Raw genomic sequence first — 107,721 nt, forward strand, 5'->3', positions numbered from 1 at the left:
AGGCACTGGAACATGTTGCCCGGAGAGGTTGTGGATGCCCCATACTTGGAGGCATTCAAGGCCACCTGGATGCAGCTCTGCGCATCCTGCTCTAGTGGTTGGGAACTCTGCCCAGAGCAGGGTTGAAACTAGATGATCTTTAAGGCCCTTTTTGTGATATATGTTCATCTGATTCAGTATGGAACAGTGCATATTCGTGTCAGTATGGAACAGTAGGGCAGCATGGTATGATGAATGTGACCTTCTGTCTTACATACCCTTGTATAACCACAAGTCTAAGAAAAACAGAATGGTTAATGTATATAGTTCTTGTACCTTGCAAAGGAATTCGTGTCACTAGAGAGCAGTTCTGTCTGTCTCTGTGTCCTGCATTGGCAATTTAATTCTTCCACAGATGTAGTTTCTTCCCTTTCCTCCCAGTGTCCCAGTCTCCCCCTCATTAGAGTCAAATTATCAAATCTTCAGAAATATTCCTCAAATCCATGAGCCTATTTGCTTTTGTTATTCCGAACTCTTATTCCTAACAGTTACAGCCTTTTTGCCTTCTTTGTAGTTGATTTAGCACTGCTATAGATGTGACTGGAGTGTCCCTGTGAATGGCCTGTGAGGAATGTTTTAACTACTCGTGAAGTGTCAATAAGAGAGCTATTTGTGTTTCTATGTTTTTTCTTTGAAGTCTCTGATGTCTGGGGGTTTCAGAACAACTGCTAACAACTAGTGACTGTTATGGCTTCTGAATGGAACACTATGCAAGCCCCTGATATCTGGCCAGGTGGCCAGGAGATTAAGGAGAAGAAAAAAGAAGCTGAAGGCTAGGAGACAAAACTTGCAGGAGACGCTGTGTAAGCTTTTGACATGCTGCCAAGGAGTACAAAGGGGAAGGACAAGAAAAAAAACCTGAGAGGAAGACTACGAGCCTTCAGCATGAAAGACCCCCAGAGACTCCCAGGGGGACCACTGGAGACTGATGCGCATTCTCCAGTAGGACGGACTGGATCCCGGAAGCTAATTATAATAACCCAGGTTTTTTTAGAAGTAGTAATGAATATGTATTAGTCTAGGAGCATAAAAATCAGCTACTTGATGTAACTGGGGTGCGTCCTGGTGGAGCGGAGACTCCTGGTGCACCCAGCGCTGATTGCTTACCTTTATTCCTTTAATAAATTGTAAACTTGATTATAATCCTATTTTGAAGACTGAGCCATTTATAACATTTTCAACACAGGACATTCTATGATTCTATTATTCCATGTCTTTCCTCCCAGAGCCAGATCCCAAAGAGGCACCAGCTCCCAGGGACACCTGGCCCTGTATTGTCTGCCATAGCAAGGATGCATGACTAGAGAAGCCCCAGGGATAAGGGCATCCCTACCATCCAGACCCAGGAATCCTGGCTGCCACATTGTCCCCTGAACTCAGAGGAACACTCAGGCAGGGCTCTCACAGCAGCCACCAGTCTTGTCCAGCCTTCCCCCAAAGCCCAGGACTTGCAGCTTTGGACAGCTAACAGCCCATGTGACACATCTTGGGAAGGGGCTCCTGACACCCTTACCTTTGGGGGAGAGGTTCAGGAGCACTGGAAACAGGGAAGTCAGGACAAAGATGATGGTCACCCATCCATCCAGCACCCTCCATCTCACTTGCTGCTGGCCCTCAGCTCAGGACAAGGGATGCCTGCCCTGGCTCCTCAACCACAGCTCCTCTGCAAGGTCCCCCTGCTCCTCCGCCCGTCAGCGAGGGTCGCCCAGGGCAAGCTTGCTGCCTGCTGACCCCACTCCTGGCCACAGAAGGACAGTGCTGGGGAGCACCCAAACAGTGCCCAGCATGGACCAGGCCTTGCAGGGAAGTGCCGGCACTGCCGCTGCTCCAGTGCTTATATGCTGGTGATGCAGTGCCCCCTCTGTGACATCAGCACGTGACATTTGATGGCCTGTGAGGTCAGCAGCATGGAGATGGCACAGCTCAGGAGAGAGATGAGAGAGGCACTTCCCTTCTGCCCAGTTCTTTTCGGGATCAGGAACAGATCAGGGACATCTCTAAATGGTGGCAAAGGCCATGGAGTAAAGGAAGTGGAGCCCTGGAGATACCTCTACTGCCCCCTTATACCAACATGCTTCTGCTGTTGGGAGCCCTCCCACGATGGTTGGGTTTGAGGCTTGTCCTGGGGCCTGGATTTTTCAAAAGATGGAAGCGAAGGCACCTGGAATGGAACAGCCCCTCGGAGTGACTGAACTCTTCACTGCATAGAACTCACTTCTGAAAGAAAGATGGGCTTTACAGAATGAATTGGAGTACATGCCAGGGCCTCAGCACCATCCCCCAGTCTGCCATGCAGGAGGCAGAGGTGGTACACGAGGGAAGGGCAGACGTACCCTCAACATTTCATGATGATGAGAGAGGAGTAGGGCAGCGCTGCAGACAAAAAGGGGAGTGGGGAGAATGGTCTAGGATGGATGCCTTGCTCTCCTGTAGGCTGCCACAGCCTCCCCATGGCCCACAGCATTGGGCCTGCAGAGAAGGTGGAGACCACAGAGCAGGCTGAGGTGGAGGGGCAGCCTGCCCCTTGCAGCTGGGCTGCCAGATCTGCCTGCAGGAGACCACTTGTGTCTGTGTCCACAATGGAGGAGGAACCCGTCCTGATTTAGGATCTAAACTCTCTCATTTCAGGAGACCTGTGGCATGCTGAAGGCAAGACTACAGACCCTGACTGTACTGCAAACAGATGTACAAAGAAATGGATTCCTTCCTGAGAAGGAGAAATGAGCCTACTGTCAAGAAGTGTGTGTGCCAGGTGAGGGAGGGAAGCCGAGGGATTCCTTCAGGCTGTTTGCCAGCAGGTTCCCCTGCAGCCCCAGGGCCATGTGCAGGGAGCCTGGTGGGGGGCAGAGCAAGGGAGGCCTTGGGCTGGGCCTCTGCTGCTGAGCTGGGCCGGGCTCCTGGGCCCAAGGGGAGCTCCTGGCAAGCGGGCAGCGCTGCAGAGAGACAGCTCTGCCCAGGAGCAGCTCCTCTGCACAGCGCAGCAGGGCTGGGGACACTGCCTGCAGAGACACAGTGCTTAAAGGCAGGCAGAAGTGGCAGGATGCCCAGAGCTGACTGCGGGAGAAGACTTCCCAGCCCTGACCACGGTAAGTCTCTGGCTGGAGGCAGGAGAAGCCGGGGGTGCAGGCAGGGGTGTCCAGGGCTGTGGTGCAGAGCAGGGTCTCTGCTGGGCCCCAGGGGCTGTGTGCCGGGGCAGGGCCTCTGCCGCCTGCCAGGCTCAGCACTCAGCCTGCCCGGGGAGCTGCCCAGGGCGAATTTCAAAGGGAACTCTCATATTTCCTTAGCCTCTGCTTTCAGTTTTCTCTTCTTTTAGCTCACTGGGAATAGAAATAGAAGCTGTTATTTCCAAGAAGAGACTGAGACTTACTCGACAGAAGAAGGAAGTTTCCAAGGACCCCCAGCAAGTCCCTATCCTGCCCCTCAGCCCATAGAAAGCTCCACCACCCCTTGCACAGTGTCAGCAGTGTCTGTGTGCCCTGGTTTCTAGGACGTGCCCCCAGCAAGCTGCCCCTGGGCAGAGCCCTGCTGCCAGGAGGTGTCTGCAGGGCAGAGCTGAGCACCCAGCTCTGATGGGGTGGGATGGGGGCTGTGAGCTGCAGGCAGGAGGCGTGGGGACAGAGACCCAGCTGCAGGCAGGGCCAGCTGCAGGCAGCAGAGCCATGGGCAGGGAATGGCAGGACAGTGGGAACATAGTCTGGAACCTCCTTTTCTGACCTCAAGCCCACAGGAGTCAGGATGTCTCATAACCTCATGAGTGGAACCTCCGGCAGAGCTGACTCCTGAGTTCCTTTCAGTCCCTCCCTGGCCTTGCCTCCCCTGGCAGAAGCCCTGGGCTGTTTCTCTAAGTTCCTTCATCTGCTGTTGCTGTTCTTGTTTTATGGCTTGCTGCAGCTCTGGCTTTCAGCTGCAGCTCAAGCACTGACTTCCACCTCACAGATGTGTCCATAGGAGGAAGGTGCCCAAAGTTCCCCTTAAAACCTGTGGTGCTCAGGGCAGTGCAGTTTATGGGGCAGGAAAAATCTGAATCGTCTTACAGGCAGTTCCTGAAGCCACAGTAATTGGGCACCTATATGTGGGCCAGTGGACTGAGCCCTCAAGGACTCTGGCTGGGACGAGGGTAGATGGACAGACTGGACCAACCGGAGCTCAAGCAAGGGAGCAGAAAAATGGTCTCAGAAAGAGGAAAATCACTGTGCGGGGTTTCAGAGAGAAGTGGAGCAGGTTTTTATCAAAGATGTCTTTCCTAATTATCATTGTCTTTTATTTTCCTGGGATTGTTCCCCTTTGTCCAGGAGGATCAGATGTCCAACAGCAGCTCCATCACCGAGTTCCTCCTCCTGCCATTTGCGGACACACGGGAGCTGCAGCTCCAGCACTTTGGGCTCTTCCTGGGCATCTACCTGGCTGCCCTCCTGGGCAACGGCCTCATCCTCACCACCATAGCCTGTGACCACCGCCTCCACACGCCCATGTACTTCTTCCTCTTCAACCTCGCCCTCCTTGACCTAGGAGCCATCTCCACCACTGTCCCCAAAGCCATGGCCAATTCCCTCTGGGACACCAGGGCCATTTCCTACTCAGGATGTGTTGCACAGGTCTTTCTGTTTCTTTTCTTGATATCAGCAGAGTTTTCTCTTCTCACCATCATGTCCTACGACCGCTACGTTGCCATCTGCAAGCCCCTGCACTACGGGACCCTCCTGGGCAGCAGAGCTTGTGCCCAGATGGCAGCAGCTGCCTGGGGCAGTGGGGCTCTCTGTGCTCTGCTGCACACAGCCAATACATTTTCCCTGCCCCTCTGCGGAGGAAATGCTGTGGACCAGTTCTTCTGTGAAGTCCCCCAGATCCTCAAGCTCTCCTGCTCACAGTCCTACCTCAGGCATGTTTGGGTACTTATGATTGGTTTCCCTTTAGCATCCATGTGCTTTTTTTTCATTCTTTTTTCCTATGTGCAGGTCTTCAGGGCCGTGCTGAGGATGCCCTCTGAGCAGGGCCGGCACAAAGCCTTCTCCACGTGCCTCCCTCACCTGTTTGTGGTCTCCCTGTTTGTCATCACTGGACTTTTTGCCTACATGAAGCCCTTCTCAATCTCCTTCCCAGCCCAGGACCTGATGGTGTCATTTCTGTACTCAGTGATGCCTCCAGCAGTGAACCCCCTCATCTACAGCATGAGGAACCAGGAGCTCAAGTGTGCCATTAGGAATATGATTTCAGTGATGTTTCTGAAAAGTGATAAATTACTGCTTTTTCTCCACAAATGACTTCCTGGGTACTTGTTTCATGATCATTATTGTAACATTTATCTTTGTTGTCATTCCCATTCATTAGTTTATTAGATTTATTTTTTTTAATATATATATCTACCGTACGTTGAGGAATGAAACTGCTTTTTCACTACTCTCTCTTATCATCTGCTTAATAAAACAGGATCTCCCCAACAGACTGCCTGAAATCCTGCTTCTTCTTTCAAAGCTGATGCCAATAACATGGCTGAGCAGTGTGGTGGTTTCACAGCAATGGGCAGCTGAGCTCCAGCACATCACACTCATCACACTTTCACCCCTTCCTCAAAGGAGTAGCCAGAGAAAACAGAGTGGAAAGGGCTCCTTTTTTTTTTATTATTATTTTTTTGAAGATACAGGTAGAAGACTTAGCATTTGCAGTCTTGGGCAAAACAGATTCAGTGTAGGGAGATTAAGATCACTTGCTGAGATTTAACTAACTGACTGGAGCAGTGAGGAACTAAAACCAAAAAGTTTCTCACTCTTATCTCTCCCAGCTGCTGTTGCGTAGCAGCTTATTTTTTACTCTTTCTTAAATATGTTTTCACAGAAATGCAAATGCCATCACTTATTGGCTTGATTCTTCTGATTGGCTGGATTCTTGTCACAGAAGCCACCCCTGTGGCACCCTGCTACCAAAATCTTACCAAGTTAACTCACTACAGGAGGGATACAAATTTAATCAGAAGGTTGGAGCAACTCTTGTATGAAGAGAGGTTGAGAGAGCTGGGGATGTTCAGCCTGGAGAAGAGAAGTCTCTGGGGTGACCTCATTGCAGCTTTTCTTTTTTTTCCTTTCTTTTTTTTTTTTTTTTTTTTTTGAAAAACAAAACAAAACAAAACAAAACAAAACAAAACTTAAAGGGGCCTCAGGGAAATGGGGCTTCTCACACTTAGTATTTTTGTTTTGTTTGGGGAGTGTTTTGCATTTATTTTGCTGTCCTATGTGCAGATCCTCAGGATCTGTTGCTCATATTCCTACCTCAGGAGTGTTTGGGTACTTACGATGGGTTTCTCTTTAGCATCCACGTGTTTAATTGTCATTCTTTTCTCCTGTGTTCATGGACGGCACAAAGCCTTTTCCACGTGCCTCCCTCACCTGGCCGTGGTCTCCCTGTTTTTCAGCACTGCCATTTTTACCTACTTGAAGCCCCCCTACATCTCCTCCCCATCCCTGGATCTCGTGGTGACAGTTTTGTACTCGGTGGTTCCTCCAGCCATGAACCCCCTTGTCTACAGCATGACGAACAAGGAGCTCAAGGATTGTAGTGGGTTTACGTAGCAAGGTTTTGGTAGCAGGGAGCCATAGGGGTGGTTTCTGTGAGAAAGATCTAGAAGCTGCCCCATGTTTGGGAAGGGCCCCCTTGTTTTCCAGATCCGAGCCAATAAGCGATGTTGTTTTGCGCCTCTGTGAGAGCATATTTAAGACAGGAAAAAAACGCTGCGCCACACAGCAGCCGGGAGAGTCAAGGGAGTGAGAGAACAGCCTTGCACATGCCAAGGTCAGTGTAGAGGGAGGGGGAGAGGTGCTCCAGGCGCCGGATCAGAAGTCCCCTGCGGCCTGTGGTGAGGACCATGGTGAAGCAGGATGTCCCCCTGCAGCCCATGGAGTACCACGGTGGAGCAGGGTTCCACGCTGCAGCCCGTGGAGGAGACCACGGTGGAGCAGGTGGCCCTGCACCGACGGAGGCAGCCGCCTGTGGAAGACCCCTGCCGGAGCAGATTCCGGGCCGGACCTGTAGCCCGTGGAGAGGAGCCCACGCAGGAGCAGGTGACCCGGCAGGAGCTGCTGCCCGTAGGGGAGCCAGGTTGGAGCAGTTTTCTCCTGAGGGATGGACCCCGTGGTACGGACCCATATCTGGAGCAGTTCTGGAAGAGCTGCTGCCTGTGGGAAGCCCACGCCGGATCAGTTCATCAAGGACTGCATCCCGTGGGTGGGACCCCACAGCACAGGGGACGAGAGTGACCGAGAAGGAGCGGCAGAGAAGAAGTGCTGTAGACTGACCATAACCCCCATTCCCCCGTTCCCCTGCGCCGCTCGGGGGGAGGAGGTGGAAGAGGGTGGATGGGGGGGAAGGTGCTTTTGATTTCCTTTTTCCTTTGTTTTCTCACTTCTCCCGCTTGCTAGTAATAGGAAATAAATCTTACTATCTCCTTATGCCGAGTCTGTTTTGCCCGTTACAATAATTACTGCGTGATATTCTCGTCCTTATCTCAATCCTTGAGCCCTTTTCACATATTTTCTCCCCATTCCTCTTTGAGGAGGGGGAGTGAGAGAGCGGCTGTGGATGCACTGCAGAAACTCATGAGTGGGTGTACATCAGAAGTAACGTACTGCAGGTCTTCTCCGGAATAGCACTGCTAATATAACTCATGATATGCCAAGCTTGTCTTTTGTTCTTTGGTGGTTTTGGTTTGTTATTAATGAGGGCAACAATGTTTTCCATATAAATTGTCATTATTGATCCTACTCACGTATTTAAACAAAACAAAGGAACCTGCAGTGAAGAGTGTGTCTGAGATGCTTTTTCTGAGAATTTTGCTGGGGGTTCCAGGGTAATGCCCATGGGTGGAAATGAAGAGGAATATAGAGACCCACCATAGCAGCACTACCAGGAAGCAGCAGGGGTTCGTCTGTCCAGAGCTACTTTCATCCCACTTCTACAATCGCCTTCTGAGTGTTTTCTGTTGGCATAAGCCTGATTGTTCCTGTAGCTTGGTCACAGTACTGCTGTGTGGCAATCCTGTGACCACAGGCAGGGACTGGCAACGGGCATTTTTGTGGCACAGCTGGCCTCCAGAACAGCATTTCCATCCCATAAAGTGATTCTGCTCAGGGTAGTGCCTGGCGGCTCAGGTCTTCCTTCACAGTTGCTGTCAAGAACATTGCAGTCCAGAAATGGACTCCAAGAGGGACCTGGCTTTGCCTGTTTCTCCATGGGCTCAGGGTGAAGTGATCAGAGCCCCAGCTGGGTGTTTGAGGGCATGGGCACTCCCTCAGGTGTTGCTTGTTGGTGTCCAGCACTCAGGCAGATGGTGAGGAGGCTCCAATTAACCTGCCTGTGGCACTACAGCATGTGCTGGGGCTGGTGGCAGGTGAGCAGATTTTGGAAGGAATCAGGAGAGCCCAGGGGAGCTGCAGGGACAGTGTGTCCCAGGGGGTCAGCAGTGAATGGAGCCCACAGAGCATGAGCCTCTTCCCGGTGGAGTCCCCCTGCGATCAAGTGTTAAATCTGGATGTGAGCAGGACAAGAAGAGCCCCGTGACCCAGGGGACATAGGAGGAACAGGGAAAGAAGTCTGGTGAGCGAATGTGGAATGTGAATAGTGGAATGCCATAGGGTGCAGCACCCAAACACTTCTCATGGCACTGCAAAGAAGGCAGGCTGAGGAGCTCCAGGACCAGGGCTCTCAGCCCAGCTCAGAGAGGTGGTTTGTTCCTCTGCAGCGGGACACAGAATGGCTCAGTCAGAAGTCCAGATGTGCCTGGTACAGTTGAGGCTTCAGCATGCACATCGTGTACATGTGCTGAGGCGAACCTGAGGCTGCACAAATACCCTCAGCCAGGGTCCATTCCTCATGCCGTGGAGAATGAGGGCTGGTCAGCCTCACCTCAGTCCCTGCGAAAGTGATGGGGCAAGCTTTTCCACAGCCACCTCCAGGCACTTGAAGGACAAAAACAGGATTGATGAACCCATAGAGGAAGGGAAGGAAAGGGAAGCAAAGGGAAGAGAAGGTGCTTACTTGTCTTTAGCAAGGCCTTTGGCTTTGTCTCAGAGAATTCTTATAGCCAGAATGGTGCTATGTGGATTTAACAAATTGGTGAGGCCGTGGGTGTGCCAGTTTGCTGGACAATCAGGCCCAGATATCATCCATGACACATAGTGCTGTCAGCCAGTTCTTAGCATCATCCCTCAGCAATCAGCACTTGGGGCAGCACTGCTGAATGTCGTTATTGCCTCTCTGAATTACCGGATGGAGCACACTTTCAGATCTTTTCTGGATGGTGTCAAGCTCAGAGGAGCCCTTGATCAATCTTATCTATTTAGTCTGCCTTGATCAGAAGAGTTGAAGAAGATCAAAATCAGAAGTCTCTTGGAACATTTATTTGTTTATTGTGATTCAATGTCCTGTCTTTCAGAGAGCTCTCTGAAGACATAGCAGGCAGAGGAAGAGGAAAAGAGAGAGAGGCAGAGGCAGAGATACATCTTGTGTTCCTATGACCACAGTAGATCCTGCAAAGAATGATTCCATATTTGAAGCAGTAGTAGAAAATTTACTTTATAAACTAAGGGTAGAAAATTTACTCGATAATTTACTTTTTTTTTTTTATCTCCCCAGGCCCTGGCACACAATGACGGTGCCGGGTGAATAAGTTGAGGTCTGTGGTGCCTCAGAAACTTAACAACGAGTAGGAAGCCTCTGGTCAGCTCAATCTCTGGAGCTGACAGGCCAGCAGCAGTAACATGGCTGGGGACAAGGCCTGTGAGGTGACTGCTTCCTGAAGCAGCTGATGTGTCAGCCCTTGCCTCCTGGCTGACATCTGTGCTTTTCAGCTCACACCTGCCAGCATCCCTGATAAGGCAGCAGAAGGCACCTGCTTGGCACACTGATTGTGAGATGCCCTCTGTCTGAGAGCCTGGCAGGCCCCAAGCAGGAAGAGGCCTTGGGTGTGGGTTTTTACATCCCTTCTGCCTGAGCACATGGTGGGACAGCAATGGGCACACAACTTGGTCACATCTACATGAGAAGCTGGAAGGCCAGCAGCAGGCATGTGGCTTTGAAGATCCTGGTGAGGATTCTCTGGTGGTGGGAAATAGCAGGAGAGAGCCAAAAGTGGGATAAAGTGCTGCTTGGAAGGTGAAGAGTGGGCATGGGGAAGAGGAAATGTCACTGAAAGGGTAGTGCTGTGCTGCCTGACATCACCAAGAAGGAGTCTGTGGTCAGCCCATGCCACTGTGTTTCAAAGGACAGCCAGGGAGGGTGGGCAGATATCAGTGAAAGTAAGGAAATGCCAGGGTGAGAGTAAAGTGGAGAAGTGAAGTGGGTGCCTAGAGCCTGCAGGGAGAATAGGGCAAGAATTGGACAGTGCAGGACAGCCTGTGGTGGAGAAGACAGAGTGCACTGGCAAGGCTGCAAGGCCCCAGCAGCACCATGGTCTTTGTCCCTCTGGCTATGGCAGTTGTCTCTGCTACTGAGGCTCACGAGGACACATGCTGTGCTCATGACACTGGAGCCTTGTTGCCTCCTTGCAACCCAGTGGGGAGGCCAGCAGGTGTCATAGCATTGTCCTTCACACAGCATCACACACCCCACATCCCACTGCCCCAGGAAGAGCCCTGAGCCATGGGTGAGGGACAGGACCTCCCTGCCCAGGGGCTGGGGGCCAGGGCTTGGCCTTTCTGCTTCACCAAACAAACCAAGGCCTTTACTCAGCATCAGAGTCTCATGCCCAGTGCCTTTGCCTACCTGCAATCATGGCCTCCAATTGTGTGCTCTAACAAGTCCATGGGGAGGCTTTGTCAGTAATGACCCTCACTGGGGCCCATTAATGCTCCCAGACACTTCAAAGTTTCCTTCTGACTTGAACTTCTCCTGCAGTTACATCATTCTCTCCTCACTACCTGAGGTTTATGGACTCAGCACCAAGTGCACCATGGGGCTCATTACCATTCAGCTATTTTCATCCGGTCTTCCAGACTTGTAGAGTTAATTAGTGAGGTTTCAAGAATGCAGTTAAAGAGGAAGTTTTCAATGTCCACTTTACGGAAAGCATTTTCTATATTTAAGATTAGTTTCCATTAGTTTTATGTTTTCCAAAGAAGTGCTAGCATCATTCTCTAGTTGTCATGGATCCAATGTGCGTCCAAAGGAGGTCTATATAGCTGAAATATTTGTTTTCAGTATTTATAAAATATATAAAAAAGAAACAAACACCACCAAAATGAAAAGAAATAAACAGAAACCAGAGCCCACAATGGTGAGCCAACTCCAAGTTGCCTCCAACGAGGTGCACCATCCACAAGGGATGACTGTACAAGAAATTTTTTACACAGCGAGATAGGAAATGGTAAAAAAGAAATACAGAGTTGACTACTGGGATGATGAGAGGGACTACTGAAATGCAGGCAAGCTCAACCTCCCCAAAATCCCTAGGAGCAACTGGGTATATGAGAAGCATTTGAATGACCAAAGAGCAAGAGCAAGTGGAGGGGAACTCTGCAGAAGAGCAGAAAATGCACACGTCCACACACTCTGCTGGAAAGGTGACTTCCAGCATGGGCTGTTTCATAAGGCCAGGTGGAAATACCTCAAAGTCTGAGGAGATGAAGTGCAGTGCATAAGAGAAATTCTGGCAATGCCAGTACAGGGGAAGATCAGTATTGTCTCCCACTGTAACAGGCATCCTGAAATATGATAATTTTGATGTCATGGGACACCTCTCACATTGTATTAGATCTGTTCAGCTATTTCAGCTGACTGTAATGTGCTGATTGAGGTGAAATGTTTGAAATGCTTTATAAACATGTAGGTAACATTCAGACCTTAAGCAATAAAATGATAATTTTCTGTCCTGCATGGAGCCCTGATGCCACAAAACCCTCCCTGCCCAGGACTGTTCATGCCACCCCTCGCTCCTGGCACAGAGAAAATCTGTGACTTCTGACCTCTCCTGCCTGTTAGAGCAGAAAAAACAGAGTTAAAATTGTTCCCTGAAATGATCCATCTTTGAATGGGTAAATTTGTGCCAATTTGTGCCTGTACTGGTATGGCCTTTCTTGGTGGAAATATTCACATTTTCTGTCTGTGTAGTGAGATATATATTTGTATAGCCCCAGCTGTAACCCTTCCTGGGAGTTGGCTACAAAACGACTGTTATTTGGTTGCTAGTTGTGTGTGATTTTTCCTGTGCATTGCATTCTGTGTTCCATGGCAATTGTCCCTGTTGCGGTCAGTAAGAGCTTGACCCAGCCCTGAATGCGTGGTGCCTTGGCAGCACGGCTGTGGGACCATCTGTGGGGCAGTGGGGCGATAAGGTCTCCATATTGGGGACTACCACTCCAAGAGTGCAAGTTCCCTTCCAATTCTCAGGCAAGACCTTACGGGCTGTATCGTTGCATAGCCAATACCACCCTTTTCCTTCTGGAACCGTCCAGCTGGTTGAATTTGCCCAGCCGCTAGTCGTACTAATATCAATTGTTCAATTACAAGATGTCTGATTTCCCACATAAGTAGTATCCGTATTTATACAATGCTGTTTTCCTATACCCTTAGGCGGGTTACACCTTTGTACACATACATAATAGGATTCTAACGGCATGAAGCTACTCACTTCTAGTTCCAAAACTTCTTAATATTTTCAACCCCAAGATGTGTTTTCCCACAAATTAGTCCAAGATAAGTTTGTAGGCAACGGAATCCCGATTAACGATACACCCTTATTCCCATGCTGTGGCAGATGGGTGCATACCCAACAGTTCGTCTTATTAGTTACTTGAGAAATTGTTTGTATTAAGGTCAGGTGTAAGTTCTCATCCCAAGTTGCCCACCCCGAATCCGAGAACCGCACCCCTGCAATCATTAGGATCTGGAAAACCGTAATTTTGTTGGTCCAATTGGAGTGGTGGTCCATATCCTCGCCGGGGCCTTCTTCACCCTTGAATTGTGGATCCAAGCTGCTTGCTTCTTAATCTTAATGGCGGTGTGTGTTGTCAGTAATACTTGGTATGGTCCCATCCACTTTCCTTCCATTTTTCCTGTAGGGGTTGTCCTGAAAAAGTCTTTATATATATATAATTCCCGAGCTTAAAGGGGTGGATTGGTTGATCCAACCCTCTAGCCCTGGTCCCTAAAACAAATTTATGTACTTTATTTAATTGTTTCTGAAGTTCAGTTATATAAGCATATAAATATTCTGATCCTAACTGCGTTAGGTCCTCTCCACTAAATAGAAATTGCTATGGCCTTCCATATAAGATTTTGAAGGGACTCAAATTCCCTTTTATGCTAGGTTTAACTCTAATTCCAAGTAATGCTAAAGGGAGGGATTGAGGCCATGACAAATTAGCTTCTTATCCAATTTTAGCTATTTATTGTTTAATTAAATGGTTCATTTTTTCTACCTGTCCACTTGCCTGTGGTCTATAAGGAGTATGCAGTTGCCAATCTATCTTTAGAATCTTACTTATCTGTTGTACCACTTGCGCACAAAAATGTGAACCTCTATCAGAAGACATTGCTACTAGAATCCCAAAGCATGGTATTATTTCATTTAACAAGACTTTAACCACTTCTCTTGCTTTGTTTGTTCGACAGGGAAAGGCTTCAGGCCTTCCTGAAAACGTGTCAGTCAGAACCAGTAAATAATGATACCCCCCTTTTCTAGGGAGTTCTGAAAAATCAATTTGCCACTGTTGCCCCGAATAATTTCCTTTACCGATTATTCCAAATTTTATTCTATTCTTGGTATTGGGGTTATTGTGTAAGCAAATGCTACATTGTTGAGTTACTTGTTTTATCATATCGTCCCACTAATGTCTGACTCAGGCTCTTATGCAGTGTGCCAGCTCCCCAATGCGTTTTATTGTGTTCTGTAAGAACTATGGGCCATGTCAAACTAGAGGGTATTACTATGTGGTTATCTTTTAAATATACTCATCCATCTGGTTTCATTTTACCTTTCAAATCTTCAATTAATTTTAAGTCTTCTTTTGTATAATTTGGATATAGTTTGGATTTTACCGTCTGGTATCAAAGACAATGCCTTCACCTCAGTTATTTCAGCTGCCTGCTTAGCCTCTGCCAATCGATTTCCAATTTCAAAATCGGTGTTCCCCTTTTGGTGTCCCTGACAATGCATGATAGCTACCTTTTCTGGTTGTTTTACAGCCTCTAACAATTTTAAAATTTCTTCAGCATACTTTATGTGTTTTCACTGAGCGGTCAGCAATCCATGTTCTTTCCAAATTGCTCCATGAGCATGTACCACGCCGAATGTATATTTAGAATCTGTCCAAATATTTACCCTTTTTCCCGCTGCCAGTTCCAATGCTCTCGTGAGAGCAACTATCTCCGCCTTTTGAGCTGATGTTCCAGGGGGTAAAGGCTTAGACTCGATTACCTGCTGAGTAGTTGTTATAGCATATCCAGCTTTACGTTGTCTTTGCATAACAAAACTGCTCCCATCCGTGAACCAAGTTTCTTCCGCATCTTCCATGGGCTCCTCCTTAAGGTCTGGTCGGCTGGAATACACAGTCTCTATAGTTTCTAAACAATCGTGAATCACAGGTTGTGCCGGAGCATCACTAAGAAAAGAGGCTAGATTCACAATATTAGTTATCACAATTTCCACGTTGTCCTGTTCTACCAATATTGCTTGATATTTCAAAATCATCAATTCTTGTTTAAGTTGTTTAAAGACTTTTTGTGCTTCTCCAGTCCAGACTAACTTTGACTGGTTAATCTTTATCAATTCACATAGAGGCTTTACCAATAGTCCATAATTATAAATCCAAAGGCGACACCAACCTGTCATTCCTAAAAAGGTTTGTAGCTCCTTTACCATTTGAGGTTCTGGAGTCTGGCAAATGACTTCCTTATGTTCAGTTCCTAGTTCTCGTTGTCCTTCCGAAATTTCAAATCCCAGATAGGTCACACTTTGTTGAGCCAGCTGGACTTTCTGTCAAGAGACTTGATATCCATTTAAACCCAGAAAATTAAGACGACTTATAGTCCATTGAATACAACTCCCTTTAGTCTCGGTAGCTATTAAGAGATCATCTACATATTGTAACAAAGCCCCTTCAGTGTCCGGAGGCATCCATGTTTCGAGTTCCCTTGCTAATTGGTTTCCAAAAATAGTGGGGCTATTCTTGAATCCTTGAGGTAGTAATGTCCATGTAAGCTGCGTCTTTCTGCCTGAATCGGGATTTTCCCATTCAAAGGCGAATAGGTTTTGGCTTTCTGTGGCTAAGCCTAGGCAGAAGAAGGCATCTTTTAAATCCAGTACGGTAAACCAGACTTGACTATTCTTTAATTTAGTCAGCAAAGTATAAGGGTTTGCCACTACTGGATGTATATCCTCAGTGATTTTATTTATGGCCCTCAAATCCTGAACTAGCCTATAGCTTTTTCATCTGCCTTTTTAATTGGCAATATGGGTGTATTGTATTCTGATTCGCATTCAATCAATAATCCATACTGTAAAAATTTATCAATTATCTCTTTAATTCCTTTCCTATCTTCTATCCTCAAAGGATATTACTTAACCTTAACGGGTTTCTCTCCTGGCTTTAATTTAATAATTATTAAGGTCACATTTTTACCTCTTTCAGGGGTTTCAGTAGCCTAAACTCCTGGACATACTTGATCTGTGATCTCTAAAGGTATTTCACTTTTAGGGTCAGTTTGTATTAGTGCCAAGCTTAACACATTTGTTAGTTGTTCTTCTCCTATTCTTAATTCCATTTCCCTTTTTCAAAGACAATTTCTGCTCCTACTTGCTCTAATAAATCTCTACCTAAGAGTGCCCATGAGGAGTTAGGCATATATAAAAATCTGTGTATGCCCCATTGTTTCCCTAACTTGTACTTCAAAGGTTCACAAAAATAAGCCTTTTCGGTTACACCTTGTCCTGGTTTCAGTTAGAACAGAATTAATTTTCTTCCTAGTAGCTGGTGGAATGCTGTGTTTTGGCTTAGGATGAGAAGAGTGCTGAGAACACCCCGATGTTTTAATTGTTGCAGAGCAGTGCTTATACCAAGCCAAGGACATCTCAGCCTTTCGCTCTGTCCTGCCAACAGGCAGGCTGGGGGTGCAGTAAGAGCTGGGAGGGGACAGACCCAGGACAGGTGACCCAAACTAGCCAAAGGGGTATTCCATACCATCTGACGTCATGCTAAACAATAGATAGGGGTGGCTAGCCGGGGGAGGGGGCCGGACTGCTCGGGGTTAGGCTGGGCATCGGTCAGCGGGTGGTGAGCAACTGCATTGTGCATCACTTGTTTGTACATATTATTAGTAGTAGTACTATTATCATCATTGAATTATTATTATTATTATTATTATTATTATTATTATTATTATTATTATTATTATTATTTTGTCTTATTAAACTGTCTTTATCTCAACTCACAGGCTTCACTTTCCATTTCTCTCCCCCGTCCCAGAGAGGGAGGGGGAGGGTGAGCGAACAGCTGCGTGGTGTTTAGCTGCCGGCCGGGTTAAACCACAACACACCTTTTACCCTAACATAATAATTCTGTGAAGGCATTAATGCTTGATTTAGAACTGAATACGTTGCCCCATATCAATAAGAAATTTCACTTCCATTCCTCCCCTAGCTTCATTATAACCAGTGGAGGATCCGCTAGGGTAGATTCCCCAGGTCCCCGTTATTCCTGTTGAAATCAGGGGTCGATTACCCTAGGAAAAGGCTAGTCAATTTGTCCTCCGAAGCCAGGTCCAAACCGTTTTGTTTTATTTATTTATTTATTTATTTATTTTCATTACACTTCAGAGTTGGTCCAAAAATTCCATAGGGGTTTCTTTTAGACCTTGTTGGAAGCATATTCTCAATTCCCAATTCATCCAGGTTTTAGTATTTACTTAACCGTTCATAATTTTCAGGATGATTCGGGTCTTAGTGGGGGTCGGTCAGGGGAACGTAATTGTCCACAGTTCCCTGAGCGGTCCCATCGGCAATCTGAGCTCACACATGAACTCAGGTTGTTTTAAGAGTTAACTGCTTTTCTGTTTCTGTGACAACTCTCTCGGACTCATCATGGTCCCTTTGCCCCAAAGGGCTAACACCCATGATTTTAAGATCTCTGCCTCGGGCAGAGGCAGAACTATTAACATTCCTACATCCTCTTTCCCTGCTCATTCAACTTCAAACACCTTCAACACTTTCAACAACCCTTTTAACACTTCCTTTATCTTTCTCCAGCCTGTACTTCTCTAATGCCATCATCAAAGGCTCAGTCAGGGGCCAACTTAATTCCGTACCTTTTCCCACCAAGATGCTGAAACATCAGTATACAACATTTCATCCTGTTCTGCTTCTCAAAAAACAACATTAACCGTAGCAAAATATTATAGTTTAAAGTTCCATTTAGGGGCCACTTTTCTCCACATTCCAGCTTATAAAGCGGCCACCACTGATTACGATATTTTATCAATGTTTTCCTGTTCACACTTCCACCGGCAGATCCTCCAATATCCTTCCAGTGACTTAAAACACATCCTAACACACTTTTCTTTAAAATTTCACTGCTTGTTTGCCCCCCCAGTTTCCAGTTTACACTTTCAGAATACACATGTTACTTACAAAAGCGTATCACAAAACGTATCACTCACAAAAATACGGGCACGCAATATCTTTCAGTAGCGATGTCACAAAACTACTATTACCAGCAATATTGCCAAAATCACAATAACAATAGTCAGAGTCAAATTCCACATGCGATAAGTCAGAAAACCAAACTGTGTAACACCGTAACGATATCTTTCTTATAACAATGCCACGAACCTACTATTACCACCAGGAAAATAGCCAAAATCGCACTAACAATAACCAGAGTTAAATACCATACTCCATGAGTCAGAAAACCGAAATAGACAACGCAATTCCAGATGGACCTTAAAGCGAGCTCCTTCCTTAAGGTCCCCAAACATATACTTATGGTGCTAACCACAAAGTATATACCAAACACTGCCTCGCAGAAGATCACCTTCTGACTTACAGACAGTTCCAGATGACCGGTCTACCAGAAAACCAAACCAGAATAAAGAATATACTCACTTACAATGATGGGGTCCTTGTCTGCCTCCGCAGTGATCCAGTGAGTCGAGGAGTCCCTCCGGGAAATCCCGGGGGTACCCTAGGGAGTCCTGTTCCCAGCGGGTCCTGCGGTCCGGCAGAGAGGTTGTCCCATCTGGGGTGCCAAATTGATTCAAAGATTGAAGCCGAAATTCCTTTAAGTGGTATATTCTTTATTGCAGCGCTGGATGCACAGGGGATCTCTCCACCTATCGTGCATACCCAAAGTGGAAAGCAGTCTTGAATTTATACAATCAATCTATCAATATTCTACAAGCGCCTATACATATTCATTACCTATCCCCGCCTTCCCTCGCTTCTCATGCTAATTAGCCTTTTGGCACCTTGCGCCTGCGCAGAGCCTTCCAAGAATTGTGGGCAGGGGTCTTTGGGACGTGGGCAGGGGTCTTTGGGAGGAAGACCCCAAGTCTTCCTCACAGTGTACTTTTCACCTTTGGTCAGGAATCTGCTGAACTGGCATGTTTCTTAATTGCAAGAGCTGGTTGTTGCTAATTCTCCCGTTTGTTGTACCTTTATAATGAATTCCAATGTCCAGTTTTGAGATTTATAGTCCTTACGTTTGTTTCTCTGTCTGTCTGCCGCTTCCTTATCATGAGTTCCAGTGTCTTGTTTCGAGATATACAGTCCATGTCTGGGGATTGTCCTTGCCTCCCCAATGCCTCCCCAATACCTCCTTAATCAGAAGAGCCGCATCCTCTGTTTCTTTCGTCACCCCCCTCCCAGGATTTGCCACCATCCCTTGGCTAGGGAACAGCCCAGAGGTTTCCAGCACACAGCTTAGGCCTGGGACTGATTCCCTAGGCCTAGGCCTAAGCACACGGTTTAGGCCTGGGACTGATTCCCTAGGCCTAGGCCTAAGCACACGGCTTAGGCCTGGGACTGATTCCCTAGGCCTAGGCCTAAACACACGGCTTAGGCCTGGCACTGATTATCCTAGGCACGGACCCAGGATAGTCCCCCATCTCTCTGCTCGCCCTCTCCACTCAGGCCGCAGGGCCTTGCTGGCTTGTGCCCGTGCTAGCAGTGTTGCATGTTGGCACGAAGCAGATGAGCTTTTTTCCCAAGAAGGGATGAGGCACAAAGCCTTCGTCCTGTCAGCCCCATCTCACAGTCACAGCCAGGCACAAGGCTGCCAGGCTGTCCCCGTGCCTGTGGCAGTGTGCCGCTCTGTCAAGCCACGAGGAGCATGGCAGGAGCACCCAGCCCTATTGCTTCTGCAATGAAATGGCCGCCTTTCTGCCCCTGCCGGGCTTCTCGTGCACTGGACACCACAAAGCAAAGGGAAGACGAGGTGCTGAGGCACAGGGAGCGAGCAACGCAACACCGGGGCCGGGCAGGGGGGCCCCGGGCACACCGGCCAGGTCCCCCCCTCAGCCCCGGCCCGCCCAGCACCCCTAAGATGGCGGCGCCCACCCCGCCTGCTCAGGCGGTCGCACGGTTGCCATGGCAGCGAGCCCCAGCCAGCCGGAACAGGGCGGGGCTCCCTTTGACTGGCGGCTCTGGCAGCCAATCGGAGCCCAGCCTGGGGAGAGGCGAGCCCTGAGGGAGGAGCGGGAGGGAGGAGGGGGAGCGCTTGTGCCTGGCTGTGACTGTGAGATGGGGCTGACAGGACGAAGGCTTTGTGCCTCATCCCTTCTTGGGAGAAAAGTTCATCTGCTTCGTGCCAACATGCAACACTGCTAGGGCCTCATGATGAAGTGTGGCCTTCTGTCTTACATACCCTTGGATAAGCACAAGTCCAAGAGAAACAGAGTGCTGATCTTGCAAAAGAATGGTGTTGAGAGAGGGTTTGAAGGGTAAACCTTGAGACTCGGGTCTGGGAGATACGAGAATGGGGGGAGGCTTTTTTGAGATAACTGCTGACTATTGCACGAGACACAACTTTCTGACATTCGGCCCAGAGCCTCCTAAATCAGGAGAGGGGGGAAGCTGAAGAACGACCGAAGGACAAAGCCTGGGAGGAAGACTACGAGCCTTCGGTACGGGCGACCCCCAGAGGTGTAATACACAATAAATGTTTGTTCATTGTCTTTTGTATTATAAAAACAAGGAGTTCCGTTTGAGGAGCGGGAGTTGCGAAAGCTCCCTGCTGAAGTAAGGAGCTGTATAATACTTGGCTAGGCACTATGAAAATTCTTTTGCTTAATGTAACAAAAAAGAGAACCCCCTCCCCTTCTCTCCTTCTGCATCTCAGTTGCCTCTTTTGTTCAAAGACCCTGCTGCAAAGCTCATGGAACCATCTCCTGATAAGTTGCTAAACTAGTGTATCAACATCCTGCCTTCCTATCTCACGCTGGGCCAACATGACCAAATAAAGAAAGAAGTTGAACCACAACGCTGAGGAAGACTACGGCCTTCATCTTCACGACCACCAGAGGGACAGAGACGACCCCCTAGCAACAGTGCGCGCAGTCGCAGAATATACCAGGATGTGCTGCATAATCCCGGAATTACCAAGATATAAAAAGGGACCCTGGCGGGGGTGAGGTGCGCGCCGTTGGCGGAGCCGAGACTCCCCGGCCGCCCAGCGCTGTTTTGCTTGCTGTTGCTTACTCAAGAAATTCCTTTCTATTATTAATGCAATGCTCTCTGAAAATTAATTAAGGGAGCAACTTATAACAAACCTGATCACACAGGAGGTCCTGTCCGTGCTTTGGTGAGCATTTCTTTTCATCCCCTGAATGGCAAAAAGTCACACAGACTAGCGCAGACAAGGCGCTGCATTCAAGTGAAGCGACACAAGCAGTCTGGCTGTGCTCTTTATTTTCCATTCAGGGGTGGAAAGCGGGAGAGCTTCCCAGCCCCTTTGCTCTGAGCTCCGCTGCTGCCGTCAGCATTCCCAGCACCTTCCCCTCCGTTGCGGTACCAGCATCTAGCGCTAGGGAGTCAAAAGGAAAAGAGGATGATCAGGTTGTGTACAGGCTGAAGGCAGAGAAATCCTGCAGGCTTAGCTCGGGCCGTGCACGTAGGGGTCTGCTTCCCCTGCAGCTTCAAGGTTGCCGTCAGGTGCGACGGATGCCTCGTGCCCAAGCTCATGACAAGGTCCCCAGGGGTGCAGCTCATCAGCCTGGGGCTGAGGCAGGGGGAGCGGAGGGCCCCGGAACGGCCTCTCTGTCCCAGTGCTGCCCCCAGGGAAGGACGGGCCTTGCAGCAGCGGGAAGCACCGTCCCTGTCTGGAGATACTTACCAGGGGAGCCACAGCTGCTCTTGCCGCAGCCGCTTTTCCTCCGCAACAGTTTCGAACATCTTTTGTCGACGGTGATGCGGCTCCAGCCTTTTCAAAACTTGCAGTGCTCGTGGGGAAAGGTGGCTGCAACAGCAGGAGGAAGGGATCCCTCAGCCTCTGCCAGACGCCCCTTCTGCCTCTCCCCTCTTCCAGACCCTGCACCCACCCTGCCACGTGCACCCACCCTTTCGCCCTGTGATGAGTTTTAGGCCTTGGCGGTAACCAAGGTCCTGCCCGCTTTAGGAGAAAGCCAAGGGTGTCACAGGCAACCCCAGGACCCAGGGACCGGGCTGCTGGACATCTCCTGACATCGCTCAGCAGCTACTCGAGTGCCCCAGCACGTGAACGCAGCCGGCACACACTTACTCGAGCCTGTCCAGCTGGGCTGGTGCTCTCCACTCCTCTTCTGGGGTAGGGGTCGGAGCCTTCCTCCACCTCCTCCTGACCTCCTTGCTCTTGGGCTGGGCTGGGGGATGGGGAACCCAATCGTGTTGAGTGGTGACCTGGTGCAAGGAGAAGAGGCTCTCATCAGACAGGACTGGACACACGGGTGCTGTTTCCCAGAGGACCCCCGGAAAGGACCCTGCAGCAGGAGCTGGGAAGCAGGCGACTCGGCACTGCCGGCCCACGTCTGGCTGCTGCTTTGACCCCTCGCTTTCTGCTGACAGCCTCTCTTGCCCGCACAGGGAGGAGCGGGCAAAGCCCTGCCCTGCGCCCTGGTGCCCGTCCTGCTCCCACCACCCTGGGACCTGCCCCCCTCGGAGCCCTGGCGGGGAGGAGCGCTGCTGTTCTCAGCGGTGTTGGTCACTGCCAGTACCTGGGGTATCTCTTGGTCCTCCCCCCGAGACCAGGCTTCCCAAGCAGCCATTTCTGCCCGGGCTTGCTGTATTCGCTCTCGGTACAAGGGCCAAGAGCTCTTTCTTTGGTCCCACTGCGAGGACAGGTTCCAGGCCTCCTGGAGGAAAACAAACAGAAAACACAACAGCAGACAGGATTGGTCTCAGCTGTTGGACCGAAGACCTCTGCCATCACAGACCCACAAAGCCCTCATTCCTTTTCCATCCCCCTGGTCCAAATGAAGCGGCTCATGGCAACACGGGAGGCAGCAAGAGGCAGGGAAAGTGTCTCCCGAGGAAGAGGAGAAGGAGGTAACAAGCGTGAAAATGAACGCAGCCCAAGGGTCTGGCTTGGGATCGCTCCACACAAAGAGGCTTTAGTACAGTGCCAAACCGCGTGGTCATTGCAGCAAGGCAGAGCAGGTACCTGCGCCAATCTGCGAGAGGCTTCGGGAGCAGGGAGCGCAGTGCTGGTGGACTCGGCTCGATGAGCTGGTTCCTGCCCGTCTGTCTTCGTCCTGGGGGAGCTGCCTGGACACGGGGGGAGCACACTGCAAACAGACACCGGGAGGCTGCATGAGCCCGGGGGAATTCGGTCTCCAGTCCGCGCTCGCAAGCTGCGTCAGCCTCTGCAGCAGACGGCAGTTCCGCAGCGAATGGGTGTGGGACTGGCCGTGTTCGCTTCAGCAGAGACGGAGAGAGCCAACCGCCAAGCTGTGGCACCAGCTGCCTTCAGGAAGGCTCGGGATGCCCGTATCCAGGCCCTTTGTGGTGGCAGGAGGAGAGGAGCAGTGTCTTGTGCAAGGACAGGATCCTAGAGACACCAGTACGGCCCACCCGGGCTTATGGGTGGAAAGCAGATTATCTTATCTATATTATTATTAGCTGGGGAGCCAGCGACATCGGAGAACGCCATCAGGGAAGAGGGGAAGGCATGCCACCTCCGGGACGGGTGTCAGGAGCCTTTCTGAGTCCCTGCGCCTGGTGGGTCCAAAGGGGACATCTCTCCTGTGTGGCTGCAAGTGGCTCCTTCCTCCTTTCCCCCAAGGGTCTCACCTGGTGGAAGGCTTCTTCTCCAGATCTTGCTGCCTCGTGTCTGGCTCCCAGCTTCTCACCGTGGGGAGGGAAAGCTTCCGCAGCTTGCCAGTACGGAACAATGAAACTAGGAAAGGAGGAAGCTCTTCAGAGCAGCCGCATGGGCACTGCCTTTTAAGCTGGTTGCAGTCAGCCAGCGTGGGGCAGGGACCACCCCCAGACAGCACGGACCCTTACCTCTTCTCATCCTGTACTCTCCTGCAGCTTCCTGCTGCGAGGTGGACGGCACTTTGGCCTCTGGCCTTGTCCTCACAGTCAGATGAAACCTGGCAAACAAAAGAGGACACGGGCTTGAAGAAGGCTGGCCTCCTACCCGTTGCAGCTTGCTGGCAGTAATCCTCCTGGTGTTGCACGGGGCATGGCATCCCTTTTAAGTCACGTTCACGCATGGGGTTTGTTGTCAAGCTTCCCGCAACACCAGAAAAGGTAGCCTAAATTCCCAGCAGCACGGGCACAAGAAGCACAACCGCAATGCCCCTCCTCTCCAGGTGAAGACACTCGTAGCCAAAAGTCAGCAGGAGTTAACCAGGACCCAGTCTCTCCAGGATTTAGCCCCGACTGGATGCTGAGCGTGGAGACCCGACCGCGCACCTTCCAAAGGAGGAGGTGGGAAGCCAAGGGCTGCGGAGGAAATGCACTCACCTTGGGAACATCTGGATCTCACGAGTGGTGGTCTCTCCACTCGAGGCAGTCGGGTGTGTCCGCCATATTCTCTGCAAAGAGACACAGACCTGCTGGTTGGGGTTCTGAGGCAGTTTTCTCAGGGCCCTCATTGACAGGAAGCAAACCTGTCTCCCAAGCCAAAAGAAAGCCTTCTCTCCAAAACCCTCCTCCAAAGCCTCTTCCATCAACCTTTGTTCTGCTCTGGAGGAGCATGGCAGAATATCGAGGCTGTACAGTAACGCTGCCAGGCCTTTTGCAGGGGCCAGCATCCAGACGCTCAGAAGAGCTCATGGAGAAAGCAGCTAAAGGGGCAGGCGTGGGGAAAGGCACCTGACTGGCCTGCCGTGTCCAGGCTGGCCAACAGCGGTCGGGTTGATCACCCTTCCACAGGATTCCCAAAGAAACTGAAGTAGCCCTCAAAACATCACCAACTTACACTGTGGAGCACTGCAAAGAGGTCCGCAGCGCTCTCCAGACGTTTAACACAGTCCGGATAAAACTTCATGCACAGGAAATCATCTTCGCACGTCAAAACACCGATGTCCCTGAAGGCAAAGGGGACGTGCTCCTTGTTCCTCAGGAGGCAACAGTACAAGACGATGGTCTCCTTCACACACTCCTGCACCATGTACAGTGGTAAGGAGGTGGCTTCTGCTAGCTGCAGGTAGTTCAGCTGCTTCACCTTGATGTCATCTGCAAGGAGAAGCAACATCCTCAGCAACAAATCCTTACGGACATGGGGCAGGAAGAGGGGGGCTGCTGCCTTCTCACCAGGGAGGATCTCAGGGGGACAGTACATGTCCTCCACCCACGCCTCATCAATGTCCAGCTGGAAGAACGGTTTGTGAATCAAGAACTGCTTTTGCTTCACATGGAATTCCTCTTGGAGAACCGCAAAGGTCCCGAGTCCCGCAACCTGAATAGCCTGCACACAGACAAGACAGAAAGGCTGACAGGGGAGTTCTTGAGAGACGGGAAAAGGGATGACTGTCAGAGCAGGGGGACACTGCTCTGTGCCCTGCCCGCTCCTGAGGGACAATGGGGCAAGGTGGGGCACTTTGGAAAGCTTTGGAGAAGAGCCGCATCCTCCGTTTCTTTCGTCACCACCCTCCCAGAATTTGCCACCATCCCTTGGCTAGGGAACAGCCCAGAGGTTTCCAGCACACGGCTTAGGCCTGGGACTGATTATCCTAGGCACGGACCCAGGATATTCCCCCATCTCTCTGCTCGCCCTCTCCACTCAGGCCGCAGGGAAGAGTGAAGCCCTAGGGTGCGCCAAACCCCCGAGAAGCAGAGCAGATCTGGCCTTGGTTTCTCTCCCAGCTGGCCAGCAAGCTGCTCCGGGCACCCTGGGCAGTCTCAGTGTAGGGTAGGAATTGCTCTGCAGGGCCCAGGACACCAGCCCACCTTATCCTGCTCCAGCGCTTCCAGAATTTGTGCAGATACAGCATCCCAGACAGCCTCAGTCTCTGGAAAGCAAGGAAAAGACAGGTCAGGCTCCAGGCCAGCCAGCTCACCACCTCTTGGCAAGCACCGCACCCAGGTGAGGACACATGCAGGCATACGCGAGCCCCCCCAAAAAACACCATGCGGGCATTCCTGGGACATTCCTGAGAGGCCTGTGGGAGCTGCAGGCCACACCAGTCTCTGGGACACCAGAGGTCCTTCCTCCCAGAGCCAGATCCCAAAGAGGCAGCAGCTCCCAGGGAAACCTGGCCCTGGATTGTCCCCATCACGAGGAGGCTGAGCCATGCCCAGAGGAGCCCTGGGGCTCAGAACAGGACCGATCATCAGGACCCAGGGGTCCTGGCTGCCCCATTGTCCCCTGAGCCCAGCGGGACCCTCAGGCTGGGCTCTCGCAGCAGCCACCAGCTCTGTCCAGCACCACCACCACCCCCCAGCCCTGGACCTGCAGCTTTGGACAGCTGACAGCCCCTGGGCCACCCTGTGGGAAGGGACTCCTGACACCCTTACCTTTGGGGGAGAGGCGTAGGAGCACTGGGAACTGGGAAACCATATCAGGGTCAATGGTCACCCTCCAGCAGCCCTCCATCTCGCTTGCTGCTGGCCCTCAGCTCAGGACAAGGGATGCCCGCCCTGGCTCCTCAACCACAGCTCCTCTGCAAGGTGCGCCTGCTCCTCCGCCCGTCAGCGAGGGTCGCCCAGTGCAAGCTTGCTGCCTGCTAACCACACTCCTGGCCACAGAAGGACAGCGGTGGGGAGCACCCAAGCAGTGCCCAGCACGGACCAGGCCTTGCAGGGAAGTGCCAGCACTGCCGCTGCTCCAGTGCTTATATGCTGGTGATGCAGTCCATCCTTTTGTGACATCATCACGTGTCCTAATAAGCCTTATGACGTCAGCAGCATGGAGATGGCACAGCTCACGAGACAGACGAGAGATTTCCCTTCCTGTCCTGAGAAACAGTCACCTCCCTTCTGCCCAGTTCATTCCTAGCGGTTCCTGGCCCATCCACCAGGAGCATCTCCAAATGCTGACAAAGGCCACGGAATAAAGGAAGTGGAGCGCTGGAGAAGTCACTGCTGTGTTCCTGCCCCAACACGCCTCTGCTTTTCCAGGAAGGTGGGGTTTGAGGCTTGTCCTAGGGCTGGGCCTTTTGCAAAAGACAGGGTAAAACCTGTCTTCAGAGCACTGAAGTTTCTTGACACGCTTTGCCTGAGTCTTGAGAGTATGATTCATTCTGTCCACTCTGCCACTAGACTGGGGTCTGTCTGTAAGGGCTATGCGGATCCCAACCAATCCCTAATAGTCTGCTTCTTTCAGTAACTGCCTTGGCTATCAATTGTGGACCTCTGTCCGATGGCGTTCCCAAAGGTGCCCCAAATCTCGGAATTCTTTCTTTTACCACAGCTTGTACTACTTCTCTCGCCTTCCTGGTACGACACGGAAAGGCCTCAGGCCAGCCTGCAGACAAATCCACGAGGACTAACAAATACTTCAGCCCCCCTTTTCTAGGCAGTTCGCTAAAGTCAATCTGCCAATACTCTCCAGGTGCCTGCCCCTCAGCAGTGGATTTTTGTGTGTTTAGTGGATTATTTCTCCAACACATGTCATGTCACGCCTTTCTGTGACTGAGCGAGGAGCCTCCACCATGTTGCTGCGTATAAATGAGAGGGGTTTTGCCTCTCGGCAGAAGCCGTCCCCAGGCTCTCAGCATATTTAAGCAGCTACAGCTGCTTTTCTTTGTCTGAGACCCAGTCTCAGCTGATGAGGAAGTAATGGGACCGGCAAACCTTTCTGGCTGCAGCAGCTCGGGCCTGGCTGCCCTGGCCCTGCGGCAGGAGGAGCTGCCTGAAGACCCCCAGGGATGGCACGGAGGGGCTGCAAAGGGACTGCAGACATTTACCTCCGACCACAAGGTCACCCTGACTGGCTCTGCTCTGACCCTCACCCACAAGGGCTCCCCCACTCTGCTGCCCATCCCATAGAGGAGCTCCAAGCATCCAGACAGATCCTTCACGTGGAGGGCAACCCCCTGTTGATCACCCCCGCCTGTCTCTTCTGGACAATCTGCCCCCATCCAGTGTAATACACAATAAATGTTTGTTCATTGTCTTTTGTATTATAAAAACAAGGAGTTCTGTTTGAGGAATGGGAGTTGTGAAAACTCCCTGCTGAAGTAAGGAGCTGTATAATGCTTTGCTAGACGCTATGAAAATTCTTTTGCTTAATGTAACAAAATCGAGAACCCCCTCCCCTTCTCTCCTTCTGCATCTCAGTAGCCTCTTTTGTTAAAAAACCACTGCTGCAAAGTTCATGTAACCATCTCCTGATAAGTTGTTAAACTAGTGTATCAACATCTTGCCTTCCTGTCTCACGCTGGGCCAACATGACCAAATAAAGAAAGAAGTTGAGCCACAACGCGGAGGAAGACTACGGCCTTCATCTTCACGACCACCAGAGGGACAGAGACGACCCCCTAGCAACAGTGCGCGCAGTCGCAGAATATACCAGGATGTGCTGCATAATCCCGGAATTACCAAGATATAAAAAGGGACCCTGGCGGGGGTGAGGTGCGCGCCATTGGCGGAGCCGAGACTCCCCGGCCGCCCAGCGCTGTTTTGCTTGCTGTTGCTTACTCAAGAAATTCCTTTCTATTATTAATGCAATGCTCTCTGAAAATTAATTAAGGGGGCAATTTATAACATCCAGCACAGCACCCCAAGCTGAGGGACCTGTCCCCCCACACCTCAGCAGCTCTGCCATCAATGTCCCAGCCCTGTGACAGCAGGCGGGGATCCAGCTCCTCCTGCCTGTGCCCCAGGCTGAGGGCATTGGGGCACATCTGGGCTGCAGCACCTCAGCTGTGGCACAAGGGCCAAACTCAGGCTTGTCCCAGACCTTGTGCCAAGAGCCTGGGCATGAAGAGGCTTTCCTTCACAGCAGATATGCTGCCGTGGATGGCAGATGGCCATACGAAGATGAAATGAGGGGTCTGAAGCACAGTATGCCCTGGTGTTCCTGAGGCCAGAAGGAAACAGGCCTGGGCTGTGCTGCCCTGACAGCAGAGGGCCTTTGTGGTGTTGGTGCAGCCCTGAGGGCCCGTGCTGGAGCTGGGGCTGATCTCCAGGCAGGAGAAGGGGCTGCTGATTTCCCTTGATTTCCTCCATCTCCATTAATGATCCTGGAGCTGAGAAAAGGAGCTCACCTGCAGGAGCCCATGTTATGCACACCTAAACTGAGTGCAGAGGAATCCCAGGTCCGGTGGGTTTGTGGCAGGCATGGGAGGGATCTGAGTCCCATTCCAGCCCCAGGACAAAAACCCAGCATGAGATGTTTTAACTGACTCTGCTGAATCCTTTCCTTAAGCAGGGAGTTAAGGGAATTACTTCCATGACCATGTCTGGGTGTCCCACCATCAGCTGATGTGAGAAGAGGTGATTGGTACAGATAATTGGTTTTGTGCTAGAAGAAATGATCCTGCTGTCAAGAAGTGTGTGTGCCAGGTGAGGGAGGGGAGCCCAGGGATCCCTTCAGGCTGTTTGCCAGCAGGTTCCCCAGGGCCATGTGCAGGGAGCCTGGTGGGGGGCAGAGCAAGGGAGGCCTTGGGCTGGGCCTCTGCTGCTGAGCTGGGCCGGGCTCCTGGGCCCAAGGGGAGCTCCTGGCAAGCGGGCAGCGCTGCAGAGAGACAGCTCTGCCCAGGAGCAGCTCCTCTGCACAGCGCAGCAGGGCTGGGGGCACTGCCTGCAGAGACACAGTGCTTAAAGGCAGGCAGCAGTGGCAGGATGCACGGAGCTCCCTGCTGAAGAAGACTTCGCAGCCCTGCAGCCGGTAAGTCTGTGGCTGGAGGCAGGAGAAGCCGGGGGTGCAGGCAGGGGTGTCCAGGGCTGTGGTGCAGAGCAGGGTCCCTGCTGTGCCCCAGGGGCTGTGTGGCGGGGCAGGGCCTCTGACGCCTGCCAGGCTCAGCATTCAGCCTGCCCGGGGAGCTGCCCAGGGCGAATTTCAAAGGGAACTCTCATATTTCCTTAGCCTCTGCTTTCAGTTTTCTTTTCTTTTAGCTCACTGGGAATAGAAATAGAAGCTGTTATTTCCAAGAAGAGACTGAGACTTACTCGACAGAAGAAGGAAGGTTACAAGGACCCCCAGCAAGTCCCTTTCCTGCCCCTCAGCCCATAGAAAGCTCCACCACCCCTTGCACAGTGTCAGCAGGGTCGGTGTGAGATGGTCTCTAGGACGTGCCCCCAGCGAGCTGCCCCTGGGCAGAGCCCTGCTGCCAGGAGGTGTCTGCAGGGCAGAGCTGAGCACCCAGCTCTGATGGGGTGGGATGGGGGCTGTGAGCTGCAGGCAGGAGGCGTGGGGACAGAGACCCAGCTGCAGGCAGGGCCAGCTGCAGGCAGCAGAGCCATGGGCAGGGAGTGAGAGGGAGCTGCTCCCAAAAAGTCAGTGGCAGAGCGATTTGGGCAGCTCCGTGCCATCCCTGCACTGCTGATGCCTTCCACAGTACAACCCTTGGTCTCTTCCCCTTCCCCAGCATAGACCACTAGAGATATTTGCATGGGAATTTGTTCATGACATGCCTTTGGAGTCAGTGGTATAGGGGATAACTCAGATGAAGCTAAGGTACGGATGCTGCATGTTACATAATGCAGATACATTAAAGGAGGAAAAGCCTCCATGTCCCCTCATGACAAGTAGGGTTGTGGAAATGCTGTGTGTGGGGCTGTGAATGAGATCACTCTGTCTTCAGGTCTCCCCATTTTTAGAGCATTCAAAACTTTTCCTGCAAGGGTTCTACTGGGCTGCACGCTGCCCCCCTCCAGGGCACAGCTCTGCCATAGCAGCTCTGTGCTATGCATGGAGAACACACCTACAGGCTAAGGGCGTGTTAATGCTGCTGGATATCAATATGTGGTAGCTGCAGTGATCCTCTGTAACCCTTGCTAGGTGTGGAGAACTGAGATTGTCCTCAAGAGGTGAGGAGATTGGAGTTTTGCATTTCAAAACTGGGTTCCTCTGTTCTGTCCCAATTCTTCTCAGGGGAACACCTGAGCATGATATCTTCTAAACCAAAGCGGTGCGAGCCGGGGGCAGCTGTGACCAGGACTGAGGGACAGGATGGCTGCCCTCACTCTGCTCTAAGGGATAGAGCACTTCCATCTCTGAACACACAAGATTTCATTTGGAGTGCAGCAGAAACACCAAGGACTTCCAGAGGTCCCTGCTCCCAGCAGCAACCTCTGGTAGCACCAACCACAACTCTAGCAAGGCAGCTGTCCTGGTTTCAGTTAGCACAGAATTAATTTTCTTCCTAGTAGCTGGTGGAATGCTGTGTTTTGGCTTAGGATGAGAAGAGTGCTGATAACACCCCGATGCTTTAATTGTTGCAGAGCAGTGCTTATACTAAGCCAAGGACATCTCAGCCTTTGCTCTGTCCTGCCAACGGGCAGGCTGGGGGGTGCAGTAAGAGCTGGGAGGGGACAGACCCAGGACAGGTGACCCAAACTAGCCAAAGGGGTATTCCATACCATCTGACGTCATGCTAAACAATATATAGGGGTGGCTAGCCGGGGGGAGGGGGCCGGACTGCTCGGGGTTAGGCTGGGCATCGGTCAGCGGGTGGTGAGCAATTGCATTGTGCATCACTTGTTTGTACATACTATTATTACTTTCGTATTATCACCATTGTATCATCATTATTATTATTGTTATTATTATTTTTGTTATTTTTTTTTCTTTTCCTGTCTTATTAAACTGTCTTTATCTCAACTCACGGGCTTCACTTTCCATTTCTCTCCCCCGTCCCAGAGAGGGAGGGGGGAGGGTGAGCGAACGGCTGCGTGGTGTTTAGCTGCCGGTCGGGTTAAACCACGACAGCAGCTGCAGCAGAGGTTTTCCTGAAAGGACAGCATCACTTTTGAGGTTTAAAAACGAAATAAAAGACATTTTGCTCACAGAATACAGCCTAACATTTTTCTGTATTTTCCTCCTCAGACTGGTCCCCGTGCCCAGAGGAATCAAATGCCCAACAGCAGCTCCATCACAGAGTTCGTCCTCCTGCCATTCGCAGACACTCGGGAGTTGCAGCTCCTGCACTTTGCGCTCTTCCTGGGCATCTACCTGGCTGCCCTCCTGGGCAACGGCCTCATCCTCACCGCCGTAGCCTGTGACCACCGCCTCCACACCCCCATGTACTTCTTCCTCCTCAACCTCACCCTCCTCGACCTGGGCTGCATCTCCACCACTGTCCCCAAAGCCATGGCCAATTCCCTCTGGGACACCAGGGCCATCTCCTACACAGGATGTGCTGCACAGGTCTTTCTGTTTATTTTCTTGATATCAGCAGAGATTTTTCTTCTCACCATCATGTCCTACGACCGCTACGTTGCCATCTGCAAGCCCCTGCACTACGGGACCCTCCTGGGCAGCAGAGCTTGTGCCCAGATGGCAGCAGCTGCCTGGGGCAGTGGGGCTCTCTATGCTCTGCTGCACACAGCCAATACATTTTCCCTGCCCCTCTGCGGAGGAAATGCTGTGGACCAGTTCTTCTGTGAAGTCCCCCAGATCCTCAAGCTCTCCTGCTCACAGTCCTACCTCAGGAATGTTTGGGTACTTATGATTGGTGTCCCTTTAGCATCCATGTGCTTTTTTTTCATTCTTTTTTCCTATGTGCAGATCTTCAGGGCCGTGTTGAGGATGCCCTCTGAGGAAGGCCGGCTCAAAGCCTTCTCCACGTGCCTCCCTCACCTGTTTGTGGTCTCCCTGTTTCTCAGCACTGGCATGTTTGCCTACCTGAAGCCTCCCTCCATCTCCTCCCCATCCTTGGACTTGGTGGTGGCAGTTCTGTACTCAGTGGTACCCCCAACAGTGAACCCCCTCATCTACAGCATGAGAAACAAGGAGCTCAGGAGTGCTATTAGGAAACTGATTCCGTGGATTTTTTTTAAGATTCATAATTTTTTCCTCTTTCTCCACAAATGACTTCCTTTTTTTTTTCCCTTGCAGGCCTGATAATTACTTTCATTCTCATTATGTTATAATAATCTTCAGTGTCATTTCCATTTATTACACTCCTAGAAAGCTATTTTATTCATCCTGCATCTCCTGAGTATTAAACTGCTCTGTTTACTCTGCACATCCTTTGCCTCCCTGCGCGCCAGCACTGTACATCAGCACTGACTCTCTCTTAGCATCTCCTTAATTAAACAGCATCTCTCCAATGCACTGCCTGAAGTCCTGCCTCTTCTTTCAAAGCTGGTACCAGCAATAGGTATGAGCAGTGTGGTGGTTTCTCACTGATGGGGAGCTAATATACCACTCTTTCACTCTGGCTTCTGAAAATAACAGACAGAGAAAATAGAGTCAAAGAGGTCTCCAGTGTTGATTCAAGGAACAGGCAGATCACTTATCAATTGCTGTTACGGGCTTAACACACTTTGTAGAGAGATTACGATGATTTGTCGAGCATTGCTAACAGGCTGGATCCATGAGAAACTAAAAGCAAGGTAAAAACACCTTCCCCCTATCTACCTCTTCCACCTCCTCCTAATGAGCAGTGCAGGGAAACAGGGAATGGGGGCTGCAGTCAGGCCATGATGCTTTCTCATGATGCTCCTTCACGGTCACTCTCTGTCTCACCTTCAGCGTGGGGTCCTGCCCCTGCTCCTGTGTGAGCCCCTCTCTGCAGGCTGCAGCTCTGGCCTGGTGCCTGCTGCTGTGGGGGCTCTCCATGGGCCGCAGCCCCACAGAATCATTAAGGTTGGAAAAGCAGGCGCTGATGTGCTGAAGGCAGAGCAAGGGGTGACAACAGCCAACCCCCTGATGGTATAAAAGCAGTCCCTAGGGAGCGACCCAGGACAGACTTTGGCAGTTAGTGCAGGCAGTTTGCGTGGGGCAGTTCAGGCAGGGCAGGGAGGAGCATGGGGAGGATCCTCTCCTCCCTTTCCCACCTCCGTTTCTCTTCCTTTCGTCTCCTTGGGGATCCCTGCCTTTTAAACTTATAATTCACCATGGTGGGCACCCATCACAGTGTCTGGGTGGGGGCAGCAACACAAAATGAGGGGACACGGCCTCTCTGGGATCATGTGGGCACCCAGGTGGATCCCCTGAGGGGTGAAGTGGCAGTCCAGACTGGAGACCGCAGGGAGCTCCAGAATCTGGAGGCCCCTGGGTCCTGAGGGAAGAGAGGGCTGTCATGGGTGCAGATGTGCCCTGCTCATGGAACTGCTTGAGCAGATGGCTGGGCTGCAGTGAGAAAGCAGCAGCCTGAGGGGCTCCTTGGAGTGTCTGAGGGAGACGGCTAGGAGGTGTCAACCTGCCCCTTCTGAAGCCCAGCAGCCCCCTCCGAAGTCCCTGCAAGGGGTAGTAGTTGATCCAGCTGCTCAGCTGCAGGACAGAGGGCTCAATCACCCACAAGAGGAAAGGGGCTGGACCCTCCTCTCAGCTCGAAGCGGAAGGAGGCGTCTGCCCCCAACACCCATGGTGCCACCAACTCCCACAGTGTCCTTGGGTGATAGATTTGAGGCTCTTGGGCAAGAGAAAGGAAAAGGATGATGGTCTGGACAATAGTTGTAACCCGGGCCCCAAGAAGCATGTCAAGGATGAGGGAAGTACCAAGCATAGGGAGCGGGGCTGGCCGGGGTGCTGCATCAAAACCAGTGCCACAAAAAAAGGGTGGAGAGTCTTACTGATTGGAGACTCCTTGCTGGGGGGCACTGAGGCTCCTGTCTGCCGCCTGGATAACCTCTCCAGAGAGGTGTGTTGTCTGCCTGAAGCATGTGTCAGAGACGTTAGGAAGGCTCTGCCACAACTCATTAAACCAGAGGACTACTATTCTCTTATTGTCGTTCAGGCTGGGTGCCAGGAAGCTGCAACAAGAAAAATGAGTAACATTAAAAAGGACTTTGGGAAGGATGTTGAAGGGATCCGGCGTTCAGGCAGCGTTCTCATCTGTCTGCTCGATGGGTGACTGGGACCCAGAAAGAAGGAGAAGAACGGGACAGGTAAATGGCTAGCTGAGGGGGTGGTGTCCGGAGCAAGGCTTTAGGTATTTTGATCTTGGGCAGGCCTTTGAGAAGTCAGGTATGTGGGCTCCTGACAGACTTCAGCTCAGCAAGTGGGGTACAAGTAGATTGGGGAGTGGTAATTCGTGTTGAGAAAATGGTTGATGTTAATAAAGAAGGGCGAGATTTGGGAATGTGGCCATGGGGGTTGGAAAGCCCCGTGGTTGAGATAACATTAGACTCTTAACGACGAGGCCATCAGGAATATAAAAGAGTTTAGAGGGAACAAAGAAGGGTGATTCAGGAGACTCCATGCAGTCTCCGGTTTCTTGTTCTCCAGCTGTTTTCTTGTTCTCCAGCTGTTAAGGCATGGAAGTTTCTGGGTGTTTGCTGTTGTTGCTACATTCAAAATTGTTTGACCAATGAAAAGTTGTGTTGAAAAGAAATGCTGTGGAGACAAGGGTATAAGAGGGGAGCCTGCCCTCAAGATAAAAAAAAAAAAAAAAAAAAAAAAAAAAAAAAGCAGCATAATGAAGTTACTTCAATAAGGAAGCAGGAAAAAGAAGCAAAGAGGAACAGGCTGGCAGGATGGAGACCAGGATGGGAACAGGCACTTTGATTGCCTCACGAAGATAGGTTTGGCCAGACTCAGTGAACTGCTCAGAGAAGCTCGTACAGAAAGTCGCTGGAAACAGGCACACTGGAGCTGGAGAGAAGCTGGAGCTGAGAGAAGCAGATCTGTGCACACAACTGCCTCTCGCTGGTAAGCAGTTGCACATTATGGGGAATCATACGTCCTTAGGAACAAAGACTGTCCTGGTAGCCTTACAGCTTATTCTCGTTATTAATGATTGGACAGTTTATGAGCCTGAAATATGGGACCAAACTGAGGTCAAGGTGTGGGAGTCTGCAACTAAAAACGACAAGGTTGCAGTGGGATTGCTCAGCACATGGCGAGCAATCTCTGAGGCCTTAAAGAGCCCTGTGGGACCACAGTCAGAAACGTGTGGTCTGCCAGATAGTGAGGGAGCTGCGGGCTCCTTTACTGATCTGACTGCTACGCCATGGGCCCCTCTGCTGCTACAGCCATCGAAGGCTTTTGCTGTTACGCCCCCCGGGTGACATGAACGTGCCTTTTGACCCAGGCCTGTTGGCCTTGAAAAGGAGATGGATATGCTTTTCTTCGATCCGGGAAGAACAGGATACATAAGGCCTGAAGACCGAGTTGCTTGACGACTTAAAGCGAGACATATTGTTCAAAGGGAATGGAAAATGGAGACTTGTATGTAATCAAGAAAAGGAGTGAAAAATGGAGCCTGTTGAGTCGTGGAACTTGGAGGATTGTTTGTTACCTTTTCTGATTTTACATATGTATAGGCGAACTTGATTTTAGTAAGTTATGGAACTTAAAGGATTGTTTGTTACCTTTCCGGATTGTACGTATGTATAGGCATACTTGTGTTTAGTATGTAAAGCAATGTTCTGTATATTTAGAATGTTTGATGTTTGTGTGTGCGTTTTGGTGGGGCGTGGACTCCCCGCACACCCAGCGCTGTTCACTTGCCTTTTATACCTTTTAGAAATATTTGTTTTAGAAATATTACAAAATTCAGATTGAGTTGAGACCTCATTTATAACAGGGAGCAAACTCTCTGGACTTATTACCAGGGCTTTAAACTAGGTTTGATGGGGAAAGGGTGGGGAGTTAGAAGTGACAGAGAAGGGCTGGGGGATGTTGTCACTGCTGTCACTGTTGAAGATAGTAGGGAAAAACCTCTGAGTTGTCCCATAGGATCGCCCCAGGGCTCCTCAGAAAAGGTAATGTTCCCGATACCCCATCCAGAATCTTCTTCTTGCATCCCTCTAGGGGTAACTGCACCTGCTACTTCCCTAAAATGCTGATGCATGAAGCATGGGAAATAAACAGGGTGAGCTTGAGATATGTGTATGGTCACAGGGCCATGATCTCATTACAATCAGTGAGATGTGGTGGGACAGCTTGCATGACTGGAACGCTGTCATGGAGGGCTACGTGCTTTTTAGGAAAGACGGGCTGGGGAAGTGAGGGGGAAGAGTTGCCCTTTATGTGAGGAAGCAATGAGAATGTACCCAGCTCCACCTGGAGGCAGGTGATGGACAAGTGGAGGGCTTGTGGGTGAGAATTAAGGGGTGGGCTGGTATGGGTGACACTGTTGTGGGGGTATCCTACAGGTCACCAGATCAGGAGGAGGAGGTCGATGAGGCCTTCTACAAACAGCTGGAAGTAGCCTCACGCTCCCAGGTGCTGGTTCTCATGGGGGACTTCAATTATCCAGACATCTGTTGGGTAAGCAACTCGGCCAGGCACGCGCAGTCCAAATGGTTCCTACAATGTGTTGAGGACAATTTTCTGATGCGGGTGGTGGAGGAGCCAACAAGGCAGGGGGTGCTCCTGGACCTTGTCCTTACCAACAGGGATGGGCTTGTTAGGGATGTGGAGGTTGGGGGCAGCTTGGGATGCAGTGGCCCAAGATGGAACTTGGTGGAAGAAGTAAGGCCAAAAGCAGGATTGCTACCCTGGACTTTCGAAGAGCCAACTTTGACCTCTTCCAGGACCTACTTGGGGGTATCTCATGGGCTCGATTGCTAGAAGGCAAGGGTGCTTGTAAGAGATGGGCAACATTTAAACAGCACTTCTTGCAAGCTCAGGATCAGTGCCTCCCTAAGAGTAGGAAATCAGGGAAGGGGGGCAGGAGACCTGCGTGGATGACCAAGGAGCTCATCGATAAGATCAAAAAGAAGAGGAAGATCTAAGAAACATGGAAAAAGGGCCTGTCCTCTGGGGAGGAGTATAAGAGTATTATCAGGGCCTGCAGGGATGCAATGAGGAAGGCTAAAGCCCACCTGGAGGTGCAGCTTGCAAAAGAGATAAAGGATAATAAGAAGGTGGTTTTTTTTTTAAGTACGTAAAAGGAAGACTAGAGATAACGTGGGTCCCCTGCTGAACGAGGGGATGTGCTGGTAATGGGAGATGCCAAGAAGGCAGAGATACTGAATGCTTTCTTTGCTTCAGTCTTTGCTTCAAGGACTCTCCCCCAAGACTCCTCAACCCTGGAGGGAGGAGAAAGGGTCTGGGAAATGGAGGGCTCTCCCCTGCTTGATGAGAGAGTGGTTCGGGAGCGTCTGAGTGGGCTCAATGCACACAAATCAATGGGTCCCGATGGGATGCATCCACGTGTGCTAAGGGAGTTGGCAGAGGTGATCGCTGAACCACCCTCTATCATCTTTGAAAGGTCCTGGAGAACAGGAGAGGTGCCTGAAGACTGGAGGATAGCCAATGTCACTCCAGTCTTCAAGAAGGACAAGAAAGAGGATCCGGGAAACTACAGGCCAGTCAGTCTCACCTCTGTCCCTGGAAAGGTGTTGGTACAGCTTGTTCTGGATGCCATCTCCAATTGGTGATGCAGATGGTGATTGGTGGTGCAGAGTCTGGCTGGAGGCCTGTGGCTAGCGGTCTTCCCCAGGGGTCGGTGCTGGGTCCAACATCTTCACTGATGACCTTGATGAGGGAATAGTGTCTGCCCTCAGCAAGTACGGAAACCAACCCAGCGGTGCTGGGAGCTGGGGAGAGGTGGAGGAAGGTCCCAGTGACACGGCTGGGAGGTGGGTTGTGATGCCATTCCTACTGCAGTGACCTGACCGCCTGGTGGCAGGCAGGCAGACACGGCGATGTCATCGAGTGCATCACAAACCCCACGGGACATGGGGGGCAGCTCAGGCAGGGGACAGCTCTGTCGAGCCACCATGTCTGGGCTGCTGCTGCTGAGGTCACCTCCTCACAACACTGCGATGGGCCAGGAGCAGGCAGGCCTCAGGAGGCCATCAGGAGCAGCAGCTGTGGAAGCTGCAGGCAGATGCCTGGGCCCCTGGGGAGGGCTGCCCTGCAGTGATGCCAGCTGGACATGGGATGGGAGCCTGTGGGATGAGGCATGAGAAAGTGCTGGGTGTGACAGAGCACAGTGGGAGAGGGGAGAGAGTACAGGCAGGGCTGTGAGGGACAGCAGCCTCTCATATGCCCTTGGTGGGCAGAGATAGGACCAATGGCCAAACAGCCATTCCAGCCTTTCCCAGCTTCCCCCCAATTCTCCCAACTCCCTGCTCTCTGCCCACCTCCCTGCCCTCATCCCAGCCCAGCCCAGCAGCCCAGGCTGGGGTGACCCCAAGACCCACCGCAGGTTGCTGCAGGGCTCTGGGCACTGCCACCACAGCCCCAGCCCCTCTGAAGGGCACAGCAGCTCCTGGGGGCACAGAGGGCTCAGTGCCACAGAGGGGAACATCCAAAGCAGACGCATACAGAGGTCAGTGTCCCCTGTTGCGTCCCCTGCTCTCCTCAACAGCAGATCCCCAAGAGGCCTGCAGACCCTTCGTGCCATCCCTGGGGGTCCTCAGGAATTCCCTGCTGCCCCAGGGCCAGGGCAGCCTGCCCCGAGCTGCAGCAGCCAGAAAGGGGTTTGCTTCCGGATCAGCTGAGAGTGGGTCTCAGGCAAAAAAGTTGCTGTAGGTTCATTTATTTCATTTAAATACACAGACAGTCTGGCTCCTCATTTATGCAGAGCCTCAGGGTCACAAAAGATATGTTGGTACAAGGGGATGAAGAACAGCATTTCTTTGTGGAAAATAATATCACAAGGGGAAAATGAAAAAGAGGATAAAATCCCTCCAGAAGTTAAGCTTGTCCTATCATTACATAAACTGTAATTCATCTGAGGAAGAAGAAAAGAAGCAGTTTATAGCTGCAGAAAGGTCCAGCCAGTTTCCTCAGCACATCCTTAAATATCTCCCTGAAATCACTTTCCTAATGGCATTCTTCAGCTCCTGGTTCCTCATGCTGTAGATGAGGGGGTTCACTGCTGGAGGAACCACCGAGTACAGAACTGCCATCACCAGGTTCAGGGAAGGTGAGGAGATGGAGGGGGGCTTCAGGTAGGCAAACACGGCAGTGCTGAGAAACAGGAAGACCACGACCAGGTGAGGGAGGCACGTGGAAAAGGCTTTGTGCCGGCCCTGCTCAGAGGGCATCCTCAAAACGGCCCTGAAGATCTGCACGTAGGAGAAAAGAATGAAAACAAAACACCCCAGAAAGAGAAAAACACTAAATGTGAGAAGCTCAATTTCCCTGAGGTAAGAGTCTGAGCAGGAAAGCCTGAGCATTGAGGGGATTTCACAGAAGAACTGGTCCAAGACATTTCCTCCGCAGAGGGGCAGGGAAAATGTATTGGCAGTGTGCAGCAGAGCATAGAGAGCCCCACTGCCCCAGGCAGCTGCTGCCATCTGGGCACAAGCTCTGCTGCCCAGGAGGGTCCCGTAGTGCAGGGGCTTGCAGATGGCAACGTAGCGGTCATAGGACATGATGGTGAGAAGAAAAATACTCTGCTGATATCAAGAAAAGAAACAGAAAGACCTGTGCAACACATCCTGAGTAGGAAATGGCCCTGGTGTCCCAGAGGGAATTGGCCATGGCTTTGGGGACAGTGGTGGAGATGCAGCCCAGGTCGAGGAGGGCGAGGTTGAGGAGGAAGAAGTACATGGGGGTGTGGAGGCGGTGGTCACAGGCTATGGCGGTGAGGATGAGGCCGTTGCCCAGGAGGGCAGCCAGGTAGATGCCCAGGAAGAGCGCGAAGTGCAGGAGCTGCAACTCCCGTGTGTCTGCAAATGGCAGGAGGAGGAACTCGGTGATGGAGCTGCTGTTGGGCATTTGATTCCTCTGGGCACGGGGACCAGTCTGAGGAGGAAAATACAGAAAAATGTTAGGCTGTATTCTGTGAGCAAAATGTCTTTTATTTCTTTTTTAAACCTCAAAAGTGATGCTGTCCTTTCAGGAAAACCTCTGCTGCAGCTGCCTTGCTAGAGTTGTGGTTGGTGCTACCAGAGGTTGCTGCTGGGAGCAGGGACCTCTGGAAGTCCTTGGTGTTTCTGCTGCACTCCAAATGAAATCTTGTGTGTTCAGAGATGGAAGTGCTCTATCCCTTAGAGCAGAGTGAGGGCAGCCATCCTGTCCCTCAGTCCTGGTCACAGCTGCCCCCGGCTCGCACCGCTTTGGTTTAGAAGATATCATGCTCAGGCGTTCCCCTGAGAAGAATTGGGACAGAACAGAGGAACCCAGTTTTGAAATGCAAAACTCCAATCTCCTCACCTCTTGAGGACAATCTCAGTTCTCCACACCTAGCAAGGGTTACAGAGGATCACTGCAGCTACCACATATTGATATCCAGCAGCATTAACACGCCCTTAGCCTGTAGGTGTGTTCTCCATGCATAGCACAGAGCTGCTATGGCAGAGCTGTGCCCTGGAGGGGGGCAGCGTGCAGCCCAGTAGAACCCTTGCAGGAAAAGTTTTGAATGCTCTAAAAATGGGGAGACCTGAAGACAGAGTGATCTCATTCACAGCCCCACACACAGCATTTCCACAACCCTACTTGTCATGAGGGGACATGGAGGCTTTTCCTCCTTTAATGTATCTGCATTATGTAACATGCAGCATCCGTACCTTAGCTTCATCTGAGTTATCCCCTATACCACTGACTCCAAAGGCATGTCATGAACAAATTCCCATGCAAATATCTCTAGTGGTCTATGCTGGGGAAGGGGAAGAGACCAAGGGTTGTACTGTGGAAGGCATCAGCAGTGCAGGGATGGCACGGAGGTGCCCAAATCGCTCTGCCACTGACTTTCTGGGAGCAGCTCCCTCTCACTCCCTGCCCATGGCTCTGCTGCCTGCAGCTGGCCCTGCCTGCAGCTGGGTCTCTGTCCCCACGCCTCCTGCCTGCAGCTCACAGCCCCCATCCCACCCCATCAGAGCTGGGTGCTCAGCTCTGCCCTGCAGACACCTCCTGGCAGCAGGGCTCTGCCCAGGGGCAGCTCGCTGGGGGCACGTCCTAGAGACCATCTCACACCGACCCTGCTGACACTGTGCAAGGGGTGGTGGAGCTTTCTATGGGCTGAGGGGCAGGAAAGGGACTTGCTGGGGGTCCTTGTAACCTTCCTTCTTCTGTCGAGTAAGTCTCAGTCTCTTCTTGGAAATAACAGCTTCTATTTCTATTCCCAGTGAGCTAAAAGAAAAGAAAACTGAAAGCAGAGGCTAAGGAAATATGAGAGTTCCCTTTGAAATTCGCCCTGGGCAGCTCCCCGGGCAGGCTGAGTGCTGAGCCTGGCAGGCGGCAGAGGCCCTGCCCCGCCACACAGCCCCTGGGGCACAGCAGGGACCCTGCTCTGCACCACAGCCCTGGACACCCCTGCCTGCACCCCCGGCTTCTCCTGCCTCCAGCCAGAGACTTACCGTGGTGCAGGGCTGCGAAGTCTTCTTCAGCAGGGAGCTCCGTGCATCCTGCCACTGCTGCCTGCCTTTAAGCACTGTGTCTCTGCAGGCAGTGCCCCCAGCCCTGCTGCGCTGTGCAGAGGAGCTGCTCCTGGGCAGAGCTGTCTCTCTGCAGCGCTGCCCGCTTGCCAGGAGCTCCCCTTGGGCCCAGGAGCCCGGCCCAGCTCAGCAGCAGAGGCCCAGCCCAAGGCCTCCCTTGCTCTGCCCCCCACCAGGCTCCCTGCACATGGCCCTGGGGAACCTGCTGGCAAACAGCCTGAAGGGATCCCTGGGCTCCCCTCCCTCACCTGGCACACACACTTCTTGACAGCAGGATCATTTCTCCTAGCACAAAAACAATTATCTGTACCAATCACCTCTTCTCACATCAGCTGATGGTGGGACACCCAGATAAGGTCATAGAAGTAGCTCCTTTAACTCCCTGCTTAAGGAAAGGATTCAGCAGAGTCACTCGAGGCATCTCATGCTGGGTTTTTGTCCTGGGGCTGGAATGGGACTCAGATCCCTCCCATGCCTGCCAAGGACCCACAGGACCTAGGGTTTCTCTGCATTCAATTTAGGTGTGCATAACATGGGCAGCTGCAGGTGGGCATCTTGTCTCAGCCCCAGGAGTTGGAGAATATCAGGGGGTTGCAAACACCTGGTGACATGTCAGGGGGCAACTGTACGTGCAGGCATCTGCGAGCTCTCATGGAGGAACCCTGAGGGACAGGGCAGCACCTGGGGACATCCCCTTGGAGGCTGGTGAGGAATGCCTTTGGCCAGCTGGAATGACAGCAAATGCACCCATTTAGGACAACTAAACCTGTCCCTCCTCAGTAGGCTCAGGGCAGCCTGTAGAGGCATCCACCTGACCCGATGGAGAACTGTGCCACAGGGAGAGCTGAGTCTCTCTCTCCCTCTAGTTTTCCCTCCATCTCCAGTGACTGTAACAGCACTTGTCTCATGGACATCCCTACAGTATCTAATGAAATTTGGGGCAGCTGCTCCATTTAAAGCCACTTCCAGGCCTGCAGTGCTACCTGAGATGCCAACGCTGCCCAGCACCACTGGAGCATGCAGCTGACATGGGCAGCACAGGACCCACAGGACAGCTCTGGCCATTCACAGCTGGTACTTAACGGGCACCCCTGAGGGCATCTCTGACAGACCTGGTGCTTATGAGCAAGTGACCGCTTCCCAGGGCTGCAGCGAGCCAAGGTCTGTCCTTCCTGTATCCAGCAGAGGCAGGCAGTGCATGGATATGAGGCACGTCACACTGGGGTTTCCACTTGTGTCCTTTGGTTTGCAAACACTGCTGCTGCTTCTTATCCCCATCCCTTACTCAGTCAAGACACAGCCCAGTGATTTTTTTCTGTGTTCCTGTATCACAGGATGCCCATAGCCAAGGACATTTTCAGCAGCCCCTTCTCCTGCCTGGAGATCAGCCCCAGCTCCAGCACGGGCCCTCAGGGCTGCACCAACACCACAAAGGCCCTCTGCTGTCAGGGCAGCACAGCCCAGGCCTGTTTCCTTCTGGCCTCAGGAACACCAGGCCTTGCCCTTCTTGGGACCCCTTAAGTCATCCTTTTGTGCCCATCTACCACCCACGGCAGCTTGTCTCTGCTGTGAAGGAAAGCCTCTTCATGCCCAGGCTCTTGGCACAAGGTCTGGGACAAGCCTGAGTTTGGCCCTTGTGCCACAGCTGAGGTGCTGCAGCCCAGATGTGCCCCAATGCCCTCAGCCTGGGGCACAGGCAGGAGGAGCTGGATCCCCGCCTGCTGTCACAGGGCTGGGACATTGATGGCAGAGCTGCTGAGGTGTGGGGGGACAGGTCCCTCAGCTTGGGGTGCTGTGCTGGATGGGGGCACATTGTCCAGAAGAGACAGGTGGGGGTGATCAACAGGGGGTTGCCCTCCATGTGAAGGATCTGTCTGGATGCTTGGAGCTCCTCTATGGGATGGGCAGCAGAGTGGGGGAGCCCTTGTGGGTGAGAGTCAGAGCAGAGCCAGTCAGGGTGACCTTGTGGTTGGAGGTAGATGCCTGCAGTCAGGCTGAAGAAGCGGACAAAGCCTTGTGGAAGCCACTGGACTAAGATTAATTCAATGACCCCATGTCTCCCTGGGGGCCTTTAATCACTCGGACGGTCACAGGAAAGGGTCACTGCTGGGTGCAAACATTCCCGAGGATTCTGTGGGTTCTTGGAGACAGCTTCTGTGCACAGCTGCCAGATGGGCCGACCTAGGTGGTGTTCACCAGGATCTGGGACTTGCAAACAGGAAAACCTGTGTCTTGACACTCCTCCTGCAAAATGCATGTCATAGTCCAGCTGCTTTTCAGCACAGAGAAAGAGATGAGGTTTCGGAGCCCATCCCTACATCCAGCACTGCACAGGCCCGCTCACTCATAGACGCTGGGAGGCCTGCAGCCCCTCCGTGCCATCCCTGGGGGTCTTCAGGCAGCTCCTCCTGCCGCAGGGCCAGGGCAGCCAGGCCCGAGCTGCTGCAGCCAGAAAGGTTTGCTGGTCCCATTACTTCCTCATCAGCTGAGACTGGGTCTCAGACAAAGAAAAGCAGCTGTAGCTGCTTAAATATGCTGAGAGCCTGGGGACGGCTTCTGCCGAGAGGCAAAACCCCTCTCATTTATACGCAGGAACATGGTGGAGGCTCCTCGCTCAGTCACAGAAAGGCGTGACATGACATATGTTGGAGAAATAATCCACTAAACACACAAAAATCCACTGCTGAGGGGCAGGCACCTGGAGAGTATTGGCAGATTGACTTTAGCGAACGGCCTAGAAAAGGGGGGCTGAAGTATTTGTTAGTCCTCGTGGACTTGTCTGCAGGCTGGCCTGAGGCCTTTCCGTGTCGTACCAGGAAGGCGAGAGAAGTAGTACAAGCTGTGGTAAAAGAAAGAATTCCGAGATTTGGGGCACCTTTGGGAACGCCATCGGACAGAGGTCCACAATTGATAGCCAAGGCAGTTACTGAAAGAAGCAGACTATTAGGGATTGGTTGGGATCCGCATAGCCCTTACAGACAGACCCCAGTCTAGTGGCAGAGTGGACAGAATGAATCATACTCTCAAGACTCAGGCAAAGCGTGTCAAGAAACTTCAGTGCTCTGAAGACAGGTTTTACCCTGTCTTTTGCAAAAGGCCCAGCCCTAGGACAAGCCTCAAACCCCACCTTCCTGGAAAAGCAGAGGCGTGTTGGGGCAGGAACACAGCAGTGACTTCTCCAGTGCTCCACTTCCTTTATTCCGTGGATTTTGTCAGCATTTGGAGATGCTCCTGGTGGATGGGCCAGGAACCGCTAGGAATGAACTGGGCAGAAGGGAGGTGACTGTTTCTCAGGACAAGAAGGGAAATCATAGAATCATAGAATCATAGAATCATAGAATATCCTGAGTTGGAAGGGACCCTTAAGGATCATCAAGTCCAACTCTCGACACCGCACAGGTCTACCCAAAAGTTCAGACCATGTGCCTAAGTTCACAGTCCAATCTCTTCTTAAATTCAGACAGGCTCGGTGCAGTGACCACTTCCCTGGGGAGCCTGTTCCAGTGTGCAACCACCCTCTCTGTGAAGAACCCCCTCCTGACGTCCAGCCTAAATTTCCCCTGCCTCAGCTTAACCCCGTTCCCGCGGGTCCTGTCACTAGTGTTAATGGAGAAAAGGTCTCCTGCCTCTTGACAACCCCTTACGAGGAAGTTGTAGACTGCGATGAGGTCTCCCCTCAGCCTCCTCTTCTCCAGGCTGAACAGGCCCAGTGACCTCAGCCGTTCCTCGTACGTCTTCCGAATCTCTCATTTCTCTCCAGAGCTGTGCCATCTCCATGCTGCTGACCTCACAGGCGTTCTAATGACATGGGCTGATGTCACAGGGGCTGCACTGCATCACCAGGATATCGTCACTGGGCAGCGGCAGTGCCGGCACTTCCCTGCAAGGCCTAGCCCCAGAGCAACACCCCAGCGCTGTCCTTCTGTGGCCAGGAGTGGGGTCAGCAGGCAGCAAGCTTGCACTGGGCGACCCTCGCTGACGGGCGGAGGAGCAGGGGCACCTTGCAGAGGAGCTGTGGTTGAGGAGCCAGGGCGGGCATCCCTTGTCCTGAACTGAGGGCCAGCAGAGAGATGGAGGGCTGCTGGAGGGTGACCATCGCCCCTGATATGGTTTCCCAGTTCCCAATGCTCCTACACCTCTCCCCCAAAGGTAAGGGTGTCAGGAGTCCCTTCCCACAGGGTGGCCCAGGGGCTGTCAGCTGTCCAAAGCTGCAGGTCCTTGGCTGGGGGGTGGTGGTGGTGCTGGACAGAGCTGGTGGCTGCTGCGAGAGCCCAGCCTGAGGGTCCCGCTGGGCTCTGGGGACAATGTGGCAGCCAGGACTCCTGGGTCCTGGTGCTAGGGCTGTCCTCAGCCCTAGGTCTCCTCTGGGCATGGCTCAGCCACCTCGTGATGGGGACAATCCAGGGTCAGGTTTCCCTGGGAGCTGCTGCCTCTTTGGGATCTGGCTCTGGGAGGAAAGACCTCTGGTGTCCCAGAGACTGGTGTGGCCTGCAGCTCCCACAGGCCTCTCAGGAATGTCCCAGGAATGCCCGCATGGTGTTTTTCTGGGGGGTCTCGCATATGCCTGCATGTGTCCTCGCCTGGGTGCGGTGCTTGCCAAGAGGTGGTGAGCTGTCTGGCCTGGAGCCTGACCTGTCTTTTCCTTGCTTTCCAGAGACTGAGGCTATCTGGGATGCTGTATCTACACAAATTCTGGAAGCGCTGGAGCAGGATAAGGTGGGCTGGTGTCCTGGGCCCTGCAGAGCAATCCCTACCCTACACTGAGACTGCCCAGGGTGCCCGGAGCAGCTTGCTGGCCAGCTGGGAGAGAAACCAAGGCCAGATCTGCTCTGCTTCTCGGGGGTTTGGCGCACCCTAGGGCTTCACTCTTCCCTGCGGCCTGAGTGGAGAGGGCGAGCAGAGAGATGGGGGAATATCCTGGGTCCGTGCCTAGGATAATCTGTCCCAGGCCTAAGCCGTGTGTTTATGCCTAGGCCTAAGGAATCAGTCCCAGGCCTAAGCCGTGTGCTGGAAACCTCTGGGCTGTTCCCTAGCCAAGGGATGGTGATAAATCCTGGGAGGGGGGTGACGAAAGAAACGGAGGATGCGGCTCTTCTCCAAAGCTTTCCAAAGTGCCCCACCTTGCCCCATTGTCCCTCAGGAGTTGGCAGGGCACAGAGCAGTGTCCCCCTGCTCTGACAGTCATCCATTTTCCCGTCTCTCAAGAGCTCCCTCGTCAGCCTTTCTGTCTTGTCTGTGTGCAGGCTCTTCAGGTTGCGGGACTCGGGACCTTTGCGGTTCTCCAAGAGCAATTCCACGTCAAGCAAAAGCGCACTTTGGAGACAGGAGACTTTGGGGCTGGAGCTCCCTGGCACCTGACGGGATGTGAAAGTCCTGTCTGAAAACAAAGGGATCCCCTGGATGGCTGCCTCTCCCCTTTCCGAAGCCGACAGTCTGTCCTTCCTTTGGAGAGCACTGACACCAAGACACCTTGCCCGGAGGGGGAATAGCTGTGCAGAACACCTAGGGCCCTCCGCTCCCCCTGCCTCAGCCCCAGGCTGATGAGCTGCACCCCTGGGGACCTTGTCACGAGCTTGGGCACGAGGCATCCGTCGCACCTGACGGCAACCTTGAAGCTGCAGGGGAAGCAGACCCCTACGTGCACGGCCCGAGCTAAGCCTGCAGGATTTCTCTGCCTTCAGCCTGTACACAACCTGATCATCCTCTTTTCCTTTTGACTTCCTAGCACTAGATGCTGGTACCGCAACGGAGGGGAAGGTGCCGGGAATGCTGACGGCAGCAGCGGAGCTCAGAGCAAAGGGGCTGGGAAGCTCTCCCGCTTTCCACCCCTGAATGGAAAATAAAGAGCACAGCCAGACTGCTTGTGTCGCTTCACTTGAATGCAGCGCCTTGTCTGCGCTAGTCTGTGTGACTTTTTGCCATTCAGGGGATGAAAAGAAATGCTCACCAAAGCACAGACAGGACCTCCTGTGTGATCAGGCTTGTTATAAGTTGCCCCCTTAATTAATTTTCAGAGAGCATTGCATTGATAATAGAAAGGAATTTCTTGAGTAAGCAACAGCAAGCAAAACAGCGCTGGGCGGCCGGGGAGTCTCGGCTCCGCCAATGGCGCGCACCTCACCCCCGCCAGGGTCCCTTTTTATATCTTGGTAATTCCGGGATTATGCAGCACATCCTGGTATGTTCTGCGACTGCGCGCACTGTTGCTAGGGGGTCGTCTCTGTCCCTCTGGTGGTCGTGAAGATGAAGGCCGTAGTCTTCCTCAGCGTTGTGGTTCAACTTCTTTCTTTATTTGGTCATGTTGGCCCAGCGTGAGACAGGAAGGCAGGATGTTGATACACTAGTTTAGCAACTTATCAGGAGATGGTTCCATGAGCTTTGCAGCAGGGTCTTTGAACGAAAGCGGCAACTGAGATGCAGAAGGAGAGAAGGGGAGGGGGTTCTCTTTTTTGTTACATTAAGCAAAACAATTTTCATAGTGCCTAGCCAAGTATTATACAGCTCCTTACTTCAGCAGGGAGCTTTCGCAACTCCCGCTCCTCAAACTCCCGCTCCTCCTTGTTTTTATAATACAAAAGACTATGAACAAACATTTATTGTGTATTACACCTCTGGGGGTCGCCCGTACCGAAGGCTCGTAGTCTTCCTCCCAGGCTTTGTCCTTCGGTCGTTCTTCAGCTTCCCCCCTCTCCTGATTTAGGAGGCTCTGGGCCGAATGTCAGAAAGTTGTGTCTCGTGCAGTAGTCAGCAGTTATCTCAAAAAAGCCTCCCCCCCATTCTCGTATCTCCCAGACCCGAGTCTCAAGGTTTACCCTTCAAACCCTCTCTCAACACCATTCTTTTGCAAGATAACCACCCTGTTTCTCTCGGACTTGTGCTTATCCAAGGGTATGCAAGACAGAAGGCCACACTTCATCATGAGGCCCTAGCAGTGTTGCATGTTGGCACGAAGCAGATGAACTTTTCTCCCAAGAAGGGATGAGGCACAAAGCCTTCGTCCTGTCAGCCCCATCTCACAGTCACACCCAGGCACAAGCGCTCCCCCTCCTCCCTCCCGCTCCTCCCTCAGGGCTCGCCTCTCCCCAGGCTGGGCTCCGATTGGCTGCCAGAGCCGCCAGTCAAAGGGAGCCCCGCCCTGTTCCGGCTGGCTGGGGCTCGCTGCCATGGCAACCGTGCGACCGCCTGAGCAGGCGGGGTGGGCGCCGCCATCTTAGGGGTGCTGGGCAGGCCGGGGCTGAGTGTGCCCGGGGTGCTGTGTGCCCGGGGCCCCCCTGCCCGGCCCCGGTGTTGCGTTGCTCGCTCCCTGTGCCTCAGCACCTCGTCTTCCCTTTGCTTTGTGGTGTCCAGTGCACGAGAAGCCCGGCAGGGGCAGAAAGGCGGCCATTTCATTGCAGAAGCAATAGGGCTGGGTGCTCCTGCCATGCTCCTCGTGGCTTGACAGAGCGGCACACTGCCACAGGCACGGGGACAGCCTGGCAGCCTTGTGCCTGGCTGTGACTGTGAGATGGGGCTGACAGGACGAAGGCTTTGTTCCTCATTCCTTCTTGGGAAAAATGTTCATCTGCTTCGTGCCAACACGGAACACTGCTAGGGCCTCATGATGAAGTGTGGCCTTCTGTCTTGCATACCCTTGGATAAGCACAAGTCCGAGAGAAACAGGGTGGTTATCTTGCAAAAGAATGGTGTTGAGAGAGGGTTTGAAGGGTAAACCTTGAGACTCGGGTCTGGGAGATACGAGAATGGGGGGGAGGCTTTTTTGAGATAACTGCTGACTACTGCACGAGACACAACTTTCTGACATTCGGCCCAGAGCCTCCTAAATCAGGAGAGGGGGGAAGCTGAAGAACGACCGAAGGACAAAGCCTGGGAGGAAGACTACGAGCCTTCGGTACGGGCGACCCCCAGAGGTGTAATACACAATAAATGTTTGTTCATAGTCTTTTGTATTATAAAAACAAGGAGGAGCGGGAGTTTGAGGAGCGGGAGTTGCGAAAGCTCCCTGCTGAAGTAAGGAGCTGTATAATACTTGGCTAGGCACTATGAAAATTGTTTTGCTTAATGTAACAAAAAAGAGAACCCCCTCCCCTTCTCTCCTTCTGCATCTCAGTTGCCTCTTTCGTTCAAAGACCCTGCTGCAAAGCTCATGGAACCATCTCCTGATAAGTTGCTAAACTAGTGTATCAACGTCCTGCCTTCCTGTCTCACGCTGGGCCAACATGACCAAATAAAGAAAGAAGTTGAACCACAACGCGGAGGAAGACTACGGCCTTCATCTTCACGACCACCAGAGGGACAGAGACGACCCCCTAGCAACAGTGCGCGCAGTCGCAGAATATACCAGGATGTGCTGCATAATCCCGGAATTACCAAGATATAAAAAGGGACCCTGGCGGGGGTGAGGTGCGCGCCATTGGCGGAGCCGAGACTCCCCGGCCGCCCAGCGCTGTTTTGCTTGCTGTTGCTTACTCAATAAATTCCTTTCTATTATCAATGCAATGCTCTCTGAAAATTAATTAAGGGGGCAACTTATAACAAGCCTGATCACACAGGAGGTCCTGTCCGTGCTTTGGTGAGCATTTCTTTTCATCCCCTGAATGGCAAAAAGTCACACAGACTAGCTCAGACAAGGCGCTGCATTCAAGTGAAGCGACACAAGCAGTCTGGCTGTGCTCTTTATTTTCCATTCAGGGGTGGAAAGCGGGAGAGCTTCCCAGCCCCTTTGCTCTGAGCTCCGCTGCTGCCGTCCGCATTCCCGGCACCTTCCCCTCCGTTGCGGTACCAGCATCTAGTGCTAGGAAGTCAAAAGGAAAAGAGGATGATCAGGTTGTGTACAGGCTGAAGGCAGAGAAATCCTGCAGGCTTAGCTCGGGCCGTGCACGTAGGGGTCTGCTTCCCCTGCAGCTTCAAGGTTGCCGTCAGGTGCGACGGATGCCTCGTGCCCAAGCTCGTGACAAGGTCCCCAGGGGTGCAGCTCATCAGCCTGGGGCTGAGGCAGGGGGAGCGGAGGGCCCTAGGTGTTCTGCACAGGTATTCCCCCTCCGGGCAAGGTGTCTTGGTGTCAGTGCTCTCCAAAGGAAGGACAGACTGTCGGCTTTGGAAAGGGGAGAGGCAGCCATCCAGGGGATCCCTTTGTTTTCAGACAGGACTTTCACATCCCGTCAGGTGCCAGGGAGCTCCAGCCCCAAAGTCTCCTGTCTCCAAAGTGCGCTTTTGCTTGACGTGGAAGTGCTCTTGGAGAACAGCAAAGGTCCCGAGTCCCGCAACCTGAAGAGCCTGCATACAGGGAAGACAGAAAGGCTCACGAGGGAGTTCTTGAGAGACGGGAAAAGGGATGACTGTCAGAGCAGGGGGACACTGCTCTGTGCCCTGCCCGCTCCTGAGGGACAATGGGGCAAGGTGGGGCACTTTGGAAAGCTTTGGAGAAGAGCCGCATCCTCCGTTTCTTTCATCAACCCATCCCAGGATTTGCCACCATCCCTTGGCTAGGGAACAGCCCAGAGGTTTCCAGCACACGGCTTAGGCCTGGGACTGATTCCTTAGGCCTAGGCCTAAACACACGGCTTAGGCCTGGGACTGATTATCCTAGGCACGGACCCAGGATAATCCCAAATAGCAGGAGAGAGTCCAAAGTGGGATAAAGTGCTGCTTGGAAGGTGAAGAGTGGGCATGGGGAAGAGGAAATGTCACGGAAAGGGTAGTGCTGTGGTGCCTCACATCACCAAGAAGGAGTCTGTGGCCAGCCCATGCCACTGTGTTTCAAAGAACAGCCAGGGAGGGTGGGCAGATATCAGTGAAAGTAAGGAAATGCCAGGGTGAGAGCAAAGTGGAGAAGTGAAGTGTGTGCCTAGAGCCTGCAGGGAGAATAGGGCAAGAATTGGACAGTGCAGGACAGCCTGTGGTGGAGAAGACCGAGTGCACTGGCAAGGCTGCAAGGCCCCAGCAGCACCATGGTCTTTGTCCCTTTGGCTATGGCAGTTGTCTCTGCTACTGAGGCTCACGAGGACACATGCTGTGCTCATGACACTGGGGCCTTGTTGCCTCCTTGCAACCCAGTGGGGAGGCCAGCAGGTGTCATAGCATTGTCCTTCACACAGCATCACACACCCCACATCCCACTGCCCCAGGAAGAGCCCTGAGCCATGGGTGAGGGACAGGACCTCCCTGCCCAGGGGCTGGGGGCAGGGCTTGGCCTTTCTGCTTCACCAAACAAACCAAGGCCTTTACTCAGCGTCAGAGTCTCATGCCCAGTGCCTTTGCCTACCTGCAATCATGGCCTCCAATTGTGTGCTCTAACAAGTCCATGGGGAGGCTTTGTCAGTAATGACCCTCACTGGGGCCCATTAATGCTCCCAGACACTTCAAAGTTTCCTTCTGACTTGAACTTCTCCTGCAGTTACATCATTCTCCTCTCACTACCTGAGGTTCACGGACTCAGCACCAAGTGCACCATGGGGCTCATTACCATTCAGCCATTTTCATCCGGTCTTCCAGACTTGTAGAGTTAATTAGTGAGGTTTCAAGAATGCAGTTAAAGAGGAACTTTTCAATGTCCACTTTACGGAAAGCATTTTCTTTATTTAAGATTAGTTTCCATTAGTTTTATGTTTTCCAAAGAAGTGCTAGCATCATTCTCTAGTTGTCATGGATCCAATGTGCGTCCAAAGGAGGTCTATATAGCTGAAATATTTGTTTTCAGTGTTTATAAAATATATATGAAAAAGAAACAAACACCACCAAAATGAAAAGAAATAAACAGAAACCAGAGCCCACAATGGTGAGCCAACTCCAAGTTGCCTCCAACGAGGTGCACCATCCACAAGGGATGACTGTACAAGAAATTTTTGACATAGAGAGATAGGAAAAGTAAAAGAGAAATACAGAGTTGACTACTGGGATGATGAGAGGGACTACTGAAATGCAGGCAAGCTCAACCTCCCCAAAATCCCTAGGAGCAACTGGGTATATGAGAAGCATTTGAATGACCAAAGAGCAAGAGCAAGTGGAGGGGAACTCTGCAGAAGAGCAGAAAATGCACACGTCCACACACTCTGCTGGAAAGGTGACTTCCAGCATGGGCTGTTTCATAAGGCCAGGTGGAAATACCTCAAAGACTGAGGAGATGAAGTGCAGTGCATGAGAGAAATTCTGGCAATGCCAGTACAGGGGAAGATCAGTATTTGTCTCCCACTGTAACAGGCATCCTGAAAGATGATAATTTTGATGTCATGGGACACCTCTCACATTGTATTAGATCTGTTCAGCTATTTCAGCTGACTGTAATGTGCTGATTGAGGTGAAATGTTTGAAATGCTTTAAAAACATGTAGGTAACATTCAGACCTTAAGCAATAAAATGATAATTTTCTGTCCTGCATGGAGCCCTGATGCCACAAAACCCTCCCTGCCCAGGACTGCTCATGCCACCCCTCACTCCTGGCACAGAGAAAATCTGTGACTTCTGACATCTCCTGCCTGTTAGAGCAGAAAAAACAGAGTTAAAATTGTTCCCTGAAATGATCCATCTTTGAATGGGTAAATTTGTGCCAATCATACCTGTACTGGTATGGCCTTTCTTGGTGGAAATATTCACATTTTCTGTCTGTGTAGTGAGATATATATTTGTATAGCCCCAGCTGTAACGCTTCCTGGGAGCAGGCTACAAAACGACTGTTATTTGGTTGCTAATTGTGTGTGATTTTTCCTGTGCATTGCATTCTGTGTTCCATGGCAATTGTCCCTGTTGCGGTCAGTAAGAGCTTGACCCAGCCCTGAATGCGTGGTGCCTTGGCAGCACGGCTGTGGGACTATCTGTGGGGCAGTGGGGCGATAAGGTCTCCCTTGAGCCTGATCACACAGGAGGTCCTTTCCGTGCTTTGGTGAGCATTTCTTTTCATCCCCTGAATGGCAAAAAGTCACACAGACTAGCGCAGACAAGGCGCTGCATTCAAGTGAAGCGACACAAGCAGTCTGGTTGTGCTCTTTATTTTCCATTCAGGGGTGGAAAGCGGGAGAGCTTCCCAGCCCCTTTGCTCTGAGCTCCGCTGCTGCCGTCCGCATTCCCGGCACCTTCCCCTCCGTTGCGGTACCAGCATCTAGCGCTAGGGAGTCAAAAGGAAAAGAGGATGATCAGGTTGTGTACAGGCTGAAGGCAGAGAAATCCTGCAGGCTTAGCTCGGGCCGTGCACGTAGGGGTCTGCTTCCCCTGCAGCTTCAAGGTTGCCGTCAGGTGCGACGGATGCCTCGTGCCCAAGCTCATGACAAGGTCCCCAGGGCTGCAGCTCATCAGCCTGGGGCTGAGGCAGGGGGAGCGGAGGGCCCTAGGTGTTCTGCACAGGTATTCCCCCTCCGGGCAAGGTGTCTTGGTGTCAGCGCTCTCCAAAGGAAGGACAGACTGTCGGCTTTGGAAAGGGGAGAGGCAGCCATCCAGGGGATCCCTTTGTTTTCAGACAGGACTTTCACATCCCGTCAGGTGCCAGGGAGCTCCAGCCCCAAAGTCTCCTGTCTCCAAAGTCTGCTTTTGCTTGACGTGGAATTGCTCTTGGAGAACAGCAAAGGTCCCGAGTCCCGCAACCTGAAGAGCCTGCACACAGAGAAGACAGAAAGGCTGACGAGGGAGTTCTTGAGAGACGGGAAAAGGGATGACTGTCAGAGCAGGGGGACACTGCTCTGTGCCCTGCCCGCTCCTGAGGGACAATGGGGCAAGGTGGGGCACTTTGGAAAGCTTTGGAGAAGAGCCGCATCCTCCGTTTCTTTCGTCACCCCCCTCCCAGGATTTATCACCATCCCTTGGCTAGGGAACAGCCCAGAGGTTTCCAGCACACGGCTTAGGCCTGGGACTGATTCCCTAGGCCTAGGCCTAAACACACGGCTTAGGCCTGGGACAGATTATCCTAGGCAAAGAGCCAGGATATTCCCCCATCTCTCTGCTCGCCCTCTCCACTCAGGCCGCAGGGAAGAGTGAAGCCCTAGGGTGCGCCAAACTCCCGAGAAGCAGTGCAGATCTGGCCTTGGTTTCTCTCCCAGCTGGCCAGCAAGCTGCTCCGGGCACCCTGGGCAGTCTCAGTGCACTGCCGTGCTGCTCGGGTAGGGATTGCTCTGCAGGGCCCAGGACACCAGCCCACCTTATCCTGCTCCAGCGCTTCCAGAATTTGTGCAGATACAGCATCCCAGATAGCCTCAGTCTCTGGAAAGCAAGGAAAAGACAGGTCAGGCTCCAGGCCAGACAGCTCACCACCTCTTGGCAAGCACCGCACCCAGGCGAGGACACATGCAGGCATACATGAGACACCTGAAAAACACCATGCGGGCATTCCTGGGACATTCCTGAGAGGCCTGTGGGAGCTGCAGGCCACACCAGTCTCTGGGACACCAGAGGTCCTTCCTCCCAGAGCCAGATCCCAAAGAGGCAGCAGCTCCCAGGGAAACCTGGCCCTGGATTGTCCCCATCACAAGGAGGCTGAGTCATGCCCAGAGAAGCCCTGGGGCTCAAAACAGGACCGATCATCAGGAACCAGGGGTCCTGGCTGCCCCATTGTCCCCTGAGCCCAGCGGGACCCTCAGGCAGGGCTCTCGCAGCAGCCACCAGCTCTGTCCAGCACCACCACCACCCCCCAGCCCAGAACCTGCAGCTTTGGACAGCTGACAGCCCCTGGGCCACCCTGTGGGAAGGCACTCCTGACACCCTTACCTGTGGGGGAGAGGTGTAGGAGCACTGGGAACTGGGAAACCATATCAGGGGCGATGGTCACCCTCCAGCAGCCCTCCATCTCGCTTGCTGCTGGCCCTCAGCTCAGGACAAGGGATGCCCGCCCTGGCTCCTCAACCACAGCTCCTCTGCAAGGTGCCCCTGCTCCTCCGCCCGTCAGCGAGGGTCGCCCAGTGCAAGCTTGCTGCCTGCTGACCCCACTCCTGGCCACAGAAGGACAGCGCTGGGGAGCACCCAAGCAGTGCCCAGCACGGACCAGGCCTTGCAGGGAAGTGCCGGCACTGCCGCTGCTCCAGTGACGATATCCTGGTGATGCAGTGCAGCCCCTGTGACATCAGCCCATGTCATTAGAACGCCTGTGAGGTCAGCAGCATGGAGATGGCACAGCTCTGGAGAGAGATGAGAGATTTCCCTTCTTGTCCTGAGAAACAGTCACCTCCCTTCTGCCCAGTTCATTCCTAGCGGTTCCTGGCCCATCCACCAGGAGCATCTCCAAATGCTGACAAAGGCCACGGAATAAAGGAAGTGGAGCGCTGGAGAAGTCCCTGCTGTGTTCCTGCCCCAACACGCCTCTGCTTTTCCAGGAAGGTGGGGTTTGAGGCTTGTCCTAGGGCTGGGCCTTTTGCAAAAGACAGGGTAAAACCTGTCTTCAGAGCACTGAAGTTTCTTGACACGCTTTGCCTGAGTCTTGAGAGTATGATTCATTCTGTCCACTCTGCCACTAGACTGGGGTCTGTCTGTAAGGGCTATGCGGATCCCAACCAATCCCTAATAGTCTGCTTCTTTCAGTAACTGCCTTGGCTATCAATTGTGGACCTCTGTCCGATGGCGTTCCCAAAGGTGCCCCAAATCTCGGAATTCTTTCTTTTACCACAGCTTGTACTACTTCTCTCGCCTTCCTGGTACGACACGGAAAGGCCTCAGGCCAGCCTGCAGACGAGTCCACGAGGACTAACAAATACTTCAGCCCCCCTTTTCTAGGCAGTTCGCTAAAGTCAATCTGCCAATACTCTCCAGGTGCCTGCCCCTCAGCAGTGGATTTTTGTGTGTTTAGTGGATTATTTCTCCAACACATGTCATGTCATGCCTTTCTGTGACTGAGCGAGGAGCCTCCACCATGTTGCTGCGTATAAATGAGAGGGGTTTTGCCTCTCGGCAGAAGCCGTCCCCAGGCTCTCAGCATATTTAAGCAGCTACAGCTGCTTTTCTTTGTCTGAGACCCAGTCTCAGCTGATGAGGAAGTAATGGGACCGGCAAACCTTTCTGGCTGCAGCAGCTCGGGCCTGGCTGCCCTGGCCCTGCGGCAGGAGGAGCTGCCTGAAGACCCCCAGGGATGGCACGGAGGGGCTGCAAAGGGACTGCAGGCATTTACCTCCGACCACAAGATCACCCTGACTGGCTCTGCTCTGACCCTCACCCACAAGGGCTCCCCCACTCTGCTGCCCATCCCATAGAGGAGCTCCAAGCATCCAGACAGATCCTTCACATGGAGGGCAACCCCCTGTTGATCACCCCCGCCTGTCTCTTCTGGACAATCTGCCCCCATCCAGCACAGCACCCCAAGCTGAGGGACCTGTCCCCCCACACCTCAGCAGCTCTGCCATCAATGTCCCAGCCCTGTGACAGCAGGCGGGGATCCAGCTCCTCCTGCCTGTGCCCCAGGCTGAGGGCATTGGGGCACATCTGGGCTGCAGCACCTCAGCTGTGGCACAAGGGCCAAACTCAGGCTTGTCCCAGACCTTGTGCCAAGAGCCTGGGCATGAAGAGGCTTTCCTTCACAGCAGATATGCTGCCGTGGATGGCAGATGGCCATACGAAGATGAAATGAGGGGTCTGAAGCACAGTATGCCCTGGTGTTCCTGAGGCCAGAAGGAAACAGGCCTGGGCTGTGCTGCCCTGACAGCAGAGGGCCTTTGTGGTGTTGGTGCAGCCCTGAGGGCCCGTGCTGGAGCTGGGGCTGATCTCCAGGCAGGAGAAGGGGCTGCTGATTTCCCTTGATTTCCTCCATCTCCATTAATGATCCTGGAGATGAGACAAGGAGCTCACCTGCAGCTGCCCATGTTATTCACACCTAAACTGAGTGCAGAGGAATCCCAGGTCCCGTGGGTTTGTGGCAGGCATGGGAGGGATCTGAGTCCCATTCCAGCCCCAGGACAAAAACCCAGCATGAGATGCCTCGAGTGACTCTGCTGAATCCTTTCCTTAAGCAGGGGGTTAAAGGAGCTACTTCTATGACCTTATCTGGGTGTCCCACCATCAGCTGATGTGAGAAGAGGTGATTGGTACAGATAATTGTTTTTGTGCTAGAAGAAATGATCCTGCTGTCAAGAAGTGTGTGTGCCAGGTGAGGGAGGGAAGCCCAGGGATCCCTTCAGGCTGTTTGCCAGCAGGTTCCCCTGCAGCCCCAGGGCCATGTGCAGGGAGCCTGGTGGGGGGCAGAGCAAGGGAGGCCTTGGGCTGGGCCTCTGCTGCTGAGCTGGGCCGGGCTCCTGGGCCCAAGGGGAGCTCCTGGCAAGCGGGCAGCGCTGCAGAGAGACAGCTCTGCCCAGGAGCAGCTCCTCTGCACAGCGCAGCAGGGCTGGGGGCACTGCCTGCAGAGACACAGTGCTTAAAGGCAGGCAGCAGTGGCAGCATGCACAGAGCTCCCTGACGGAGAAGACTTCGCAGCCCTGCACCCAGTAAGTCTCTGACTGGAGGGCAATGTAGCTGCAGTTCCTGGAAGAAGGAGAAGCCAGGGGTGCAGGCAGGGGCGTCCAGGGCTGTGGTGCAGAGCAGGGTCCCTGCTGTGCCCCAGGGGCTGTGTGCTGGGGCAGGGCCTCTGCCGCCTGCCAGGCTCAGCACTCAGCCTGCCCGGGGAGCTGCCCAGGGCGAATTTCAAAGGGAACTCTCATATTTCCTTAGCCTCTGCTTTCAGTTTTCTCTTCTTTTAGCTCACTGGGAATAGAAATAGAAGCTGTTATTTCCAAGAAGAGACTGACACTTACTCGACAGAAGAAGGAAGGTTACAAGGACCCCCAGCAAGTCCCTTTCCTGCCCCTCAGCCCATAGAAAGCTCCACAACCTCTTGCACGGTGTCATCAGTGTCTGTGTGCCCTGGGCTCTAGGACGTGCCCCCAGCAAGCTGCCCCTGGGCAGAGCCCTGCTGCCAGGAGGTGTCTGCAGGGCAGAGCTGAGCACCCAGCTCTGATGGGGTGGGATGGGGGCTGTGAGCTGCAGGCAGGAGGCGTGGGGACAGAGACCCAGCTGCAGGCAGGGACAGCTGCAGGCAGCAGAGCCATGGGCAGGGAATGGCAGCACAGTGGGAACATAGTCTGGTACCTCCTTTTCTGACCTCAAGCCCACAGGAGTCAGGATGTCTCATAACCTCATGAGTGGAACCTCCGGCAGAGCTGACTCCTGAGTTCCTTTCAGTCCCTCCCTGGCCTTGCCTCCCCTGGCAGAAGCCCTGGGCTGTTTCTCTAAGTTCCTTCATCTGCTGTTGCTGTTCTTGTTTTATGGCTTGCTGCAGCTCTGGCTTTCAGCTGCAGCTCAAGCACTGACTTCCACCTCACAGATGTGTCCATAGGAGGAAGGTGCCCAAAGTTCCCCTTAAAACCTGTGGTGCTCAGGGCAATGCAGTTTATGGGGCAGGAAAAATCTGAATCGTCTTACAGGCAGTTCCTGAAGCCACAGTAATTGGGCACCTATATGTGGGCCAGTGGACTGAGCCCTCAAGGACTCTGGCTGAGACGAGGGTAGATGGACAGACTGGACCAACCGGAGCTCAAGCAAGGGAGCAGAAAAAATGTCTCAGAAAGAGGAAAATCACTGTGCGGGGTTTCAGAGAGAAGTGGAGCAGGTTTTTATCAAAGATGTCTTTCCTAATTATCATTGTCTTTTATTTTCCTGGGATTGTTCCCCTTTGTCCAGGAGGATCAGATGTCCAACAGCAGCTCCATCACCGAGTTCCTCCTCCTGCCATTTGCAGACACACGGGAGCTGCAGCTCCTTCACTTCGCGTTCTTCCTGGGCATCTACCTGGCTGCCCTTCTGGGCAACGGCCTCATCCTCACCACCGTAGCCTGCAACCACCGCCTCCACACCCCCATGTACTTCTTCCTCTTAAACCTCGCCCTCCTCGACCTGGGCTGCATCTCTACCACTGTCCCCAAAGCCATGGCCAATTCCATCTGGGACACCAGGGCCATTTCCTACTCAGGATGTGTTGCACAGGTCTTTCTGTTTATTTTCTTGATATTAGCAGAGATTTTTCTTCTCACCATCATGTCCTACGACCGCTACGTTGCCATCTGCAAGCCCCTGCACTACAGGACCCTCCTGGGCAGCAGAGCTTGTGCCCAGATGGCAGCAGCTGCCTGGGGCAGTGGGGCTCTCTGTGCTCTGCTGCACACAGCCAATACATTTTCCCTGTCCCTCTGCAGAGGAAATGCTGTGGACCAGTTCTTCTGTGAAGTCCCCCAGATCCTCAAGCTCTCCTGCTCACAGTCCTACCTCAGGCATGTTTGGGTACTTATGATTGGTGTCCCTTTAGCATCCATGTGCTTTTTTTTCATTCTTTTTTCCTATGTGCAGGTCTTCAGGGCCGTGCTGAGGATGCCCTCTGAGCAGGGCCGGCACAAAGCCTTCTCCACGTGCCTCCCTCACCTGTTTGTGGTCTCCCTGTTTGTCATCACTGGACTTTTTGCCTACATGAAGCCCTTCTCAATCTCCTTCCCAGCCCAGGACCTGATGGTGTCATTTCTGTACTCAGTGATGCCTCCAGCAGTGAACCCCCTCATCTACAGCATGAGGAACCAGGAGCTCAAGTGTGCCATTAGGAATATGATTTCAGTGATGTTTCTGAAAAGTGATAAATTACTGCTTTTTCTCCACAAATGACTTCCTGGGTACTTGTTTCATGATCATTATTGTAACATTTATCTTTGTTGTCATTCCCATTCATTAGTTTATTAGATTTTTTTTTTTTTAATGTGTATATCTACCGTACGTTGAGGAATGAAACTGCTTTTTCAGTGCTCTCTCTTATCATCTGCTTAATAAAACAGGATCTCCCCAACAGACTGCCTGAAATCCTGCTTCTTCTTTCAAAGCTGATGCCAATAACATGGCTGAGCAGTGTGGTGGTTTCACACCAATGGGCAGCTGAGCTCCAGCACATCACACTCATCACACTTTCACCCCTTCTTCTAAGGAGTAGCCGAAGAAAACAGAGTGGAAAGGGCTTTTTTTTTTTTTTTTTTTTTTTTTTTTGAAGATACAGGTAGAAGACTTAGCATTTGCAGTCTTGGGCAAAACAGATTCAGTGTAGGGAGATTAAGTTCACTTACTGAGATTTAACTAACTGACTGGAGCAGTGAGGAACTAAAACCAAAAAGTTTCTCACTCTTCTCTCTCCCAGCTGCTGTTGCATAGCAGCTTATTTTTTACTCTTTCTTAAATATGTTTTCACAGAAATGCAAATGCCATCACTTATTGGCTTGATTCTTCTGACTGGCTGGATTCTTGTCACAGAAGCCACCCCTATGGCACCCTGCTACCAAAACCTTACCAAGTTAACTCACTACAGGAGGGATACAAATTTAATCAGAAGGTTGGAGCAACTCTTGTATGAAGAGAGGTTGAGAGAGCTGGGGATGTTCAGCCTGGAGAAGAGAAGTCTCTGGGGTGACCTCATTGCAGCTTTTCTTTTTTTTTCTTTCTTTCTTTTATTTTTTTATTAAAAAAAAAAAAGACCCTTAAAGGGGCCTCAGGGAAATGGGGCTTCTCACACTTAGTATTTTTGTTTTGTTTGGGGAGTGTTTTGCATTTATTTTGCTGTCCTATGTGCAGATCCTCAGGATCTGTTGCTCATATTCCTACCTCAGGAGTGTTTGGGTACTTATGATTGGTTTCTCTTTAGCATCCACGTGTTTAATTGTCATTCTTTTCTCCTATGTGCATGGACAGCACAAAGCCTTTTCCACGTGCCTCCCTCACCTGGCCGTGGTCTCCCTGTTTTTCAGCACTGCCATTTTTACCTACTTGAAGCCCCCCTACATCTCCTCCCCATCCCTGGATCTCGTGGTGACAGTTTTGTACTCGGTGGTTCCTCCAGCCATGAACCCCCTCGTCTACAGCATGAGGAACAAGGAGCTCAAGGATGCACTGCAGAAACTCATGAGTGGGTGTACATCAGAAGTAACGTACTGCCTGTCTTCTCCGGAATAGCACTGCTAATATAACTCATGATAAAAAGCTTCTCTTTTGTTCTTTGGTGGGTTTTGTTTGCTATTAATGAGGGCAACAATGTTTTCCATATAAATCGTCATTACTGATCCTACTCACGTATTTAAACAAAACAAAGGAACCTGCAGTGAAGAGTGTGTCTGAGATGCTTTTTCTGAGAATTTTGCTGGGGGTTCCAGGGTAATGCCCATGGGTGGAAGTGAAGAGGAATATAGAGACCCACCATAGCAGCACTACCAGGAAGCAGCAGGGTTTCGTCTGTCCAGAGCTACTTTCATCCCGCTTCCACAATCTCCTTCTGAGCCTTTTCTGTTGGCATAAGCCTGATTGTTCCTGTAGCTTGGTCACAGTACTGCTGTGTGGCAATCCTGTGACCACAGGCAGGGACTGGCAACGGGCATTTTTGTGGCACAGCTGGCCTCCAGAACAGCATTTCCATCCCATAAAGTGATTCTGCTCAGGGTAGTGCCTGGTGGCTCAGGTCTTCCTTCACAGTTGCTGTCAAGAACATTGCAGTCCAGAAATGGACTCCAAGAGGGACCTGGCTTTGCCTGTTTCTCCATGGGCTCAGGGTGAAGTGATCAGAGCCCCAGCTGGGTGTTTGAGGGCATGGAGACTCCCTCAGGTGTTGCTTGTTGGTGTCCAGCACTCAGGCAGATGGTGAGGAGGCTCCAATTAACCTGCCTGTGGCACTACAGCATGTGCTGGGGCTGGTGGCAGGTGAGCAGATTTTGGAAGGAATCAGGAGAGCCCAGGGGAGCTGCAGGGACAGTGTGTCCCAGGGGGTCAGCAGTGAATGGAGCCCACAGAGCATGAGCCTCTTCCCGGTGGAGTCCCCCTGCGATCAAGTGTTAAATCTGGATGTGAGCAGGACAAGAAGAGCCCCGTGACCCAGGGGACATAGGAGGAACAGGGAAAGAAGTCTGGTGAGCGAATGTGGAATGGGAATAGTGGAATGCCATAGGGTGCAGCACCCAAACACTTCTCATGGCACTGCAAAGAAGGCAGGCTGAGGAGCTCCAGGACCAAGGCTCTCAGCCCAGCTCAGAGAGGTCGTTTGTTCCTCTGCAGCGGGACACAGAATGGCTCAGTCAGAAGTCCAGATGTGCCTGGTACAGTTGAGGCTTCAGCATGCACATCGTGTAAATGTGCTGAGGCAAACCTGAGGCTGCACAAATGCCCTCAGCCAGGGTCTATTCCTCATGCCATGGAGGGTTGGGAGAATGAAGGCTGGTCAGCCTCACCTCAGTCCCTGTGAAGGTGATGGGGCAAGCTTTTCCACAGCCACCTCCAGGCACTTGAAGGACAAAAACAGGATTGATGAACCCATAGAGGAAGGGAAGGAAAGGGAAGCAAAGGGAAGAGAAGGTGCTTACTTGTCTTTAGCAAGGCCTTTGGCTTTGTCTCAAAGAATTCTTATAGCCAGAATGGTGCTATGTGGATTTAACAAATTGGTGAGGCCGTGGGTGGGCCAGTTTGCTGGACAATCAGGCCCAGATATCATCCATGACACATAGTGCTGTCAGCCAGTTCTTAGCATCATCCCTCAGCAATCAACACTTGGGGCAGCACTGCTGGATGTCGTTATTGCCTCTCTGAATTACCGGATGGAGCACACTTTCAGATCTTTTCTGGATGGTGTCAAGCTCAGAGGAGCCCTTGATCAATCTTATCTATTTAGTCTGCCTTGATCAGAAGAGTTGAAGAAGATCAAAATCAGAAGTCTCTTGGAACATTTATTTGTTCATTGTGATTCAATGACCTGTCTTTCAGAGAGCTCTCTGAAGACATAGCAGGCAGAGGAAGAGGAAAAGAGAGAGAGGCAGAGGCAGAGATACATCTTGTGTTCCTATGACCACAGTAGATCCTGCAAAGAATGATTCCATATTTGAAGCAGTAGTAGAAAATTTACTTTATAAACTAAGGGTAGAAAATTTACTCGATAATTTACTTTTTTTTTTTTATCTCCCCAGGCCCTGGCACACAATGACGGTGCCGGGTGAATAAGTTGAGGTCTGTGGTGCCTCAGAAACTTAACAACGAGTAGGAAGCCTCTGGTCAGCTCAATCTCTGGAGCTGACAGGCCAGCAGCAGTAACATGGCTGGGGACAAGGCCTATGAGGTGACTGCTTCCTGAAGCAGCTGATGTGTCAGCCCTTGCCTCCTGGCTGACATCTGTGCTTTTCCACTTACACCTGCCAGCATCCCTGATAAGGCAGCAGAAGGCACCTGCTTGGCACACTGATTGTGAGATGCCCTCTGTCTGAGAGCCTGGCAGGCCCCATGCAGGAAGAGGCCTTGGGTGTGGGTTTTCACATCCCTTCTGCCTGAGCACATGGTGGGACAGCAATGGGCACACAACTTGGTCACATCTACCTGAGAAGCTGGAAGGCCAGCAGCAGGGATGTGGCTTTGAAGATCCTGGTGAGGATTCTCTGGTGGTGGGAAATAGCAGGAGAGAGCCAAAAGTGGGATAAAGTGCTGCTTGTAAGGTGAAGAGTGGGCATGGGGAGGAGGAAATGTCACCGAAAGGGTAGTGCTGTGCTGCCTGACATCACCAAGAAGGAGTCTGTGGTCAGCCCATGCCACTGTGTTTCAAAGGACAGCCAGGGAGGGTGGGCAGATATCAGTGAAAGTAAGGAAATGCCAGGGTGAGAGCAAGGGGGAGAAGTGAAGTGGGTGCCTAGAGCCTGCAGGGAGAATAGGGCAAGAATTGGACAGTGCAGGACAGCCTGTGGTGGAGAAGACAGAGTGCAGTGGCAAGGCTGCAAGGCCCCAGCAGCACCATGGTCTTTGTCCCTTTGGCTATGGCAGTTGTCTCTGCTACTGAGGCTCACTAAGGACACATGCTGTGCTCATGACACTGGGGCCTTGTGGCCTCCTTGCAACCCAGTGGGGAGGCCAGCAGGTGTCATAGCATTGTCCTTCACACAGCATCACACACCCCACATCCCACTGCCCCAGGAAGAGCCCTGAGCCGTGAGCCATGGGTGAGGGACAGGACCTCCCTGCCCAGGGGCTGGGGGCCAGGGCTTGGCCTTTCTGCTTCACCAAACAAACCAAGGCCTTTACTCAGCGTCAGAGTCTCATGCCCAGTGCCTTTGCCTACCTGCAATCATGGCCTCCAATTGTGTGCTCTAACAAGTCCATGGGGAGGCTTTGTCAGTAATGACCCTCACTGGGGCCCATTAATGCTCCCAGACACTTCAAAGTTTCCTTCTGACTTGAACTTCTCCTGCAGTTACATCATTCTCCTCTCACTACCTGAGGTTCACGGACTCAGCACCAAGTGCACCATGGGGCTCATTACCATTCAGCCATTTTCATCCGGTCTTCCAGACTTGTAGAGTTAATTAGTGAGGTTTCAAGAATGCAGTTAAAGAGGAAGTTTTCAATGACCACTTTACAGAAAGCATTTTCTTTATTTAAGATTAGTTTCCATTAGTTATGAGTTTTGCAAAGAAGTGCTAGCATCATTCTCTAGTTGTCATGGATCCAATGTGCGTCCAAAGGAGGTCTATATAGCTGAAATATTTGTTTTCAGTGTTTATAAAATATATATGAAAAAGAAACAAACACCACCAAAATGAAAAGAAATAAACAGAAACCAGAGCCCACAATGGTGAGCCAACTCCAAGTTGCCTCCAACGAGGTGCACCATCCACAAGGGATGACTGTACAAGAAATTTTTGACATAGAGAGATAGGAAAAGTAAAAGAGAAATACAGAGTTGACTACTGGGATGATGAGAGGGACTACTGAAATGCAGGCAAGCTCAACCTCCCCAAAATCCCTAGGAGCAACTGGGTATATGAGAAGCATTTGAATGACCAAAGAGCAAGAGCAAGTGGAGGGGAACTCTGCAGAAGAGCAGAAAATGCACACGTCCACACACTCTGCTGGAAAGGTGACTTCCAGCATGGGCTGTTTCATAAGGCCAGGTGGAAATACCTCAAAGACTGAGGAGATGAAGTGCAGTGCATGAGAGAAATTCTGGCAATGCCAGTACAGGGGAAGATCAGTGTTTGTCTCCCACTGTAACAGGCATCCTGAAATATGATAATTTTGATGTCATGGGACACCTCTCACATTGTATTAGATCTGTTCAGCTATTTCAGCTGACTGTAATGTGCTGATTGAGGTGAAATGTTTGAAATGCTTTAAAAACATGTAGGTAACATTCAGACCTTAAGCAATAAAATGATAATTTTCTGTCCTGCATGGAGCCCTGATGCCACAAAACCCTCCCTGCCCAGGACTGCTCATGCCACCCCTCACTCCTGGCACAGAGAAAATCTGTGACTTCTGACATCTCCTGCCTGTTAGAGCAGAGAAAAACAGAGTTAAAATTGTTCCCTGAAATGATCCATCTTTGAATGGGTAAATTTGTGCCAATCATACCTGTACTGGTATGGCCTTTCTTGGTGGAAATATTCACATTTTCTGTCTGTGTAGTGAGATATATATTTGTATAGCCCCAGCTGTAACCCTTCCTGGGCGTTGGCTACAAAACGACTGTTATTTGGTTGCTAGTTGTGTGTGATTTTTCCTGTGCATTGCTGTGAGGAATGTTTTAACAATTCGTGTCCATAAAGAACAATTCTGTTTGAATCCTGTCTGCCTCTGGGCCCTGCACTGTCAATTTAATTCTTGAACCACAGATGCAGTGTGTCCCAGTCTCCCCCTCATTCTAGTCAATTTATCACTTCTTAAATTTCTGAACCTGTTTGCTTTTGTTATTCCGGACTTCTATTTCTAACACTGCTATAGATGTGTCTGTGAATGGCTGGGGAAGAATGTTTTAATTACTCATGTGTCTGGGAGTTTCAGAACAACTGATAACAACTAGTGACTGTTATGGGATACTATGTGGATCTTTGGTATCTGGTTAGGGGGGGCCGAGAGATAAAGAGGAAGGAGAAAGAAGCTGAAGGACGGCTGGGAGACAAGACTTGAAGAGGATGTTCTGTAAACTTGGTATGGTGCCCAGTAAGTACAAAGGGGGAGAGGAAGACTACGAGCCTTCAGCATGAAAGACCCCTAGAGACCCCCAGAAGAGACCCCAGAGGAGACTGCGCATGCTCCAGTAAGAGGGACTACACCCCAGAAGCTAATTTTAATAATCTATTTTTTTTAGAAGTAGTAATGAATATGTATTAGTCTAGGAGCATAAAAATCAGCTGCTTGATGTAACTGGTGTGCGTCCTGGTGGAGCGGAGACTCCCGGTGCACCCAGCGCTGTTTGCTTACCTCTATTCCTTTATATTCTTTCAATAAATCCTATTTTTTTATTTAACCCTAATTTGAATCCTGAGCCATTTATAACAATTGCATTCTGTGTTCCATGGCAATTGTCCCTGTTGCGGTCAGTAAGAGCTTGACCCAGCCCTGAATGCGTGGTGCCTTGGCAGCACGGCTGTGGGACCATCTGTGGGGCAGTGGGGCGATAAGGTCTCCCTTGAGCCTGATCACACAGGAGGTCCTGTCCGTGCTTTGGTGAGCATTTCTTTTCATCCCCTGAATGGCAAAAAGTCACACAGACTAGGACTTTCACATCCCGTCAGGTGCCAGGGAGCTCCAGCCCCAAAGTCTCCTGTCTCCAAAGTGCGCTTTTGCTTGACGTGGAATTGCTCTTGGAGAACCGCAAAGGTCCCGAGTCCCGCAACCTGAAGAGCCTGCACACAGACAAGACAGAAAGGCTGACGAGGGAGTTCTTGAGAGACGGGAAAAGGGATGACTGTCAGAGCAGGGGGACACTGCTCTGTGCCCTGCCCGCTCCTGAGGGACAATGGGGCAAGGTGGGGCACTTTGGAAAGCTTTGGAGAAGAGCCGCATCCTCCGTTTCTTTCGTCACCCCCCTCCCAGGATTTGCCACCATCCCTTGGCTAGGGAACAGCCCAGAGGTTTCCAGCACACGGTTTAGGCCTGGCACTGATTCCCTAGGCCTAGGCCTAAGCACACGGTTTAGGCCTGGCACTGATTATGCTAGGCACGGACCCAGGATAGTCCCCCATCTCTCTGCTCGCCCTCTCCACTCAGGCCGCAGGGCCTTGCTGGCTTGTGCCCGTGCTAGCAGTGTTGCATGTTGGCACGAAGCAGATGAACTTTTCTCCCAAGAAGGGATGAGGCACAAAGCCTTCGTCCTGTCAGCCCCATCTCACAGTCACAGCCAGGCCCAAGGCTGCCAGGCTGTCCCCGTGCCTGTGGCAGTGTGCCGCTCTGTCAAGCCACGAGGAGCATGGCAGGAGCACCCAGCCCTATCGCTTCTGCAATGAAATGGCCGCCTTTCTGCCCCTGCCGGGCTTCTCGTGCACTGGACACCACAAAGCAAAGGGAAGACGAGGTGCTGAGGCACAGGGAGCGAGCAACGCAACACCGGGGCCAGGCAGGGGGGCCCCGGGCACACCGGCCAGGTCCCCCCCTCAGCCCCGGCCTGCCCAGCACCCCTAAGATGGCGGCGCCCACCCCGCCTGCTCAGGCGGTCGCACGGTTGCCATGGCAGCGAGCCCCAGCCAGCCGGAACAGGGCGGGGCTCCCTTTGACTGGCGGCTCTGGCAGCCAATCGGAGCCCAGCCTGGGGAGAGGCGAGCCCTGAGGGAGGAGCGGGAGGGAGGAGGGGGAGCGCTTGTGCCTGGCTGTGACTGTGAGATGGGGCTGACAGGACGAAGGCTTTGTGCCTCATCCCTTCTTGGGACAAAAGTTCATCTGCTTCGTGCCAACATGCAACACTGCTAGGGCCTCATGATGAAATGTGGCCTTCTGTCTTACATACCCTTGGATAAGCACAAGTCCAAGAGAAACAGAGTGCTGATCTTGCAAAAGAATGGTGTTGAGAGAGGGTTTGAAGGGTAAACCTTGAGACTCGGGTCTGGGAGATACGAGAATGGGGGGAGGCTTTTTTGAGATAACTGCTGACTATTGCACGAGACACAACTTTCTGACATTCGGCCCAGAGCCTCCTAAATCAGGAGAGGGGGGAAGCTGAAGAACGACCGAAGGACAAAGCCTGGGAGGAAGACTACGAGCCTTCGGTACGGGCGACCCCCAGAGGTGTAATACACAATAAATGTTTGTTCATAGTCTTTTGTATTATAAAAACAAGGAGTTCCGTTTGAGGAGCGGGAGTTGCGAAAGCTCCCTGCTGAAGTAAGGAGCTGTATAATACTTGGCTAGGCACTATGAAAATTCTTTTGCTTAATGTAACAAAAAAGAGAACCCCCTCCCCTTCTCTCCTTCTGCATCTCAGTTGCCTCTTTTGTTCAAAGACCCTGCTGCAAAGCTCACGGAACCATCTCCTGATAAGTTGCTAAACTAGTGTATCAACATCCTGCCTTCCTGTCTCACGCTGGGCCAACATGACCAAATAAAGAAAGAAGTTGAACCACAACGCTGAGGAAGACTACGGCCTTCATCTTCATGACCACCAGAGGGACAGAGACGACCCCCTAGCAACAGTGCGCGCAGTCGCAGAATATACCAGGATGTGCTGCGTAATCCCGGAATTACCAAGATATAAAAAGGGACCCTGGCGGGGGTGAGGTGCGCGCCGTTGGCGGAGCCGAGACTCCCCGGCCGCCCAGCGCTGTTTTGCTTGCTGTTGGCTTACTCAAGAAATTCCTTTCTATTATCAATGCAATGCTCTCTGAAAATTAATTAAGGGGGCAACTTATAACAAGCCTGATCACACAGGAGGTCCTGTCCGTGCTTTGGTGAGCATTTTTCATCCCCTGAATGGCAAAAAGTCACACAGACTAGCGCAGACAAGGCGCTGCATTCAAGAGAAGCGACACAAGCAGTCTGGCTGTGCTCTTTATTTTCCATTCAGGGGTGGAAAGCGGGAGAGCTTCCCAGCCCCTTTGCTCTGAGCTCCGCTGCTGCCGTCCGCATTCCCGGCACCTTCCCCTCCGTTGCGGTACCAGCATCTAGCGCTAGGGAGTCAAAAGGAAAAGAGGATGATCAGGTTGTGTACAGGCTGAAGGCAGAGAAATCCTGCAGGCTTAGCTCGGGCCGTGCACGTAGGGGTCTGCTTCCCGTGCAGCTTCAAGGTTGCCGTCAGGTGCGACGGATGCCTCGTGCCCAAGCTCATGACAAGGTCCCCAGGGGTGCAGCTCATCAGCCTGGGGCTGAGGCAGGGGGAGCGGAGGGCCCTAGGTGTTCTGCACAGCTATTCCCCCTCCGGGCAAGGTGTCTTGGTGTCAGCGCTCTCCAAAGGAAGAACAGACTGTCGGCTTCGGAAAGGGGAGAGGCAGACATCCAGGGGATCCCTTTGTTTTCAGACAGGACTTTCACATCCCGTCAGGTGCCAGGAGGCTCCAGCCCCAAAGTCTCCTGTCTCCAAAGTCCGCTTTTGCTTGACGTGGAATTGTTCTTGGAGAACAGCAAAGGTCCCGAGTCCCGCAACCTGAAGAGCCTGCACACAGAGAAGACAGAAAGGCTGACGAGGGAGTTCTTGAGAGACGGGAAAAGGGATGACTGTCAGAGCAGGGGGACACTGCTCTGTGCCCTGCCCGCTCCTGAGGGACAATGGGGCAAGGTGGGGCACTTTGGAAAGCTTTGGAGAAGAGCCGCATCCTCCGTTTCTTTCATCAACTCCTCCCAGGATTTGCCACCATCCCTTGGCTAGGGAACAGCCCAGAGGTTCCCAGCACACGGCTTAGGCCTGGGACTGATTATCCTAGGCACGGACCCAGGATATTCCCCCATCTCTCTGCTCACCCTCTCCACTCAGGCCGCAGGGAAGAGTGAAGCCCTAGGGTGTGCCAAACCCCCGAGAAGCAGAGCAGATCTGGCCTTGGTTTCTCTCCCAGCTGGCCAGCAAGCTGCTCCGGGCACCCTGGGCAGTCTCAGTGTAGGGTAGGAATTGCTCTGCAGGGCCCAGGACACCAGCCCACCTTATCCTGCTCCAGCGCTTCCAGAATTTGTGCAGATACAGCATCCCAGACAGCCTCAGTCTCTGGAAAGCAAGGAAAAGACAGGTCAGGCTCCAGGCCAGCCAGCTCACCACCTCTTGGCAAGCACCGCACCCAGGTGAGGACACATGCAGGCATACGCGAGACCCCCCAAAAAACACCCTGTGGGCATTCCTGGGACATTCCTGAGAGGCCTGTGGGAGCTGCAGGCCACACCAGTCTCTGGGACACCAGAGGTCCTTCCTCCCAGAGCCAGATCCCAAAGAGGCAGCAGCTCCCAGGGAAACCTGACCCTGGATTGTCCCCATCACAAGGAGGCTGAGCCATGCCCAGAGGAGCCCTGGGGCTCAGAACAGGACCCATCATCAGGACCCAGGAGTCCTGGCTGCCACATTGTCCCCCGAGCCCAGCGGGACCCTCAGGCTGGGCTCTCGCAGCAGCCACCAGCTCTGTCCAGCACCACCACCACCCCCCAGCCCAGGACCTGCAGCTTTGGACAGCTGACAGCCCCTGGGCCACCCCTTGCAAAGGGGCTCCTGACACCCTTACCTTTGGGGGAGAGGCGTAGGAGCACTGGGAACTGGGAAACCATATCAGGGGCGATGGTCACCCTCCAGCAGCCCTCCATCTCGCTTGCTGCTGGCCCTCAGCTCAGGACAAGGGATGCCCGCCCTGGCTCCTCAACCACAGCTCCTCTGCAAGGTACCCCTGCTCCTCCACCCGTCAGCGAGGGTCGCCCAGTGCAAGCTTGCTGCCTGCTGACCCCACTCCTGGCCACAGAAGGACAGCGGTGGGGAGCACCCAAGCAGTGCCCAGCACAGACCAGGCCTTGCAGGGAAGTGCCAGCACTGCCGCTGCTCCAGTGCTTATATGCTGGTGATGCAGTCCATCCTTTTGTGACATCATCACGTGTCCTAATAAGCCTTATGACGTCAGCAGCATGGAGATGGCACAGCTCACGTGACAGACGAGAGATTTCCCTTCCTGTCCTGAGAAACAGTCACCTCCCTTCTGCCCAGTTCATTCCTAGCGGTTCCTGGCCCATCCACCAGGAGCATCTCCAAATGCTGACAAAGGCCACGGAATAAAGGAAGTGGAGCGCTGGAGAAGTCACTGCTGTGCTCCTGCCCCAACACGCCTCTGCTTTTCCAGGAAGGTGGGGTTTGAGGCTTGTCCTAGGGCTGGGCCTTTTGCAAAAGACAGAGTAAAACCTGTCTTCAGAGCACTGAAGTTTCTTGACACGCTTTGCCTGAGTCTTGAGAGTATGATTCATTCTGTCCACTCTGCCACTAGACTGGGGTCTGTCTGTAAGGGCTATGTGGATCCCAACCAATCCCTAATAGTCTGCTTCTTTCAGTAACTGCCTTGGCTATCAATTGTGGACCTCTGTCCGATGGCGTTCCCAAAGGTGCCCCAAATCTCGGAATTCTTTCTTTTACCACAGCTTGTACTACTTCTCTCGCCTTCCTGGTACGACAGGGAAAGGCCTCAGGCCAGCCTGCAGACGAGTCCACGAGGACTAACAAATACTTCAGCCCCCCTTTTCTAGGCAGTTCGCTAAAGTCAATCTGCCAATACTCTCCAGGTGCCTGCCCCTCAGCAGTGGATTTTTGTGTGTTTAGTGGATTATTTCTCCAACACATGTCACGCCTTTCTGTGACTGACCGAGGAGCCTCTACCATGTTCCTGCGTATAAATGAGAGGGGTTTTGCCTCTCGGCAGAAGCCGTCCCCAGGCTCTCAGCATATTTAAGCAGCTACAGCTGCTTTTCTTTGTCTGAGACCCAGTCTCAGCTGATGAGGAAGTAATGGGACCAGCAAACCTTTCTGGCTGCAGCAGCTCGGGCCTGGCTGCCCTGGCCCTGGGGCAGGAGGAGCTGCCTGAAGACCCCCAGGGATGGCACGGAGGGGCTGCAGGCCTCCCAGGGTCTATGAGTGAGTGGGCCTGTGCAGTGCTGGATGTAGGGCTGGGCCCCGAAACCTCATCTCTATCCCTGTGCTGAAAAGCAGCTGGACTATGACATGCATTTTGCAGGAGGAGTGTCAAGACACAGGTTTTCCTGTTTGCAAGTCCCAGATCCTGGTGAACACCACCTAGGTCGGCCCATCCGGCAGCTGTGCACAGAAGATGCCTCCAAGAACCCACAGAAACCTCGGGAATGTCTGCACCCAGCAGTGTCCCTTTCCTGTGACCGTCCGAGTGATTAAAGGCCCCCAGGGTGACATGGGGTCATTGAATTCATCTTAGTCCAGTGGCTTCCACAAGACTGTCTGCTTCTTCAGCCTGACTGCAGGCATCTACCTCCGACCACAAGGTCACCCTGACTGGCTCTGCTCTGACCCTCACCCACAAGGGCTCCCCCACTCTGCTGCCCATCCCATAGAGGAGCTCCAAGCATCCAGACAGATCCTTCACATGGAGGGCAACCCCCTGTTGATCACCCCCGCCTGTCTCTTCTGGACAATCTGCCCCCATCCAGCACAGCACCCCAAGCTGAGGGACCTGTCCCCCCACACCTCAGCAGCTCTGCCATCAATGTCCCAGCCCTGTGACAGCAGGCGGGGATCCAGCTCCTCCTGCCTGTGCCCCAGGCTGAGGGCATTGGGGCACATCTGGGCTGCAGCACCTCAGCTGTGGCACAAGGGCCAAACTCAGGCTTGTCCCAGACCTTGTGCCAAGAGCCTGGGCTTGAAGAGGCTTTTCTTCAGAGCAGACACAAGCTGCCGTGGATGGCAGATGGGCACAGGAGGATCTGAGCAGCTCTGTCCTGTCCTCTATTTCCATTAATTAGTTGTAGTGGCTCAGTTATCGGCATTAGTGAGATATCTCACATTCAGGTGCCTATGTTGAGGACACCTCAATGGAGGCCAGAGGAATCCAGCCCCTGTGGGTATGAGGAATGCCAGGGGGAATATGAACACCCAACTACTCCAAGACTACTGCAGAACACTGCTGGTGAGAAGTGTGTGTGCCCAGGGGAGGGAGGGAAGCCCAGGGATCCCTTCAGGCTGTTTGTCAGCAGGTTCCCCTGCAGCCCCAGGGCCATGTGCAGGGAGCCTGGTGGGGGGCAGAGCAAGGGAGGCCTTGGGCTGGGCCTCTGCTGCTGAGCTGGGCCGGGCTCCTGGGCCCAAGGGGAGCTCCTGGCAAGCAGGTAGCGCTGCAGAGAGACAGATCTGCCCAGGAACAGCTCCTCTGCACAGCGCAGCAGGGCTGGGGGCACTGCCTGCAGAGACACAGTGCTTAAAGGCAGGCAGAAGTGGCAGGATGCACGGAGCTCCCTGCTGGAGAAGACTTCGCAGCCCTGCACCCGGTAAGTGTCTGGCTGGAGGGCAATGCAGCCGCAGTTCCTGGAGGCAGGAGAAGCCGGGGGTGCAGGCAGGGGTGTCCAGGGCTGTGGTGCAGAGCAGGGTCCCTGCTGTGCCCCAGGGGCTGTGTGGCGGGGCAGGGCCTCTGCCGCCTGCCAGGCTCAGCACTCAGCCTGCCCGGGGAGCTGCCCAGGGCGAATTTCAAAGGGAACTCTCATATTTCCTTAGCCTCTGCTTTCAGTTTTCTCTTCTTTTAGCTCACTGGGAATAGAAATAGAAGCTGTTATTTCCAAGAAGAGACTGAGACTTACTCGACAGAAGAAGGAAGGTTACAAGGACCCCCAGCAAGTCCCTTTCCTGCCCCTCAGCCCATCGAAAGCTCCACCACCCCTTGCACAGTGTCAGCAGTGTCTGTGTGCCCTGGGCTCTAGGACGTGCCCCCAGCAAGCTGCCCCTGGGCAGAGCCCTGCTGCCAGGAGGTGTCTGCAGGGCAGAGCTGAGCACCCAGCTCTGATGGGGTGGGATGGGGGCTGTGAGCTGCAGGCAGGAGGCGTGGGGACAGAGACCCAGCTGCAGGCAGGGCCAGCTGCAGGCAGCACAGAAGCTCTCTGTGGGAGTGAGAGGGAGCTGCTCTCACTATATGATGAGTTGGGCGAGGGCTTTGGAGATGCGCACTTTGAACCTGGATTCCTCTGCTCTCAGTAGCATTAAGGGTCAAGTCAGAGGAACACCTAAGTGTGACCAACCTCCCGAGGTGTCTGCATGGGGCAGCTGAGACCAGGACTGATTGATACACCTTCTGTCCTCACTCTGCCCTGAGGGACAGACCCTTTGCCTTGCAGGAGCCCCAGGATTTCACTTGGTGGGCAGTACACCAAGGATTTCTACCTTAAAGAACTTCTCAGGTGTGTAGGACAAGTACAAAAAAAATACACAAAACATTATGCACGAAACCCTGCAAGTGAGTGAATTTCTGCAACAATGATGAAAAGTTCCTTTATATATTATGTCTCCACAAATGTTGTTTTTATTTCCTTTTAGACCGGCCTCAAGGTCAAGAGACATCAGATGTCCAACAGCAGCTCCATCACCAAGTTCCTCCTCCTGCCATTCGCAGACACGCGGGAGCTGCAGCTCCTGCACTTCGCGCTCTTCCTGGGCATCTACCTGGCTGCCCTCTTGGGCAACGGCCTCATCCTCACCACCATAGCCTGTGACCACCGCCTCCACACCCCCATGTACTTCTTCCTCCTCAACCTCGCCCTCCTCGACCTGGGCTGCATCTCCACCACTGTCCCCAAAGCCATGGCCAATTCCCTCTGGGACACCCGGGCCATTTCCTACTCAGGATGTGCTGCACATGTCTTCTTCTTCTTCTTTTTGATGTCAGCAGAGTATTATTTTCTCACCATCATGGCCTATGACCGCTATGTTGCCATCTGCAAGCCCCTGCACTACGGGACCCTCCTGGGCAGCAGAGCTTGTGCCCAGATGGCAGCAGCTGCCTGGGGCAGTGGGGCTCTCTATGCTCTGCTGCACACTGCCAATACATTTTCCCTGCCCCTCTGCGGAGGAAATGCTGTGGACCAGTTCTTCTGTGAAATCCCCTCAATGCTCAGGCTTTCCTGCTCAGACTCTTACCTCAGGGAAATTGAGCTTCTCACATTTAGTGTTTTTCTCTTTCTGGGGTGTTTTGTTTTCATTCTTTTCTCCTACATGCAGATCTTCAGGGCCGTGTTGAGGACGCCCTCTGAGCATGGACAGCACAAAGCCTTTTCCACGTGCCTCCCTCACCTCTTTGTGGTCTCCCTGTTTCTCAGCACTGGCATGTTTGCCTACCTGAAGCCTCCCTCCATCTCCTCACCTTCCCTGAACCTGATGATGGCAGTTCTGTACTCAGTGGTACCCCCAACAGTGAACCCCCTCATCTACAGCATGAGAAACAATGAGCTCAGGAGTGCTATTAGGAAACTGATTACGTGGATTTTTTTTAAGATTCATAATTTTTTCCTCTTTCTCCACAAATGACTTTCTTTTTTTTTTTTCCCTTGCAGGCCTGATAATTACTTTCATTCTCATTATGTTATAATAATCTTCAGTGTCATTTCCATTTATTACACTCCTAGAAAGGTATTTTATTCATCCTGCATCTCCTGAGTATTAAACTGCTCTGTTTACTCTGCACATCCTTTGCCTCCCTGCGCGCCAGCACTGTACATCAGCACTGACTCTCTCTTAACATCTCCTTAATTAAACAGCATCTCTCCAATGCACTGCCTGAAATTCTGCCTCTTCTTTCAAAGCTGGTACCAGCAATAGGTATGAGCAGTGTGGTGGTTTCTCACTGATGGGGAGCTAATATACCACTCTTTCACTCTGGCTTCTGAAAATAACAGACAGAGAAAACAGAGTCAAAGAGGTCTCCAGTGTTGATTCAAGGAACAGGCAGATCACTCATCAATTGCTGTTAAGGCCTTAACACACTTTGTAGAGAGATTACGATGATTTGTCGAGCATTGCTAACAGGCTGGATCCATGAGAAACTAAAAGCAAGGTAAAAACACCTTCCCCCTATCTACCTCTTCCACCTCCTCCTAATGAGCAGTGCAGGGAAACAGGGAATGGGGGCTGCAGTCAGGCCATGATGCTTTCTCATGATGCTCCTTCACGGTCACTCTCTGTCCCACCTTCAGCGTGGGGTCCTGCCCCTGCTCCTGTGTGAGCCTCTCTCTGCAGGCTGCAGCTCTGGCCTGGTGCCTGATGCAGTGTGGCCTCCATGGGCCGCAGCCCCATAGAATCATTAAGGTTGGAAAAGCAGGCGCTGATGTGCTGAAGGCAGAGCAAGGGGTGACAACAGCCAGCCCCCTGATGGTATAAAAGCAGTCCCTAGGGAGCACCGCGACCCAGGACAGACTTTGGCAGTTAGTGCAGGCAGTTTGCGTGGGGCAGTTCAGGCAGGGCAGGGAGGAGCGTGGGGAGGATCCTCTCCTCCCTTTCCCACCTCCGTTTCTCTTCCTTTCCTCTCCTTGGGGATCTCTGCCTTTTAAACTTATAACTCACCACGGTGGGCACCCATCACAGTGTCTGGGCCAGGGCAGCAACACAAAATGAGGGGACACGGCCTCTCTGGGATCATGTGGGCACCCAGGTGGATCCCCTGAGGGGTGAAGTGGCAGTCCAGACTGGAGACCGCAGGGAGCTCCAGAATCTGGAGGCCCCTGGGTCCTGAGGGAAGAGAGGGCTGTCATGGGTGCAGATGTGCCCTGCTCATGGAACTGCTTGAGCAGATGGCTGGGCTGCAGTGAGAAAGCAGCAGCCTGAGGGGCTCCTTGGAGTGTCTGAGGGAGACGGCTAGGAGGTGTCAACCTGCCCCTTCTGAAGCCCAGCAGCCCCCTCTGAAGTCCCTGCAAGCGGTAGCAGTTGATCCAGCTGCTCAGCTGCAGGACAGAGGGCTCAATCACCCACAAGAGGAAAGGGGCTGGACCCTCATCTCAGCTTGAAGTGGAAGGAGGCGTCTGCCCCCAACACCCATGGTGCCACCAACTCCCACAGTGTCCTTGGGTGATAGATTTGAGGCTCTTGGGCAAGAGAAAGGAAAAGGATGATGGTCTGGACAATAGTTGTAACCCGGGCCCCAAGAAGCATGTCAAGGATGAGGGAAGTACCAAGCATAGGGAGCGGGGCTGGACGGTGGGGGTTGGAAAGCCCCGTGGTTGAGATAACATTAGACTCTTAACAACGAGGCCATCAGGAATATAAAAGAGTTTAGAGGGAACAAAGAAGGGTGATTCAGGAGACTCCATGCAGTCTCCGGTTTCTTGTTCTCCAGCTGGTTTCTTGTTCTCCAGCCATTAAGGCATGGAAGTTTCTGTGTGTTTGCTGTTGTTGCTACATTCAAAATTGTTTGACCAATGAAAAGTTGTGTTGAAAAGAACTGCTGTGGAGAGAAGGGTATAAGAGCATATAAAGGGTATAAAAGCAGCATGATGAAGTTACTTCAATAAAGAAGCAGGAAAAAGAAGCGAAGAGGAACAGGCTGGCAGAATGGAGACCAGGACGGGAACAGGCACTTTGATTGCCTCACGAAGACAGGTTCGGCCAGACTCAGCAAACTGCTCAGAGAAGCTCGTCCAGAAAGTCGCTGGAAATAGGCGCACTGGAGCTGGAGAGAAGCTGGAGCTGAGAGAATCAGACCCATGCACACAACTGCCTCTCGCTGGTAAGCAGTTGCGCATTAAGGGGAATCATACGTCCTTAGGAACAAAGACTGTCCTGGTAGCCTTACAGCTCATTCTCGTTATTAACAATCGGACAGTTTATGAGCCTGAAATATGGGACCAAACTGAGGTCAAGGTGTGGGAGTCTGCAACTAAAAACAACAAGGTTGCAGTGGGATTGCTCGGCACGTGGCGAGCAATCTCTGAGGCCTTAAAGAGCCCTGTGGGACCACAGTCAGAAACGTGTGGTCTGCCAGATAGTGAGGGAGCTGCGGGCTCCTTTACTGATCTGATTGCTACGCCATGGGCCCCTCTGCTGCTACAGCCATCGAAGGCTTTTGCTGTTACGCCCCCCGGGTGACATGAAAGTGCCTTTTGACCCAGGCCTGTTGGCCTTGAAAAGGAGATGGATATGCTTTTCTTCGATCCGGGAAGAACAGGATACATAAGGCCTGAAGACCGAGTTGCTTGACGACTTAAAGCGAGACATATTGTTCAAAGGGAATGGAAAATGGAGCCTTGTATGTAATCAAGAAAAGGAGTGAAAAATGGAGCCTGTTGAGTCGTGGAACATGGAGGATTGTTTGTTACCTTTTCTGATTTTACATACGTATAGGCGAACTTGATTTTAGTAAGTTATGGAACTTAAAGGATTGTTTGTTACCTTTCCGGATTGTACGTATGTATAGGCATACTTGTGTTTAGTATGTAAAGCAATGTTCTGTATATTTAGAATGTTTGATGTTTGTGTGTGCGTTTTGGTGGGGCGTGGACTCCCCGCACACCCAGCGCTGTTCACTTGCCTTTTATACCTTTTCGAAATATTTGTTTTAGAAATATTACAAAATTCAGATTGAGTTGAGACCTCATTTATAACAGGGAGCAAACTCTCTGGACTTATTACCAGGGCTTTAAACTAGGTTTGATGGGGCAAGGGTGGGGAGTTAGAAGTGACAGAGAAGGGCTGGGGGATGTTGTCACTGCTGTCACTGTTGAAGATAGTAGGAAAAAACCTCTGAGTTGTCCCATAGGATCGCCCCAGGGCTCCTCAGAAAAGGTAATGTTCCCGATACCCCATCCAGAATCTTCTCTAGGGGAAACTGCGCCTGCTACTTCCCTAAAATGCTGATGCATGAAGCATGGGAAATAAACAGGGTGAGCTTGAGATATGTGTATGGTCACAGGGCCATGATCTCATTACAATCAGTGAGATGCGGTGGGACAGTTTGCATGACTGGAACGCTGTCATGGAGGGCTACGTGCTTTTTAGGAAAGACGGGCTGGGGAAGTGAGGGGGAAGAGTTGCCCTTTATGTGAGGAAGCAATGAGAATGTACTCAGCTCCACCTGGAGGCAGGTGATGGACAAGTGGAGGGCTTGTGGGTGAGAATTAAGGGGTGGGCTGGTATGGGTGACACTGTTGTGGGGGTATCCTACAGGTCACCAGATCAGGAGGAGGAGGTCGATGAGGCCTTCTACAAGCAGCTGGAAGTAGCCTCACGCTCCCAGGTGCTGGTTCTCATGGGGGACTTCAATTATCCAGACATCTGTTGGGTAAGCAACTCGGCCAGGCACGCGCAGTCCAAATGGTTCCTACAATGTGTTGAGGACAATTTTCTGATGCGGGTGGTGGAGGAGCCAACAAGGCAGGGGGTGCTCCTGGACCTTGTCCTTACCAACAGGGATGGGCTTGTTAGGGATGTGGAGGTTGGGGGCAGCTTGGGATGCAGCGGCCATGAGATAGTGGAGTTCAAGATGGAACTTGGTGGAAGAAGTAAGGCAAAATGCAGGATTGCTACCCTGGACTTTCGAAGAGCCAACTTTGACCTCTACCGGGACCTACTTGGGGGTATCTCATGGGCTCGATTGCTAGAAGGCAAGGGTGCTTGTAAGAGCTGGGCAACATTTAAACAGCACTTCTTGCAAGCTCAGGATCAATGCCTCCCTAAGAGTAGGAAATCAGGGAAGGGGGGCAGGAGACCTGCGTGGATGACCAAGGAGCTCATCGATAAGATCAAAAAGAAGAGGAAGGTCTAAGAAACATGGAAAAAGGGCCTGTCCTCTTGGGAGGAGTGTAAGAGTGTTGTCAGGGCCTGCAGGGATGCAATGAGGAAGGCTAAAGCCCACCTGGAGGTGCAGCTTGCAAAAGAGATAAAGGATAATAAGAAGGTGTTTTTTTTTTTTAAGTACGTAAAAGGAAGACTAGAGATAACGTGGGTCCCCTGCTGAACGGGGGGATGTGCTGGTAATGGGAGATGCCAAGAAGGCGGAGATACTGAATGCTTTCTTTGCTTCAGTCTTTGCTTCAAGGACTCTCCCCCAAGACTCCTCAACCCTGGAGGGAGGAGAAAGGGTCTGGGAAATGGAGGGCTCTCCCCTGGTTGATGAGAGAGTGGTTCGGGAGCGTCTGAGTGGGCTCAATGCACACAAATCAATGGGTCCCGATGGGATGCATCCACGTGTGCTAAGGGAGTTGGCAGAGGTGATCGCTGAACCGCTCTCTATCATCTTTGAAAGGTCCTGGAGAACAGGAGAGGTGCCTGAAGACTGGAGGATAGCCAATGTCACTCCAGTCTTCAAGAAGGACAAGAAAGAGGATCCGGGAAACTACAGGCCAGTCAGTCTCACCTCTGTCCCTGGAAAGGTGTTGGTACAGCTTGTTCTGGATGCCATCTCCAATTGGTGATGCAGATGGTGATTGGTGGTGCAGAGTCTGGCTGGAGGCCTGTGGCTAGCGGTCTTCCCCAGGGGTCGGTGCTGGGTCCAACATCTTCACTGATGACCTTGATGAGGGAATAGTGTCTGCCCTCAGCAAGTACGGAAACCAACCCAGCGGTGCTGGGAGCTGGGGAGAGGGGAGAGGTGGAGGAAGGTCCCAGTGACACGGCTGGGAGGTGGGTTGTGATGCCATTCCTACTGCAGTGACCTGACCGCCTGGTGGCAGGCAGGCAGACACGGCGATGTCATCGAGTGCATCACAAACCCCATGGGACATGGGGGGCAGCTCAGGCAGGGGACAGCTCTGTCGAGCCACCATGGCTGGGCTGCTGCTGCTGAGGTCACCTCCTCACAACACTGCGATGGGCCAGGAGCAGGCAGGCCTCAGGAGGTCATCAGGAGCAGCAGCTGTGGAAGCTGCAGGCAGATGCCTGGGCCCCTGGGGAGGGCTGCCCTGCAGTGATGCCAGCTGGACATGGGATGGGAGCCTGTGGGATGAGGCATGAGAAAGTGCTGGGTGTGACAGAGCACAGTGGGAGAGGGAAGAGAGTACAGGCAGGGCTGTGAGGGACAGCAGCCTCTCATATGCCCTTGGTGGGCAGAGATAGGACCAATGGCCAAACAGCCATTCCAGCCTTTCCCAGCTTCCCCCCAATTCTCCCAACTCCCTGCTCTCTGCCCACCTCCCTGCCCTCATCCCAGCCCAGCCCAGCAGCCCAGGCTGGGGTGACCCCAAGACCCACCGCAGGTTGCTGCAGGGCTCTGGGCACTGCCACCACAGCCCCAGCCCCTCTGAAGGGCACAGCAGCTCCTGGGGGCACAGAGGGCTCTGCCTCACAGAGGGGAACATCCAAAGCAGACGCATACAGAGGTCAGTGTCCCCTGCTGTGTCCCCTGCTCTCCTCAACAGCAGATCCCCAAGAGGCCTGCAGACCCTTCGTGCCATCCCTGGGGGTCCTCAGGAATTCCCTGCTGCCCCAGGGCCAGGGCAGCATGCCCCGAGCTGCAGCAGCCAGAAAGGGGTTTGCTTCCAGATCAGCTGAGAGTGGGTCTCAGGCAAAAAAGTTGCTGTAGGTTCATTTATTTCATTTAAATACACAGACAGTCTGGCTCCTCATTTATGCAGAGCCTCAGGGTCACAAATGATATGTTGGTACAAGGGGATGAAGAACAGCATTTCTTTGTGGAAAATAATATCACAAGGGGAAAATGAAAAACAGGATAAAATCCCTCCAGAAGTTAAGCTTGTCCTATCATTACATAAACTGTAATTCATCTGAGGAAGAAGAAAAGAAGCAGTTTATAGCTGCAGAAAGGTCCAGCCAGTTTCCTCAGCACATCCTTAAATGTCTCCATGAAATCACTTTCCTAATGGCATTCTTCAGCTCCTGGTTCCTCATGCTGTAGATGAGGGGGTTCACTGCTGGAGGAACCACCGAGTACAGAACTGCCATCACCAGGTTCAGGAAAGGTGAGGAGATGGAGGAGGGCTTCAGGTAGGCAAACATGCCAGTGCTGAGAAACAGGAAGACCACGACCAGGTGAGGGAGGCACGTGGAAAAGGCTTTGTGCCGGCCCTGCTCAGAGGGCGTCCTCAACACGGCCCTGAAGATCTGCACGTAGGAGAAAAGAATGAAAACAAAACACCCCAGAAAGAGAAAAACACTAAATGTGAGAAGCTCAATTTCCCTGAGGTAAGAGTCTGAGCAGGAAAGCCTGAGCATTGAGGGGATTTCACAGAAGAACTGGTCCACAGCATTTCCTCCGCAGAGGGGCAGGGAAAATGTATTGGCAGTGTGCAGCAGAGCATAGACAGCCCCACTGCCCCAGGCAGCTGCTGCCATCTGGGCACAAGCTCTGCTGCCCAGGAGGGTCCCGTAGTGCAGGGGCTTGCAGATGGCAACGTAGCGGTCGTAGGCCATGATGGTGAGAAGAAAAAACTCTGCTGATATCAAGAAAAGAAACAGAAAGACCTGTGCAACACATCCTGTGTAGGAGATGGCCCTGGTGTCCCAGAGGGAATTGGCCATAGCTTTGGGGACAGTGGTGGAGATGCAGCCCAGGTCGAGGAGGGCGAGGTTGAGGAGGAAGAAGTACATGGGGGTGTGGAGGCGGTGGTCACAGGCTATGGTGGTGAGGATGAGGCCGTTGCCCAGGAGGGCACCCAGGTAGATGCCCAGGAAGAGCGCGAAGTGCAGGAGCTGCAACTCCTGTGTGTCTGCGAATGGCAGGAGGACGAACTCTGTGATGGAGCTGCTGTTGGGCATTTGATTCCTCTGGGCACGGGGACCAGTCTGAGGAGGAAAATACAGAAAAATGTTAGGCTGTATTCTGTGAGCAAAATGTCTTTTATTTCTTTTTTAAACCTCAAAAGTGATGCTGTCCTTTCAGGAAAACCTCTGCTGCAGCTGCCTTGCTAGAGTTGTGGTTGGTGCTACCAGAGGTTGCTGCTGGGAGCAGGGACCTCTGGAAGTCCTTGGTGTTTCTGCTGCACTCCAAATGAAATCTTGTGTGTTCAGAGATGGAAGCGCTCTATCCCTTAGAGCAGAGTGAGGGCAGCCATCCTGTCCCTCAGTCCTGGTCACAGCTGCCCCCGGCTCGCACCGCTTTGGTTTAGAAGATATCATGCTCAGGTGTTCCCCTGAGAAGAATTGGGACAGAACAGAGGAACCCAGTTTTGAAATGCAAAACTCCAATCTCCTCACCTCTTGAGGACAATCTCAGTTCTCCACACCTAGCAAGGGTTACAGAGGATCACTGCAGCTACCACATATTGATATCCAGCAGCATTAACACGCCCTTAGCCTGTAGGTGTGTTCTCCATGCATAGCACAGAGCTGCTATGGCAGAGCTGTGCCCTGGAGGGGGGCAGCGTGCAGCCCAGTAGAACCCTTGCAGGAAAAGTTTTGAATGCTCTAAAAATGGGGAGACCTGAAGACAGAGTGATCTCATTCACAGCCCCACACACAGCATTTCCACAACCCTACTTGTCATGAGGGGACATGGAGGCTTTTCCTCCTTTAATGTATCTGCATTATGTAACATGCAGCATCCGTACCTTAGCTTCATCTGAGTTATCCCCTATACCACTGACTCCAAAGGCATGTCATGAACAAATTCCCATGCAAATATCTCTAGTGGTCTATGCTGGGGAAGGGGAAGAGACCAAGGGTTGTACTGTGGAAGGCATCAGCAGTGCAGGGATGGCACGGAGCTGCCCAAATCGCTCTGCCACTGACTTTCTGGGAGCAGTTCCCTCTCACTCCCTGCCCATGGCACTGCTGCCTGCAGCTGTCCCTGCCTGCAGCTGGGTCTCTGTCCCCACGCCTCCTGCCTGCAGTCTCAATGCAGTGCCCTGGGCAGCTCCCCGGGCAGGCTGAGTGCTGAGCCTGGCAGGCGGCAGAGGCCCTGCCCCGCCACACAGCCCCTGGGGCACAGCAGGGACCGTGCTCTGCACCACAGCCCTGGACACCCCTGCCTGCACCCCCGGCTTCTCCTGCCTCCACGAACTAAGGCTGCATTGCCCTCCAGCCACAGACTTACCGGCTGCAGGGCTGCGAAGTCTTCTCCCGCAGTGAGCTCCGTGCATCCTGCCACTGCTGCCTGCCTTTAAGCACTGTGTCTCTGCAGGCAGTGCCCCCAGCCCTGCTGCGCTGTGCAGAGGAGCTGCTCCTGGGCAGAGCTGTCTCTCTGCAGCGCTGCTCGCTTGCCAGGAGCTCCCCTTGGGCCCAGGAGCCCGGCCCAGCTCAGCAGCAGAGGCCCAGCCCAAGGCCTCCCTTGCTCTGCCCCCCACCAGGCTCCCTGCACATGGCCCTGGGGCTGCAGGGGAACCTGCTGGCAAACAGCCTGAAGGGATCCCTGGGTTTCCCTCCCTCCCCTGGCACACACACTTCTTGACAGCAGGATCATTTCTCCTAGCACAAAAACAATTATCTGTACCAATCACCTCTTCTCACATCAGCTGATGGTGGGACACCCAGATAAGGTCATAGAAGTAGCTCCTTTAACCCCCTGCTTAAGTAAGGATTCAGCCGAGTCAGTTAAAACATCTCATACTGGGTTTTTGTCCTGGGGCTGGAATGGGTCTCAGATCCCTCCCATGCCTGCCAAGGACCCACAGGACCTAGGGTTTCTCTGCATTCAATTTAGGTGTGCATAACATGGGCAGCTGCAGGTGGACATCTTGTCTCAGCCCCAGGAGTTGGAGAATATCAGGGGGTTGCAAACACCTGGTGACATGTCAGGGGGCAGAGGTACGTGCAGGCATCTGCGAGCTCTCATGGAGGAACCCTGAGGGACAGGGCAGCACCTGGGGACATCCCCTTGGAGGCTGATGAGGAATGCCTGTGGCCAGCTGGAATGACAGCAAATGCACCCATTTAGGACAACTAAACCTGTCCCTCCTCAGTAGGCTCAGGGCAGCCTGTAGAGGCATCCACCTGACCCAATGGAGAACTGTGCCACAGGGAGAGCTGAGTCTCTCTCTCCCTCTTCTCCCTCTAGTTTTCCCTCCATCTCCAGGGACTGTAACAGCACTTGTCTCATGGACATCCCTACAGTATCTAATGAAATTTGGGGCAGCTGCTCCATTTAAAGCCACTTCCAGGCCTGCAGTGCTACCTGAGATGCCAACGCTGCCCAGCACCACTGGAGCATGCAGCTGACATGGGCAGCACAGGACCCCCAGGACAGCTCTGGCCATTCACAGCTGGTACTTAACGGGCACCCCTGAGGGCATCTCTGACAGACCTGGTGCTTATGAGCAAGTGACCTCTTCCCAGGGCTGCAGCGAGCCAAGGTCTGTCCTTCCTGTATCCAGCAGAGGCAGGCAGTGCATGGATATGAGGCATGTCACACTGGGGTTTCCACTTGTGTCCTTTGGTTTGCAAACACTGCTGCTGCTTCTTATCATAGAATCATAGAATATCCTGAGTTGGAAGGGACCCTTAAGGATCATCAAGTCCAACTCTTGACACCGCACAGGTCTACCCAAAAGTTCAGACCATGTGACTAAGTGCACAGTCCAATCTCTTCTTAAATTCAGACAGGCTCGGTGCAGTGACCACTTCCCTGGGGAGCCTGTTCCAGTGTGCAACCACCCTCTCTGTGAAGAACCCCCTCCTGACGTCAAGCCTAAATTTCCCCTGCCTCAGCTTAACCCCGTTCCCGCGGGTCCTGTCACTAGTGTTAATGGAGAAAAGGTCTCCTGCCTCTCGACACCCCCTTATCCCCATCCCTTACTCAGTCAAGACACAGCCCAGTGATTTTTTTCTGTGTTCCTGTATCACAGGATGTCCATAGCCAAGGACATTTTCAGCAGCCCCTTCTCCTGCCTGGAGATCAGCCCCAGCTCCAGCACGGGCCCTCAGGGCTGCACCAACACCACAAAGGCCCTCTGCTGTCAGGGCAGCACAGCCCAGGCCTGTTTCCTTCTGGCCTCAGGAACACCAGGCCTTGCCCTTCTTGGGACCCCTTAAGTCATCCTTTTGTGCCCATCTACCACCCACGGCAGCTTGTCTCTGTTGTGAAGGGAAGCCTCTTCATGCCAAGGCTCTTGGGACAAGACCCGCGGGAATGGGGTTAAGCTGAGGCAGGGGAAATTTAGGCTTGACGTCAGGAGGGGGTTCTTCACAGAGAGGGTGGTTGCACACTGGAACAGGATCCCCAGGGAAGTGGTCACTGCACTGAGCCTGTCTGAATTTAAGAAGAGATTGGACTGTGCACTTAGTCACATGGTCTGAACTTTTGGGTAGACCTGTGCGGTGTCAAGAGTTGGACTTGATGATCCTTAAGGGTCCCTTCCAACTCAGGATATTCTATGATTCTATGATAAGAAGCAGCAGCAGTGTTTGCAAACCAAAGGACACAAGTGGAAACCCCAGTGTGACGTGCCTCATATCCATGCACTGCCTGCCTCTGCTGGATACAGGAAGGACAGACCTTGGCTCGCTGCAGCCCTGGGAAGCGGTCACTTGCTCATAAGCACCAGGTCTGTCAGAGATGCCCTCAGGGGTGCCCGTTAAGTACCAGCTGTGAATGGCCAGAGCTGTCCTGGGGGTCCTGTGCTGCCCATGTCAGCTGCATGCTCCAGTGGTGCTGGGCAGCGTTGGCATCTCAGGTAGCACTGCAGGCCTGGAAGTGGCTTTAAATGGAGCAGCTGCCCCAAATTTCATTAGATACTGTAGGGATGTCCATGAGACAAGTGCCATTACAGTCCCTGGAGATGGAGGGAAAACTAGAGGGAGAGAGAGACTCAGCTCTCCCTGTGGCACAGTTCTCCATTGGGTCAGGTGGATGCCTCTACAGGCTGCCCTGAGCCTACTGAGGAGGGACAGGTTTAGTTGTCCTAAATGGGTGCATTTGCTGTCATTCCAGCTGGCCACAGGCATTCCTCATCAGCCTCCAAGGGGATGTCCCCAGGTGCTGCCCTGTCCCTCAGGGTTCCTCCATGAGAGCTCGCAGATGCCTGCACGTACCTCTGCCCCCTGACATGTCACCAGGTGTTTGCAACCCCCTGATATTCTCCAACTCCTGGGGCTGAGACAAGATGTCCACCTGCAGCTGCCCATGTTATGCACACCTAAATTGAATGCAGAGAAACCCTAGGTCCTGTGGGTCCTTGGCAGGCATGGGAGGGATCTGAGACCCATTCCAGCCCCAGGACAAAAACCCAGTATGAGATGTTTTAACTGACTCGGCTGAATCCTTTCCTTAAGCAGGGGGTTAAAGGAGCTACTTCTATGACCTTATCTGGGTGTCCCACCATCAGCTGATGTGAGAAGAGGTGATTGGTACAGATAATTGTTTTTGTGCTAGGAGAAATGATCCTGCTGTCAAGAAGTGTGTGTGCCAGGGGAGGGAGGGAAACCCAGGGATCCCTTCAGGCTGTTTGCCAGCAGGTTCCCCTGCAGCCCCAGGGCCATGTGCAGGGAGCCTGGTGGGGGGCAGAGCAAGGGAGGCCTTGGGCTGGGCCTCTGCTGCTGAGCTGGGCCGGGCTCCTGGGCCCAAGGGGAGCTCCTGGCAAGCGGGCAGCGCTGCAGAGAGACAGCTCTGCCCAGGAGCAGCTCCTCTGCACAGCGCAGCAGGGCTGGGGGCACTGCCTGCAGAGACACAGTGCTTAAAGGCAGGCAGCAGTGGCAGCATGCACAGAGCTCCCTGACGGAGAAGACTTCGCAGCCCTGCACCCAGTAAGTCTCTGACTGGAGGGCAATGTAGCTGCAGTTCCTGGAAGAAGGAGAAGCCAGGGGTGCAGGCAGGGGCGTCCAGGGCTGTGGTGCAGAGCAGGGTCCCTGCTGTGCCCCAGGGGCTGTGTGCTGGGGCAGGGCCTCTGCCGCCTGCCAGGCTCAGCACTCAGCCTGCCCGGGGAGCTGCCCAGGGCGAATTTCAAAGGGAACTCTCATATTTCCTTAGCCTCTGCTTTCAGTTTTCTCTTCTTTTAGCTCACTGGGATTAGAAATAGAAGCTGTTATTTCCAAGAAGAGACTGACACTTACTCGACATAAGAAGGAAGTTTTCAAGGACCCCCAGCAAGTCCCTTTCCTGCCCCTCAGCCCATAGGAAGCTCCACAACCTCTTGCACGGTGTCATCAGTGTCTGTGTGCCCTGGGCTCTAGGACGTGCCCCCAGCAAGCTGCCCCCGGGCAGAGCCCTGCTGCCAGGAGGTGTCTGCAGGGCAGAGCTGAGCACCCAGCTCTGATGGGGTGGGATGGGGGCTGTGAGCTGCAGGCAGGAGGCGTGGGGACAGAGACCCAGCTGCAGGCAGGGACAGCTGCAGGCAGCAGAGCCATGGGCAGGGAATGGCAGCACAGTGGGAACATAGTCTGGTACCTCCTTTTCTGACCTCAAGCCCACAGGAGTCAGGATGTCTCATAACCTCATGAGTGGAACCTCCGGCAGAGCTGACTCCTGACTTCCTTTCAGTCCCTCCCTGGCCTTGCCTCCCCTGGCAGAAGCCCTGGGCTGTTTCTCTAAGTTCCTTCATCTGCTGTTGCTGTTCTTCTTTTATGGCTTGCTGCAGCTCTGGCTTTCAGCTGCAGCTCAAGCACTGACTTCCACCTCACAGATGTGTCCGTAGGAGGAAGGTGCCCAAAGTTCCCCTTAAAACCTGTGGTGCTCAGGGCAGTGCAGTTTATGGGGCAGGAAAAATCTGAATCGTCTTACAGGCAGTTCCTGAAGCCACAGTAATTGGGCACCTGTACGTGGGCCAGTGGACTGAGCCCTCAAGGACTCTGGCTGAGACGAGGGTAGATGGACAGACTGGACCAACCGGAGCTCAAGCAAGGGAGCAGAAAAAAGGTCTCAGAAAGAGGAAAATCACTGTGCGGGGTTTCAGAGAGAAGTGGAGCAGGTTTTTATCAAAGATGTCTTTCCTAATTATCATTGTCTTTTATTTTCCTGAGATTGTTCCCCTTTGTCCAGGAGGATCAGATGTCCAACAGCAGCTCCATCACCGAGTTCCTCCTCCTGCCATTTGCGGACACACGGGAGCTGCAGCTCCTGCACTTTGCGCTCTTCCTGGGCATCTACCTGGCTGCCCTTCTGGGCAACAGCCTCATCCTCACCACCGTAGCCTGCAACCACCGCCTCCACACCCCCATGTACTTCTTCCTCTTCAACCTCGCCCTCCTTGACCTAGGAGCCATCTCCACCACTGTCCCCAAAGCCATGGCCAATTCCCTCTGGGACACCAGGGCCATTTCCTACTCAGGATGTGTTGCACAGGTCTTTCTGTTTCTTTTCTTGATATCAGCAGAGTTTTTTCTTCTCACCATCATGTCCTATGACCGCTACGTTGCCATCTGCAAGCCCCTGCACTACGGGACCCTCCTGGGCAGCAGAGCTTGTGCCCAGATGGCAGCAGCTGCTTGGGGCAGTGGGGCTGTCTATGCTCTGCTGCACACTGCCAATACATTTTCCCTGCCCCTCTGCGGAGGAAATGCTGTGGACCAGTTCTTCTGTGAAGTCCCCCAGATCCTCAAGCTCTCCTGCTCACAGTCCTACCTCAGGCATGTTTGGGTACTTATGATTGGTGTCCCTTTAGCATCCATGTGCTTTTTTTTCATTCTTTTTTCCTATGTGCAGGTCTTCAGGGCCGTGCTGAGGATGCCCTCTGAGCAGGGCCGGCACAAAGCCTTCTCCACGTGCCTCCCTCACCTGGTCGTGGTCTCCCTGTTTGTCATCACTGGACTTTTTGCCTACATAAAGCCCTTCTCAATCACCTTCCCAGCCCAGGACCTGATGGTGTCATTTCTGTACTCAGTGATGCCTCCAGCACTGAACCCCCTCATCTACAGCATGAGGAACCAGGAGCTCAAGTGTGCCATTAGGAATATGATTTCAGTGATGTTTCTGAAAAGTGAGAAATTACTGCTTTTTCTCCACAAATGACTTCCTGGGTACTTGTTTCATGATCATTATTGTAACATTTATCTTTGTTGTCATTCCCATTCATTAGTTTATTAGATTTTTTTTTTTAATGTGTATATCTACCGTACGTTGAGGAATGAACCTGCTTTTTCAGTACTCTCTCTTATCATCTGCTTAATAAAAAAGGATCTCCCCAACAGACTGCCTGAAATCCTGCTTCTTCTTTCAAAGCTGATGCCAATAACATGGCTGAGCAGTGTGGTGGTTTCACACCAATGGGCAGCTGAGCTCCAGCACATCACACTCATCACACTTTCACCCCCTCATCAAAGGAGTAGCCAAAGAAAACAGAGTGGAAAGGGCTCCTTTTTTTTTATTGTTTTTTTGAAGATACAGGTTGTGGTGTAAATGCCTGAAGTAACTAGGAAAATAAAACTAACATTCACATTTTTTGAGGAAAAGGTACAGCATTGAAGAGGCTTTCAGGGTAGGGCATAACTGCATTATTTGAGCGTTCCCTAGGCTCCCAACCTTTGATGCTATCGCGCTGGGGAAACTTGGTGTGCTAGCTCTAAGGAACAGCACGGAGTGTAGAGTGGAGTGGAGACACCACGGCTAGGCTCTGTAATCAGATGGGGCCTCGATTGTTCTTGTGCACACAGCTGCACTTTTTGCCACCCTAAGCCAAAGACCTGTCATGTTTTGACAAATGCTGTACCCTAGTGTACTTTTTGCTCATTATAATATCATTATAATACCAAAACACACCTCCATCCCAAAAGCTACCCGCCTCCAAGGTGCGACCACCCCTCACTGAGCATGCGCTCTGAATTTCTCGGAGCCTATTACTTTAAACGGAGACGGGAAAACTTTACACCAATCATAACTAAGATATGCTTGACTAGAGCCACTCAAGCTCCACCTAAAAGATAGAAAATAATATAAATTGGCCCAAGAGAAAGGGGATGTTAGGGAAGATACCACCGTCAGGGGAGATACCATCCCGAGGACAACATCCTTAGGACCTCCTGACTCTTGGGATCAGTCGACGGGCTGAGCCTCTCTTCCCCCCCCATTGGGACGCCTTTGGGTGAGATCTAAATACTTGCTTATAAATCTCTATAGAGTCTTTGATCCTTTTAACGCGTTTATTTCTAGGCTGTAACACCTGTAACATCTATAACATCTATAACATCTATAACATCTGTAACACCTATAAACACCTGTAACATCTATAACATCTATAACACCTATAACACCTGTGTATTTTATGCATACTAGCTTGCTTTTGCAGACAGTCACTATCGCCGGCAATCCAAAAGAACCTGATTATCTGTTGCTGTAATAAACCATACTTGATTGCATTGTGATAACTCTCATTGAGTGCAACGAGGGTGAGGGTGGTTATCCGTGATAGTTCAGTGTTCTGAATCTAACCAGACCCCCAGGCGGTTAATGCATTTTTGGTGAATGTCCGAGCGGACCCCCAGATGGTTAATGCGTTTTTGGTGAATGTCTGAACGGACCCCCAGGCCGTTAATGCGTTTTTGGTGAATGTCTGACTGGACCCCCAGGCGGTTAATGTGTTTTTGGTGAATGTCCGACTGGTTCAGTATCCTGAATCTGACCGGGCCCGTAACGGTTAATCAGCTACACCCCTTAACGCGACACAGGTAGAAGACTTAGCATTTGCAGTCTTGGGCAAAACAGATTCAGTGTAGGGAGATTAAGATCACTTGCTGAGATTTAACTAACTGACTGGAGCAGTGAGAAACTAAAAAAGTTTCTCACTCTTATCTCTCCCAGCTGCTGTTGCGTAGCAGCTTATTTTTTACTCTTTCTTAAATATGTTTTCACAGAAATGCCAATGCCATCACTTATTGGCTTGATTCTTCTGATTGGCTGGATTCTTGTCACAGAAGCCACCCCTATGGCACCCTGCTACCAAAACCTTACCAAGTTAACTCACTACAGGAGGGATACAAATTTAATCAGAAGGTTGGAGCAACTCTTGTATGAAGAGAGGTTGAGAGAGCTGGGGATGTTCAGCCTGGAGAAGTAAAGTCTCTGGGGTGACCTCATTGCAGCTTTTCTTTTTTTTCCTTTCTTCCTTTTTTTTAAAAAAAATAAAATAAAAAATAAAAAAATAAAAATAAAAAAAAACTTAAAGGGGCCTCAGGGAAATGGGGCTTCTCACACTTAGTATTTTTGTTTTGTTTGGGGAGTGTTTTGCATTTATTTTGCTGTCCTATGTGCAGATCCTCAGGATCTGTTGCTCGTATTCCTACCTCAGGAGTGTTTGGGTACTTATGATTGGTTTCTCTTTAGCATCCACGTGCTTAATTGTCATTCTTTTCTCCTATGTGCATGGACGGCACAAAGCCTTTTCCACGTGCCTCCCTCACCTGGCCGTGGTCTCCCTGTTTTTCAGCACTGCCATTTTTACCTACTTGAAGCCCCCCTACATCTCCTCCCCATTCCTGGATCTCGTGGTGACAGTTTTGTACTCGGTGGTTCCTCCAGCCATGAACCCCCTCGTCTACAGCATGAGGAACAAGGAGCTCAAGGATGCACTGCAGAAACTCCTGAGTGGGTGTACATCAGAAGTAACGTACTGCCTGTCTTCTCCAGAGTAGTACTGGTAATATAACTCATGATAAAAAGCTTGTCTTTTGTTCTTTGGTGGGTTTTGTTTGCTATTAATGAGGGCAACAATGTTTTCCATATAAATCGTCATTACTGATCCTACTCACGTATTTAAACAAAACAAAGGAACCTGCAGTGAAGAGTGTGTCTGAGATGCTTTTTCTGAGAATTTTGCTGGGGGTTCCAGGGTAATGCCCATGGGTGGAAGTGAAGAGGAATATAGAGACCCACCATAGCAGCACTACCAGGAAGCAGCAGGGTTTCGTCTGTCCAGAGCTACTTTCATCCCACTTCCACAATCTCCTTCTGAGCCTTTTCTGTTGGCATAAGCCTGATTGTTCCTGTAGCTTGGTCACGGTACTGCTGTGTGGCAATCCTGTGACCACAGGCAGGGACTGGCAACGGGCATTTTTGTGGCACAGCTGGCCTCCAGAACAGCATTTCCATCCCATAAAGTGATTCTGCTCAGGGTAGTGCCTGGCGGCTCAGGTCTTCCTTCACAGTTGCTGTCAAGAACACTGCAGTCCAGAAATGGACTCCAAGAGGGACCTGGCTTTGCCTGTTTCTCCATGGGCTCAGGGTGAAGTGATCAGAGCCCCAGCTGGGTGTTTGAGGGCATGAGCACTCCCTCAGGTGTTGCTTGTTGGTGTCCAGCACTCAGGCAGATGGTGAGGAGGCTCCAATTAACCTGCCTGTGGCACTACAGCATGTGCTGGGGCTGGTGGCAGGTGAGCAGATTTTGGAAGGAATCAGGAGAGCCCAGGGGAGCTGCAGGGACAGTGTGTCCCAGGGGGTCAGCAGTGAATGGAGCCCACAGAGCATGAGCCTCTTCCCGGTGGAGTCCCCCTGCGATCAAGTGTTAAATCTGGATGTGAGCAGGACAAGAAGAGCCCCGTGACCCAGGGGACATAGGAGGAACAGGGAAAGAAGTCTGGTGAGCGAATGTGGAATGGGAATAGTGGAATGCCATAGGGTGCAGCACCCAAACACTTCTCATGGCACTGCAAAGAAGGCAGGCTGAGGAGCTCCAGGACCAGGGCTCTCAGCCCAGCTCAGAGAGGTGGTTTATTCCTCTGCAGCGGGACACAGAATGGCTCAGTCAGAAGTCCAGATGTGCCTGGTACAGTTGAGGCTTCAGCATGCACATCGTGTACATGTGCTGAGGCGAACCTGAGGCTGCACAAATGCCCTCAGCCAGGGTCCATTCCTCATGCCGTGGAGAATGAGGGCTGGTCAGCCTCACCTCAGTCCCTGTGAAGGTGATGGGGCAAGCTTTTCCACAGCCACCTCCAGGCACTTGAAGGACAAAAACAGGATTGATGAACCCATAGAGGAAGGGAAGGAAAGGGAAGCAAAGGGAAGAGAAGGTGCTTACTTGTCTTTAGCAAGGCCTTTGGCTTTGTCTCAGAGAATTCTTATAGCCAGAATGGTGCTATGTGGATTTAACAAATTGGTGAGGCCGTGGGTGGGCCAGTTTGCTGGACAATCAGGCCCAGATATCATCCATGACACATAGTGCTGTCAGCCAGTTCTTAGCATCATCCCTCAGCAATCAGCACTTGGGGCAGCACTGCTGAATGTCGTTATTGACTCTCTGAATTACTGGATGGAGCACACTTTCAGATCTTTTCTGGATGGTGTCAAGCTCAGAGGAGCCCTTGATCAATCTTATCTATTTAGTCTGCCTTGATCAGAAGAGTTGAAGAAGATCAAAATCAGAAGTCTCTTGGAACATTTATTTGTTTATTGTGATTCAATGTCCTGTCTTTCAGAGAGCTCTCTGAAGACATAGCAGGCAGAGGAAGAGGAAAAGAGAGAGAGGTAGAGGCAGAGATACATCTTGTGTTCCTATGACCACAGTAGATCCTGCAAAGAATGATTCCATATTTGAAGCAGTAGTAGAAAATTTACTTTATAAACTAAGGGTAGAAAATATCCTTGATAAGCTTACTTTTTTTTTTTTTATCTCCCCAGGCCCTGGCACACAATGACGGTGCTGCGTGAATAAGTTGAGGTCTGTGGTGCCTCAGAAACTTAACAACGAGCAGGAAGCCTCTGGTCAGCTCAATCTCTGGAGCTGACAGGCCAGCAGCAGTAACATGGCTGGGGACAAGGCCTGTGAGGTGACTGCTTCCTGAAGCAGCTTATGTGTCAGCCCTTGCCTCCTGGCTGACATCTGTGCTTTTCAGCTCACACCTGCCAGCATCCCTGATAAGGCAGCAGAAGGCACCTGCTTGGCACACTGATTGTGAGATGCCCTCTGTCTGAGAGCCTGGCAGGCCCCAAGCAGGAAGAGGCCTTGGGTGTGGGTTTTTACATCCCTTCTGCCTGAGCACATGGTGGGACAGCAATGGGCACACAACTCGGTCACATCTACATGAGAAGCTGGAAGGCCAGAAGCAGGCATGTGGCTTTGAAGATCCTGGTGAGGATTCTCTGGTGGTGGGAAATAGCAGGAGAGAGTCCAAAGTGGGACAAAGTGCTGCTTGGAAGGTGAAGAGTGGGCATGGGGAAGAGGAAATGTCACCGAAAGGGTAGTGCTGTGGTGCCTCACATCACCAAGAAGGAGTCTGTGGTCAGCCCATACCACTGTGTTTCAAAGAACAGCAAGGGAGGGTGGGCAGATATCAGTGAAAGTAAGGAAATGCCAGGGTGAGAGCAAAGTGGAGAAGTGAAGTGGGTGCCTAGAGCCTGCAGGGAGAATAGGGCAAGAATTGGACAGTGCAGGACAGCCTGTGGTGGAGAAGACAGAGTGTACTGGCAAGGCTGCAAGGCCCCAGCAGCACCATGGTCTTTGTCCCTTTGGCTATGGCAGTTGTCTCTGCTACTGAGGCTCACGAGGACACATGCTGTGCTCATGACACTGGGGCCTTGTTGCCTCCTTGCAACCCAGTGGGGAGGCCAGCAGGTGTCATAGCGTTGTCCTTCACACAACATCACACACCCCACATCCCACTGCCCCAGGAAGAGCCCTGAGCCATGGGTGAGGGACAGGACCTCCCTGCCCAGGGACTGGGGGCCAGGGCTTGGCCTTTCTGCTTCACCAAACAAACCAAGGCCTTTACTCAGCGTCAGAGTCTCATGCCCAGTGCCTTTGCCTACCTGCAATCATGGCCTCCAATTGTGTGCTCTAACAAGTCCATGGGGAGGCTTTGTCAGTAATGACCCTCACTGGGGCCCATTAATGCTCCCAGACACTTCAAAGTTTCCTTCTGACTTGAACTTCTCCTGCAGTTACATCATTCTCCTCTCACTACCTCAGGTTCACGGACTCAGCACCAAGTGCACCATGGGGCTCATTACCATTCAGCCATTTTCATCCAGTCTTCCAGACTTGTAGAGTTAATTAGTGAGGTTTCAAGAATGCAGTTAAAGAGGAAGTTTTCAATGTCCACTTTACGGAAAGCATTTTCTTTATTTAAGATTAGTTTCCATTAGTTTTATGTTTTCCAAAGAAGTGCTAGCATCATTCTCTAGTTGTCATGGATCCCATGTGCATCCAAAGGAGGTCTATATAGCTGAAATATTTGTTTTCAGTGTTTATAAAATATATATGAAAAAGAAACAAACACCACCAAAATGAAAAGAAATAAACAGAAACCAGAGCCCACAATGGTGAGCCAACTCCAAGTTGCCTCCAACGAAGTGCACCATCCACAAGGGATGACTGTACAAGAAATTTTTGACATAGAGAGATAGGAAAAGTAAAAGAGAAATACAGAGTTGACTACTGGGATGATGAGAGGAACTACTGAAATGCAGGCAAGCTCAACCTCCCCAAAATCCCTAGGAGCAACTGGGTATATGAGAAGCATTTGAATGACCAAAGAGCAAGAGCAAGTGGAGGGGAACTCTGCAGAAGAGCAGAAAATGCACACGTCCACACACTCTGCTGGAAAGGTGACTTCCGGCATGGGCTGTTTCATAAGGCCAGGTGGAAATACCTCAAAGACTGAGGAGATGAAGTGCAGTGCATGAGAGAAATTCTGGCAATGCCAGTACAGGGGAAGATCAGTATTTCTCTCCCGCTGTAACAGGCATCCTGAAATATGATAATTTTGATGTCATGGGACACCTCTCACATTGTATTAGATCTGTTCAGCTATTTCAGCTGACTGTAATGTGCTGATTGAGGTGAAATGTTTGAAATGCTTTAAAAAAATGTAGGTAACATTCAGACCTTAAGCAATAAAATGATAATTTTCTGTCCTGCATGGAGCCCTGATGCCACAAAACCCTCCCTGCCCAGGACTGCTCATGCCACCCCTCACTCCTGGCACAGAGAAAATCTGTGACTTCTGACATCTCCTGCCTGTTAGAGCAGAAAAACCAGAGTTAAAATTGTTCCCTGAAATGATCCATCTTTGAATGGGTAAATTTGTGCCAATCATACCTGTACTGGTATGGCCTTTCTTGGTGGAAATATTCACATTTTCTGTCTGTGTAGTGAGATATATATTTGTATAGCCCCAGCTGTAACCCTTCCTGGGAGTTGGCTACAAAACGACTGTTATTTGGTTGCTAGTTGTGTGTGATTTTTCCTGTGCATTGCATTCTGTGTTCCATGGCAATTGTCCCTGTTGCGGTCAGTAAGAGCTTGACCCAGCCCTGAATGCGTGGTGCCTTGGCAGCACGGCTGTGGGACCATCTGTGGGGCAGTGGGGCGATAAGGACTCCCTTGAGCCTGATCACACAGGAGGTCCTGTGTGTGCTTTGGTGAGCATTTCTTTTCATCCCCTGAATGGCAAAAAGTCACACAGACTAGGACTTTCACATCCTGTCAGGTGCCAGGGAGCTCCAGCCCCAAAGTCTCCTGTCTCCAAAGTCTGCTTTTGCTTGACGTGGAATTGCTCTTGGAGAACCACAAAGGTCCCGAGTCCCACAACCTGAAGAGCCTGCACACAGACAAGACAGAAAGGCTGACGAGGGAGTTCTTGAGAGACGGGAAAAGGGATGACTGTCAGAGCAGGGGGACACTGCTCTGTGCCCTGCCCGCTCCTGAGGGACAATGGGGCAAGGTGGGGCACTTTGGAAAGCTTTGGAGAAGAGCCGCATCCTCCGTTTCTTTCGTCACCCCCCCTCCCAGGATTTGCCACCATCCCTTGGCTAGGGAACAGCCCAGAGGTTTCCAGCACACAGCTTAGGCCTGGGACTGATTCCCTAGGCCTAGGCCTAAGCACACGGCTTAGGCCTGGGACTGATTCCCTTAGGCCTAGGCCTAAACACACGGCTTAGGCCTGGGACTGATTCCCTAGGCCTAGGCCTAAGCACACGGCTTAGGCCTGGGACTGATTCCCTAGGCCTAGGCCTAAGCACACGGTTTAGGCCTGGCACTGATTATCCTAGGCACGGACCCAGGATAGTCCCCCATCTCTCTGCTCGCCCTCTCCACTCAGGCCGCAGGGCCTTGCTGCCTTGTGCCCGTGCTAGCAGTGTTGCATGTTGGCACGAAGCAGATGAGCTTTTTTCCCAAGAAGGGATGAGGCACAAAGCCTTCGTCCTGTCAGCCCCATCTCACAGTCACAGCCAGGCACAAGGCTGCCAGGCTGTCCCCGTGCCTGTGGCAGTGTGCCGCTCTGTCAAGCCACGAGGAGCATGGCAGGAGCACCCAGCCCTATTGCTTCTGCAATGAAATGGCCGCCTTTCTGCCCCTGCCGGGCTTCTCGTGCACTGGACACCACAAAGCAAAGGGAAGACGAGGTGCTGAGGCACAGGGAGCGAGCAACGCAACACCGGGGCCGGGCAGGGGGGCCCCGGGCACACCGGCCAGGTCCCCCCCTCAGCCCCGGCCTGCCCAGCACCCCTAAGATGGCGGCGCCCACCCCGCCTGCTCAGGCGGTCGCACGGTTGCCATGGCAGCGAGCCCCAGCCAGCCGGAACAGGGCGGGGCTCCCTTTGACTGGCGGCTCTGGCAGCCAATCGGAGCCCAGCCTGGGGAGAGGCGAGCCCTGAGGGAGGAGCGGGAGGGAGGAGGGGGAGCGCTTGTGCCTGGCTGTGACTGTGAGATGGGGCTGACAGGACGAAGGCTTTGTGCCTCATCCCTTCTTGGGAGGAAAGTTCATCTGCTTCGTGCCAACATGCAACACTGCTAGGGCCTCATGATGAAATGTGGCCTTCTGTCTTACATACCCTTGGATAAGCACAAGTCCAAGAGAAACAGAGTGCTGATCTTGCAAAAGAATGGTGTTGAGAGAGGGTTTGAAGGGTAAACCTTGAGACTCGGGTCTGGGAGATACGAGAATGGGGGGAGGCTTTTTTGAGATAACTGCTGACTATTGCACGAGACACAACTTTCTGACATTCGGCCCAGAGCCTCCTAAATCAGGAGAGGGGGGAAGCTGAAGAACGACCGAAGGACAAAGCCTGGGAGGAAGACTACGAGCCTTCAGTACGGGCGACCCCCAGAGGTGTAATACACAATAAATGTTTGTTCATAGTCTTTTGTATTATAAAAACAAGGAGGAGCGGGAGTTTGAGGAGCGGGAGTTGCGAAAGCTCCCTGCTGAAGTAAGGAGCTGTATAATACTTGGCTAGGCACTATGAAAATTGTTTTGCTTAATGTAACAAAAAAGAGAACCCCCTCCCCTTCTCTCCTTCTGCATCTCAGTTGCCTCTTTTGTTCAAAGACCCTGCTGCAAAGCTCGTGGAACCATCTCCTGATAAGTTGCTAAACTAGTGTATCAACGTCCTGCCTTCCTGTCTCACGCTGGGACAACATGACCAAATAAAAAAAGAAGTTGAACCACAACGCTGAGGAAGACTACGGCCTTCATCTTCACGACCACCAGAGGGACAGAGACGACCCCCTAGCAACAGTGCGCGCAGTCGCAGAATATACCAGGATGTGCTGCATAATCCTGGAATTACCAAGATATAAAAAGGGACCCTGGCGGGGGTGAGGTGTGCGCCGTTGGCGGAGCCGAGACTCCCCGGCCGCCCAGCGCTGTTTTGCTTGCTGTTGATTACTCAAGAAATTCCTTTCTATTATCAATGCAATGCTCTCTGAAAATTAATTAAGGGGGCAACTTATAACAAGCCTGATCACACAGGAGGTCCTGTGCGTGCTTTGGTGAGCATTTCTTTTCATCCCCTGAATGGCAAAAAGTCACACAGACTAGCGCAGACAAGACGCTGCATTCAAGAGAAGCGACACAAGCAGTCTGGCTGTGCTCTTTATTTTCCATTCAGGGGTGGAAAGCGGGAGAGCTTCCCAGCCCCTTTGCTCTGAGCTCCGCTGCTGCCGTCAGCATTCCCAGCACCTTCCCCTCCGTTGCGGTACCAGCATCTAGCGCTAGGGAGTCAAAAGGAAAAGAGGATGATCAGGTTGTGTACAGGCTGAAGGCAGAGAAATCCTGCAGGCTTAGCTCGGGCCGTGCACGTAGGGGTCTGCTTCCCGTGCAGCTTCAAGGTTGCCGTCAGGTGCGACGGATGCCTCGTGCCCAAGCTCATGACAAGGTCCCCAGGGGTGCAGCTCATCAGCCTGGGGCTGAGGCAGGGGGAGCGGAGGGCCCTAGGTGTTCTGCACAGGTATTCCCCCTCCGGGCAACGTGTCTTGGTGTCAGCGCTCTCCAAAGGAAGGACAGACTGTCGGCTTCGGAGAGGGGAGAGGCAGCCATCCAGGGGATCCCTTTGTTTTCAGACAGGACTTTCACATCCCGTCAGGTGCCAGCGAGCTCCAGCCCGAAACTCTCCTGTCTCCAAAGTGTGCTTTTGCTTGACGTGGAATTGCTCTTGGAGAACCGCAAAGGTCCCGAGTCCCGCAACCTGAAGAGCCTGCACACAGAGAAGACAGAAAGGCTGACGAGGGAGTTCTTGAGAGACGGGAAAAGGGATGACTGTCAGAGCAGGGGGACACTGCTCTGTGCCCTGCCCGCTCCTGAGGGACAATGGGGCAAGGTGGGGCACTTTGGAAAGCTTTGGAGAAGAGCCGCATCCTCCGTTTCTTTCGTCACCCCCCTCCCAGGATTTGCCACCATCCCTTGGCTAGGGAACAGCCCAGAGGTTTCCAGCACACAGCTTAGGCCTGGGACTGCTTCCTTAGGCCTAGGCCTAAACACACGGCTTAGGCCTGGGACTGATTCCCTAGGCCTAGGCCTAAACACACGGCTTAGGCCTGGGACTGATTCCTTAGGCCTAGGCCTAAACACACGGCTTAGGCCTGGGACTGATTATCCTAGGCACGGACCCACGATAATCCCAAATAGCAGGAGAGAGTCCAAAGTGGGATAAAGTGCTGCTTGGAAGGTGAAGAGTGGGCATGGGGAAGAGGAAATGTCACCGAAAGGGTAGTGCTGCGCTGCCTGACATCACCAAGAAGGAGTCTGTGGTCAGCCCATGCCACTGTGTTTCAAAGAACAGCCAGGGAGGGTGGGCAGATATCAGTGAAAGTAAGGAAATGCCAGGGTGAGAGCAAAGTGGAGAAGTGAAGTGGGTGCCTAGAGCCTGCAGGGAGAATAGGGCAAGAATTGGACAGTGCAGGACAGCCTGTGGTGGAGAAGAGTGTACTGGCAAGGCTGCAAGGCCCCAGCAGCACCATGGTCTTTGTCCCTCTGGCTATGGCAGTTGTCTCTGCTACTGAGGCTCACGAGGACACATGCTGTGCTCATGACTCTGGGGCCTTGTTGCCTCCTTGCAACCCAGTGGGGAGGCCAGCAGGTGTCATAGCATTGTCCTTCACACAACATCACACACCCCACATCCCACTGCCCCAGGAAGAGCCCTGAGCCATGGGTGAGGGACAGGACCTCCCTGCCCAGGGGCTGGGGGCCAGGGCTTGGCCTTTCTGCTTCACCAAACAAACCAAGGCCTTTACTCAGCGTCAGAGTCTCATGCCCAGTGCCTTTGCCTACCTGCAATCATGGCCTCCAATTGTGTGCTCTAACAAGTCCATGGGGAGGCTTTGTCAGTAATGACCCTCACTGGGGCCCATTAATGCTCCCAGACACTTCAAAGTTTCCTTCTGACTTGAACTTCTCCTGCAGTTACATCATTCTCCTCTCACTACCTGAGGTTTATGGACTCAGCACCAAGTGCACCATGGGGCTCATTACCATTCAGCCATTTTCATCCGGTCTTCCTGACTTGTAGAGTTAATTAGTGAGGTTTCAAGAATGCAGTTAAAGAGGAAGTTTTCAATGTCCACTTTACGGAAAGCATTTTCTTTATTTAAGATTAGTTTCCATTCGTTTTATGTTTTCCAAAGAAGTGCTAGCATCATTCTCTAGTTGTCATGGATCCAATGTGCGTCCAAAGGAGGTCTATATAGCTGAAATATTTGTTTTCAGTGTTTATAAAATATATATGAAAAAGAAACAAACACCACCAAAATGAAAAGAAATAAACAGAAACCAGAGCCCACAATGGTGAGCCAACTCCAAGTTGCCTCCAACGAGGTGCACCATCCACAAGGGATGACTGTACAAGAAATTTTTGACATAGAGAGATAGGAAAAGTAAAAGAGAAATACAGAGTTGACTACTGGGATGATGAGAGGGACTACTGAAATGCAGGCAAGCTCAACCTCCCCAAAATCCCTAGGAGCAACTGGGTATATGAGAAGCATTTGAATGACCAAAGAGCAAGAGCAAGTGGAGGGGAACTCTGCAGAAGAGCAGAAAATGCACACGTCCACACACTCTGCTGGAAAGGTGACTTCCAGCATGGGCTGTTTCATAAGGCCAGGTGGAAATACCTCAAAGACTGAGGAGATGAAGTGCAGTGCATGAGAGAAATTCTGGCAATGCCAGTGCAGGGGAAGATCAGTGTTTGTCTCCCACTGTAACAGGCATCCTGAAATATGATAATTTTGATGTCATGGGACACCTCTCACATTGTATTAGATCTGTTCAGCTATTTCAGCTGACTGTAATGTGCTGATTGAGGTGAAATGTTTGAAATGCTTGAAAAACATGTAGGTAACATTCAGACCTTAAGCAATAAAATCATAATTTTCTGTCCTGCATGGAGCCCTGATGCCACAAAACCCTCCCTGCCCAGGACTGCTCATGCCACCCCTCACTCCTGGCACAGAGAAAATCTGTGACTTCTGACATCTCCTGCCTGTTAGAGCAGAAAAACCAGAGTTAAAATTGTTCCCTGAAATGATCCATCTTTGAATGGGTAAATTTGTGCCAATCATACCTGTACTGGTATGGCCTTTCTTGGTGGAAATATTCACATTTTCTGTCTGTGTAGTGAGATATATATTTGTATAGCCCCAGCTGTAACCCTTCCTGGGAGTTGGCTACAAAACGACTGTTATTTGGTTGCTAGTTGTGTGTGATTTTTCCTGTGCATTGCATTCTGTGTTCCATGGCAATTGTCCCTGTTGCGGTCAGTAAGAGCTTGACCCAGCCCTGAATGCGTGGTGCCTTGGCAGCACGGCTGTGGGACCATCTGTGGGGCAGTGGGGCGATAAGGTCTCCCTTGAGCCTGATCACTGATTAAGGAGGTATTGGGGAGGCATTGGGGAGGCAAGGACAATCCCCAGACATGGACTGTATATCTCGAAACAAGACACTGGAACTCATGATAAGGAAGCGGCAGACGGACAGAGAAACAAATGTAAGGACTATAAATCTCAAAACTGGACATTGGAATTCATTATAAAGATACAACAAACGGAAGAATTGGCAACAACCAGCTCTCGCAATTAAGAAACATGCCAATTCAGCAGATTCCTGACCAAAGGTGAAAAGTACACTGTGAGGAAGACTCGGGGTCTTCCTCCCAAAGACCCCTGCCCACGTCCCAAAGACCCCTGCCCACAATTCTTGGAAGGCTCTACGCAGGCGCAAGGTGCCAAAAGGCTAATTAGCATAAGAAGCGAGGGAAGGCGGGGATAGGTAATGCATATGTATAGGTGCTTGTAGAATATTGATAGATTGATTGTATAAATTCAAGACTGCTTTCCGCTTTAGGTATGCACGATAGGTGGAGAGATCCCCCGTGCATCCAGCGCTGCAATAAAGAATATACCACTTAAAGGAATTTCGGCTTCGATCTTTGAATCAATCTGGCACCCCAGATGGGACGACCTCTCTGCCGGACCGCAGGACCCGCTGGGAACAGGACTCCCTTGGGTACCCCCGGGATTTCCCGGAGGGACTCCTCGACTCACCGGATCACTGCGGAGGCAGACAAGGACCCCATCATTGTAAGTGAGTATATTCTTTATTCTGGTTTGGTTTTCTGGTAGACCGGTCATCTGGGACTGTCCAGTAAGTCGGAAGGTGACTTCTGCAGGACAGTATTTGGTATATACTTTGTGGTTAGTACCACAAGTATATCTGGGGACCTTGGGGTCCATCTGTATCTGGAACTGTCTGTAAGTCAGAAGGTGATCTTCTGCGAGGCAGTGTTTGGTATATACTTTGTGGTAAGCACCATAAGTATATTTGGGGACCTTAAGGAAAGAGCTCGCTTTAAGGTCCATCTGGAATTGTGTTGTCTATTTCGGTTTTCTGACTCATGGAGTATGGTATTTAACTTTGGTTATTGTTACTGTGATTTTGGCTATTTTTCTGGTGGTAATAGTAGGTTCGTGGCATTGTTATAAGAGAGATATCGTTACGGTGTTACACAGTTCGGTTTTCTGACTTATCGCATGTGGAATTTGACTCTGACTATTGTTATTGTGATTTTAGCAATATTGCTGGTAATAGTAGCTTTGTGACATCGCTACTGAAAGATAATGCGTGCCCGTATTTTTGTGAGTGATACGTTTTGTGATACGCTTTTGCAAGTAACATGTGTATTCTGAAAGTGTAAACTGGAAAATGGGGGGGCAAACAAGCAGTGAAATTTTAAAGAAAAGTGTGTTAGGATGTGTTTTAAGTCACTGGAAGGATATTGGAGGATCTGCCGGTGGAAGTGTGAACAGGAAAACATTGATAAAATATCGTAATCAGTGGTGGCCACTTTATAAGCTGGAATGTGGAGAAAAGTGGCCCCTAAATGGAACTTTAAACTATAATATTTTGCTACAGTTAGTGTTGTTTTTGGAGAAGCAGAACAGGATGAAATGTTGTATACTGATGTTTCAGCATCTTGGTGGGAAAAGGTACAGAATTAAGTTGGCCCCTGACTGAGCCTTTGATGATGGCATTAGAGAAGTACAGGCTGGAGAAAGATAAAGGAAGTGTTAAAAGGGTTGTTGAAAGTGTTGAAGGTGTTTGAAGTTGAATGAGCAGGGAAAGAGGATGTAGGAATGTTAATAGTTCTGCCTCTGCCCGAGGCAGAGATCTTAAAATCGTGGGTGTTAGCCCTTTGGGGCAAAGGGACCATGATGAGTCCGAGAGAGTTGTCACAGAAACAGAAAAGCAGTTAACTCTTAAAACAACCTGAGTTCATGTGTGAGCTCAGATTGCCGATGGGACCGCTCAGGGAACTGTGGACAATTACGTTCCCCTGACCGACCCCCACTAAGACCCGAATCATCCTGAAAATTACGAACGGTTAAGTAAATACTAAAACCTGGATGAATTGGGAATTGAGAATATGCTTCCAACAAGGTCTAAAAGAAACCCCTATGGAATTTTTGGACCAACTCTGAAGTGTAATGAAAATAAATAAATAAATAAATAAATAAAACAAAACGGTTTGGACCTGGCTTCGGAGGACAAATTGACTAGCCTTTTCCTAGGGTAATCAACCCCTGATTTCAACAGGAATAACGGGGACCTGGGGAATCTACCCTAGCGGATCCTCCACTGGTTATAATGAAGCTAGCGGAGGAATGGAAGTGAAATTTCTTATTGATATGGGGCAACATATTCAGTTCTAAATCAAGCATTAATGCCTTCACAGAATTATTATGTTAGGGTAAAAGGCGTGTCGTGGTTTAACCCGGCCGGCAGCTAAACACCACACAGCCGTTTGCTCATCCTCCCCCTCCCTCTCTGGGACGGGGGAGAGAAATGGAAAGTGAAGCCTGTGAGTTGAGATAAAGACAGTTTAATAAGACAAAATAATAATAATAATAATAATAATATGATGATGATGATGATGATGATGATAATAGTACTACTAATAATAATGTGTACAAACAAGTGATGCACAATGCAATTGCTCACCACCCGCTGACCGATGCCCAGTCTAACCCCGAGCAGTCCGCCCCCCCCCCCCCCCCCCCCCCCCCCCCCGGCTAGCCACCCCTATATATTGTTTAGCATGACGTCAGATGGCATGGAATACCCCTTTGGCTAGTTTGGGTTACCTGTCCTGGGTCTGTCCCCTCTCAGCTCTTACTGCACCCCCAGCCTGCCCACTGGCAGGACAGAGCAAGAAGCTGAGATGTCCTTGGCTTGGTATAAGCACTGCTCTGCAACAATTAAAACATCAGGGTGTTATCAGCACTCTTCTCATCCTAAGCCAAAACACAGCATTCCACCAGCTACTAGGAAGAAAATTAACTCTGTTCTAACTGAAACCAGGACAAGGTGTAACCGAAAAGGCTTATTTTTGTGAACCTTTGAAGTACAAGTTAGGGAAACAATGGGGCATACACAGATTTTTATATATGCCTAGCTCCTCATGGGCACTCTTAGGTAGAGATTTATTAGAGCAAGTAGGAGCAGAAATTGTTTTTGAAAAAGGGAAAATGGAATTAAGTATAGGAGAAGAACAACTAACAAATGTGTTAAGCTTGGCACTAATACAAACTGACCCTAAAAGTGAAATACCTTTAGAGATCACAGATCAAGTATGTCCAGGAGTTTGGGCTACTGAAACCCCTGAAAGAGGTAAAAATGTGACCTTAATAATTATTAAATTAAAGCCAGGAGAGAAACCCATTAAGGTTAAGTAATATCCTTTGAGGATAGAAGATAGGAAAGGAATTAAAGAGATAATTAATAAATTTTTACAGTATAGATTATTGATTGAATGCGAATCAGAATACAATGCACCCATATTGCCAATTAAAAAGGCAGATGAAAAAGCTATAGGCTAGTTCAGGATTTGAGGGCCATAAATAAAATCACTGAGGATATACATCCAGTAGTGGCAAACCCTTATACTTTGCTGACTAAATTAAAGAATAGTCAAGTCTGGTTTACCGTACTGGATTTAAAAGACGCCTTCTTCTGCCTAGGCTTAGCCACAGAAAGCCAAAACCTATTCGCCTTTGAATGGGAAAATCCCGATTCAGGCAGAAAGACGCAGCTTACGTGGACATTACTACCTCAAGGATTCAAGAATAGCCCCACTATTTTTGGAAACCAATTAGCAAGGGAACTCGAAACATGGATGCCTCCGGACACTGAAGGTGCTTTGTTACAATATGTAGATGATCTCTTAATAGCTACCGAGACTAAAGGGAGTTGTATTCAATGGACTATAAGTCGTCTTAATTTTCTGGGTTTAAATGGATATCAAGTCTCTTGACAGAAAGTCCAGCTGGCTCAACAAAGTGTGACCTATCTGGGATTTGAAATTTCGGAAGGACAACGAGAACTAGGAACTGAACATAAGGAAGTCATTTGCCAGACTCCAGAACCTCAAATGGTAAAGGAGCTACAAACCTTTTTAGGAATGACAGGTTGGTGTCGCCTTTGGATTTATAATTATGGACTATTGGTAAAGCCTCTATGTGAATTGATAAAGATTAACCAGTCAAAGTTAGTCTGGACTGGAGAAGCACAAAAAGTCTTTAAACAACTTAAACAAGAATTGATGATTTTGAAATATCAAGCAATATTGGTAGAACAGGACAACGTGGAAATTGTGATAACTAATATTGTGAATCTAGCCTCTTTTCTTAGTGATGCTCCGGCACAACCTGTGATTCACGATTGTTTAGAA

At 51.8% G+C, this 107,721-nt stretch overlaps 4 protein-coding genes across 4 annotated transcripts; 3 read left to right on the forward strand and 1 right to left on the reverse strand.

Moving 5' to 3' along the window:
• Nucleotides 1-3,098: 3,098 nt before the first annotated feature.
• Nucleotides 3,099-76,292, forward strand: LOC116501588 (olfactory receptor 14J1-like). The gene is made up of 3 exons (XM_032207187.1): nucleotides 3,099-3,125; nucleotides 75,015-75,952; nucleotides 76,277-76,292. Exons 2-3 carry the CDS (start codon nucleotides 75,042-75,044, stop codon nucleotides 76,290-76,292), a joined length of 927 nt encoding a protein of 308 aa, XP_032063078.1. The 5' UTR covers nucleotides 3,099-3,125; nucleotides 75,015-75,041.
• On the forward strand, nucleotides 4,341-5,316 carry LOC116501589 (olfactory receptor 14A16-like). Its single transcript, XM_032207188.1, has one exon. The coding sequence runs from the start codon at nucleotides 4,341-4,343 to the stop codon at nucleotides 5,298-5,300; it is 960 nt and encodes a 319-aa protein (XP_032063079.1). The 3' UTR covers nucleotides 5,301-5,316.
• A 5,871-nt stretch (nucleotides 76,293-82,163) lies between the features above and the next one.
• On the reverse strand, nucleotides 82,164-83,174 carry LOC116501587 (olfactory receptor 14A16-like). The gene has a single exon (XM_032207186.1). The coding sequence runs from the start codon at nucleotides 83,172-83,174 to the stop codon at nucleotides 82,239-82,241; it is 936 nt and encodes a 311-aa protein (XP_032063077.1). The 3' UTR covers nucleotides 82,164-82,238.
• Nucleotides 83,175-89,334: 6,160 nt separating this feature from the next.
• Nucleotides 89,335-92,909, forward strand: LOC116501581 (olfactory receptor 14A16-like). Its single transcript, XM_032207179.1, has 3 exons — nucleotides 89,335-90,262; nucleotides 92,133-92,271; nucleotides 92,705-92,909. The coding sequence occupies exons 1-3, from the start codon at nucleotides 89,335-89,337 to the stop codon at nucleotides 92,907-92,909; spliced, it is 1,272 nt and encodes a 423-aa protein (XP_032063070.1).
• The last annotated feature ends 14,812 nt before the right edge of the window (nucleotides 92,910-107,721 follow it).

Source organism: Aythya fuligula, unplaced genomic scaffold (assembly GCF_009819795.1).
Source record: "Aythya fuligula isolate bAytFul2 unplaced genomic scaffold, bAytFul2.pri scaffold_46_arrow_ctg1_1, whole genome shotgun sequence".
NCBI classification, from domain to species: domain Eukaryota; kingdom Metazoa; phylum Chordata; class Aves; order Anseriformes; family Anatidae; genus Aythya; species Aythya fuligula.

Bases quoted from the DNA above. Each gene is read 5' to 3' on its own strand.
- LOC116501588 (XM_032207187.1), top strand. From the start codon at position 75,042: ATGTCCAACAGCAGCTCCATCACCAAGTTCCTCCTCCTGCCATTCGCA.
- LOC116501587 (XM_032207186.1), bottom strand. From the start codon at position 83,174: ATGCCCAACAGCAGCTCCATCACAGAGTTCGTCCTCCTGCCATTCGCA.
- LOC116501581 (XM_032207179.1), top strand. From the start codon at position 89,335: ATGTCCAACAGCAGCTCCATCACCGAGTTCCTCCTCCTGCCATTTGCG. The intron at 90,263-92,132 runs GTGAGAAATTAC...ATGTTTTCACAG, and splicing joins TTCAGTGATGTTTCTGAAAA to AAATGCCAATGCCATCACTT. The intron at 92,272-92,704 runs GTTGGAGCAACT...CCTGTTTTTCAG, and splicing joins GATACAAATTTAATCAGAAG to CACTGCCATTTTTACCTACT.
- LOC116501589 (XM_032207188.1), top strand. From the start codon at position 4,341: ATGTCCAACAGCAGCTCCATCACCGAGTTCCTCCTCCTGCCATTTGCG.